At 36.8% G+C, this 144,179-nt stretch overlaps 1 protein-coding gene across 1 annotated transcript; it reads left to right on the top strand.

Annotated features, from left to right (window-relative positions):
- The first annotated feature begins 30,506 nt into the window (after positions 1-30,506).
- On the top strand, positions 30,507-122,978 carry Bche (butyrylcholinesterase). The gene is given in 4 exon segments (NM_022942.1): positions 30,507-30,564; positions 54,759-56,286; positions 106,890-107,056; positions 122,854-122,978. Coding segments are annotated over 3 exon segments (1,794 nt in total). The 5' UTR covers positions 30,507-30,564; positions 54,759-54,784.
- The last annotated feature ends 21,201 nt before the right edge of the window (positions 122,979-144,179 follow it).

Below are 144,179 nucleotides of genomic sequence, written 5' to 3'. Positions count from 1 at the left end.
AATTGTCCCCATAGACTCATGTATTTGTATGCTTAATCCAAAATTGGTGTTCAACAATTAGGTTGTTCTTGTTGGAGGAGGTATGTCTAGGCAGGGTTTTGCTTTCAAAAACCCATGCCACGCTCAGTTGCCTTTATGTTGATCTGGGAATATAGCTCTTGTCTACTTTACTGCTATGCCTGCCACCATGATGCTGCCATGATGAAAATGGACTAAGCCTCTGAGATTGTAAACAAGCCCCCAGTTCAGTGCTTTTCATTAGAAGTTGCCTTAGTCATGGTGTCTCTTTACAGCAGATAAAATTGGAATGTTCAAATCCCACACTGTTTCCTTTTTGTGATTCAGACTATTATCAAATTCTTTTTAGAAAACTTATAATCAATGTTTATCGTGGGAGTTATATATTTCGTGTTTGCAATTGGTACCTCAAAGGAAATATACCTTCTACAAAAACTTTTTCTTCAAAAACTTGTTCATAAAAATTATGAGGGGATAAGTTGCACTGAGATTATAAAAAGTACAACTTTCCCTATATTTTTTAAACTATTACCTCTTACAAAAGACTACTATGAGGATTCTCTGCTCAGTGTTTATAAGGAGACAAAAAGTCATTCAAAACATTTTCACTAATGGGTTTAATTATATAGTTAGGAAACCTTGGATTTTTCTGAGATATTTTCAGGGATTATAAAAAATCATCACTTTCCTTCCCTAACACTGAAACCGTGTTTCCCTTTGGATGTGCTTAACTTGTGTTACATATCCACAAGCACAACCAGAGCAGAGAATAATCTTAAATGACTGTCTCAAGGAGGGCCTTCTTTTTTGTCTTGTTCTGTTTTGTTTTCTTATGTTTTAGGTAATTTCTCTAACTGGCCTAGATTTTACCAAATAGGATACTCTTGCCAGAGAGCAAGCCCTAGGCATGTGAGAGTTAAGTAGTCACATAATAGAAAGGGAAGCTTTAAGGAAAGAGGAGAATATATAAAACTGTACAGAAACCAAAGCATAATAAATGGTACTCAAAATAGAGGTAGAAAAATGAAACATTAATCTTTTCTCAATAACTCAAGAGAGAGAGAGGAGAGAGAGAGAGAGAGAGAGAGAGAGAGAGAGAGAGAGAGAGAGAGAGAGAGAGAGAGAGAGAAAGAGAAACAACACAACAAACTCAGACTTACTATGCCTGGGACTCAGTAAACTACTACACTACAGAAGGAATTCTAGGAAGGAAATGTTCAACATCTAACTAACGAGATACCTATTCTCCCATCTCTAGTAAAGGAATAAAGGTGAGCCAACATTGTTCGGCAAGGTATCTGCGACAAGGGTTTGACCAGGACCAACTATAATGTTAGGACTCCAGCTAGAGCAGAGATTCCTTCTCTTGATCAAAAGGAGTTTTCTGTCTGTCTGTCTGTCTTTCCTTCTTTCTTTCTTTCTTTTCTTCCTTTCTTTCCTTTCTTTCTCCCTTCCTTCCTTTCTTTCCTCCTTCCTTCCTTTCTTCCTTTCTTTCTTTCTTTCTTTCTTTCTTTCTTTCTTTCTTTCTTTCTTTCTTTCTTTCTTTCTTTTTTCTTATTTCCCTCCTCTGAAACAACCTCTGGCTCTGCACAGAGACTTGGTAGATCCAGTTTTCTTCACAGAAATGACAAGAATTATTATCTGCCTAATGAGATAATCTACTTTTCTTTCCCAGAGGTCTCTTCTCAAGGTATATGCTTCTAGCTGATTCTATAAAGCCTTTCCCTGGAGCTTTGGAGTTTATTTCCTTTTTCGAGTTAGGAAAGGAAACAAAGGAAGCTTACACATAATTCCCTTACATGATATTTACCTGAATGAAAGGGCCTCGAGGCCTTGATTTTTCCTGGAGGTGAAATGGAGACCACTAGAGAGAAGCAATACAATGCATGCTCTAAACAATAAACATGATGGGACTTTAAAGGACTTCCCTACATACTCGAGAGAGGAGCTTCATTAAGATTGAGAAGGACAGAGAGAGCCAGTGATTGGAGAGGGAGGAACATAAGAACATACTGCAGGGTTAATTGTGAGAGCCAGATATTGTAAGATAAGGCCAGAGGAGCCTGCTTAAATATAACATATGAGATGACCACCCAATTAATGCCTTTTACCCCTGAAACAAAGCATAAGTCTGAATTTTTATACCCTTTTAGGAGGGTAGGAAATTTCACATAGTAAGAGTTAGTTCAACATGAGTTGTGTGTCTCAAATCATGAAGGAGATAGGTACCATAAATTGAAAGCTCTCAAACCACAGCACAGAGTGCTTCTTAGCTCTCTCTCCTACATACAGCTGTATGGAAACATGACCTGATTCAGGTTATAGATGCAGGCTAAAGATGCAAGTCCATCCATGTTTGAACAATTCCAGTGCTTGAAAGGCCAAGCTCGTCTAGGTGATAGTATAAGTCTCCCTACAGCTCCACCAATAAAATTAAATTCTACTACAAATAAAGGAAAACAAACAAACAAAAAAGAAAATTTAAATTCATCACTGGAGAAATGGAGAAAAATATTTTAAAAGTAAAATAAACCTGTTAGTGGTGGATATTAAGAATAAAGCCTTTGATTTGTCAAAGTTGAGCTAGGTAAGGACAATAAAATATTCTCCAAAAGCAAATGGCAGGGGTCATTAAACACAGCAGACACAGTAGTTCACACTACAAAATTTAAAGTAAGCAAAGGAAACAATGGGCGGTTGCTCATGAGGATAGAAGACACTAATATATGCCATAGAAAGTGTAACTGAAGTGGATCACATATAAAGAAGCAAAGTCATGCATAAACCTGGCTAGCACTGGTCCAAGAAATGTACAGATCTTCTTGGCATTTACAGCAAATGTGCAGCACACCGTCTCCTACCTGAGCACAGCTTCATGCATGGTGCCCTATGAAGCATGCTGGTTCTACTTCTCAGTATTACATGGCAAGGGACAAACTAAGCCACTATCCACAAGGTTACTCGGGGAGTATTCCATATATTTGAATCCCAATTAAGCTGCGGGATTGTCCTAAGCTCAATCTCAAATTGCCAATGTGACACTTCAATATTTTCTTCCACATCTTTTATAATTCTTCTGTTTAATACCTGAATATTTATGAGCCTAGATTAATAAATACAGAAAATACTACAGTGTTTCACAATGGAAGTTCGTGCCAGACCTATTATAGTAAGGATTTATATCCACACCATAGAGCTGTTACCCATTGCTAGTACAAAGTCTTATTATTAAAACCCAAGACTATAATCCTATAATTTCCTAAAGGAAAACACACACACACACACACACACACACACACACACACACACACACACACACACACACGGCTTAAAGCAGAAAGAGATTATTTAAGATTTGTACGAAAACAAAGAAAGTAAGAACAGAGAATACTATCCTTCTCCATCACATTGTGAGCCTACAATGTATCTGACTACTTTTTAGGTTCAGAATACATATTTCTACAGTTCACTCTCCAAATGTGCTCTGAAAATATTTATGATGCTTTGAATTTATAAGAATATACTGACTTTCTAGGCTAGAAAAAAATTTACAGCTTCAACCATGGACACCACATCCCTTTGGAGGGGTCTTAAGAAGCCATAGATGCATTCCACATGATGTTGTGCTATTTTTCAGGATAGGAAAACACCTGGGTTATCTAGAACCAGATTTAATTGTGCATATCACAATTGTAACATGATTTATAAGTGCTCAGAGGAAGCTGAGCCTGTGCAGGTGCAAAGGTAGTAGTCCAAAAATGAAAGCTGCTGGGTGAAAAGAAAACCGGATTCACTGAATTAGAGACTAGTAATCCCAAGTACACAAACACGTTGGTAATGACTATTCTTTGTAAGTCATAGTGCCCTCCTGTGGTTACATGGGAGAATAACCAGTAGTGCCCAGATTTTAAAAGCCACATTTAGGGTAATAATTGCCAGTAGGAAAATTTAATTGTTGCAATATTAAGCTTTCAACTGATAAGACTAAATACCATTCTTGCATAAGCGTATTTTCCATAGAGAACAATATTAAATAGGACAGAATGAAACTCGGACAGATTTCAGATTAAGACAGCAGACATCCAGGTACAACGATCTTTTTCTGTGCTATATAGCATCCATTGTTTAGATGAAGATGAAAGTTCAACCCTGGCTAACGATTTACAGATTAATTTCAACTTTTAGGATGGAAATGCTTTAGTCTGTGCATATATCCTAGTGCTCTATATTTTCTGAAAGTTTGAAGGTTATTTCAAACATTAAAATGGAAGTTGCTCTTTCTCACATATTTTCACATTAAAATCTATAGAGAGGATACAGGATAGACATCATGAAAGTTACCTCCACACTGACTTTCTTAAGAAATAAAAGTTTAAGCAGTGACAGGATTGTAAATGAACAGAATAGAAAATTGATATTGTGAAAGTTTCAGGTAAGGAATCTACATGCCCATCTGGAAATAAGAGAAGGAAAGAAAAAAATCAAGGTAGGGAAGGAGCAGGTGTACCATAAAGGTCTTGCTCCCTAGCTCGTCCTAACCACAGAAGAGCAGAAATAGCAGCGTGGCTTACAGTGAGAAGGGAAAGAAGAAATGTGCCTCACAGAGCTTAGAGCCTGCGTTAGACAAGTGTGGGAGACACAGGAACACTTTGCTGCCTCTTTGATTACATATTTACATGAAGACAACCTGTGCCCTGCAAAGTTCCCGGAGCTGCAATGAGAAACCAGCAGAATCTGACAGCACTGTGATCCATTGCTACATGGAGCCACATAGGGATACTGAGTGCTATCTTAGTATAAAATCAGCTACAGGCAGGGGCAACTTAGCAAACTTCAGTCCAGGACCAACTGCTAAGCAAAGCCCAGAGAACACAAGAATGGGAATGGCGATGTTCCAAAACAAATGAAAACTTGGCCTAAAACCAGGAGTAAATGTTCAAATGTCATGTCAAGAAGATACCATTTGAAGAAAATGCCCTAATAAATGTCGTTCACTTTTTATTTATAGAGTATAGACATTATCTTTAGTAAGAAAAAAACACAAACTAGAAGACTGGGGAAAAAATAAGGATGATTCTTCTCATATCACTAAAAGAAATGTGTTCTTATGAAACAATGAAGTCAGTTATAATAATAAATATACATGATCAGAGATAAAGTATAAAACCAAACACAGAAGTCTGGGTCTTTAAACTGCCTTTCCCAATAAGCTGGGGTTTTTCAAGCAAAACCTTCTTTGCAGCAAGCAATCCACTTTTGTAACTGCTCGGATGAAAGGATCAATTTTCTGTCCAAAGCAATTTTGTATTTGTCCTAACATCAACACACACATTTATCAAAAACAATACTTCTGAACGATTTATGTACTGCATAAGAGCAGCCTTATGCTATGTTTTTTGAAATAGAATTTTTGTTCCCATTATAGAATGCCTTGAAATACATCTGAAAGGAAGCTAACACACTCAAGAAGATCCAAAGAATATTTTTAAAAAGCCAGTAAGACTTGTTTACCAAAGTTTAGCCAAGTAACAAGGCATGTGTGGTTTTCAAATACTGGCACCCATTTCAGGCCATCAGATACAGCTCACAGCCATGGTTTGAGTACAAACTATCCAAGATATGCTACAGAAAACACTACCAAATGTGATAATAAATGCCTTCTATAAAAACAAGACTTAGTCATAACAGACATTCTTTGTGGACAGATAGCTCACACTGACAGCTTGTGAATTCTAGAATTCTTTTGGCTGTGTTTCTCTGCCTTTCTTTCTGGGACAAGTTTATAATGTTAACAGATCACCACCCAAAGAAGGTCAAAAATACAATTCAAAGCAGAACTAAAGCTTTGGACTTACATTGTTATGTACTGGAGAAAAATATTTTATCTGTAGGTGTGTAGACAAGCAAAGAAACAACAAATGGTAAAGAGAATCCTGAGAAACAGGCTTCCTAAATTAACTTTGCAAACATATCCTTCTACCAAAGTTTCCAAACAGTAAACAGTCTTAAAATTCATCCATTAATCTACTTACAGGGCTGCTTTATGCAGACCTGCAAGCATTTCATTGTCTTTGTCAGTTTGTCTGTAGTTCACTCTGGTAGGTGACATTGTTCTTGAGCAATAATCAATTGATGTCTCTGTGCCATCTGGCATTCTGTTGCTAAACACAGCTGTAATGCTTTGGGATGCAGCAAGACTGACAAGAGGCAGGGCTCTTGTTCGTCCCATATACCAGTTCTGACTACATAGTCAATAAGTCCTTCCTTAGCCAAACCAGTCCCATAAACTGCTTCATCTTGATGAGTGATGTACTACCCTGGCGACTCACTTAAAAAATGATGAAAATTGTTTATTTCCAGGAACATTGAAAACGTTTCCAACTACATGATGAGCAAAATGAGATTAGGAGTAATAATAGATTTTACTTTGGTGAATACAAATGTATCACTAATGCCTATATTATTTTATTTTTATTAATTTATTTTCAACATAATATTTTGTTGATTCTTTGAGAATGTCACATCGTGCACCCCATTATAGGCACTTCCCTATCCTTCCATGTCTATACCCTCACCTTTCTGACTTCCCACTGCAAAAAGTAAACTTCCAGTTAATAAAAATTAGAATCAGAACAATAGAAAAATAAAAGAAGCAAGTCTAGTTTGTGTTATCTATATACTCATTGTAGCATGATCAGACTCTCTGGAGAAAGGGTCAAGCCCTTGAATAGACAGAATAGAGTTCTTCCTCTTCTGTCCCAGAAGCCACCAATTATGGCCAGCCACACTTCAGCATCCATATTACACATTTTAAGCATTTGCCTGAATGGCTTTCTGTTTTGCTGGTTACTTTTTATGGGGTGGGGCAGTGGAGGTAGGACTTGCCACAGAAAGTTCCATGTCTCTCTTTCTCACCTATGCTTCCTCAGTCGTCTCTGTCACTGTAAAATTAGCTTTGTTGCTCTTTAAACTCAGCTGGAGCATGGGTCATGGATAGCCACGTGGCCATTGGTGATAGCACAAACCACAAGCGTGGCCTTCAGCTGCAGAAAGGCCATGAACCCAGACAAGGCCCATTGAAGCAGCAGGGATCAGATCATGGACCACTCAGATTACTACTGTTTCCTGTCACAGCATGGGCTATGAGCCATAATTCAGACCAGGTACAACTGCATGGCCTTCAGTGGCAACATGGTCAAGGACATCAACACAAACCCTTATCGCAGTAGTACCACACACCTGGACTTGGCGCTCGTAATACCTATATTATTGCATTAAAAATCTTATTGAAAATGTTGCATTCATATTTGCTCCTCTTTTCATTGAAATTTAGTATATTTCTCACTGAGTCAGACACACCAGCAATATAGGCCTACATAATTTACTACTGTAGTCTTCATAAGAGAATCTAGTTATTAATAACTGTGCCCAGAAAATTAGAAATCTCCTAGAGAAATAGAGTATGTACATCACTAAATATCAAAATACTGAACTAAAGGAAAGTCAAAGAAGTTTTTTGACTTTAGTAAGTCAAAACATTTGCTAATGTTGATTTTAAAACACTAAATAAAATTTTGAATGTGGTGAATTTTACACAAGCCTTGCTAAAACCAAGAAGAATAACATACTGCAATCTAATGACTTAGGCCTGTGTGCCAGAACATTCCATGGAGCATTGGTTTTCTATTTCTGACTGCCACAATCAGCATAAGTAACCTTAGAGACATATCCAATGAGGTCAGGAATATCTTCCTGAATTTGTTATGCCAGGTCTGTTATTGCTTTCCTGAGACAAAAGATTTATGTCTAACTTTCACATAAGTTGCTCTGAGAGTATCCAGTTAGAACACAAGTAGCTTAGAGTTCACTGGAGAAGAATACTGACAAAACTCCAGGTAGATGACCATCTATAGCAGATGAATAGTTTCAAAAGACACACCAGCTATGAACAACACTTTTGAACTCTCCATTTTCTCTTTATAATAACAACCTGTCAGAGGAAGGGAAACAGTTTGAAAGAAAATGTTCTTCATGTTTTGCATATTCATTAATCTCACAAGATGCTTCCAAATTTTTCTACGATGTATGTAACATGTTGCAAGACATTCAAACGGAGCTGTAAGTGAAAGATAAACAGGTTGGCCTTTCCATCCTAACACAGGGCTGTACCCAAGAAACTTAAACTTTTTCTCAGTCTCATGAGCTTCTCCTGTAACTGGGTTACCTTACTCAGGATGATATTTTCTAGTTCAATTCATTTGCCTAAGAATTTCATGAAGTCATTGTTTTTAATATCTGTTTTTATATCCATTGTATAAATGCATCATATTTTCTGTATCCATTCCTCTGTTGAAGGGCATCTGGGTTCCATCCAGCTTCTGGCTATTATAAATAAGGCTGCTATGAACATAGTGGTGCATGTGTCCTTGTTATAGGTTTGAGCATCCTTTAGATATATGCCCAGAAGTGGTATAGTTTTATAAGTGTATATCTACTCATTTTAGGAAGCTTCTTCAATAGTTGCTTTCCAATTGGCATTTTCAAGAGACTTCTAGTGTTAGTTTTGCCTTTCCTACACTCCCCTCCAATTATACCATTACTGTAATAGTGAGCATATCTTATCAGGGAGGTTATTATAGCTCACAGGGTTCATGGTTAGTTTGGATTAATGATTGTTTTCCTCTAAGAGAATTTATACCATCATTTAACACTATAAAAACCATAAAGTAAGGATTATTTCAATCCCTACTCCCCTGATCTTTTCTCCTTCCATCCCCTTCCAAGTCTCCTCCCACCAAGTCCATCTATATTCCCTACCTCTATCGTTTTCAAATTGATAGTCTTTTCTACTCTAATTATTAAAGGTACATGTGTGTCTGTGGTGTGTGTGTGGGGGGGGTGTCTGTGTGTATCTGTGCACAAATAGGTAGATGCAATCAGTTAAGTCCATTTTTGTTGTTTGTGTGTATATGGTTTCAGAGATGACTTTGTTTTATTGGGCACGTAATTTGGAGCCTCATCTCTGGATGGTATTAATAATTCCAGTCTTAGCAGTGATCATTTGCTTATAGTTCTTTGTTTAGAAGTGGAATACCATGAAAAAAAACCTAATTCCATGTTAGAAGGATTATTGACATTACCATTATTCCATTCTTGTTTATGATAGCATTCATATGAAAGACTTTCACATTAGACATTATGGTATTTTGACTCTTATGCCCTTTCTATTTCCATTTTACTAAGCCATAAATGCAAGACCTATGCTGTAGATGTGTTCATTGAGCCATCTTCCTTTTTATACTTAAATTAATTTTTGATGTAGTGTATTTTCTTTTATTTTGAGGGATCTTTGTATAGTCTACATGTTTTCCCCATTCTGTAGGGTGTCTCTTCACTTGAGTCTTGGTATCCTTTACTCTACAGGAATATTTTAGTTTCTTTGGATCCATTCATGAGTTGTTGGTCTTTATGCCTATGCTGAGGGAATCCTGTTTAGAAAGTCATCCTTACAAATCAAGTGTCTTCTTAACTTTCTTCTCTAACACATTTTGCATATCAGGTCCAGTATTGAGGTTCTTGTTTCATTGGAAGTTGAGTTTTTTTCAGTTTTTTCTTTTATTTTTGAGATTATAATATCATAATATAATTTCTCCCTTGCATTTTTCTTTCAAATTCTCCCATGTACTCCTTCTTGTTCTTATAAATTCATAGCCTCAATTCATTGGTTGTTATTATATGCATATATGTACACACATAGTCATGTATTTATCAATATGACCTACTTGGTCTGTATAATATTAGTTGTATGCATATTTTCAGGGTACAATATTTGGTATTGGATAATCAATTGTGCTCTTTCCTAAAGAATGATTTTTCTCCCCTTATGAGAATACCTTAGTTGCCTGTAGATGAAACCTCATGGTCTTTCCCCTTTGTTTTACTTATTGCTGCTGTCCTTGTTCAAGACTTTGTGGGTGAGACTTCATGGGAATAACTTCTGATGTTATTAGAAAAGAGCCTCACAGCAAACTCCCTGACTTCTGGCTCCTACAAACTTTCTGAACCTTTTCTAAACATTCCTTTGTAGATGTTCCCATCAGACCCGAAGCCACAACTGTAATTTGATTGGTTGTGATTTTCTGTTATAGTTTCAACCAGTTCTAAAGAGACATTGACTTCACAAAAGTAAAAAACACATTTATCTGGGGGTATTAAGTTCATTACTGTTTAAGGTCAAATATAAGTATCTCAATTCATTCTTCTATCTATACCTATTCATTTTGACCAGCGATATTTATTGAAGAGACTGACTTTTCTTCAGTGTGTATTTTTGCCTGTTCATCAAAATTCAATGTTTATAGCTAGATGGATACACTCAGGTCATTAATTATATTCCATTGATTTTTGTAACTGTTTTGTTATGCCAGTACCATGCTGGTTTTTAAAATTACTATGTGTCTTTTACATAGCTTAAAGCCAGAGATTGTGTTGTAATAGTTATGGCAATACTTTATTGGGCAGGATTGCTTTGGTTATACTTAGATTTTTGTGTTTTTGTATGAAAGTTAATATTTTTCAATTTCTTTCAAAAATTGCATTAGAATTTGATGGCGATATTCTTGAATCCATAAATTGATTTTGGCAGGATAGCATTTCAAAAATTATTGCAGGTCAGGTAGGTACAGCTTCATAGACTAGCAGCAAACTTTAAAAGATTCATGCTACCTATATTCAAAATTCTGTGTAAGTCCTGTCAGGTTAAACAAGAGGATTGCAAGTACCTTGTGATTCAGAGTGGGAATGCATGTGTGAATATATATATATATATATATATATATATATATATATATGAGAGAGAGAGAGAGGGAGGGAGGGAGGGAGGGAGAGAGAGAGAGAGAGAGAGAGAGAGAGAGAGAGAGAGAGAGAGAGGAGATTTTTAAAGAAAAAGTCTTGCTATGGAGAAAAAGACATACAACATATCATCTGCTAAGAAAGACAGTGGCATAATTCACACTGATATGAAGTCCTTAAATCCAGGGAAAGCAAATGATCTGGTAATCTCCAGGAAGAGGTTAAAGAACTGAATAAGTAGGACTCACCTTTCAGCGTGGAACACTGACCTTTATGTTTTATGATACATTAATCACTTATACGGAAGCAAAGTTCTGATTTCAAAATAATTGAGTTTTCCCTGGAAGATGACTCAGAGGGTAAATTGCAAGTCATGCAAGAATGATATGTGTAGGGGCTGGGGATTTAGCTCAGTGGTAGAGCGCTTACCTAGGAAGCGCAAGGCCCTGGGTTCGGTCCCCAGCTCCGAAAAAAAGAACCAAAAAAAAAAAAAAAAAAAAAGAATGATATGTGTAATTCAATCCCTGACAACCCATCTAAAAGCCTGGTCTGCAATACCAGAACTGAGGGGGAGCATGAAGGTATATCCTAGGTGCTGCATGGAAAGTCAGACTAACACAAACTAGGAGTCCAAGGTTTAGTGAGAAACTTAATGTCAAAAGTAAAGACAGAGAGTGGAAAAGTGTACCTGGTATAGCCACAGGCCTTCACAGGTGCCCACATGATTTGAATGTACTTGAGTTACAAAACAATGGCTAAGGTACTATTTGATAAGTCCCAGAGTAAAATCTATTACTTAAAAACAGCAAATGACTTTGTTATTATGTCATAAACATACATAGTAATTCTGTTTTGAATACACATTAAGTAAATCTATTTTGCATAATGAAGGCGTGTTGAGACTGTAATCACCAAATGGGAAGAAATGACGAACATTATCAAGGTATAGACTGTGTGAGGGACAAGATTATCACTTGTGTGTTTACATATAGTTGTACTGAAATCCTTGCAAATCAGTTCTCAGTGAAATGTCCGGCCATAAACATAAACCCTGGGCTTGACTTCTAAAGTAAAGGTGGACTCTACAAAACAGATCACTGACTCCTTGATACGATTACTCCACATTGCTGCCAAAATACTATAAATTTTGACATCTGTAAAGTCAATTTAAGGTGATGAAATAACGTCCAAAATAGCACCGTGACATATGTGTGGAAATACAATGGTGATATACCATAGAAGGCAGAAAGCTCATCTCAAGGTAAAAAGCAATCTGAAGGGACAAATTCTCATAGTTTTAAATATGTGTCTCTGACATAAAAGGTGCTGTTTCTAATTACAACAGGGCTCGCAATGACAAAATTCATCATGTGAGTTTATTTTTATTTAAATTTATGTGACTTTTTCAAAATTATAAAAGTGAATATGGATTTTAAAATGTTTCAATTTCCTACTTCCCAAATATAATCATTCAATTACTTCATGTCATACTAAGTAAAGTTCAGTGTTTTGTTTTGTTCTTTCTTTTTCTTTTTTTCGAAAGTGTTTCAGATTTAATTGGATAGGCTTGTAGCCTGTGTCTTCCAAAGTGTGGACAAAAAGAGATGCTCCCAGGTGCACACAGCCCCCATGCACCTCTGGTCCATAATTGTCGAAAACCTTCTCCATGAGAATTGAGTATTTAGGAGAGATTTATACCCTATTCAAATTTCCCAAAAGTCTTTAGAACATGCATAGCCACACATCACATCTAATTGTTTGGAAGTCACAATGTGAGTATATTCACTGAGATATTAATGAATCTTAGTTAATTATTTTATATATTTTAACAAGACTGTGGCAGTTTAGATTCCATTGCCTTCATTGTTTTTAACTGGTTTTGCTAAAAATTTATATCTTTTCGATAGTATGAACTGGGAAGCTTTGCCTTTTCCTGTTTTAAGATAAAAATTAAACTATTTTCTTAATATTCAAAAAATATTACTTACTAAGTCATCTAAGCATAGAAACCCTCAATTTAATTTTTTTTCCATTCCAATGCGGAGAATTAATAGTTATACAAAAAGTACTTTCCACCGGTGAGAACTGTAGAGTAAAAAAGCAAATATTTGCAGTTAAAAGTCTGTGCTAACCATACAGCAAGTCCACTGGTGTGTGTGTGTGTGTGTGTGTGTGTGTGTGTGTGTGTGTGTGTGTGCCTGGACAAAAATGTATTCCTTGGTAAGTTCATATTCATAATGATCTTAATATATCTTACAATAAAAATGATAGTTCCATCTCTTTGCCTGGAAAACTCATGATGTCCTCATTCTTTTTCATAGTGTAAATGAAATATATTTTCTGTATCCATTCTTCTGATGTGGGACATCTGGATTGTTTCCAGCTTCTGGCTATCACAAATAAGGCTGCTATAAACACAACGGACATGTGCCCCTGTGGCATGTTATGGCAGCCATAGGGTATATGCCCAAGAGTGGTACAGTTGGGTCTTCAGGTATATCTATGTCCAAATTTCTGAGTAACATCAAGATTGATTTCCACAGTGGTTGTACCAGTTTGCAATCCCATCAGCAATGTAGGAGTGTTCTTTTTCCACATCCTCTCTAATACGTGCTGTCACCTGAGTGTTGGATCTTAGCCATTCTGATTGGTGTAAAGTGGAGTCCCAGGGTTATTTTGATTTGCATTTCCTTTATGATTAACTACTTTGAACATTTCTTTAAGTGCTTCTCAGCCATTCGAGATTCCTCTGTTGTGAATTCTCTCTTTAGTTCTATATTCCATTTGTTGATTGGGTTGTTTGGTTTCTTGGTGGTTAGCCTCTTGAGTTCTTTATATACTTTGGATATTAGCCCACCTAATGTGGGGTTAGTGATGACTTTTTCCCAGTCTGTAGGTTGCCAATTAGTCCTATTGGCTATGTCCTTTGCCTTACAGAAGCTTTCCAGTTTCATGAAGTCCCACATAATCAATTCTTGATCTTAAAACCTACGCCAATAGAGTTGTTTTGAAAATTTCCCTCTGTACCAATGAGTTCGAGGCTATTTCCCACTTTCTCTTCTATTAGATTCAGTGTACCTAGTTTTATGTTGAAGTCCTTGATCCACTTCGACTTGAGCTTTGTGCAAGGTGAGAAATATGGATCTATTTTTATTTTTCTACATACAGATTGCCAGTTAGACCTGTACAATTTATTGAAGATGCTTTCATTTTTTTGTTTATATTTTTTTTGCTTCTTTGTCAAAGACCATGTATACATAAGTGTGTGGCTTTATTTCTGGGTCTTCAATTCCATCCCACTGATCAAAGTGTCTATCTCTGTTTCAATGAGTGAGATAACTTAGACCCAAAAGGATATACATGGTATGAACTCATTAACTAATAAATGGATATTAGCCAAAAAAAAAGTACAGAATTCCCAGGATATAATCCCCAGAATTCAAGAAAGCTAACAAACTAAAGGGCTCAAGTGAGGATATTTTAATATCACTTGGAAGGGAGAAGAATGCAATCATGGGGCAGAAGAAGGGGACAAGGAGAGGAAGAGGAGAACATTATTAGGTATTGGGGGAGCGCAACAGGACTGAAGTCCTGACGGCCATCAGAAAGAATGGAAACAGGCAACCTCAGGGGGTAGGAGGTAGGGGAACCTCTAGAATGTACCAGAGGCCTGGGAGGTGAGAGACTTTCAGGATTCAAAGGGACGGACCTTAAATGAAATACCCTACAGTGGAGAGAAGGAACTTGCAGAGTCCACCTCCAGTAGAAGACAAGGCCTTAAGTGGAGGATTGGGGTTACCATTCTACAGTCACAAACTCTGACCCAGAATTGTTCCTGTCTGAAAGAACTGAAGAGACAAAAATGGAGAAGGGCTGACACTATTACTGATGCTATGATGTGCTTACAGATGGTGGCTTATTATCACTGCCCTCTGAAAAGCCCAACAAGCAGCTGAAAGTGTCAGATAAAGATATTTATAACCAACCAATGGACAGAAGCTGGTGACCCCTGTGGTTGAATTACGAAATAAGCTGGAAGAATCCGAGGAGGAGGGAAGCCCTATAGGAAGACCAGCAGTCTCAACAAACCTGGACCCTTGGGATCAGTCATATTATGCTCCACCAACCAGGCAGCAAATACTAGCTGATACAAGGGACCCAACTCATACACTGCAGAGGAATGCTGGATCTAGACTCAATCAGAGAAGATGCACCTAATGCTGGATAGACTTAGGACCCCAGGGATTGGTGAAGTCTTATGGGGTGGGGTTGTGGGGACATTCTCTTGGAGATGGTGGTGGCTGTTGGGTGGGGAGGAGGTATGGAATGTGAAGCAGTTGGAGAGTGGAGTCAGATGGGGTTAAATACTGAACTGTAAAAATATTTAAGAATATTTTTTAAAAAAATTAAAAAAGAAAAAAAGGAAAATAAAGCTTACTTAATTTGCCCAAACTTGCAATTAATCTTTTATGAGTTAATATTTAACAATTATTTAAATTTTACAAATTGACCATCAAAATGTCCTATGCACCCTTTTCTGACAAAGGCACACATTTTATTTAATCATGTCCTTAGGTTTTGTCAAGGTATCCAGTCAACCAATATTTCAGTATTTTGCAGCAAAGACTAACTGAGAACATCCTCATTTTATGAGCTGGCCTATGCCATTGCAAGTGCAATTTTTCTTATATTTTTCATTCAAACTAAAATTTGAGACTTAAAACTCCTGAATGAATACATCAGTGGTTCAAGGGAAATGAATTAGATTAGCTGACACTATATGCCTAATAATTACACAGGATCCAATACTACTGATTTCCAAATTGGCTATGCTTGAGTTGTGAAATTCTACACGAGGTCCTCATTGTTTCTCAGGAATAGGAAGGAGCCCAGCTCCCTCAGTCACACAACTTGTGGAATTGACCAATTGCTAGTTTTTCTGTGAGTCAATATTTCATCAAGCCTGTGAAAATTTTGTTTCTAACACATTGTTCTCGCTAGAACTTTTCTTCCTTTTAAAATTAGAGATATACTTCAATAACGGGACAATTTTACCTTATAATATGTTCATTGAACTGTTGGTTAAGTTAACCTTGTATAACTTATCCTTCCAAAACGTCTAAAAACTTTTCTTACTGGAATGTTTAGAAATAAAGCTTCATGATAGATACAAATAATTTAGAAAAAATGCATGCATGTTTGTGTTCTCACAGAGAAAACATGCACATACAGTCACTCTCTGTCCTTTATTTGTTGATACAACTTCTCAAATATTAATACTACTCATTTAAAGGTTAATTTTGGACTAACTGTGTACAGACATTTTCTCATCATGATCTATTAAATAATATTGCATGTAGTCTTTGTATAGTAATAGATATTATAAGTAGTTTAGAGATAATTTAAAGTACATCCAATCAGTCTTAGATTATATGCAAATATGCTACCACTTTAGATAAAATATTTTAAAATTTGCATATTTTAGTATCAATGGGTGTTATTTACATATTTTCTCACTGAGAGTGACAGAAAATTAAAGAAAATTTATTAAAATATTCCTAGGTGGCTAATCTGCATAAAACTACATGATAATTTTAAAAATATTACCTAAAATGCTTATAATTTTGAATTTTATATGTATATGTACTTACACTTCATAAAAGCTACAAAGATATCAAAATATGTTTGATCAAAAGAATGTGATAAAATAATTTGAAAGTTAATTTTATCAAATAAGAAAGACTGGAAAATTGAAACAAAAATATTTTTTCAAAGAGGCATGTCTTGTACTTTCAGTGTAAAGGTTACTAATAGTTCATGTGGATAATTTCTAATAAAGTCCTTATCCATAAGCATACATACCTGATAGGTAATTGTGACTTAATATATTATTTCGCAAAATTAGATAGATCAAATTGTACAAATTTGCTTTTGTTTGTTTGTTTGTTTAACAGAGTAACATATACTCCATACTTTCCTCAAACTCACTATGTATCCAAGCTGCCTTTGAACTCCTGATTCTCCTGCTACACAAATTCTGGTATTTAGAGTACTAATTTTATGAGAATTTTCTACTTTTGTAATTGTACTACATTAGAAAAATTATAGTATATTCATTCAATCTGTTAATATGTGGACAATTTAGTGAAAATATTTTATAGTGTATTGACTAGTTTTATATCAATTGACACAATTAGAATCATCAGAGAGAAGGGAGCCTTAATTGAGAAAATGACTCCACAAGATCTGACTGTAAAGCATTTTCTTTAAACAGTGATTGATGAGAGATGGCTGCCTGTTATGGGTGGTACTATCCCTGAACTGGTGGTCTTTTGTTCTAAAAGAAAGGAGGCTGAACAAGCCATGGGAAAGGAAGCCAGTAAACAGCCCCTCTCATCGCCTTTGCATCAGCTCCTGCCTCAAGAATCCTTCCATGACTGAATTTCTGTGCTGACTCCCTTCAGTGATGAACAGTTTATGAAAGTGTAAACCAAAGAAACTGCTTCCTTCCCAACTTGCTTTTTGGTTATGGCATTTCATTGAAGCAGTAGAAACTATAAGACAGAGAGTGATTTGAAGAAACTTAAGATAGTCTATGTGGCCTTAAGTCACAGAACAGTCTATCTGACAACCATTACAAATTAGTTGAATGTGAGTCACAGATAGCATATACCTAGTTGGATTTCACAATCATAGTAGGCCAACTTGGAAATCTCTGTCCTGATCCACTAAAAACAAAACAGAACTCTATAAGATGGCTAATGTACACTTTGGCACAGGAACCCCAAGACTAATAAAAAGTTTTGTACCAGTAAACTTAAGCCAAATAAAAGAACGAACCAAAATGCTACAATGTGTTGTTCTACTGTGTGTGTGTGTGTGTGTGTGTGTGTGTGAGAGAGAGAGAGAGAGAGAGAGAGAGAGAGAGAGAGAGAGAGAGAAAGAGAGAGATTCTTCTTTCACAATGTCTATTTAAAACCAAAATATTTCTTCTTCTATCTCAGGCTCAAAGAAATCAAGTTTGGGAATTAATTGTCAGATTTTGATTCCCTCGCCTTCCCACTTATATAGAGCACTTTTTAAAATTAGATATTGTATTTATTTACATTTCAAATGTTATCCCCCTTTCAGGTTTCCCCTACAGAAACCCCCATCCTATCTCTTCTCCCACCACTTCTATGAGGGTGCTCCCTCACCCACACATCCACTCCTGTCTCCTCACCTTGACATTACCCTACTCTCGGGCATCACACCTTCATAGGACCAAGATTGATGCCCTACAAGTCTATGCTCTGCTACATATGCAGCTGGAGTCATGGGTCTTTCCATGTGTATTCTTTGATTGGTGGTTTAGTTCCTGGGAGGTCTGGAGTATCTTCTTGATACAGCTTGCCCTGAGGAGCTTTGTGTGGATACTGGATATCTTTTTACTATGCTCGGATTTTTATCAGTTACTAATGTCTTCAAATACCTTTCTAGAACTTTCTTTAAATGACATTTATTTACACATTAAAACAGCACAACTTCACACCCACCCCCGACGCATTGTTCCTTTTCCATAACCTCAAAAGACCTGTGTTACTCCTCACTGAAGGCACCACCAACAGACACTTTATAATAGCTGTCCCTGTTTTCTCAAAGCGTTTCCATTTTAATGGCTGAAAAGAGACATGCTGTATTTGAGAAGGAATGTTCATATCACTAGGTCAAAAGATATTTTGAGATTTATTCTGACTACTAACATTTGCCAGTTTTATAAAAGCTGTTGGAAATTCCTATTCCAGAGTCACTGGAGAATTTGAGAACTCTCAAAGTCTACTTTGTAAAGGAAACCTTCATTAAATTAAATTCTGAAGAGATATATTAAGAAAATGAAAAAGAATAACCCATGACAACTCCTGTCAATATATCTATAGGATTCTATTTCCTACTACAAAGATATTCACTCATACATGCTCATTGCCACCCTATTTACAATGTTGGGGAAATGGAAAGAGCTGATGTCTGTCAATGGATGAATGGGTGATGAAATGTGAGATGTTGGGAAACCTTGTTTATTAAAGTTGAAGTCTACCATGTCCAGATAGCTCCCTGAGCTTGGTACAAAATTGAGAACCCCCTTTCCTAGCAAGGTTTCCTCTTCTCTACCTTATCTGAGGAGCCCCAACACCCACACTCAACCTGAGGAATGTCATGTAATTCTTGGCAAAATTACAGGTTCAACTTCCAAGCAAATGTGGTATCTCCAGACTTTTTAACCTTAGCCAAAGAAACCGCCCTAAGAAGAACCCCCATCTACTTCCTGAAATTTAATTCTGGATCACCCAAATTAAAGTATATGCACACAATCTGTTTCACTGAATGGCATTTGAGAGAGCTGCTTTATTAAGCATCCTCCAAAAGAGTTGTAATATTAAAACATTGAAGAGATGTAACACTGAGATCTTCCTAGGAGATCTCTTCACCCCCAGCATTTACTGATGGCCCTGGATCCTGCTGAAAAACCTTTTCCAGACTTCACTTCAAACTTTTCCTTCTGAACATCCCAAGGGAAGACATGGATCTCAGAACTCAGCTCCACTCCTTACTTCCCCTCTTGGTGTGAATAAGGGAGGAAGCAAAAAGTGGAATCATAGTAGTACAAGCATAAAACAATTTTTTCAATTGTGAAGATAATGAATTAATGGAAGATAAAGGAAAACTGGAGTAGAAAAACTGACAGTTAGTGAAATAACCCAGGCACAGAAAAACAAATCAGTCAAAGACCAAAGCCAAACACCATAAATTTAGGAAAGGAAATTCTAAAGATGTCTAGTGCTCTGTGTGTGTGTGTGTGTGTGTGTGTGTGTGTGTGTGTGTGTGTGTGTGTTTATGTTAGATTTCTGACAAGAAAGGGAGGTGGAAAGTGTAGAGGAATGGGATACAACTCAGAATATATGATATATGTAAATATCAACTAACAAAATAAACCAATAAAAATACCAAAACAGGTAATATAAAATATGTATCAAAATATCCATACATAGAAATTCCTATTATAGTTATTGACACCTTGTACATGAGAAGACAACATTGATTGCTTATGATTTGAGACAATTCACATAATTTTCTTGTGGCAGTCTTCTGTCAAGTAGTCAACTAGGCAATAAGATTATCATCAGATCTTAATTTAATGATGGTTGCTATTTCTCTTATTTCTTTAACCTCATTATTATAAGTTTTAAATTAATCATGATACTCAGAGAATGTTTAAACAGTTTGAAAATAAAAATAATTGTCCTTTTTGCCTTTACAAATTGAAGTTCTAACCCAGAACTTTGTTTATGCCCTGTGAGAGTTCTATCACTGTCTTCTTTTTTTCTGTGAATTAACATCATGTGCATAGTAACCCCTAAAAAGGAAAACCTTTAATTTAGGCTGACTTACAGAGGTTTAGTCCATATTCACCAAATTGGGGAAGCATGGTGACATAGAGACAGACAGGGTCTAGAAAAGGAGGTGAGAGTTCCACATCTTGATCCACCCATAGTAAGGGAAGGAATCATGGTAGACTTACACCTACCAATAGTCCCAGTCCCTATGAGCCAATGAGTTATTTTGATTCAAAACACTACAATCACTGAACTATATTCTGGCCCAGAAATACTACTTCTTTCTTCATATTGTTATCATCATTATAGAGATAAAAATACACATGCCATGCGAGTGATTGAAATACTTCAATTTATAGTTTACATTATTAAATGCCTAAGAACCAGGAAAGCTTACAACAAACTCTTTGACCATTCTTATATAACTCTAAAATAGGAAAGTGGTATTTTCCTGAACTAATATGTAAAATGCAAAAATGCAAGGTGTTTTTCTTTGTTATGAATAGTTTGAAAGGAAAATAAATTGTTCTGGTTAAAAGGCAATAGAAGGGGAGATGGCAGAATATAGCCCAAAATCAAAAATAAGGCTACTGGGCTAAGAGATAGAGGAAGAATAAGAAAAAAGAAGAAAGAAAGAAAGAAAGAAAGAAAGAAAGAAAGAAAGAAAGAAAGAAAGAAAAGGAAAAAAGAAAAAACAAGGCAAGAAGAGAGGGAAAAGGAGGAATTGTTTGAAAAATGCTATGAAGAGATGTAGTTCCTTGTATGGTGATTAAAAATGCAGAAAAACAGAATATATCGATAAAAGATAAAGACCAGAACACTTTTGTACATGGCATCCCCCAAAACAGCACCTGAGAGGTGCTGTGACAGGCTCCCTAAATATATTCATTGAGGGCAGCTGACCAGGCCAAGGTGAGCATTTGGAATGAAGAGTTATGAATGAATTCTTAGGTACTCCAATGAGAACCACACTCAACCAGTACAAAACATTTGCCAGAGTGCTGACAAAACACAAGACTATTGGGCAACAGTATGCAGCTTGGCCACCTGACTCAAGAAGCCTCAGGGCACATGATCAATTACACCACACTGGAAAAATAGGAAAAAGATCACAGCACCGTAGGGGAGTGCCTGTTGCATTTGAGCCACCAGGAAAGATCAGTAACACATGAAGAAGAAATGCTTTAAGCAGGAAGTAAAGTAGTGCAAAGTAGAAGAGCTGAGAAGCCAAGGCACAAATGAACTATTGGGCCTCGAACCCAGGTGCTTCCCTGAAGTAAAAAAGCTGAACAAAAGAAAAAAATCATTTTCATGATCATCTAATATAGTTTGCCATCCATTTTACACATGAATTACCATCTTCAAGTAAATGTTTTATTTATTTTTCATTAGTATTTTATAGTCGATCCATTTATTATACAATATGATGTAGGCATGAGCAGCATGCATAAAAGTTCAGATAAAGTCACTCAGTACAATCTGGGCTTGCACTTAAATCTTTATACTTTTATAGAAAACAATTCAACTGTATTGGGCAAATAGTGCTGACGTCTAGGATTTATAAAAATACACATTCTGGTGGCTATAGAAAGGATTCAACATTTAGCAGCACGTGGTGTGGACTCAGGTGTGGTTCTTAGTGCCTTGTGACTACTTAACATTTGTAACTAAAGTTCTAGAGGTTTCAGAAACTTCCTTTGGCCTGTGACGGCAAGTATGCAAAACCGACATAGACAGATATAGAATGAAAACTAATAAAATCTTAAAGAACAATACATCAGGAACTAGTTGGTTGTCCAGTGCCTACACAAATAACTATGATTTAAATACAAGTACCATTCCTTTCAAAACACTGTAAAATAGACAGCGTAGTTGTTTCTTAAATCTCTTTCTCTTAGTATTATAATTGTATCTTTCTCCCTTCCTTTTCCTCTCACCACACGCACACCCTTACGTCCTTCCTTGTTATCTTTCAAATTCACAAACACAATTAATCAAGGGGGGTAGATTTATGGGACCCATTCCTAAAGGATATAGTTACAAATCTCGCTCAAACCCAAGGCCAAGAGATCATTACAAGAGAGGGAGTGGAGCCCGGCCCGCAGCAGCTCTCTGCTCCCAGACCCGGTGAGAGAGAGACCCAACTGCCTGGTCAGGTGGGCACTCCTGAGGCTGCAGAGCGGAAGAGACCACCAACACTGCTCACCCCTGCCCACATCCCTGGCCCAAGAGGAAACTGTATAAGGCCTCTGGGCTCCCGTGGGGGAGGGCCCAGGAGCGGCAGGACCCCTGCCTGAGACACCACCAGAACCTGAAAGAAACAGACCTGATAAACAGTTCTCTGCACCCAAATCCCGTGGGAGGGAGAGCTAAACCTTCAGAGAGGCAGACAAGCCTGGGAAACCAGAAGAGACTGCTCCCTGCACACACATCTCGGACGCCAGAGGAAAAAGCCAAAGACCATCTGGAACCCTGGTGCACTGAAGCTCCCGGAAGGGGCGGCACAGGTCTTCCTGGTTGCTGCCGCTGCAGAGAGCCCGTGGGCAGCACCCCACTAGCGAACTTGAGCCTCAGGACCACAGGTAAGACCAAATTTTCTGCTGCAAGAAAGCTGCCTGGTGAACTCAAGACACAGGCCCACAGGAACAGCTGCAGACCTGTAGAGAGGAAAAACTACACGCCCGAAAGCAGAACACTCTGTCCTCATAACTGACTGAAAGAGAGGAAAACAAGTCTACAGTACTCTTGACACACAGGCTTATAGGACAGTCTAGCCACTGTCAGAAATAGCAGAACAAAGTAACACTAGAGATAATCTGATGGCGAGAGGCAAGTGCAGGAACACAAGCAACAGAAACCAAGACTACATGGCATCATCAGAGCCCAATTCTCCCACCAAAGCAAACACGGAATATCCAAACACACCAGAAAAGCAAGATCTAGTTTCAAAATCATATTTGATCATGATGCTGGAGGACTTCAAGAAAGACATGAAGAACTCCCTTAGAGAACAAGTAGAAGCCTACAGAGAGGAATCGCAAAAATGCCTGAAAGAATCGCAAAAAATCCCTGAAAGAATTCCAGGAAAACATAAATAAACAAGTAGAAGCCCATAGAGAGGAGACACAAAAATCCCTGAAAGAATTCCAGGAAAACACAATGAAACAGTTGAAGGAATTAAAAATGGAAATAGAAGCAATCAAGAAAGAACACATGGAAACAACCCTGGATATAGAAAACCAAAAGAAGAGACAAGGAGCTGTAGATACAAGCTTCACCAACAGAATACAAGAGATGGAAGAGAGAATCCCAGGAGCAGAAGATTCCATAGAAATCATTGACTCAACTGTCAAAGATAATGTAAAGCAGAAAAAGCTACTGGTCCAAAACATACAGGAAATCCAGGACTCAATGAGAAGATCAAACCTAAGGATAATAGGCATAGAAGAGAGTGAAGACTCCCAGCTCAAAGGACCAGTAAATATCTTCAACAAAATCATAGAAGAAAACTTCCCTAACCTAAAAAAAGAGATACCCATAGACATACAAGAAGCCTACAGAACTCCAAATAGATTGGACCAGAAAAGAAACACCTCCCGTCACATAATTGTCAAAACACCAAACGCACAAAATAAAGAAAGAATATTAACAGCAGTAAGGGGAAAAGGTCAAGTAACATATAAAGGCAGACCTATCAGAATCACACCAGACTTCTTGCCAGAAACTATGAAGGCCAGAAGATCCTGGACTGATGTCATACAGACCCTAAGAGAACACAAATGCCAGCCCAGGTTACTGTATCCAGCAAAACTCTCAATTAACATTGATGGAGAAACCAAGATATTCCATGACAAAATCAAATTTACACAATATCTTTCCACAAATCCAGCACTACAAAGGATAATAAGTGGTAAAGCCCAACATAAGGAGGCAAGCTATACCCTAGAAGAAGCAAGAAACTAATCGTCTTGGCAACAAAACAAAGAGAATGAAAGAACACAAACATAACCTCACATCCAAATATGAATATAAAGGGAAACAATAATCACTATTCCTTAATATCTCTCAATATCAATGGCCTCAACTCCCCAATAAAAAGACATAGATTAACAAACTGGATACGCAACGAGGACCCTGCATTCTGCTGCCTACAGGAAACAACCTCAGAGACAAAGACAGACACTACCTCAGAGTGAAAGGCTGGAAAACAACTTTCCAAGCAAATGGTCAGAAGAAGCAAGCTGGAGTAGCCATTCTAATATCAAATAAAATCAATTTCCAACTAAAAGTCATCAAAAAAGATAAGGAAGGACACTTCATATTCATCAAAGGAAAAATCCACCAAGATGAACTCTCAATCCTAAATATCTATGCCCCAAATACAAGGGCACCTACATACGTAAAAGAAACCTTACTAAAGCTCAAAACACACATTGCACCTCACACAATAATAGTGGGAGATTTCAACACCCCACTCTCATCAATGGACAGATCATGGAAACAGAAATTAAACAGTGATGTCGACAGACTAAGAGAAGTCATGAGCCAAATGGACTTAACGGATATTTATAGAACATTCTATCCTAAAGCAAAAGGATATACCTTCTTCTCAGCTCCTCATGGTACTTTCTCCAAAATTGACCATTTAATTGGTCAAAAAACGGGCCTCAACAGGTACAGAAAGATAGAAATAATCCCATGTGTGCTATCGTACCACCACGGCCTAAAACTGGTCTTCAATAACAATAAGGGAAGAATGTCCACATATACCTGGAAATTGAACAATGCTCTACTCAATGATAACCTGGTCAAGGAAGAAATAAGGAAAGAAATTAAAAACTTTTTAGAATTTAATGAAAATGAAGATACAACATACTCAAACTTATGGGACACAATGAAAGCTGTGCTAAGAGGAAAACTCATAGCGCTGAGTGCCTGCAGAAAGAAACAGGAAAGAGCATATGTCAGCAGCTTGACAGCACACCTAAAAGCTCTAGAACAAAAAGAAGCAAATACACCCAGGAGGAGTAGAAGGCAGGAAATAATCCAACTCAGAGCTGAAATCAACCAAGTAGAAACAAAAAGGACCATAGAAAGAATCAACAGAAACAAAAGTTGGTTCTTTGAAAAAATCAACAAGATAGATAAACCCTTAGCCAGACTAACGAGAGGACAGAGAGAGTGCGTCCAAATTAACAAAATCAGAAACGAAAAGGGAGACATAACTACAGATTCAGAGGAAATTCAAAAAATCATCAGATCTTACTATAAAAGCCTATATTCAACAAAATTTGAAAATCTTCAGGAAATGGACAATTTCCTAGAGAGATACCAGGTATCGAAGTTAAATCAGGAACAGATAAACCAGTTAAACAACCCCATAACTCCTAAGGAAATAGAAGCAGTCATTAAAGGTCTCCCAACCGAAAAGAGCCCAGATCCAGACGGGTTTAGTGCAGAATTCTATCAAACCTTCATAGAAGACCTCATACCAATATTATCCAAACTATTCCACAAAATTGAAACAGATGGAGCCCTACCGAATTCCTTCTACGAAGCCACAATTACTCTTATACCTAAACCACACAAAGACACAACAAAGAAAGAGAACTTCAGACCAATTTCCCTTATGAATATCGACGCAAAAATACTCAATAAAATTCTGGCAAACCGAATTCAAGAGCACATCAAAACAATCATCCACCATGATCAAGTAGGCTTCATCCCAGGCATGCAGGGATGGTTTAATATACGGAAAACCATCAACGTGATCCATTATATAAACAAACTGAAAGAACAGAACCACATGATCATTTCATTAGATGCTGAGAAAGCATTTGACAAAATTCAACACCCCTTCATGATAAAAGTCCTGGAAAGAATAGGAATTCAAGGCCCATACCTAAACATAGTAAAAGCCATATACAGCAAACCAGTTGCTAACATTAAACTAAATGGAGAGAAACTTGAAGCAATCCCACTAAAATCAGGGACTAGACAAGGCTGCCCACTCTCTCCCTACTTATTCAATATAGTTCTTGAAGTTCTAGCCAGAGCAGTCAGACAACAAAAGGAGATCAAGGGGATACAGATCGGAAAAGAAGAGGTCAAAATATCACTATTTGCAGATGACATGATAGTTTATTTAAGTGATCCCAAAAGTTCCACCAGAGAACTACTAAAGCTGATAAACAACTTCAGCAAATTGGCTGGGTATAAAATTAACTCAAATAAATCAGTTGCCTTCCTCTATACAAAAGAGAAACAAGCTGAAAAAGAAATTAGGGAAACGACACCCTTCATAATAGACCCAAATAATATAAAGTACCTCGGTGTGACTTTAACCAAGCAAGTAAAAGATCTGTACAATAAGAACTTCAAGACACTGAGGAAAGAAATTGAAGAAGACCTCAGAAGATGGAAAGATCTCCCATGCTCATGGATTGGCAGGATTAATATAGTAAAAATGGCCATTTTACCAAAAGCAATCTACAGATTCAATGCAATCCCCATCAAAATACCAATCCAATTCTTCAAATAGTTAGACAGAACAATTTGCAAATTCATCTGGAATAACAAAAAACCCAGAATAGCTAAAGCTATCCTCAACAATAAAAGGACTTCAGGGGGAATCACTATCCCTGAACTCAAGCAGTATTACAGAGCAATAGTGATAAAAACTGCATGGTATTGGTACAGAGACAGACAGATAGACCAATGGAATAGAATTGAAGACCCAGAAATGAACCCACACACCTATGGTCACTTGATTTTTGACAAAGGAGCCAAAACCATCCAATGGAAAAAAGATAGCATTTTCAGCAAATGGTGCTGGTTCAACTGGAAGGCAACATGTAGAAGAATGCAGATCGATCCATGCTTATCACCCTGTACAAAGCTTAAGTCCAAGTGGATCAAGGACCTCCACATCAAACCAGACACACTCAAACTAATAGAAGAAAAACTAGGGAAGCATCTCGAACACATGGACACTGGAAAAAATTTCCTGAACAAAACACCAATGGCTTACGCTCTAAGATCAAGAATCGACAAATGGGAACTCATAAAACTGCAAAGCTTCTGTAAGGCAAAGGACACTGTGGTTAGGACAAAACGGCAACCAACAGATTGGGAAAAGATCTTTACCAATCCTACAACAGATAGAGGCCTTATATCCAAAATATACAAAGAACTCAAGAAGTTAGAACGCAGGGAAACAAATAACCCTATTAAAAATGGGGTTCAGAGCTAAACAAAGAATTCACAGCTGAGGAATGCCAAATGGCTGAGAAACACCTAAAGAAATGTTCAACATCTTTAGTCATAAGGGAAATGCAAATCAAAACAACCCTGAGATTTCACCTCACACCAGTGAGAATGGCTAAGATCAAAAACTCAGGTGACAGCAGATGCTGGCGAGGATGTGGAGAAAGAGGAACACTCCTCCATTGTTGGTGGGATTGCAGACTGGTAAAACCATTCTGGAAATCAGTCTGGAGGTTCCTCAGAAAATTGGACATTGAACTGCCTGAGGATCCAGCTATACCTCTCTTGGGCATATACCCAAAAGATGCCTCAACATATAAAAGAGACACGTGCTCCACTATGTTCATCGCAGCCTTATTTATAATAGCCAGAAGCTGGAAAGAACCCAGATGCCCTTCAACAGAGGAATGGATACAGAAAATGTGGTACATCTACACAATGGAATATTACTCAGCTATCAAAAACAACGAGTTTATGAAATTCGTAGGCAAATGGTTGGAACTGGAAAGTATCATCCTGAGTGAGCTAACCCAATCACAGAAAGACATACATGGTATGCACTCATTGATAAGTGGCTATTAGCCCAAATGCTTGAATTACCGTAGATCCCTAGAACAAACGAAACTCAAGACGGATGATCAAAATGTGAATGCTTCACTCCTTCTTTAAATGAGGAAAAAGAATACCCTTGGCAGGGAAGGGAGAGGCAAAGATTAAAACAGAGACTGAAGGAACACCCATTCAGAGCCTGCCCCACATGTGGCCCATACATATACAGCCACCCAATTAGACAAGATGGATGAAGCAAAGAAGTGCAGACCGACAGGAGCCGGATGTAGATCTCTCCTGAGAGACACAGCCAGAATACAGCAAATACAGAGGCGAATGCCAGCAGCAAACCACTGAACTGAGAATAGGACCCCCGTTGAAGGAATCAGAGAAAGAACTGGAAGAGCTTGAAGAGGCTCGAGACCCCATATGTACAACAATGCCAAGCAACCAGAGCTTCCAGGGACTAAGCCACTACCTAAAGACTATACATGGACTGACCCTGGACTCTGACCCCATAGGTAGCAATGAATATCCTAGTAAGAGCACCAGTGGAAGGGGAAGCCCTGGGTCCTGCTAAGACTGAACCCCCAGTGAACTAGTCTATGGGGGGAGGGTGGCAATGGGGGGAGGGTTGGGAGGGGAACACCCATAAGGAAGGGGAGGGGGGAGGGGGGTGTTTGCCCGGAAACCGGGAAAGGGAATAACACTCGAAATGTATATAAGAAATACTCAAGTTAATAAAAAAAAAAAAAAAAGAGAGGGAGTGGAAAGATTTTAAGAGTCAGAGGTGTTGAGCTCTGAGATTGTGTCTCCTAGAGATGTCAGAAACTACATCCATAAAATTTTGCCAGCATAGCAGCCTGACAAGGAACTGAACAGGGACCACAACAGATTTGTTAAAGTGGTTGAAGAAGAACCTATGAGGCTTCAAAATTACACGAAGAAGTATGGACAGCTAAGAAAGGTTGAGACTGGAAGAAATATCTTCCCCAAGGGAGACAGCACCAATTGGTATTACAGTACCAAATGGTCAACCATGAAAGGAAACATCCATGTACACAATATACAAACTGAGCAGGCTTTCCTTACATATTTAAGAATGCATATGAATATACATATATGTATGTAACCCCAATTACAGAGAAAAACAGTTCACTTCTTTATATGGCTTTGTCCTGTAGGTACAAAGGCTATATATCATTAGACATGAAGACTGCTTGTGATAGCTATGCTTGACATCTAATCAATATTACCCAAGTAATACTTTCCAAAGAAAAGATAGTCAACGAATAAAAATGTCTGTTATCTTGGAAGTATTTGGTATGAAATAATATTATATATATATATATATATGAAATTTGAAATTTTAACCCCAAAATTAATAGGGTTAGTAACATAGCAAGATTTTGAGATTTTTAAGATCAAATTTTAGCACCTTGAAATTTAATTAATCATGCTGAATTCATGTAAATTATTAGTCATAAGCACTGGCCAGAATCAAAGTACCAGTTCATATATTTACACGCTTGAAGTGTTACTCTCTATTAAAAACAAAAGGGTGCCTTTCTACAAATCTAGGTGATAGGTTAAGTCTGTAGTGAGCCTTCAGCTGAGAGAAGTAATGAAAGCTGACATTTACATTTAAAAGTGCAACTGCATTGAAAGGTGGTCATTAAAGTGATGTGGAAGGTTTTCTTGTTTAGTTTTTGTTGTTCATTTCTTTTCTCATTGTTTTGCAAAAAAAGTATGTAAAGCATAATTCTTTTGAAAAACAAAATTGCATGTTCACAAACCCTGTCACTGTTAGGGTGGAAATCTCCTTTTAACTGTTGGCTGAAGAACTTTGGATTTTTAATGTGTATAATAAATCATGGGTTTTCCTTATATATATGACCAGGAGGGACTTTTGACAAGTTGTCAGGACCTGTGAAATCTCTAGGACTTACATAAGGGTTAAAGTACAGGATGTAAATGGGTGGGGTAGGGACAATAGTGAGCTATTCAGCTAGTGTATGCAATCTTTTGATTTCCATAGTTTATACTACGATTGTGCAAAATGTTTAGTACTGTAAAAGTCTTAAAAGAAAAAAAAAAAAGCCCACAATACACAATGAAAACAAAACAGACAAAAACAAAGCAAACCAAAACACCAACGGCCAAAGTCCTGATAGTGCAAACTGACTCTCTCATTATCTATCACAGAGGCGCCCCTCTGCCCCTCCTTCTCCCCTGGAAGGCTGTCTGCGGTGGAAGAGGAAGACCCTGAGCAGCGCTCTCTGAAGGAGTCACCACTGCTTTTGTGAGAACAGATGTCAGCCTGGGAAGTCTGACCAGAGCCAAATCAAGTTGCTGCTGCCAGCTCTCGCGAGCTTTGTCAGGAAGAGTTGACTGAAATGTCAGAGCCCTGCAATTCACAGGCGGGGTGGCCGCTGCATCCCGCGTTTCCCTGAAGCATTACAAGATTGCCACTTTGCAAACTCCCTCTTCCTTTTCTGCAGCGATTCGGGTGAGTTGCTCTGAAATTCCAAATCTTGTGCGGAGATTCCAGCAAAGATCAGGCCAAGGAGGGAAGGAGATTTTTTTTTTTTCAAGTGTTTGTGGAGCTCTGGAGTGCTCCGTTGGGACTAGTCCCTAACAAGGGAATAAATAGGACAGAAGACTCAGGGACTCTACACTACATGGGAGCTTTCTCTTATTCCAGGAGCACGAATTCAATTTCTTTCACTCCTGAAGACAGAGTGAATCTGTTATACGTTGACCAAAGGGGCATAGCACCTGTGGAGTCTATTTATTTATGTATTTATTTATTTATTCTCTTTCTATGGAGACTTATTATAGGCTACGTTACCCTTTAATGCAGAGGTTAATCAACCTCTTAACAGAAGTACTTGTTTGGGCACACCTGACAGTTTTCAATGTCTTCTCTTTTGCAATGACAAGATTAATTTTCTCTTATTACTCAACCGGGCACTTTTACCAAGTAGCACTTTGTCCACTGAAACTTTCACAACAGCGGCTGGCGAGCAGAAATCAAAAACTCCTTCTCTATTCAAGAAAATCTATTCTCTACTTTAATCTTCAAATATTTCCTTATCTATGATTGGCCAGCTTTGAGTGTTTAAACTGGACGAAAATATCTTATGCTACCGTCTTTTTTTATAGTTATAGTATAAAAATTGAGCTTTTGGCTCATCCTAGAATCCGAGAAATCTATCAGTATTTTATGGCATCAGACTCAGTTCAGTCACTGACTATAAAATTTTTTTTCTTTTTTCTTTTTTTTTATTAACTTGAGTATTTCTTATATACATTTCGAGTGTTATTCCCTTTCCCGGTATCCGGGCAAACATCCCCCTCCCCCCTCCCCTTCCTTATGGGTGATCCCCTCCCGACCCTCCCCCCATTGCCGCCCTCCCCCCACCAGTCTAGTTCACTGGGGGTTCAGTCTTAGCAGGACCCAGGGCTTCTCCTTCCACTGGTGCTCTTACTAGGATATTCATTGCTACCTATGAGGTCAGAGTCCAGGGTCAGTCCATGTATAGTCTTTAGGTAGTGGCTTAGTCCCTGGAAGCTCTGGTTGCTTGGCATTGTTGTTCATATGGGGTCTCGAGCCCCTTCAAGCTCTTCCAGTTCTTTCTCTGATTCCTTCAACGGGGGTCCTATTCTCAGTTCAGTGGTTTATAAGACCAAAAGAAAATTGAAACACCAACAAAATCATTTTATGAGGTATCTATGTGCTATACATTTTTTCTTAAGCAGATATTCAGCATCTGAAGGAGTATGCTCCAATGAGCAGGCACAATGCTTCCTTAATATAGAATATATAATATTTATAATAAGTATGACTACAATTCACTTTGGTAAAAGTCATGTTTTTTGAAGACAGCAGGCTTGTAAAGTTAGTGTTTTTTAATATTAAGTCTGGGGGTTTTGTCGACAAAATACCATTACCTTCAGATGCAAAATAAATGTCTAGCTCGATTTACAAAGACATGCCTTGTTACTTTAGAGTGTTATTTTTGTTGCTATATAATATCCTGCATCTTGAATTATAAGAAGAAATCTGAAACAGTTTCCATATCATATTTTTATTAAAATAAGCAAAGAAAATTTTACAGGGTCTATGAGTTTATTCTCCGCTATAGATTTAGTCTTTGACTTGATTTCTTGGCCACAAATGATAATACACTTTATATTTCTTCATTGGTTTGTTTTGATGTTTTTCCAACATCTTTCTTTTCTTACTGAAAATGACTGACTGTATTATCAAATCTGGAGGTCACCACCCTTGTCCTAAGCCAGGTTTGTCCACACAGGTCCTTATTAAATCTATTTAAAGAGTTAAACTAATAATGGCAAGCAGAAAAGGGAGATGTATTCAGTGAGGATACACTGGGAAGAGAGACAAAGCTTTTCCTCCCATTGTCCATCTTCAGAGTCTCGAAGCAGGTTAATGTTTAATAGTGGCCCAAGAATGTGCCCATCCAAGCAGCCTGTTGAAGGTATGGTCGCACCCAGCCTTGGCCCATCATCATCTAGACTTCAGTCTCATCCTGTAAGGTGGTCTCACCAGTTTTAAGAAATGTATGGAATCTTCTTCAAGGACCTAAGTTCATGTCTGGTTAATGTTGTTTTCTTCTTGCAGCTTGCATTTTCTGATGAAATTCCCATCTCTTTGGGATCCATTGTTTTGATACTATGTCAGTCATACTGAGAGAACAAAGTGTATTTTTAGAATTTCTTCATTTCTGCCAGGCCACTATAGCCAGAGAAATTAGCAATATCAGACAAAATTCACCTTCCGAATAATGAGAATCAACCTTCGCAGCAGGTAGCATTCAGGGAGGAAGTACATTGCCATCTTTAAATAGACGAATGCTTGTGATGGTTGTTTCTTATGTTACCTTTTACCTTGTGTACAAGAAAAGCTTATAGATGTCATTATTGAGTACGTGATTCTTATTCATGTAAGCAGGACTCTGGAAATTCCAAAATAGATACTAAATCAAAGAAGAAAAAATTATATAAATGTAGGTTAAATATAGTTGCAGTGTTTAGCTACAGGATATTATGAAATTTCCATAGTTGTTAACTACACTAACAGCAAATACAGGGTGGAGGTAGTTGTGTTTACCTTACAAGAAATGGATGAAATATTTGTGTGCATGTGCAGTTGTGCTCATGGATTTATGTACAATGCGTTTGTGTGCATACATGTGTGTTCAGGTATGCCCACATGGTGTGTGGAGGTCAGAGGTTGATGTCAAGTGTCTTTCTTTCATGGTTTTCCACTTTTCTTTCAGAAAAGGTTCCTTAGGGACCCAAGGCTCACCGATTCTGCTTGAGAGTCTGGGCGTTAAAACCCTAGGATCTCATCCTGTCTCGACCTCCTGCATTGCACAGGTGTCACAAAGGGGCGCCCCAGCACCTGGCTCTTTTTATGCAGGTGTTGATAATCTGAACACAAGTCCTGCATGTTCCACAAGCACTTTAGCAATGGTGGCACCTTCCCAGCCTCTAAACAAAAGTTTTAAATGATAAAAAATTAAAATTACTAAAAATTCCACTTAAACTTTGTAAGTGAGATAATATTTAAATAAAAATAACAGACCAACCCCTAATATCTGTGAGTGGGCTAAAAAGGACAGAAAGATGAGCAAGCAGGGGTCCTAGGTGAGTTTATAGAAATGTGCTTAGAACAGAGGCTGAGTTCCAAAGACAGGAAAAGATTCCACATGAGTTTTCTTTTCCATTTGTTTAAGAGTAAAGGGTTTGTAATGACCAGGAAAAAACAACCAAAGGAAAAAAAATCACATCCCTTGGCTGAAACAGAAATTGCCTTCATAAATGTGAGGTTGCCAGAACTTTACTTTATCCTTCCATTAGGTTACGTTAACATTACTTCCAAATTACACTCACTGTGAGTATAATATTTAAAAATAAGTACAAATGATACTCATTGTGATTATAATAAATTTTTGAAACATTCAATAGTATGTTATAATAATACATTTAATGAATCTTAGCACATACCCAATTTTATCAAAACAGAAGACATTAAAGAAAATCCCATGACTTGATTTTAGGACCTAAACTTATTACCATAGAAATCATCTTATACATAGACTTATTTGCATAAAACAAGTCTATTTTGAACAGACATAGGCATTAATTAAATGATGCAGAGATGTCAATAATTATGGGGCTTGAAAGTAAAGGTCCATTATGGTATATTTACATATTTGTTAAGGGTTATTCACTAGGGCTGGAGAGATGGCTCAGCCATTAAAGGCTTGTCTCACAACCAAAATATAAGACTTAATCACCAGATATCCTGTAAGTAGGGGTAAATGATAGTGACTTAAGATTAGCATCTTTTGATAAAAAGGGTCAGACAATGTCTTGGTGAGTAAAGGGTGGAAAAGAGATAAAATTTTGTGTTAGTCTCTCATCTTTGACTTGTGCTGTGGCACATTCCCTACCCCACAATGACAATAAATAAGCGTAAATTAAAATAACATTCTTCATGATCATGGCTTACCAAAGCAAAGTGGATTTAACATACAAAAAGAAAACCAAAGCAAATGGTTGGTGTTAGTAAGATTAGTTTCCTGAACAGGCAGTTTTGATTTAAAATTAAAACACTAGAAAAAATAACTGAAAGGCTGTACGTTTTTCAGTGCTGGACATGGTTATGTGGATTCAAGACAGCCTTGGTAATGAATAATGTAATTATGTTTCTTGCAACTTTATAAAAAATGTTTTGATTTTTTAAAATGGTATTTGTATTACATTTTTATATTTTTTTATCACATAAAGTTTTGAAAAATTTATTTCCAAAAGGTTCGTGTCTTTCTTAAGAATTTTAAAAAGCCTGTTATCCCTCTAAAGAGTCTCTACATGACTTTAAATATTGTCTACAGTGTAATACCAAATGCATGTCATATTGCAGGTTACATAGATTAAATATACTCCTTCCACTTTTCCAGTAATTTCTCAGCATTGACAGTCTGATTTCAATGATTTTGTACGCTACAAATACATGAGGGCCCATATGCTCTGCTAATATATTTAACTATTTACTCTTGCTTTAATCAGTTTACAAATTAATTGTTGTTAGTCATGTAAAAGTTTCTCCTGAGCAAATATTTTCTTCCACATAATTATCAGCTAGAGCTCTCACCAAAGGGATTGTGATTCAAGCCGATAAAAATAATCTATTTAATAAAGTTCAGAGAACTTACCTGAAAACTATGAGTAGCACATCTCATTAACCCATGTTCTAATAATATCCTTTCATATTGAAAGCTAGCTTGATATTATGGATTTTTATAAATAAATAGCACTTACTAATATTTATTTAACATTCTATGAATAAGTTGATTTGATTCCCTTTTAATATTAAACTAAGAATGTACAAAAGAAAATTATAACTTTTATTGGATTTTTTAAATTTATATTTCAGATATTATTCCCTTTCTCAGCTTCTTCTCCATAAACTTATCCCATCGCCCGTCACCCCTCTTCTATGAGGGTGTTCTCCCACCCAACAACCCACCCCTTCCTGCCTCCATGCCCTGACATTCCCTTATACTGGGTGATCCAGCCTTGGCAGGACCAAGGGCTTCTCCTCCCATTGATGCCCAACGATGGCATCCTCTGCTACACATGCTGATGGAGCCATGGGTCTCTCCACGTGTACTCTTTGGTGGGTGGTTTAGTCCTAGGGAGCTCTGGGATCTGGTTGACTGATAATATTGCTCTTTCTATGGGCTTCAAACTCCTTCAGCTTTTTCAGTCCTTCCTCTAACTCCTTCATTGGGGACCCCATACTCAGTCTAATGGTTGGCTTCGAGCATCCACCTCTGTATTTATCAGGCTCTTGCAGAGTCTCTACAGAGACAGCTATTTCAGGCTCCTGTCAGCAAACACTTCTTGGCATCGGCAATAGTGTATATGGGATAGATCCCCAGGGGTTCAGTTTCTGAATGGCCTTTCCTTCAGTTTCTCCTCCAAACTTTGTCTCCATATTTCCACCCTTGAATATTGTGTTCCCTTTTCTAAAAAGGACTGAAGCATCCACGCTTTGGTCTTCCTTCTTCTTTAGCTTCACGTGGTCTATGAATTGTATCTTAGATATTGCTAGCTTTTGGGTTAATATCCACTTATCAGTGAGTGTATACCATGTGCATTCTTTTGTGACTGAGTTAACTCACTCAGGGATATTTTCTAATTCTGTCAATTTGCCTAAAAATTTCAGGAAATCATTGTTGTTAATAGCTGAGTAGTACGCCATTGGGGAAATGTATCACATTTTCTGTACCCATTCATTTGTTGAAAGATATTTGGGTTCTTTCCAACTTCTGGCTATTATAAGTAAGGCTGCTATGAACATAGTGGAGCTTGTGTCTTTGTTATATGTTGGAGCATGTATATGCACAGGAGTGGTATAGCTGGGTCTTCATGTATTACTATGTCCAATTATATGAGGAACTGCTGGACTGATTTCCACAGTGGATCTACCAGGCTACAATCCCACCAACAAGGGAGGAGTGATCCTTTCCCTACATTCTCAGCAGCATCTGCTTTCACCTGAGTTTTTGGCCTTAGCCACTCTGACTGGTGTGAGGTTGAATCTCAGGGTTGTTTTGATTTGCATTTCCCTGATGACTAAGGATGTTGAACATCTCTTTGGGTGCTTCTCAGCCATTCAGTATTCCTCGCTTGAGAATTCTTTAACTCTGTACCCCAGTTTGTAATATGCTTGTTTGGTTCTCTGGAGTCTAACTTCATGAGTTCTTTCTGAATACTGTATATTAGCCCTCTATCAATGAAGGATTGGTAAAGATCCTTTCCTAATCTATTGGTTGCCTTTTTGTTCTAATGACAGTGTCCTTTGCCTAAAAGAATCTTTGCAATTTCAGGAGGTCCCATTTGTTGATTCTTGATCTTAGAGTATATGCCATTGGTGTTATTTTCAGAAAAACTTCCCTGTACCTTTCTGTTCAACGGTCTTCCCCACGTTCTCCTCTATTAGTTTTAATTTATCTGGTTTTATGTTGAGGTCCTTGAGATGCATGGACTTGAGTTTTTTACAAAAAGATAAAAATGGATCAAGTTGCATTCTTTTACCTGCTGACGTCCAGGTGAACCAGCACAATTTGTTGTGAATGCTCTTTTTACCATTGGATGATTTTAGTTCCTTCAAGTAACCATAGGTGTGTGGGTTCATTTCTTTGTCTTAAATTCTATTCCCTTGATCAACCTACCTGGTTCTCTAACAATTCCACACAGTTTTTATCACTATTGCTCTGTAATACACCTTGAAGTCAAGGATGATGATTTCCAAGAAGTTCTTTCAGTGTTGACAATAGTTTCCACTATCCTGGGTTTTTTGTTAGTCCAAATAAATTTGCAAATTGTTCTTTCTAACTCTATGAAGAATTGAGTTGGATTTTGATGGGGATTGCATTCAATCTGTAGATTGCATTTGGCAAGTTGACCCTTTTACTATATCTTTCTCTCCAATCCATGAGCCTGGGAGAACTTTCCATCTTCTCAAATCTTCCTTGATTTCTCTCTTCAGAAACTTGAAGTTCATTCTTATTGATTTTTTACTTGTTTGGTTAGAGTCACACCAAATTATTTCATTTTATTTGTGACTACTTTGAAAGGTGTTGTTTCCCTATTTTCTTTCTCAGCTTGTTTATTCTTTGAGTCGAGGAAGGCTACAGATTTGTTTGAATATATTTTATGTACAGCCACATTGCTAAAGTTGTTAACTGTAGGAGTCTTCTGGTGAAATTTTGAGGTCATAAAAGTATTTTATCATATCATCTGCAAATAATGATATTTTGACTTCTTCCATTGCAATTTGGAGCTCCTTTACCTTCTTTTGTTGTCTAATTTCTCTGGCTAGGACTTCCACTACTGTATTGAAATGGTACAGAGAGAGTGAGTAGCCTTGCCTAGTGCCTGATTTTAGTGGGATTACTTCAATTTTCACTTCATTTAGTTTGATGTTGGCTACAGGTTTGCTGTATATTGCTTTTACTATGTTTAAGAATGGGCCTTGAATTCATGATCTTTCCAAGACTTTTACCATGAAGGGGTGTTGAATTTTGTCAAGTGCTTTCTCAGCATCTAATGAGATGATCATGTGGTTTGTTTCTTTCAGTTTTTATATAGTGGATTACGCTGAGGGATTTCTATATGTTTAACCATCCCTGCAATCGTTGGATAAAGCCTACTTGATCATGATAGAGGATTGTTTATATGTGTTCTTAGATTCGGTTTGCAATAATTTTATTGAGAAGTTTTGCATCAATTCTCATAAGGGAATTTGGTCGGAAGTTCTCTTTGTTGGGCCTATGTGCAGTTTAGGTATGAGCTTAATTGTGGCTTTATAGAACAAGTTGGGTAGTGTACTTTCTGTTTCTACTTTGTGGAATAGTTTGGACAGCATTGTATTAGGTATTCTTTTAAGGTCTAATAGAATTCTGCACTAAACCCATCTGGTCCCATGCTTTCTTTGGTTTGGGAGACTTTTAATGACTGTTTCTATTTCTTTAGGGGTTATGGAACTGTTAAGATGGTTGATCTGATCCTGGTTTAACTTTGGTACCTAATGTCTCTCTAGAAAAATGTCTATCTCATTCAGATTTTCCAGTTTTGTTGAGTATAGGATTTTGTAGCAGGATCTGATGTTTTTTTGTATTTCCTTGGTTTCTGTTGTCATGTCTTACTTTTCATTTCTTATTTTGTTAATATGGATAATCTCTCTGTGCCCTCTAGTTTGTCTGGCTAAGTGTGTTTTTATATGTTGTTGATTTTCTCAAAGAACCAGCTCTTGGTTTTGTTGATTCTTTGTATAGTTAGTTCTTTTTGTTTCTATTTGGTTGATTTCAGTTCTGAGTTTATTTCCTGCAGTCTACTGTTCTGGGGTATAATTGTTTCTTTTCGTATTAGTGTTTTTAGTTATGCTATCATGCTACTATTGTATGTGTTCTCCAGTTTTGCTTTGGTGGCACTCAGAGCTATGAGTATTCCTCTTACCTTTGCTTTCATTGTGTCCCATAAGTTTGGGTATGTTGAGCCTTCATTTTCATTCTATGAAGCCTTTAATTCCTTTTACTTTCTTTCTTGACCAAATTATCATGGAGTAGAGTTTTATACAGCTTTCATGTTAATGTGGATTTTTCTGTGTTTTTGTTGTCATTGAAGAACACCCTTATTTCATGGTGATCTAAGAGGATTCATGGGAATATTTCACTTTATCTGTTGAGTCATACTTTGTGATCATTTATATTGTCAGTTTTGGAGAAGGTACCATGAGATGCTGAGAAGTTATATTTTTTTTTGTTTTAGGATGAAATGTTCTATAGATAATGAAATTCATTAGGTTCATTACTACTGTTAGACTCACCGTGTCTCTGTTTAGTTTCATTTTCCATGCTCAATGTGGGGTGCTGAAGTCTCCCACTATATTTTATTGGATATTTTTTAATTTACATTTCAAATGTTATTTACTTTCCGGGTGGCCCACCCATAGGCCCCCTATCCCATCACCCTCCCATTCTTCTATAAGGGTGTTCCCCTTGCCCTACAAGCCCCCTTCCTGCCTCATAACCTTGACATTCTACTTCACTGGGGGTCGAGCCTTGGTAGGACCAAGGGCTTCTCCTCCCATTGGTGCCAAACAAGGGCATCCTCTACTACACATGCAACTGGATGCATAGGTCTGTCTGTGTATAGTTTTTGTGTAGAGGTTTAGTTCCTAAGAGCTCTGGTTATTTGGTATTGTTGTTCTTATGGGGCTGCAAGCCCCTTAAGCTCCTTCAATCCTTTCTCTAATTCCTCCAATGGGGACCCTGTTCTCAGTCAATGATTTGCTGCTGGCTTTCACCTCAGTATTTGTTACACCCTGGCTGAGCCTCTCAGGAGACAGCTGTATCAGGCCCCTATCAGCATACACTTCTTGGCTTCATCAATATTGTCTAATTTTTGTTGATATATAAACTGGATCTCCATGTGGGGCAGTCTCTGAATGGCCATTCCTTCAGGCTGTGCTCCATACTTTGTCTCCACATCCCCTCCTGTGAGTATTTTTGTTCCCTTTTTAAATAAGGACTGAAGTATCCACTCTTTGATCATCCTTCTTCTTGAGCTTCATGTAGTCTATGGATTGTATCTTGTGTAATCTGGGCTTTTGGGCTAATATCCACTTGTCAGTGAGTGCATACCATGTGTTTTTGACTCTCTGGAGTCTACCTTCTTGAGTTCTTTGTATATATTGGATATAAGCCCCCTATCAGATGTAAGATTCGTAAAGATCTTTTTCTAATCTGTTGGTTGTTGTTTTGTCCTAATGACAGTGTCCTTTGTCTTAAGAAGCTTTGTAATTTTATGAGGTCCCATTTATTGATTTTTGATATTAGACCACAAACCTTTGGTGTTCTGATCAGGAAAATTTTCCCTGTGCCCATGTTTTCAAGGCTCTTCCCCACTTTTTTCTTCTATTAGTTTGAGTATACCTGGTTTTATGTGGAAATTCTTGATCCTCTTGGACTTGAGGTTTGTACAGGGCCATAGTAATGGATCGATTTGCATTCTTCTACATGCTGAACTCCAGTTGAACCAGCATCATCTGTTGAAAATGCTATCTTTTTTTCCATTGAGTTGTTTTAGCTCCTTTGTCAAAGATCAAATGACCAGAGGTGTGTGAGTTCATTTCTGGGTCCGCAATACTATTCCACTGATCTTCCTGATTGTATTTGTACTAATAGCATACAATTTTTATCTTTATTACTCTGTAATACTGCTTGAGGTCAGGGATGGTAATTCCCTCAGAAGTTGTTTTGTGGTTGAGGATAGTTTTCACTATCCTGGGATTTCTGTTATTCCATGTGAAATTGCAAATTACTCCCTCTAACTCTATGAAGAATTAGGTTGGAATTTTAATGGGGATTGCATTGAATCTGTAGATTGCTTTTCACCAAATGGCCATTTTTACCTTATTAATCTTGCCAATCTTGAGCATGGGATGTCTTTCCATCTTCTGAGATCTTCTTCAACTTCTTCTTTCTGAGACTTGAAGTTCTTGTTATACAGATCTTTCACTTGTGTGGTTAGAGTCACACCAAGGTATTTTATGTTATTTGGAAGTATTATGAAGGGTGTCATTTCTCTAATTTATTTCTTAATCTGATTTTCCTTTGAGTAGAGGAAGGCTACTGATTTGTTTGAGTTAATTTTATACCCAGCCACTTTGCTGAAATTGTTTATCAAGCTCAGTATTTCTCTGTTGGAACTTTGGGGATCACTTAATTATACCATCATATCATCTGCAAATAGTGATATTTTGACTTCTTACTTTCCAATTTGTATCCCTTTGACTTCCTTTTGTTGTCTGATTGCTCTGGCTAGGACTTCAAGAACTATATTGAATAAGTAGGGAGAGAGTGGGCAGCCTTGTCTAGTCCCTGATTTTAGTGGGATTGCTTCAATTTTCTCTCCATTTAGTTTAATGTTAGCAACTGGTTTGCTGTATATGGCTTTTACTATGTTCAGGTATGGGCCTTGAATTCCTATCCTTTCCAGGACTTTTATCATAAAGAGGTGTTGAATTTTGTCAAATGCTTTCTCAGCATCTGAGGAAATGATCATGCGGTTTTTATCTTTGAGTTTTTTTCTATGGTGGATTACGTTGAAGGATTTCCTTACATTGAACCATCATTGCATCCCTAGGATGAAGCCTACTTGATCATGATGGATGATCATTTATATATGGTTTTGGATTTTGTTTGTGATAATATTATGGAGTATTTTGCATTAATATTCATTAGGAAATTGGTCTGAAGTTCTCTTTCTTTGTTGGGTCTTTGTGTGGTTTAGGAAAAAAATGTAACTGTGGCTTCATGGAAGGAATTGGGAAGTGCTCTGTCTGTTTCAATATTGGGGAACAGTTTAGAAAGTATTGTGAGGAGGTCTTCTATGAAGGTCTGATATAATTCTACACTAAACCCTTTTTGTCCTGGGCTTTTTTTGTTGTTGCTAGACTTTTAATGACTGCTTCTATTTCTTTAGGATTTATGGGACTGTTTAGATGGTTTAAATGATACTGATTTAAATCTGTTACCTGGTATCTGTCTAGAAAATTATTTCCAGTTTTGTTGAATATAGGCTTTTGTTGTAGGATCTGATGATTTTTTTGAATTTCCTCAGATTCTATAGTTATCTCTTCCTTTTCATTCTGATTTTGTTACTTTGGATACACTCTGTGTGCCCTCTGGTTAGTCCGGATAAGAGTTTATCTATCTTTTTAATTTTGTCAAGGAACTAGCTTCTGATTTTGTTGTTTCTTTGTAGAGTGCTTTTTGTTTCTCCTTGGTGATTTCAGCCCTGAGTTTGATTATTTCCTGCCTTCTACTCCTCTTGGGTGTATTTGTTTCTTTCTATTCTAGTGCTTTAAGATGTGCTGTAAAGGTGCTAATGTATGCTTTCTCCCTTCTCTTTTCGGAGGCACCCAGAGCTATGAGTTTTCCTCTTAGCACTGCTTTTATTGTGTCCCATAAGTTTGGGTATTTTGTGCATTCATTTTGATCAAATTATAAAAACCTTTAATTTCTTTCTTTATTTCTTCCTTGACCAATTTATCATTGAGTTGAGTGTCGTTCAGTTCCATGTATATGTAGTCTTTCTGTCGTTATTTATTGTTGTTATTGAAGAGCAGCCTTAGTCCATGGTGATCTGATAGGATGCATGAGATTATTTTTATCTTCTTGTATCTGTTGAGGCCTGTTTTGTGACCAATCATATGGTCAATTTTGGAGAAAGTACCATGAGATGCTGAGAGAATGTATATTCTTTTGTTTTAGGGTGAAATGTTCTATAAATATCTGTTAAGTCCATTTGGTTCATAACTTCTGTTAGTTTCTATACATCTCTATTTCATTTCTGTTTCCATGATCTGTCCATTGATGAGAGTGGGGTGTTGAAATCTCCTACTATTATTGTGTGAGGTGCAATGTGTGCTTTGAGCTTCAGTAAGGTTTCTTTTATGAATGTAGGTGCCCTTGCATTTGGAACATAGATATTTAGGATATAGAGTTCATCTTGGTGGATTTTTCCTTTGATGAATATGAAGTGTCATTCTTTATTTCATTTTTTTAATATCTTTTGGTTAAAAGTTGACTTAATTCTATATTAGAATGGCTATTCCTGCTTGTTTCTTGGGACCATTTACATGAAAAGTCGTTTTCTTGCCATTTACTCTGAGGTAATATCTGTCTTTTTCTCTTATGTGTGTTTTCTGCATGCAGCAAAATGCTGGGTCCTCTTTTTGTATCCAGTCTGTTTGTCTATGTCTTTTTATTTGGGAATTGAGACCATTGATGTTAAGAGATATTAAGGAATAGTGATTGTTGTTTCACATTATTTTTAAATAATATTTTTGTTCTATATCTAATATGACTGTTGCCAACTCTGAATGTGTTTTGTATCATTATCCGTGGTTTTGTAACTCATGATTTTGATGCACAAAAGTCAAAACTGCTTTAAGAGTAGTAATGTGGAGGTAAGAATGTAGAAAAAGAGAAACACTCCTCCATTGTTGGTGGGCTTGCGAACTGGTACAGCCACTCTCGAAATTAATCTGGAGGTTCCTCAGAAATTTGGACATTGTACTATCTGAGGACCCAGTTTTACCTCTCCTGGGCATATACTGGAAAGATGCTCCAACATATAACAAAGACACATGATCCACTTTGTTCATAGCAGCATTATTTATAATAGCTAGAACCTGGAAAGTACCCAGATGCCCTTCAACAGAGGAATGGATACAGAAAATATGGTATGTCTATATACTGGAGTATTATTCAGCTATGAAAAACAATGACTTCATGAATTTCATAGGCAAATGAATTGAACTAGAAAATATCATTCTGAGTGAGGTAACACAATCACAGAAAAACACACATGGTATGCACTCACTGATAAGTGGATATTAGCCCAAAAGCTCAGATTACCCAATATATAATCCATAGACCTCATGAAGCTCAAGAAGGATGACCAAAGTGCTGATGCTTCACTCCTTAAAAGGGGTAACAAAAATATTCGTAGGAGGCAAAGTGTGGCCCAGAGAATGAAGGAACTGACATGTAGTGGCTGCCCCACATGTGGCCCATATATATATACAGTCACCAAAACTAGATAATATGTATGAAGCTAAGATGTGCGTGATGACAGGAACCAGATATAGAGGTCTCCTTAGAGACACAGCTAGAGCATGTCAAATACAGAGGTGTACGCTAGCAGCAAACCATTGAACTGAGAATGGGTTTCCTGTTGGAGGAATTAGAGAAAGGATGAAGGAGCTTAAGGTACTTGCAACCCCATAAGAACAACAATACCAACTTTCTCTGGTTGAGAGGACTCAAGGACTAAACCTCTTCCCAAAGACTATACATAGAGGGACCCATGGCTTCAGCTGCATAAGTATCAGAGGATGGCCTTGCTGATCATCAACAGAAGGAAAAGCCCTTGGTCCTCCCAAGGTTGGACCTCCAGTATAGGAGAATACCGGGGGGGGGTGGGGAGTCGGAAGTGGGGATGGATAAAGAGGGGGCTTATGTCCAGGAAACCAGGAAAGGGAATAACATTTGAAATTGTAAATAATAAAATCTAATAAAAATAGAACAAAAATATTTATTAATTAACAGTACATAATTATCAAAAATCTTGTCTCTGATTGAGATATCCATGAAAAATCACTATGCACAGTCTCTACTAGGAGTATATCAGAGAAGGTAATCTCTCATGCTTGCTTTGCACATCTGAGTGGTATAAAGCTGATAAAGATGTTGACATTTATTTGTCTTAGCCTTCCCTCCAGTTGAGACTCGCTCATACTTCAGTTAAGTTTCAGTTATACATTAAAAATTATGCAGCACATTTGTATTCTTTCATAATGATATTAGGGAGTTCTGTATTATAAAATGTTACTAGAAAACTATTAGTTAAATCAGATAAAATTGAAGTTTATGTAACTAAAATGCTTTGTGAACAGCTGTATTATAGTTTTCAATAAAAGTTATTTGAAGATGAAAAAAATAAAAGAATGACTACTTCCACTTTTTTCTTGGAACCATTTGCTTGAAACATTTTTTTCCAGCATTTTATTCTGAGGTAGTGTCCTTCTTTGTCTCTGAGTGTTTTTCCTGTTTATGTATCCAATCTGTTAGTCTATATTGTTTTTATTGGAGAATTAAGTACATCAATGTTAAGAGATATTAAGGAAAAGTGATTGTTGCTCCTTGTTATTTCTGTTGTTATAGGTAGAATTATGTTTTGTGCCTATCTTGTTTTTGGACTTGTTTAAAGAAGATTACTTACTTTTTTTTCTAGGATGTAGTTTCTCTCCTTCTGTTGGAGTTTCTTATCTATTATACTTTACAGTGCTAGATTTGTGGAAAGATATTGTATAAATTTGGTTTTGTCATGGAATATCTTGGTTTCTTCATCTATGTTAATTGAAAGTTTTGCTGGACACACTAGCCTAGACTGGCATTTGTGTTCTCTTTTGGTCTGTATGTCATCTCCCCAGGATATTCTGATTTTTGTAATCTTTGGTGATAAGTTTGGTGTAACTCTGATATGTCTGCCTTTATATCTTACTTGAGCTTTTCCCTTACTGCTTTTAATAAATATTCTTTCTCTCTTTTATGCATTTGGTGTTTTGATTATTATGGGAAAAAAGGAGTTTCTTTTCTGGTCCAATCTAAATGGAGGTCTGAGGCTTAAGGTATGGTCATGGGCATTCCTTTCTTTAGGTTAGGGAACTTTTCTTCTATAATTTTGTTGAAGATATTTACTGGCCCTTTAATTTGGGAATCTTCACTCTCTTCTATACCAATTATCCTTAGGTTTGGTCTTCTCATTTTTTCCTGGATTTCCTTGATCTTTTAGTTTAAGAGATTTTTTGCATCGTGCAATTTCTTTGACTACTGGGTCAATGTTTTCTTTGGTATCTTCTGTGCATGAGATTCTCTCTTCTTATTTTTTGAATCCTGTTTATCAGGCTTACAAATCTCTTTCATAGGTATTTTATCCCCAGGCTTTTATCATTTTGTGATTTCTTTATTGTTTCTCTTTCCATATTCAGCCATATTCAGATTCTGGATAGTTTTTTTTTTTTCAATTCCTTCACCTGTTTGGTTGTGTTTTCCTGTAATTCTTTAAGGGATTTTTGTTTCCTCTTTAAGGGCTTCTACATGTTTGCCTGCGTTCTCCTCCATTTCCTTTAGGGATTTATTTTTGTCCTTCTTAAAGTCCTCTCATCATCATGAATTGTGATTTTAAATCCAAATCTTGCTTTTTCCAGTGTTTTTGGGTATACGGAACTTTCTTTCTTTTTTTTTATTAACTTGAGTATTTCTTTTTTTTTTTTTTTTTTTTTTTTTTTTTTTTATTAACTTGAGTATTTCTTATATACATTTCGAGTGTTATTCCCTTTCCCGGTTTCCGGGCAAACACCCCCCTCCCCCCTCCCCTTCCTTATGGGTGTTCCCCTCCCAACCCTCCCACCATTGCCGCCCTCCCCCCATAGACTAGTTCACTGGGGGTTCAGTCTTAGCAGGACCCAGGGCTTCCCCTTCCACTGGTGCTCTTACTAGGATATTCATTGCTACCTATGGGGTCAGAGTCCAGGGTCAGTCCATGTATAGTCTTTAGGTAGTGGCTTAGTCCCTGGAAGCTCTGGTTGCTTGGCATTGTTGTACTTTTGGGGTCTCGAGCCCCTTCAAGCTCTTCCAGTTCTTTCTCTGATTCCTTCAATAGGGGACCTATTCTCAGTTCAGTGGTTTGCTGCTGGCATTCGCCTCTGTATTTGCTGTATTCTGGCTGTGTCCCTCAGGAGCGATCTACATCCGGCTCCTGTCGGTCTGCACTTCTTTGCTTCATCCATCTAGTCCTATTGGGTGGCTGTATATGTATGGGCCAAATGTGGGACAGGCTCTGAATGGGTGTTCCTTCAGTCTCTGTTTTAATCTTTGCCTCTCCCTTCCCTGCCAAGGGTATTCTTTTTCCTCATTTAAAGAAGGAGTGAAGCATTCACATTTTGATCATCCGTCTTGAGTTTCGTTTGTTCTAGGGATCTAGGGTAATTCAAGCATTTGGGCTAATAGCCACTTATCAATGAGTGCATACCATGTATGTCTTTCTGTGATTGGGTTAGTTCACTCAGGATGATATTTTCCAGTTCCAACCATTTGCCTACGAATTTCATAAACTCGTTGTTTTTGATAGCTGAGTAGTATTCCATTGTGTAGATGTACCACATTTTCTGTATCCATTCCTCTGTTGAAGGGCATCTGGGTTCTTTCCATTTTCTGGCTATTATAAATAAGGCTGCGATGAACATAGTGGAGCACGTGTCTCTTTTATATGTTGAGGCATCTTTTGGGTATATGCCCAAGAGAGGTATAGCTGGATCCTCAGGCAGTTCAATGTCCAATTTTCTGAGGAACCTCCAGACTGATTTCCAGAATGGTTTTACCAGTCTGCAATCCCACCAACAATGGAGGAGTGTTCCTCTTTCTCCACAACCTCGCCAGCATCTGCTGTCACCTGAGTTTTTGATCTTAGCCAATCGCACTGGTGTGAGGTGAAATCTCAGGGTTGTTTTGATTTGCATTTCCCTTATGACTAAAGATGTTGAACATTTCTTTAGGTGTTTCTCAGCCATTCGGCATTCCTCAGCTGTGAATTCTTTGTTTAGCTCTGAACCCCATTTTTTAATAGGGTTATTTGTTTCCCTGCGGTCTAACTTCTTGAGTTCTATGTATATTTTGGATATAAGGCCTCTATCTGTTGTAGGGTTGGTAAAGATCTTTTCCCAATCTGTTGGTTGCCGTTTTGTCCTAACCACAGTGTCCTTTGCCTTACAGAAGCTTTGCAGTTTTATGAGATCCCATTTGTCAATTCTTGATCTTAGAGCATAAGCCATTGGTGTTTTGTTCAGGAAATTTTTTCCAGTGCCCATGTGTTCCAGATGCTTCCCTAGTTTTTCTTCTATTAGTTTGAGTGTGTCTGGTTTGATGTGGAGGTCCTTGATCCACTTCGACTTAAGCTTTGTACAGGGTGATAAGCATGGATCGATCTGCATTCTTCTACATGTTGCCCTCCAGTTGAACCAGCACCATTTGCTGAAAATGCTATCTTTTTTCCATTGGATGGTTTTGGCTCCTTTGTCAAAAATCAAGTGACCATAGGTGTGTGGGTTCATTTCTGGGTCTTCAATTCTATTCCATTGGTCTATCTGTCTGTCTCTGTACCAATACCATGCAGTTTTTATCACTATTGCTCTGTAATACTGCTTGAGTTCAGGGATAGTGATTCCCCCTGAAGTCCTTTTATTGTTGAGGATAGCTTTAGCTATCCTGGGTTTTTTGTTATTCCAGATGAATTTGCAAATTGTTCTGTCTAACTCTTTGAAGAATTGGATTGGTATTTTGATGGGGATTGCATTGAATCTGTAGATTGCTTTTGGTAAAATGGCCATTTTTACTATATTAATCCTGCCAATCCATGAGCATGGGAGATCTTTCCATCTTCTGAGGTCTTCTTCAATTTCTTTCTTCAGTGTCTTGAAGTTCTTATTGTACAGATCTTTTACTTGCTTGGTTAAAGTCACACCGAGGTACTTTATATTATTTGGGTCTATTATGAAGGGTGTGGTTTCCCTAATTTCTTTCTCGGCTTGTTTCTCTTTTGTATAGAGGAAGGCAACTGATTTATTTGAGTTAATTTTATACCCAGCCACTTTGCTGAAGTTGTTTATCAGCTTTAGTAGTTCTCTGGTGGAACTTTTGGGATCACTTAAATATACTATCATATCATCTGCAAATAGTGATATTTTGACCTCTTCTTTTCCGATCTGTATCCCTTTGATCTCCTTTTGTTGTCTGATTGCTCTGGCTAGAACTTCAAGAACTATATTGAATAAGTAGGGAGAGAGTGGGCAGCCTTGTCTAGTCCCTGATTTTAGTGGGATTGCTTCAAGTTTCTCTCCATTTAGTTTAATGTTAGCAACTGGTTTGCTGTATATGGCTTTTACTATGTTTAGGTATGGGCCTTGAATTCCTATTCTTTCCAGGACTTTTATCATGAAGGGGTGTTGAATTTTGTCAAATGCTTTCTCAGCATCTAATGAAATGATCATGTGGTTCTGTTCTTTCAGTTTGTTTATATAATGGATCACGTTGATGGTTTTCCGTATATTAAACCATCCCTGCATGCCTGGGATGAAGCCTACTTGATCATGGTGGATGATTGTTTTGATGTGCTCTTGAATTCGGTTTGCCAGAATTTTATTGAGTATTTTTGCGTCGATATTCATAAGGGAAATTGGTCTGAAGTTCTCTTTCTTTGTTGTGTCTTTGTGTGGTTTAGGTATAAGAGTAATTGTAGATTCGTAGAAGGAATTCGGTAGGGCTCCATCTGTTTCAATTTTGTGGAATAGTTTGGATAATATTGGTATGAGGTCTTCTATGAAGGTTTGATAGAATTCTGAACTAAACCCATCTGGACCTGGGCTCTTTTTGGTTGGGAGACCTTTAATGACTGCTTCTATTTCCTTAGGAGTTATGGGGTTGTTTAACTGGTTTATCTGTTCCTGATTTAACTTTGATACCTGGTATCTGTCTAGGAAATAGTCCATTTCCTGAAGATTTTCAAATTTTGTTGAATATAGGTTTTTATAGTAAGATCTGATGATTTTTTGAATTTCCTCTGAATCTGTAGTTATGTCTCCCTTTTCATTTCTGATTTTGTTAATTTGGACGCACTCTCTGTGTCCTCTCGTTAGTCTGGCTAAGGGTTTATCTATCTTGTTGATTTTCTCAAAGAACCAACTTTTGGTCCTGTTGATTCTTTCTATGGTCCTTTTTGTTTCTACTTGGTTGATTTCAGCTCTGAGTTTGATTATTTCCTGCCTTCTACTCCTCCTGGGTGTATTTGCTTCTTTTTGTTCTAGAGCTTTTAGGTGTGCTGTCAAGCTGCTGACATATGCTCTTTCCTGTTTCTTTCTGCAGGCACTCAGCGCTATGAGTTTTCCTCTTAGCACAGCTTTCATTGTGTCCCATAAGTTTGAGTATGTTGTATCTTCATTTTCATTAAATTCTAAAAAGTTTTTAATTTCTTTCTTTATTTCTTCCTTGACCAGGTTATCATTGAGTAGAGCATTGTTCAATTTCCACGTATATGTGGGCATTCTTCCCTTATTGTTATTGAAGACCAGTTTTAGGCCGTGGTGGTCCGATAGCATGCATGGGATTATTTCTATCTTTCTGTACCTGTTGAGTCCCGTTTTTTGACCAATTATATGGTCAATTTTGGAGAAAGTACCATGAGGAGCTGAGAAGAAGGTATATCCTTTTGCTTTAGGATAGAATGTTCTATAAATATCCGTTAAGTCCATTTGGCTCATGACTTCTCTTATCTGTCGACATCACTGTTTAATTTCTGTTTCCATGATCTGTCCATTGATGAGAGTGGGGTGTTGAAATCTCCCACTATTATTGTGTGAGGTGCAATGTGTGTTTTGAGCTTTAGTAAGGTTTCTTTTACGTATGTAGGTGCCCTTGTATTTGGGGCATAGATATTTAGGATTGAGAGTTCATCTTGGTGGATTTTTCCTTTGATGAATATGAAGTGTCCTTCCTTATCTTTTTTGATGACTTTTAGTTGGAAATTGATTTTATTTGATATTAGAATGGCTACTCCAGCTTGCTTCTTCTGACCATTTGCTTGGAAAGTTGTTTTCCAGCCTTTCACTCTGAGGTAGTGTCTGTCTTTGTCTCTGAGGTGTGTTTCCTGTAGGCAGCAGAATGCAGGGTCCTCGTTGCGTATCCAGTTTGTTAATCTATGTCTTTTTATTGGGGAGTTGAGGCCTTTGATATTGAGAGATATTAAGGAATAGTGATTATTGTTTCCCTTTATATTCATATTTGGATGTGAGGTTATGTTTGTGTGCTTTCATTCTCTTTGTTTTGTTGCCAAGACGATTAGTTTCTTGCTTCTTCTAGGGTATAGCTTGCCTCCTTATGTTGGGCTTTACCATTTATTATTCTTTGTACTGCTGGATTTGTAGAAAGATATTGTGTAAATTTGGTTTTGTCATGGAATATCTTGGTTTCTCCATCAATGTTAATTGAGAGTTTTGCTGGATACAGTAACCTGGGCTGGCATTTGTGTTCTCTTAGGGTCTGTATGACATCAGTCCAGTATCTTCTGGCCTTCATAGTTTCTGGCGAGAAGTCTGGTGTGATTCTGATAGGTCTCCCTTTATATGTTACTTGACCTTTTTCCCTTACTGCTTTTAATATTCTTTCTTTATTTTGTGCGTTTGGTGTTTTGACAATTATGTGACGGGAGGTGTTTCTTTTCTGGTCCAATCTATTTGGAGTTCTGTAGGCTTCTTGTATGCCTATGGGTATCTCTTTTTTTAGGTTAGGGAAGTTTTCTTCTATGATTTTGTTGAAGATATTTACTGGTCCTTTGAGCTGGGAGTCTTCACTCTCTTCTATACCTATTATCCTTAGGTTTGATCTTCTCATTGAGTCCTGGATTTCCTGTATGTTTTGGACCAGTAGCTTTTTCCGCTTTACATTATCTTTGACAGTTGAGTCAATGATTTCTATGGAATCTTCTGCTCCTGAGATTCTCTCTTCCATCTCTTGTATTCTGTTGGTGAAGCTTGTATCTACAGCTCCTTGTCTCTTCTTTTGGTTTTCTATATCCAGGGTTGTTTCCATGTGTTCTTTCTTGATTGCTTCTATTTCCATTTTTAATTCCTTCATCTGTTTGATTGTGTTTTCCTGGAATTCTTTCAGGGATTTTTGCCATTCCTCTCTGTAGGCCTCTACTTGTTTATTAATGATTTCCTGTGTTTCCCTAAGTGTGTTCATGTCTTTCTTGAAGTCCTCCAGCATCATGATCAAATATGATTTTGAAACTAGATCTTGCTTTTCTGGTGTGTTTGGATATTCCATGTTTGTTTTGGCGGGAGAATTGGGCTCCGATGATGGCATGCAGTCTTGGTTTCTGTTGCTTGGGTTCCTGCGCTTGCCTCTCGCCATCAGATTATCTCTAGTGTTACTTTGTTCTGCTATTTCTGACAGTGGCTAGACTGACCTATAAGCCTGTGTGTCAGGAGTGCTGTAGACCTGTTTTCCTCTCTTTCAGTCAGTTATGGGGACAGTGTGTTCTGCTTTCCGGTGTGTAGTTTTTCCTCTCTACAGGTCTTCAGCTGTTCTTGTGGGCCTGTGTCTTGAGTTCACCAGGCAGCTTTCTTGCAGCAGAAAATTTGGTCTTACCTGTGGTCCCGAGGCTCAGGTTCGCTCATGGGGTGCTGCCCAGGGGCTCTCTGCAGCGGCAGCAACCAGGAAGACCTGTGCCGCCCCTTCCGGGAGCTTCAGTGCACCAGGGTTCCAGATGGTCTTTGGCTTTTTCCTCTGGCGTCCGAGATGTGTGTGCAGGGAGCAGTCTCTTCTGGTTTCCCAGGCTTGTCTGCCTCTCTGAAGGTTTAGCTCTCCCTCCCACGGGATTTGGGTGCAGAGAACTGTTTATCCGGTCTGTTTCTTTCAGGTTCCGGCGGTGTCTCAGGCGCAGAAGTCCTGCCGCTCCTGGGCCCTCCCCCACGGGAGCCCAGAGGCCTTATACAGTTTCCTCTTGGGCCAGGGATGTGGGCAGGGGTGAGCAGTGTTGGTGATCTCTTCCGCTCTGCAGCCTCAGGAGTGCCCACCTGACCAGGCGGTTGGGTCTCTCTCTCACCGGGTCTGGGAGCAGAGAGCTGCTGCGTAACTTGAGTATTTCTTATATACATTTCAAGTGTTATTCCCTTTCCCGGTTTCCGGGCAAACATCCCCCTCCCCCCTCCCCTTCCTTATGGGTGTTCCCCTCCCAACCCTCCCCCCATTGCCCCCCTCCCCCATAGTCTAGTTCACTGGGGGTTCAGTCTTAGCAGGACCCAGGGCTTCCCCTTCCACTGGTGCTCTTACTAGGATATTCATTGCTACCTATGGGGTCAGAGTCCAGGGTCAGTCCATGTATAGTCTTTAGGTAGTGGCTTAGTCCCTGGAAGCTCTGGTTGCTTGACATTGTTGTACTTTTGGGGTCTCGAGCCCCTTCAAGCTCTTCCAGTTCTTTCTCTGATTCCTTCAACGGGGGACCTATTCTCAGTTCAGTGGTTTGTTGCTGGCATTTGCCTCTGTATTTGCTGTATTCTGGCTGTGTCTCTCAGGAGCGATCTACATCCGGCTCCTGTCGGTCTGCACTTCTTTGCTTCATCCATCTTGTCTAATTGGGTGGCTGTATATGTATGGGCCACCTGTGGGGCAGGCTCTGAATGGGTGTTCCTTCAGTCTCTGTTTTAATCTTTGCCTCTCCCTTCCCTGCCAAGGGTATTCTTTTTCCTCATTTAAAGAAGGAGTGAAGCATTCACATTTTGATCATCTGTCTTGAGTTTCGTTTGTTCTAGGGATCTAGGGTAATTCAAGCATTTGGGCTAATAGCCACTTATCAATGAGTGCATACCATGTATGTCTTTCTGTGATTGGGTTAGCTCACTCAGGATGATATTTTCCAGTTCCAACCATTTGCCTACGAATTTCATAAACTCGTTGTTTTTGATAGCTGAGTAATAGGAGAACTGGCTTCTGTTGATGCCAAGTAGCCTTGGTTTCTGTTGCTTAGGTTCATGTACTTGCCTCTCACCCTCCTGTTACCTCTGGTGTTAGGTGGTCTTGCTGTCTCTGACTGGAACTTGATCCTCCTCTGGGCCTATGTGCCTGTGATCTTAGGTGTGTCAACACTACTGGGAGACTAGCTCTCTCTAACCATTAATTGGGTATAGAGAACTATGATCTTAGGTGTGTCAGAACTCATGGAAGCAAAGTTCTCTCAGGGTAGGATTTGTGTGTGGAGAGCTGTGTCACATGGTTAGCTCTTGGGCCATGATGGAAACAGGAAGGATCCTGTTCCTAACAATTTTGAGGTTCTTGTGCCCTGTGGACTCCTTGTAGGTCCCTGTTTGTCCAGTTATTGGAGCAAAAGTGGATGTCTTACCTGTGAGCTTAGTAGTGTCATCACTCCTGGGAGAACAGCTCTCTTAGGTTGGGGATTTGGTTATGGAGGACTTTTGGACAGCCTTATCCCCAGTGTGCTGATTGAGAGTGGAAGCTATAATGTTTTTAAAGGAGGACTATGAAAAGAACTATGGAAAAAATGAGGAAGAGGAAAGATATTTCAGACAACACATGGACCTTTTCCTAGAGCCATGTTGGGGTCAATACTAACATGCCTAGCTAATTCCATACTTGATGTGGCTATGTATAGTGCATGATATCATATGTACCTGCTACAAAATATTCTTTTACCGTGGTGAAACTTCTTACATATTCTTAAATATGTTATTACAAAGACAAGACCAGTTATTTTTATCTTCTTAAAATATTTCTTCCAAGTGGAATCATCTCTGTTTACTTTTTAGTTTTTACACATACTCTTGGGTTGGCACCTTATTTATTATTTTTCATAAGTTTAAGATGAATAGAAACTACTGTGTTTTAGTGATTGTCATCATTGCACATGCTATCTATCAGAATGTACAAAACTTTAAAACCGTTTTGCTTATTCTTTGTTTAGAAATCAATCTGCAGACTCAGCATACCATGGTCACAGAAATTCACTTCCTCCTATGGATTCTTCTGCTCTGCATGCTTTTTGGGAAGTCACACACTGAAGAAGACGTCATAATTACAACCAAGACTGGAAGAGTCCGAGGGCTGAGCATGCCCATTCTAGGTGGCACAGTGACTGCCTTTCTCGGTATCCCCTATGCACAGCCTCCTCTGGGTAGCCTAAGATTCAAAAAGCCACAACCTTTAAACAAATGGCCTGATGTCTATAATGCCACTAAATATGCAAATTCTTGTTATCAGAATATAGATCAAGCCTTCCCAGGCTTCCAGGGGTCAGAAATGTGGAATCCAAACACGAACCTCAGTGAAGACTGCTTGTATCTGAATGTTTGGATTCCAGTACCTAAGCCCAAGAATGCGACTGTCATGGTGTGGGTCTATGGTGGTGGCTTTCAAACTGGGACCTCCTCTCTACCCGTTTATGATGGGAAATTTCTCACTCGTGTTGAAAGAGTTATTGTAGTTTCAATGAACTATAGGGTAGGTGCCCTAGGATTCCTAGCTTTTCCAGGAAATTCTGAGGCTCCAGGAAACATGGGTTTATTTGATCAACAGTTGGCACTTCAGTGGATCCAAAGAAATATAGCTGCTTTCGGAGGGAATCCTAAAAGTGTAACACTTTTTGGAGAAAGTGCAGGAGCTGCTTCAGTTAGCTTACATTTGCTATGTCCCCAAAGTTACCCTTTGTTTACTAGAGCCATTCTAGAAAGTGGCTCCTCTAATGCCCCCTGGGCAGTAAAGCATCCAGAGGAAGCCAGAAACAGAACCTTAACCTTAGCTAAATTTATTGGTTGCTCAAAGGAGAATGAGAAGGAGATAATTACATGCCTTCGAAGTAAAGATCCTCAGGAAATTCTTCTGAATGAAAAGTTAGTTCTCCCCTCTGATTCCATCAGATCGATTAATTTTGGTCCAACAGTGGATGGCGATTTTCTCACTGATATGCCCCACACACTACTCCAACTTGGAAAAGTGAAAACAGCTCAGATCTTAGTGGGTGTTAACAAGGATGAAGGGACAGCTTTCCTAGTGTACGGTGCTCCTGGTTTCAGCAAAGACAATGATAGTCTTATCACACGGAGGGAATTTCAAGAAGGTTTAAATATGTATTTCCCTGGAGTGAGCAGCTTGGGAAAGGAAGCAATCCTTTTCTACTATGTGGACTGGTTAGGTGACCAGACACCGGAAGTCTACCGTGAAGCTTTCGATGATATTATTGGAGATTACAACATCATATGCCCTGCACTGGAGTTTACCAAGAAATTTGCAGAACTAGAAATTAATGCCTTTTTCTACTATTTTGAACACCGATCTTCCAAACTACCTTGGCCAGAATGGATGGGAGTAATGCATGGCTATGAAATTGAATTTGTGTTTGGCTTACCCCTGGAAAGAAGAGTTAATTACACAAGGGCTGAGGAAATCTTTAGTCGATCCATAATGAAAACTTGGGCAAATTTTGCAAAATATGGGTAAGTGCTGATTTCTATAATTGTTACCTGGTTTTGCGTTGCTTAGCTTTTCTTGACCTCTACTGCCGACTTCACTAAAAGCAATAGATGCATTTCAAGTATTTTCTCGTTACATCTAAGCTGCCTTTGTGTCTCACTATGTAGTGAATTTTAGCTCTTTGTTTCTCAGTGCTTTAGAAGAATTACCAGATAATTTTTCTGTAAACTATTTTTTGATTTCAATTGCAAACTGTTGCAAAATACTTTAATGATGATAACTAAGGTTTGGAAACAAATGCTTGTATCAGAATGCAGTAAATGAAATTGCCTTTCAACCTGTACTTTTACAAGGTTACCACATTTAGGAAAGAGGAGAAATACATCTTCACATTGTCTAAAGCCAGGGAGGTAGTGGCATGTTATACAGTAGTAAACATGTCCCTTCTTAGGAATACAAGAGGGCAATAAAGATGAGGTATTTCTACCCCAGGCCACCTTACTCTTAAAACTCACAGCACTCGGCATTTGCCATTTTCCTCTGAAAGATTTTATCAGACCTTGTAGGTAAGCTGTTTCATTTGATTTTTGAGGTCCCTCATGTTTAACTAGATTGTACTTTTTTCCTACTGGAAGAGTTTTGTGACTAATGTTCATCTTAATTTTGTTATGTTGTTCCAAGTCTAGTTGCATATGGATTCCCTGAGGCTTGTTATACTATAAGATAGTTCAGATTCGATACTGTTCATTAATAATCATACTTTGGATCTTCGTATTCTTCTGGCTCAGCAATGTGAGGAATGATAGTCTCTCAGGATGGTGGCCAGCACAGGCATAAGAAGGTAGCTTCATCCCACTCATGTCATAGAAAAGCAAACAGCTGACACTCTTGGCACTCTTACTAAGCTACACTGTTTCCTCTAAGGCTATTTTCAGTATTTCCTGCTTGTAATAAATTTGTCAGAAGATTACTCCATCATAAACCAAGAAGCATGTATAATCTCTTGGAATCTACCTTTGCATTGCTTTTATTTTATTTTTTTTTATAAAAGAAAGTTTTTAGTGGGGCTCATGGTTCCCGAAGGTTCAAGTTCATGACTGTCATGGTGGAAAGCATGGCAGGCATGGGGCTAGAACAGTAGATGAGAGCTCATGTCCCGGTCCACAATCACACCTAAGTCCACAAGTGTTTCCTCAGTATGGAAAGCTGGCTGATTTCACTTAGTTTTCTTATAGATGATTGACCTTTGACTGGCATTTTCTTTTTTTTTATTTTATTTTATTTTTTTTCTTAACTTGAGTATTTCTTATATACATTTCGAGTGTTATTCCCCTTCCCGGTTTCCGGGCAAACATCCCCCTCCCCCCTCCCCTTCCTTATCGGTGTTCCCCTCCCAACCCCCCCATTACCACCCTCCCCCCCATAGTCTAGTTCACTGGGGGTTCAGTCTTAGCAGGACCCAGGGCTTCCCCTTCCACTGGTGCTCTTACTAGGATATTCATTGCTACCTATGGGGTCAGAGTCCAGGGTCAGTCCATGTATAGTCTTTAGGTAGTGGCTTAGTCCCTGGAAGCTCTGGTTGCTTGGCATTGTTGTACTTTTGGGGTCTCGAGCCCCTTCAAGCTCTTCCAGTTCTTTCTCTGATTCCTTCAACGGGGGACCTATTCTCAGTTCAGTGGTTTGTTGCTGGCATTCGCCTCTGTATTTGCTGTATTCTGGCTGTGTCTCTCAGGAGCGATCTACATCTGGCTCCTGTCGGTCTGCACTTCTTTGCTTCATCCATCTTGTCTAATTGGGTGGCTGTATATGTATGGGACACATGTGGGACAGGCTCTGAATGGGTGTTCCTTCAGTCTCTGTTTTAATCTTTGCCTCTCTCTTCCCTGCCAAGGGTATTCTTTTTCCTCATTTAAAGAAGGAGTGAAGCATTCACATTTTGATCATCCGTCTTGAGTTGCGTTTGTGCTAGGGATCTAGGGTAATTCAAGCATTTGAGCTAATAGCCACTTATCAATGAGTGCATACCATGTATGTCTTTCTGTGATTGGGTTAGCTCACTCAGGATGATATTTTCCAGTTCCAACCATTTGCCTACGAATTTCATAAACTCGTTGTTTTTGATAGCTGAGTATTATTCCATTGTGTAGATGTACCACATTTTCTGTATCCATTCCTCTGTTGAAGGGCATCTGGGTTCTTTCCAGTTTCTGGCTATTATAAATAAGGCTGCGATGAACATAGTGGAGCACGTGTCTCTTTTATATGTTGAGGCATCTTTTGGGTATATGCCCAAGAGAGGTATAGCTGGATCCTCAGGCAGTTCAATGTCCAATTTTCTGAGGAACCTCCAGACTGATTTCCCGAATGGTTTTACCAGTCTGCAATCCCACCAACAATGGAGGAGTGTTCCTCTTTCTCCACAACCTCGCCAGCATCTGCTGTCACCTGAGTTTTTGATCTTAGCCATTCTCACTGGCGTGAGGTGACATTTCAGGGTTGTTTTGATTTGCTTTTCCCTTATGACTAAAGATGTTGAACATTTCTTTAGGTGTTTCTCAGCCATTCGGCATTCCTCAGCTGTGAATTCTTTGTTTAGCTCTGAACCCCATTTTTTAATAGGGTTATTTGTTTCCCTGCGGTCTAACTTCTTGAGTTCTTTGTATATTTTGGATATAAGGCCTCTATCTGTTGTAGGATTGGTAAAGATCTTTTCCCAATCTGTTGGTTGCCGTTTTGTCCTAACCACAGTGTCCTTTGCGTTACAGAAGCTTTGCAGTTTTATGAGATCCCATTTGTCGATTCTTGATCTTAGAGCGTAAGCCATTGGTGTTTTGTTCAGGAAATTTTTTCAGTGCCCATGTGTTCCAGATGCTTCCCTAGTTTTTCTTCTATTAGTTTGAGTGTGTCTGGTTTGATGTGGAGGTCCTTGATCCACTTGGACTTAAGCTTTGTACAGGGTGATAAGGATGGATCGATCTGAATTCTTGTACATGTTGACCTCCAGTTGAACCAGCACCATTTGCCGAAAATGCTATATTTTTTCCATTGGATGGTTTTGGCTCCTTTGTCAAAAATCAAGTGACCATAGGTGTGTGGGTTCATTTCTGGGTCTTCAATTCTATTCCATTGGTCTATCTGTCTGTCTCTGTACCAATACCATGCAGTTTTTATCACTATTGCTCTGTAATACTGCTTGAGTTCAGGGATAGTGATTCCCCCTGAAGTCCTTTTATTGTTGAGGATAGCTTTAGCTATGGTGGGATTTTTGTTATTCTAGATGAATTTGCAAATTGTTCTGTCTAACTCTTTGAAGAATTGGATTGGTATTTTGATGGGGATTGCATTGATTCTGTAGATTGCTTTTGGTAAAATGGCCATTTTTACTATATTAATCCTGCCAATCCATGAGCATGGGAGATCTTTCCATCTTCTGAGGTCTTCTTCAATTTCTTTCCTCAGTGTCTTGAAGTTCTTATTGTACAGATCTTTTACTTGCTTGCTTAAAGTCACACCGAGGTACTTTATATTATTTGGGTCTATTATGAAGGGTGTCGTTTCCCTAATTTCTTTCTCAGCTTGTTTCTCTTTTGTATAGAGGAAGGCAACTGATTTATTTGAGTTAATTTTATACCCAGCCACTTTGCTGAAGTTGTTTATCAGATTTAGTAGTTCTCTGGTGGAACTTTTGGGATCACTTAAATGTACTATCATATCATCTGCAAATAGTGATATTTTGACCTCTTCTTTTCCGATCTGTATCCCCTTGATCTCCTTTTGTTGTCAGATTGCTCTGGCTAGAACTTCAAGAACTATAATGAATAAGTAGGGAGAGAGTGGGCAGCCTTGTCTAGTCCCTGATTTTAGTTGGATTGCTTCAAGTTTCTCTCCATTTAGTTTAATGTTAGCAACTGGTTTGCTGTATATGGCTTTTACTATGTTTAGGTATGGGCCTTGAATTCCTATTCTTTCCAGGACTTTTATCATGAAGGTGTGTTGAATTTTGTCAAATGCTTTCTCATCATCTAATGAAATGATCATGTGGTTCTGTTCTTTCAGTTTGTTTATATAATGGATCACGTTGATGGTTTTCCGTATATTAAACCATCCCTGCATGCCTGGGATGAAGCCTACTTGATCATGGTGGATGATTGTTTTGATGTGCTCTTGAATTCGGTTTGCCAGAATTTTGTTGAGTATTTTTGCGTCGATATTCATATGGGAAATTGGTCTGAAGTTCTCTTTCTTTGTTGTGTCTTTGTGTGGTTTAGGTATAAGAGTAATTGTGGCTTCGTAGAAGGTATTCGGTAGTGATCCATCTGTTTCAATTTTGTGGAATAGTTTGGATAATATTGGTGTGAGGTCTTCTATGAAGGTTTGATAGAATTCTGCACTAAACCCGTCTGGACCTGGGCTCTTTTTGGTTGGGAGACCTTTAATGACTGCTTCTATTTCCTTAGGAGTTATGGGGTTGTTTAACTGGTTTATCTGTTCCTGATTCAACTTCGATACCTGGTATCTGTCTAGGAAATTGTCCATTTCCTGAAGATTTTCAAATTTTGTTGAATATAGGTTTTTATAGTAAGATCTGATGATTTTTTTAATTTCCTCTGAATCTGTAGTTATATCTCCCTTTTCGTTTCTGATTTTGTTAATTTGGACGCACTCTCTGTGTCCTCTCGTTAGTCTGGCTAAGGGTTTATCTATCTTGTTGATTTTCTCAAAGAACCAACTTTTGGTTCTGTTGATTCTTTCTATGGTCCTTTTTGTTTCTACTTGGTTGATTTCAGCTCTGAGTTTGATTAGCTCCTGCCTTCTACTCCTCCTGGGTGTATTTGCTTCTTTTTGGTCTAGAGCTTTTAGGTGTGCTGTCAAGCTGCTGACATATGCTCTTTCCTGTTTCTTTCTGCAGGCACTCAGCATTATGAGTTTTCCTCTTAGCACAGCTTTCATTGTGTCCCATAAGTTTGGGTATGTTGTACCTTCATTTTCATTAAATTCTAAAAAGTTTTTAATTTCTTTCTTTATTTCTTCCTTGACCAGGCTATCATTGAGTAGAGCATTGTTCAATTTCCACGTTTATGTGGGCATTCTTCCCTTATTTTATTGAAGACCAGTTTTAGGCCGTGGTGGTCCGATAGCACGCATGGGATTATTTCTGTCTTTCTGTACCTGTTGAGGCCCGTTTCTTGACCAATTATATGGTCACTTTTGGAGAAAGTACCATGAGGTGCTGAGAAGAAGGTATATTCTTTTGCTTTAGGATAGAATGTTCTATAAATATCCATTAAGTCCATTTGGCTAATGGCTTCTCTTAGTCTGTCGACATCACTGTTTAATTTCTGTTTCCATGTTCTGTCCATTGATGAGAGTGGGGTGTTGAAATCTCCCACTATTATTGTGTGAGGTGCAATGTGTGTTTTGAGCTTTAGTAAGGTTTCTTTTACGTATGTAGGTGCCCTTGTATTTGGGGCATAGATATTTAGGCTTGAGAGTTCATCTTGGTGGATTTTTCCTTTGATGAATATGAAGTGTCCTTCCTTATCTTTTGGTGACTTTTAGTTGGAAATTGATTTTATTTGATATTGGAAGGGCTACTCCAGCTTGCTTCTTCTGACCATTTGCTTGGAAAGTTGTTTTCCAGGCTTTCACTCTGAGGTAGTGTCTGTATTTGTCTCTGAGGTGTGTTTCCTGTAGGCAGCAGAATGCAGGGTCCTCGTTGCGTATCCAGTTTGTTAATCTATTTCTTTTTATTGGGGAGTTGAGGCCATTGATATTGAGAGATATTAAGGAATAGTGATTATTGCTTCCCGTTATATTCATATTTGGATGTGAGGTTATGTTTGTGTGCTTTCATTCTCTTTGTTTTGTTGCCAAGACGATTAGTTTCTTGCTTCATCTAGGGTATAGCTTGCCTCCTTATGTTGGTCTTTACCATTTATTATCCTTTTTAGTGCTGGATTTGTAGAAAGATATTGTGTAAATTTGGTTTTGTCATGGAATATCTTGGTTTCTCCATCTATGTTAATTGAGAGTTTTGCAGGATACAGTAACCTGGGCTGGCATTTGTGTTCTCTTAGGGTCTGTATGACATCAGTCCAGGATCTTCTGGCCTTCATAATTTCTGGCGAGAAGTCTGGTGTGATTCTGATAGGTCTGCCTTTATATGTTACTTGACCTTTTTCCCTTATTGCTTTTAATATTCTTTCTTTATTTTGTGCGTTTGGTGTTTTGACAATTATGTGACAGGAGGTGTTTCTTTTCTGGTCCAATCTATTTGGAGTTCTGTAGGCTTCTTGTATGCCTATGGGTATCTCTTTTTTAGGTTAGGGAAGTTTTCTTCTTTGATTTTGTTGAATATATTTACTGGTCCTTTGAGCTTGGAGTCTTCACTCTCTTCTATACCTATTATCCTTAGGTTTGATCTTCTCATTGAGTCCTGGATTTCCTGTATGTTTTGGACCAGTAGCTTTTTCTGCTTTACATTATCTTTGACAGTTGAGTCAATGATTTCTATGGAATCTTCTGCTCCTGAGATTCTCTCTTCCATCTCTTTTATTCTGTTGGTGAAGCTTGTATCTACAGCTCCTTGTCTCTTCTTTTGGTTTTCTATATCCAGGGTTGTTTCCATGTGTTCTTTCTTGATTGCTTCTATTTCCATTTTTAATTCCTTCAACTGTTTGATTGTGTTTTCCTGGAATTCTTTCAGGGATTTCTGCGATTCTTTCAGGGATTTTTGCGATTCCTCTCTGTAGGCTTCTACTTGTTTATTAATGTTTTCCTGTGTTTCCCTAAGGGAGTTCTTCACGTCTTTCTTGAAGTCCTCCAGCATCATGATCAAATATGATTTATAAACTAGATCTTGCTTTTCTGGTGTGTTTGGACATTCCATGTTTGTTTTGGTGGGAGAATTGGGCTCCGATGATGCCATGTAGTCTTGGTTTCTGTTGCTTGGGTTCCTGTGCTTGCCTCTCCCCATCAGATTATCTCTAGTGTTACTTTGTTCTGCTATTTCTGACAGTGGCTAGACTGTCCTATAAGCCTGTGTGTCAGGTGTGCTGTAGACCTGTTTTCCTCTCTTTCAGTCAGTTATGGGGACAGAGTGTTCTGCTTTCGGGCGTGTAGTTTTTCCTCTCTACAGTTCTTCAGCTGTTCCTGTGGGCCTGTGTCTTGAGTTCACCAGGCAGGTCACTTGCAGCAGAAAAGTTGGTCTTACCTGTGGTCCTGAAGCTCAAGTTCGCTCGCGGGGTGCTTCCCACGGGCTCTTTTCGGCGGCAGCATACAGGAAGACCTCTGCCGCCCCTTCCGGGAGCTTATGCAGCCTCAGGGGTGCCCACCTGACCAGGCGCCGAGGTCTCTTTCCCAAGGGGTCTTGGAGCAGAGAGCTGCTGCAGGCCGGGTACCGCGGGTGTGGGACTTCCAGTAAACACAGGACGTGCCCGGTCCTAGAGGAATTCTGCCTCTGTGTGTCCCGATTTCACCAGGCAGCCTTCTTGCAACAGACAAGTTGGTCTTACCTGTGGTCCGGAGGCTCAATTTTGCTCGCGGGGTGCTGCCCACGGGCTCTCTGCGGCGGCAGCAACCAGCTGCATTGCTTTTTCTAATCTTTTTAATACCTGCTTTCTGTATATAGCCCAAACTAGCCCGATTCAAAAATCCTCCTACCTAAGTCTTAAAAATGCTGGCATTAAAGGATGTACCACAATACATGGCTCTAGAATAAATTTTTAAATGTGTATTAATGTGTACAAATACAATCTTAGTTAGTAAGTCTATAATTCCAAATATATGTATTAATGTGAATAATAAAAATTAGAAGTAACATACTATTTTTTTAAATGAGAACCTATATCTATTATAAGCAGATGGGTTCCTCAGTATAATGATACTTCAGTAGTCTAAGCAATGTAAATTATATCATTAATATATGGTTTTTCTTTATTACCTATTTAAAACTCAATGTATATGTATATTTGTGTTTATGTGTTTGTTTGTATATGTGTATTATGTGTGTATTTATGTGTGCATTTGTGGAGGTCTTAGAACAGTTTGTAGGAGTCAGTTCCTTCCCTCCACCATGTTAGTCATGGGGATGGAACTGATATAAACAAGTTTGACTACAAAGCACTTAACCTCCTGAACTGTCTTACCTATTTCAATTTCTCATTTTCATCCCCAACATAGATTTCATCAAATTCAATGGTGCTGTGTCATTCTACAATATCAATTACTAGTAACTATTCCTCACTGTACTGCATCTCTTTATATACTCTCTTTAAATTGAAATCCTCCTGATAAACTTTAAGGGACTTCTGTATTCTTCATTCTTGTTACCATGTATATTAGCCAACAGGATTCAATTGTAAGTAGGACATATATTTAGGAATGCCTAAGCTGCAAAAGTACACTTTGCTATGACTTTAATCTGGCATACAAAGCAGTCACTAACTTGTCAATATTCAGTCATCTATTAGAAGATAATCTTTCTAAGTTATATTAAATTTTCCTCTTGAAACTCAAATGTCAGGTCTATGGAAACTAATTAAAGTATTTGAATAGGTATATCGCAAAAAATGTTTGCTTAGTAGCTGAATGAGATCTAGTAATATAAGTTTATTGATCCAGATATGCCAGTTATACTATATTTTCTGGCTTTTCAATATGAGCCTAAATTTTTGCTTCAGGAAAGTGGCATCTGTTTAATAGCTATGTTAGATTTCTTTTGCCTTGTTCTGTTCTCCCTCCAAAGGCTATATCTGTAGTTAGTCATTTGTATATGTTTTTAATTTTTATTACAATACTAAAAAATTATAAATTGCTAAAGAGAAATGGTTCTTCATTCCATCTGTTTTTGTAATTTTTATATCAGTTTATATTTTCAAGTGAAAATCACCAGAAATTTTATATTTAACTTACCTGAATTGAACAGTGCTAATTGAATATGTTTAATGTCTTTTTATGACACAGACAGTATCAGATCAAAGATAAGTCTTTGGCATTTAATGGAATGGTTTGACCTTAATTAAGTATGTCTGTGGTGAGTGTGATTTCCTGAGATATATGAAGGCTGACTTATTAATGATTGTGTGACACTTATAAAATGAGATTCATAAAAATAATCAAAGAAAAATGCCCTTCAAAGAAGCATAACTAGACAAAACATTTCATTGGGGAGGTGATTTTTCTCAGAGGCCATATTTTAAGTTTGCCAAACATACATATGTCATACATGTTTCCAGTTAGTAGAAAAGAAATGATAATCTGAAGTGAACTCTAGCGGAGGCAAACTGGCCACCTATTAAATTAGATAAGCCTTAAAACAAAACATTTCAAGGATAAAATATTTGCCATTTATACCACCCCATTTGACTATGAAGACAATGGACACCTTCTGGAGTCCATTTTGGGGAGGGAAATGTAGGTTTAGGAAAATAATATAATACTCATGGCATTTTCGCGAACCAATGTTTATTCATTCCAAAATGTTAGAAAAACCACGTTAAAAAAATGTGATCCACTGTACTTCCCCACAATTCAAAGCTATGCTTTTCAGAAGGAAAGTTGGCTGTAGCTCTTTGTTGAAAAGCTGATGTCCATGCTACCAGAGTACCAAGCTTTTTTCTTTTTATTAGACATCATGCTTTTGGTTACATTAAAGAGAGGAGGAGTAGGATTTGAAACTGTAATTATGTAAGAAGTAGAATTTCATGTTTCCACCACTCTTTTATTAAATTACTCTTACATGTTAGTTAAACATGTATGTGTTACTTACGAGATTCCTTTCATATAAGGAGCTATATAATATTCATACATAGTTCGAAAAACTCTGAATAAAGTCTATAATTCATCATATTGCAACCTCAAATATTTACACCTTGTTCAGTTTGCATGGATTTTTTTTATTATTTATTTCTCATGCCTGTTAAGCACAGTGTATAAACTATATTATGACAAGTTTTTCTCTGTCCAATAAGATTGTAATATGAACAACATCTCAAAAGGAAGATTCTCTTGTCTGGTATTGCAATTTATATTGGATGGCCTTTGACTCATAGAGGAAGTATCATCAGCACAGATTAAGACATTTCATTTAATAAATACATGTGTATGTGTATGTATGTATGTGTGCGTGTGTGTATGTATTTATGTATATTTTTTAAACATAGATATGATATTATGATTCCTTATGACTTTATAGAAATTCTAATAGTTATTTTACCTTCCTTTCTTTTTTGATTAATTATTTTATTTATTTACCTTTCAAGTGTCATTTCTGTTTCTGTGCCCTCCTCCAGGGGCCTCCTATTCTTCTTCCTCCCTTTAACCCCTAAAAGAGTGCTCACCCACTCCCCTTGCCCATCTCTCCCCTTTGCATCACCCATTTCTGGGAGCATCAAGATTCCAAAGGACAAAGCACATTCCTTCCCACTGAGGCCATGCAGCCCAGTCTTCTGCTACATATGTTAGAGACCATGAACCAGCTCATGTATTCTCTTTGGTTGGTGGCTTGGTCCCTGGGAGTCCTGAGGGATCTGGTTAGTGTTGTCCTTCCTAAGGGGTTGCAATCCCTTTCAGCTCCTTCCCCTAACTCTTTCATTGGGATCCCCTGGCTCAGTTCAATGGTTGGCTATAAATAGATGCATCTCTCTCAACCAGGTGCTGGTAGCGCCTCTCAGATGACAGCCATTCCAAGCCCCTTTTTGGAAGCACATCTTGGCATCAGCAATAGTGCCTGGGTTTGGCGCCTGAGCATGGGATGGATCCAAAGTTGGGGTGGTCTCTGGGAGGCATTTCTTTGAGACTTGCTTCATTTTTGTCCTTGAATTTCCATTAAACAGTAACAATTCTGGGTCAATAATTACGAACTGGTGATTATTCCCAAGTTGACATTTCAGGTGCTATTTGAGAGATTTGTTACTGGTAATTCATCAGCTATTCCTTGAGCTCTTCTCAAGCCCGTCTTCTGTACATATGTTGGGATGCTCATTGTTGTGTTAACTTTATTTCATAGCCCTGTTAGTTAAATTTCAATTTTATTTCTATTTTCAGCTTAGGTACATCTTATTAACTTCTGTTCAATCCCACCATGTCTAATCTTTTATGTCCTTTGAGCTTTTCCTTATCCTGTCATTTCTTTATTTCACTGATTATAGCTTCTGCTCTTAAATTTTATACTCTTCTGTTTATTTTAGGAATAATGTTCTTGCTACTTAATAAAATAGTGTTCACTCTTTTAAAAAATCTTAAATGAATGCTCTAATGTTTTTATCATTTTTATAATATCTTGACCATCATGAGTCAGTCTCTACTTTCCTACTTTAATTTTGATAGTCATTGTCTGTTTCATTTATATTTTTAATTTAAAAATTACCATATAATTACATCGTATCCATCCTTCCAGTAGTTCCTCTAACCACTTCAATGTTTTTTCCCCGGTTTCTCTTACATTCATGGCCTTGTTCTTTACTTATTGCTACATATTCCTAAATGCACATATAATTAGCCCTAAGTAATTGTGTTCTTTTGAAAATTAGTATTATTATTTGACAGCATATAAATAATTTCAATCAAACGCATGCCTCATTCCCTGCTTCCTAACTCTTCCAACGTCTGTCCAGGATCTAATTGTCCTTCATTTTCATGTCTGAGTTTCTGTATATCTGTCTTTGTTTTTGTCCATGTCTCGCCATCTCTGTCTTTATCTCTTTCCCCCACCTGCCAAGTCTCCTTAGCTGACAGGGGTATGTGTGTAAGTTCATGATCGTCCACAATAATTTTCAAAATTAAATTGGATTTTAACATATATGCAGGAAAGCTCTTTTACTTTATCCAGATCTGAAGAATGTATGTCCACCAGAATGTTAAGTTTTTTTACTTAACATACAGTTCAACTAATATTTAAACTCATTTTCTTTACAAATATGGTGTTTAGTTGTGTCTTAGTCAGGTTTCCATCACTGTCACACAATGCACAAAATCAACTTAGAGAATCAATGAGTTTTCTCTTATGAGAGAAACAAATGAGAAACATGAAAAAGAGAGTTGGAACAATTTAAAATTTGACAGTTGGTGTTCATTTTTAATTTAATTGAATTTGAAATCACAGGGGGAATTGCTGAGGCACACTTTTGGGTGTGTTCTTGATTTTCCAGATATGGTTTACTGAAGAGGAAAGTTGACTGTAAGTATGGGCTGTCTATAGGAACAGACTGAAAACAGTATACATATGAGTAGAGTGACAAAACTCCTTGTAATTCTCGTTCCTGGTCCTTCCAGCACACAGTTTCAGCATCATGAGCTTATGCTTAGCTGTATGGAGTATGGCATCCAGTGACTAGATCCTCTGAGAACAGAAGAAATCTAAATTGTTCTGTCAAGTATATTCCCACAATGGTAAAATGTATTTCACGGTCCTAGTACCTGAACTGCTTCCACTTGATCCAGGTTTTAAAGATTCCAATGCCATTTCATGGAGCAGGTCCGCAAAAGAGCCTTTACACAAGGGTCTTTGGCAGATAAAAAGCCAAGAAAATTGCAGGTTTATCAATGATGCAGAAACTGAATTAAAACTTCTGTATTCGTAGAAAATAATACAGCTTATTGGGCTTGAGGGTATTTTGCTGTGACAAGAGACCATGCCTCACTGATTCCTACTCCTCCTGTAAGTATTCCACTTAGTTAAGTATTAAGTATTAATGGAATGTTAATGAGATAAAGCTAAAATATTCACAAACTCAGGTATTCACACACACAGTTTTTCCCAGTTCTCTTTATTTTGTCTTTTCTATTTTTCCTTCTGTTCTGTGGTCTCTGATCAGTTTCTCACAGTGGACTTTTGTAGATATTCAACTCAGTACTCAGCCAAGGACCACAGCATGCAGCACCTAGGTCACCATGCTTCTGTTCTGCTATTGTACCCAACAATCTTCAGTTACCAGGAAGTTTGGTTTCCATCTCTTTTTTTTTTCTTTTTATTAACTTGAGTATTTCTTATATACATTTCGAGTGTTATTCCCTTTCCCGGTTTCTGGGCAAACATCCCCCTCCCCCCTCCCCTTCCTTATGGGTGTTCCCCTCCCAACCCTCCCCCCATTGCCGCCCTCCCCCCAACAGTCTAGTTCACTGGGGGTTCAGTCCTAGCAGGACCCAGGGCTTCCCCTTCCACTGGTGCTCCTACTAGGATATTCATTGCTACCTATGAGGTCAGAGTCCAGGGTCAGTCCATGTATAGTCTTTAGGTAGTGGCTTAGTCCCTGGAAGCTCTGGTTGCTTGGCATTGTTGTACATATGGGGTCTCGAGACCCTTCAAGCTCTTCCAGTTCTTTCTCTGATTCCTTCAATGGGGGTCCTATTCTCAGTTCAGTGTTTTGCTGCTGGCATTCGCCTCTGTCTTTGCTGTATTCTGGCTGTGTCTCTCAGGAGCAATCTACATCCGGCTCCTGTCGGTCTGCACTTCTTTGCTTCATCCATCTTGTCTAATTGGGTGGCTGTATATGTATGGGTCACATGTGGGGCAGGCTCTGAATGGGTGTTCCTTCAGTCTCTGTTTTAATCTTTGCCTCTCTCTTCCCTGCCAAGGGTATTCTTGTTCCCCTTTTAAAGAAGGAGTGAAGCATTCACATTTTGATCATCCGTCTTGAGTTTCATTTGTTCTAGGCATCTAGGGTAATTCAAGCATTTGGGCTAATAGCCACTTATCAATGAGTGCATACCATGTATATCTTTCTGTGATTGGGTTAGCTCACTCAGGATGATATTTTCCAGTTCCAACCATTTGCCCACGAATTCCATAAAGTCATTGTTTTTGATAGCTGAGTAATATTCCATTGTGTAGATGTACCACATTTTCTGTATCCATTCCTCTGTTGAAGGGCATCTGGGTTCTTTCCAGCTTCTGGCTATTATAAATAAGGCTGCGATGAACATAGTGGAGCACGTGACTTTTTTATATGTTGGGCCATCTTTTGGGTATATGCTCACGATCTCTTTATCTCCTAGGGATAATGTTACTGTGTCTGAGATCATTCTATCATCATCTCACATAGTAAGTTATTTTAAGTAAAGCTTTACAGCAAATGCAGACCTACTTGGGAATATTCATTTTCTAAAGATGTTTTCTCATGCTTAGTACTCCATTTTGAAATTCAATTTTTTGCTTTGTCAACTGTTTAAATTGTTGATTACTTGTTAGATAATCTTGTTTTAATCTATCATAAATGGCACCCAGCAGCACCCTTTACATATGGCATTCAATTACTCAAACATCTCTATGTTATATGTAATGTTTTTATCTTACCTTAACTTATCTTACCTTACGGAGGTAAGGCATGCATCAGAGATTTTGCTTAGCAGGGCTGGACTCTTCTTATTCCCAATAAAGTATTTTAAAATATTTATGGAAACTCTTTACATTTTGTTTATTTTTAAAAGTAAATGATAACAGTTATTATTCTAGCTACTTTGTGATAAAAAAATAGTAATACCAAGCCAAATTTAGTAGAAAATTCATTACAAATTAGAAGCTACAATATAATTAATTTCAGATTTACAGATGTCAATTAGTAATACATATCCTTTGCTTATTCTTGACTTTCTTCTAATGCCATTCCTAAATCATACATATTTTCCCTATAAAATGAGAATTTCAATATACACATCCCATTGGGATATTAAAAATATTTTATTATCAAAAGGGCTTTATATTTGTCCTTTCCATTTAAAAATTCAAGTTTTCTCTACTGGGAATAAAATATGTAAGTTTATTTTTACGCTATATTAAATATATTTTCTACACCCCTAAAATAAACAAATGTTAGCCTTCTTGACTTAGAACTAGTTAAATATTCAATTATAAATTCACAAAATCAAAAAGCTTTAGAATTAATAAAATTATTTTACCATTTTGTTTCATAAATAAAGCACAGTATTTTTCTATCTCCTATTGTTAGCAATGAATGTTGTGACAGATCATTGATTTTGAATTTAGCATCATGAAATAAAATTGTACGTTCAAAAAGTACATTTAAATTCTATCACAGTTTACATGTTGTTAATCACTGAACACACCATTTTACTCTCTGGATTCTTATTATAGTGAATTTTATAAAAGGAGGAATGACTTATTAAATATTAGTAAAAATGTACTTTTTTTCTTTTTTTATTGGGTATTTCTTATTTACATTTCAAATGTTATTCCCTTTCCCAGTTTCCTGTCCATAAGCCTCCTAACCCCTTCTATAAGTGTGTTCCCCTCCACATCCACCCCTTTACCTACGCCTACCCCCGACAATCCCCTATACTGGGGTCCAAATTTGGCAGGAACAAGGACTTCTCCTTCCATTGGTGTCCAGCAAGGTCATCCTTTGCTACCTATGTAGTTGGAGCCATGGGTCAGTTCACATATGATCTTATGGTAGTGGTTTAGTCCCTGGAAGCTCTGGTTGGTTGGCATTGTTGTTCTTTTGGGGTGGCAAGCCCCTTCAGCTCTTTCGATTCTTTCTCTAACTCCTCGAACAGGGGTTCCATTCTCAGTTCAGTGGTTTGCTGCCTGCATTCCCCTCTGAATTTGACATGTTCTGGCTCTGTCTCTCAAGAGAGGTCTATATCTGGTTCCTGTCAGCATGCACTTTTAGCTTCATCCATCTTATCTAGTTTTGGTGTCTGTATACATATGAGCCACAGGTGGGGAAGGTTCTGAATGGCTGTTCCTTCAGTCTCTATTCTAAACTTTGCCTTCCTATCACTTCCCATGGTACTTTTGTTCCCATTTTAAGAAGGAGTGAAACATCCACATTTGGGTCATCCTTCTTCTTGAGTGTTGTGGGGTCTGTGGATTACATCTTTTGTAATTCAAGCTTTTGGGCTAGTACCTACTTATCAGTGAGTGCATACCATGTGTGATTTTCTGGGATTGAGTTACCTCACTCAGGATCATATTTTCTACTTCATTCTATTTGCCTGTGAATTTCATGAAATCATTGTTTTTGATAGCTGAGTAGTACTCCATTCTGTAGATGTACCACAACTTCTCTATCCATTCCTCTGTTGAAGAGCATCTGGGCTCTTTCCAGCTTCTGGCTTTTATAAATATGGCTGCTATGAACATAGTCTAACATGTATCTTTGTTGTATATTAGAGCATCTTTTGGGTGTATGCCCAGGAGAGGTATAACTGGGTCTTAAGGTAGTCCAATGTCCAATTTTCTGAGGTACTTCCAGACTGATTTTCAGAGAGGTTGTACCAGTTTGCAATCCCACCAATAATGGAGGAGTGTTCCTCTTTCTCCACATCCTTTCCATTGTCTGCTGTAGTCTGAGTTTTTTATCTTAGCTGTTTTGACTGGTGTGAGGTGGAATCTCGGGGTTATTTTGATTTGCATTTCCCTTATGACTAACGATGTTGATCATTTCTTCAGGTACATCTCTGACATTTAATATTCCTATCCATTAGGATAGGAATATTATTCCATTAGGTTAGGAATAAATTCCATTTATTTATTATAAAGAATTAATAGCTGTGAATTCTTTGTTTAGCTCTGTACCCCATTTTTAATAGGGTTATTTGGCTCTCTGGAGTCTATCTTTTGAGTTCTTTGTATATATTGGATATTAGTCCTCTATCAGATGTAGGATTGGTAAAGATCTTTCCCAATTTGTTAGTTGTAGTTTTGTCCTAATGACAGTGTCCTTTGTCTTACAGAGGCTTTGCAGTTTTATGAGGTCCCATTTGTCGACTCTTGATCTTAGAGCATAAGTCATTGGTGTTCTGTTCAGGAAATTTTCCCCAGCGCCCATGTGTTTGAGACTCTTCCCCACTTTTTCTTTTATTAGTTTGAGTGTATCTAGCTTGATGTGGAGGTCCTTGATCCACTTCGAGTTAAGCTTTGTACAGGGGAATAAGAACGGGTTGATTTGGATTCTTTTACATGCTGAACTCCAGTTGAACCAGCACCATTTTTTGAATATGCTATCTTTTTTCCTTTGGATGGTTTTAGCTCCTTTTTCAAAGGTCAAGTGACCATCGGTGTGTGGTTTCATTTCTGGGTCTTCAATTCTATTCCACTGATCTATCTGCCTTTCTCTTTACCAATACTATGCATTTTATCAATATTGCTCTGTAATACTGCTTGAAGTCAGGGATGCTGATTCCCCCAGAAGTTCTTTTATTGTTGAGAATAGTTTTCACTATCCTGGGTTTTATGTTATTCCAAATGAATTTGCAAATTGCTATTTCTATCTCTACGAAGAATTGAGTTGAAATTTTCATGGGGATTTCATTGAATTTATAGATTGCTTTTGGCAAATTGGCCATTTTACTCTATTAATCCTGCCAATCCATGAGCATAGGAGATCTTTCCATCTTCTGAGATCGTCTTCAATCTCTTTCTTCAGAGACGTGAATTTCTTGTCATACAGATCTTTCACTTGCTTGGTTAAAGTCACACCTAGGTATTTTACATTATTTGGGTCTGTTTTGAAGGGTGTCATTTCCATAAATTCTTTCTCATCCTGTTTATCCTTTGAGTAGAGGTAGGCTCCTGATTTACTGTAATTAATTTTATACCCCTCCACTTTACTGAAGTTGTTTATCAGGCTTAGTATTTCTAAACAAACATTTTGTTTGTATGGCTTTTGAAATAATTGAAAATAAATATATACAGCTCTTTCCTCTTTTTAGTGTGAAGATAGTGATATTATTAATTTCTAAAACTGTATTTTGTTAAATAATATATGTAATTGTCTTAATTATTTCTATTGCTATGTTATGACACCAAGATAAAGGCAACATATAAAAGAAAGTGTTTATTTTGGACTTAAGTTTTCAGAGTATTAAGAGTACATGACTTTTTAAAGTAAATGTGCTATATCCAGGCAAGCATAGTGAGACTGTACTAGGTAAAATCTTAAGGCATCTGATATGTAGGCATGAAGCAGTGATCACTAACGACCCTGCTCTTTTGAAACCTCAAAATCCACCATCACACAGTCTCCAAAAGAGCACAACTCCTCATCCTTTCCAAATGGTTTCAGTAGCTATAGGGACAAAGTATACGAAATGTAAGTCTGTGGGGACTAATTTCATTAAATCCATGCTACATAGTTAAATAATATTAGAAACTGGACTTTTTATAGATTCTAATGTGATAAAAATCCTTTGGGAATACTAAGATTTTGTACATGTTTACACAAACACATACACCTCACACACATGCAGAAAAGTTCATATCCATGAGCATGATGTTACTATACAACTAGGATATATCAATAATGATGTATTTTTAAAATTTATTACGAGAAATTGCTTTTAATTTTGGTCTTTTAATGTATTAGTTTATATAAAAGAAAGAAATTAAAATAAGTATGTTGCTCTTTCAATCTCATTTGCATTTTTCTTTCCTCAAGCAATTTCTCAAAATAGGGAAGCCATGAAAAAGTTGGAAGGAGTCTCCAGCGTCATCTAACCAGGATAGAGGGTTAGTTTGCATCCACATTGAGGGTTATAGTTACATGCCCTCAAGCAGACTTAAGTGAGCTATCACCTTAATTTTAATTTGATTTTCATTATGTTTTCCACTTCAACAATTAGATTCTAGAACTCTTTTCAAATATAAATCTTAATAGGAGTCATCTTTAATATAGGAGAGGAAAATCGGTTCAAGATACATTAAGTAGGGGCATCAGTCTGGCAGGGTATGGAATGTGTACCATCATTAGAATAAAGAAATGATGAAATAGTAAAATTTCTTAATTTCTAGGATGAAATTTAGTAGTCTATGGCCATACAGTGAATTGGAGCTGGTAGGCAGCTGATCAGAGATGGACCAGTACTTTCAGTTCCTTATACCTTCACCATGAATTATTAAAGGCAGTCATTAAGTATGCTTAGAAAATGCACTTAACTGCAGACTTGTAATTCCAATGTGTTAGCATGCTACTGCCTTCCCAGTTAATGTTTCATAGACAAGGACAGAGAGTAGACTAAAATTAGACATCGTGAAATGCGGAAATAAGCTTACTTTGTGAAAGACTGTCATCTGGCTTTCTATTCCAATTTTTATCAGATTTATAATTAGATTCTGTGACAGATAATAGTTCATGTGATTTCCAGACTGACGAAAAATATCCTTACCCTCTGATTCTATAATTATTTGTGGTACATTATCATAATTAACCCTAATAGAACATTTTGATGACTTTGCAGAAAGACCAGGTCTGAAATCCCTCTGGATGTACTCTGCTGCTATCTTGACAGTTTTGGTGTTTTACTATTTCAGGTCTTTCTCCCCCTAGGAATTAGGTGAGGAATTACTTAGAAATGGATGGAACAATAAATGCTAACTGCAGCATTCCTGGAAGTTCCTGTAGCAGATAGAATATAAATGTAGGTTTTTAAAAAATGATGCATTAATAGAACTTATTTGAAAAGGACAAATTGTATTATGGGGCAATTTAAATTCAAGATCATATTGCTTGGAGAGAGTTTTCATAGAGCATCACTATTTTATCATCAATAATAGTAGAAAGAGAAGGGAAAGAATCAGATGTTCCCTTCTACCAAAGATTAAATACATGAAGAAGGGTAGAAAATAAAGTACATTTCTACAAATATTTGGAGTACACTTTTGTTATGCTCTAGGCTGAACATCTACATTAATATAAGAAGATAATTTAAACCATAAAACCACGTTTATTGCAACAATTTACTTGGTAGTAATGTGACTTATTTCATACACTTCTCCAAATATTGCTTATATTTTGAAAGCATATAACATTTACGCATTTATACATATATCCATCCTAATGTTATAATTAATGTCATATTTTAGAAGTAATTATTTGAAGAATGCACATTTAATTGTATTCTAGAAGATCAGGTATATAAAAAGAGAGCATTGAATGTGATACAGTGTCATAACACAGTAATCAAATGTTACTATAAATATATGATTGTATAAAATAGGACATATTTCTAACAGTCATTTCTGTCTAAACTCTGTTTAGTTAGACTGATGACTTTCAAGAATTTCTTCTTTCTTCTTATGTCCTTCCTATTCCACTCAGCAACACCAGAGATAAGTAAGCTAGAAAGTGCTTGGGTTATTTCCTACTTTATGTCACCAGGATAAGTATTATTACATTAGCATTATGACATTATTTATTGACTTTTTATGTATTCAGCATTAATATTAACAGGGGCTATAACTGTACTTTTATGCTATTTTATACATTCTACATTTTATATATATTTTGATCATATTCTTCCCTTCACCAAGTTCTTCTAACTCCTTTCTTCCACCCTACCCATCTACTTGAAGTTCTTTCTCAAAAAATAACAAAAAAACACCAACAATGAAACAAAACAAAACAAAAACAAAAATTGCACCAAAAATGCCCCAAACCAAGAAAACATGATACAAGTATATCTTAAAAAAGATAAAAAACAAAAAGAAAACAAATAAAAACTCACCAAACTATAAATAAATGAAAGTAACACATACGCCATACAAATAAAAACCAAAGAAATCAAATAAAACAAAACATAAAACTGTGGAGGTCATTATTTGCTGGATAACTACTCATATACTTTATATCTTCACAGGAGTGGTTAATGGATCCAATGTCATTCCATGAGAGAAAGCTGATATTCACTCTTTTAACAGGTATACATGCCAGTTCTGTGGTCAACCTTTATTGAAGTATCTAAATTTACATTCATTCATTTTTTTAAATATATAACACAGTAAAATATAAAAAGGTAAAACTAAACTATCACATTAAATTTGCACAAGACCTCAACTCATTCTACCTGCATCCCAGTTCTTAAATAACAACCCTGACAATTATGTATGAATTGATACATTGGCCGTAAGGTTGGGCTTATTCCCTGACTACCTTATAACTTACACAATCTGATTATCCCATTCTATGTATGCAACGTGACTGGGTATTTCCCTCAGTTTCATGTCTCTCTCCTCAGAGTCTGGGTTGCAAATCATCCATGACTGACTAACATGACAGTGTCTCTGTCTCTCCCAGATGTTCTTCCCTTTAATCCTACCTCAGGTCATTGGCCATCAAACTTTTATTGACAGGTGATGCTTCCACCCAGTATGCAAGATAATCTCTCTAAGCAAGAGAGACCAGCATAAAGAAAAACAGCCCAAGGAACAGTACAAGAGTTAGAGACCCACTCATTTGTTTCCATGCTGAGAAATTACATAAAGAAAAAAACTAAGCTAGAACCCATAATATTTATGTAGAAGATCTGTTGCAGATATCTACAGGTCCTGTGCATGTTGCCTCAGTCTCTGTAGTTCAAATTAGTTTTGCTTAGTTCATTCATGGGGCCTTGATGCTTTGGGATCTTCCATCCACTCTGGCTTTTATATTCTTTGTGCTTTTTCTTCTAAGGGTTCCCTGAACTCTGAAGGAAAATATTAAAATATCCCGTTTTGAGCTGAATGTTATAGGTCTTTCACTCTCTGCATAGTATCTGACTACGTGTCACTATATATGTTCCCATTTGATATAAGAGGAGGCAAAGCTTCTCTGATAATTGTTGAACAAGGCCCTTGTATATTGAATATAGCAGGACATCGTTAGGGGTCAGTTTATTAGTACATCATTTTTATCACTATTACTTGGTTTTGCCTTGATTCTGAAGGATATCTACTCTAATGGTCACTTCCACAATGGGACCTTACTTTCAGTTTGTGAAGACCAATCTCTAGCCTTGGGAATGGTCTAGACACTTTGGAGGTTCCCATGGAGTCTATTTAGCCAATAATTCAATTAGTTATAACTCAATTCCAGTAGTTGATGCTTCTTTGTGATTCTGTTTTCTCCATCATTTGGTGATTTGATTTATACCACCTTTACATACATATATAATTTAGGAGGATTCTACTGTATTAGGTTTTGTACTATCCCTCAAGTATTCCATATTCCCCACTATGACCCTCTTTCATCCTTCTACCTGACTTCATCCTCCAAATCCAGACTTTCTCATTCCTGCATAAATACCTCTTATTTTTATTATCTAATGAGATCTGTTTATTCCCTCAAACCACTTGTTCTATACTTAGCTTCTTGGTTCTATACATTGAAGTTTGGTTATAATTGACTTGAATGCTAATAACCACATATAAATACATGCATACTTTATTGATCTTTCTGGGTTTAGGATAACTTACTTGTAATTTTTCTACTTTTATCATTTGAATGCAAATTTCATGTCATTTATTTTATCAGTTAATATTGCACTGTGTAAATGTACATTTATTTATCCATTATCCTGTTGAGGGGCTCCTAGTTTGTTTCTAATTTCTGACTATTGTGATCAGCAATGTACATGGTTGGGTAAGGGTCTCTCGGATAGTATGAAATACCCTTATTCAAGGACTGTTATCATTGGATTTTGAGGTAGACTCATTCCCATTTTCCTGAGGAATCACCACTGTGGTTTCTATAGTGTCTGTATGGCTTTGCATTCCTAGCAGAAATGCATACGTTCCTCTTACATCATCCTTGAGAGCATGAGATGCCACTTGTTTAGTTGATTTTAGGCACTCTGAAAGATATAAGACAAAATCTCAAAGTAGTTTTGACTTGATTTCCCTGATGGGTAGAGATGTTCACCATTTATTTAAATAAGTTTCAGCAATTTGAGTTTATTCTATTGAGAATTTTCTGTCTAGAACTGTAAATTAATTTTAATTTTTCCATTTGTTTTATAGATGTATTGTTTGAGTTCTTGGTATATTTTAGATATTAAGCCTCTTTCAAATGTGTAGCTGGTAAAAAAAGTTCCCATTCTATAAACTTCCAATTTGTCGGAATGATGGTGTTCTTCGGTGTACAGAAGCTTCTTAGTTTCATGAGGTACTGTTGATCTTAGTACCTATGTTAACAGTGTTCTGTTCAGAAAGCTTTTTCCTGTGCCAACTAGGTCAAGGCTAGTTCTGTTTTGTCTTCTGCGAGGCTCAGTGTTTCTGGTTTTATGTTGAGGTCTTTGATCCATTTGGCATTGAGTTGTGTGCAAGATGATAAACATAGAATATTTTTGTCTTTTTTCTTTTTTTCGGAGCTGGGGACCAAACCCAGGGCCTTGCACTAGAATTTTTTAATTTAAAAATATTTATTATTTAAAATGTTTTACAGATAAATTGAATGTTCAGCATACTTCCCCGACTCAACTCCTAATTTACTTTTATTACCCTTCCAATTAATTCCCTTTAATCATCTAGTAATACTTTTTAGATCTATACCTGATAGAGGATTAATATCCAGCATATATGTGAACTACAAAAGCTAAGCAACAATCAAACAACACAATAAGTCTATTGAATAGTTCATAAAATGGAAATCGATGATACTTTTAAAAAAGATAGTCTCCCTATCCATAAGAGAAATGGAAATTGCAATTATACCAGTTGCAATAGCAATATACGACTGGGTTTACTATTGAAATGGATCTAGAATATAAAAATAATTAAAAGACACCAAAGAACAGTATGATCGTTTCATTAAATGGAGATTGTTTTGGACAGATGCATTTGAGAGAGCAAAGTCTAAAGCTCAATTTTTAACATTTTAAGATACATGAAATATTAAAAGTTTTTTGCTATAACATAGAAGCATAGAATTTTAAATTTTCCAAAGGAGTTGGGAGAAATAAACTGGTCTCTAATAAGCTACCACACAGGTTTGTATCACTTATATACTTGTAGTTAGAGCATATTTCCGATGATGCCAATTTGAAAGATAGAGGAAAGAAAAAGTAACAGAAAAATGGAGCAGTAAGAGAGCTGGCAGAGGATATAGTGTTGACCTTAGGAGTCCAGAAGATTCCCATGCTCCTGGCTCCCTTTGGGTAAGAGAGCAAACTCATCTTTGCAAGAGGAAGCCAAAGCAGAAAGCAAACATTATACCAGAATTGAATTATCTCAAAGTAAAAGCAAGATAAGAGCCTAAAAAACAAAAATGGAGCATAATAAAACATCATACATACACTGATATTAAAGTAGACAGAGAATATTGGCCCTAAATCCATAGACCATGCAGAGTTTTTAATATCTTCTTCAACATTCAGGGTAATAGAATACCTGCTAGAGAATTAATATTTTAAAATAGAATGATTATGATTAAGCCTACCCCTTAATGAAGGTTTATTTTCACTTTATAAATAAGCAAACTTAATGTAGTTCATTGTGCCCAAGGATAGCTCAAGAAAGTACTGATCAAAGAGCATTTGGATAAGTGAGTTTGAGATCTAGCATTGTTCCTACCATAAGAGCTTCTGTGAATTAGCTGCTGATATGCCCTAGCGTCCTGCTTAGTGCTGCATTCATTGCTGCAGCAGCACTCATCACCATCAGCAGGTGGAAATAAGATTGGGAGGCTTAAAAGCTTACATTATTCAAAATTGCACAGCTCTTAGTGCAAACCAGTGCTTCAAATTGAATTCTGTGTAATGTGGAGAAATCAAGGTACATCTTCCCTAAACTTTGCTCTGTTTCTAATAAAGGTTTTGTGTATCATTTGGAAAAGAAAAATAATTCTATGTATTTTACCCTTAGTTTCCTTTTCTCTAAAATAATATTAATTTCCTCTCTTCTGGGTTGTTTTGGATATTTGAGGGCTATACATAAAATACCTTAAGCTATTCTGGTTTTAAGTGGAATCACTACATAATATACAGGACATCTTTTTAAATGTAAAGTTTAGCTGATAAACGAAATAACTACTAATAAAGTAATATCACAGTATTTTCACAGAACATTCTTAGTAGTAAAATGAATGATTAATAAAGATTATGACCGCACAAAAACAAACAAGCAAACAATAACAACCTCCCAAAAATGGAAGTTTTCTGATAAAGTCCATGTCTTCATTGGTTTCTTTTTAGTATTCTATGTATACTTTCCAAAGAATTATCTCAGTATTAGCCACACATTTTAAAAAATTAATTTACTTATCTGCTCACTTTACATCCCAATAGTAATGCTTTCTCTCCTCCCAATATTCTCTCACAGAGATTCTCTCCCTCCTTCTATCCTCCTCTCCTAACCTGAGTAGGGAGAGCTTTTCCAGGTCCCATGTCCTTACCTTCCCAAGGCTCATCAAGTCACAAGGAGGAGTTTCATCCTTTCCTGTGGAGGCCAGAGAGACAGTGTAGCTAGAACACTTACAGGCAAGCAACAGATTCAGGGACAGCTCCACTTGCGTTATCGGGAACTGGACCAAGACCAAGCACTTTGACTACACCTGAGCAGAGAGCCTAAGTTAAGCCCAAGCTCACACTTTGGTTGATGGTTCAGTTCCTGGGATGTCCCATGCATGCACGTTAGTTTACTCTGTCGGTATTTCTTAATTGTGAAACTAATAATTAATAGTCACCTTGTCCCTCTAAGGTCCTCACTCATTCCCCCACCACTACCACAAGACTCTCCCAGTTTCATCTAATGTTAGGCTTTGGATCTCTATACCTGTTTCCACTGGATGCTAGGTGAAGCCTCTCAAAGGACAGTTGAAGTAGGCTCCTTCTACAAGTGTAGCTCTAGACAGTTTCAGGAATTAATAGTTTCAGAGATTGGTTCATGGGGTTGGTCTTAATTTTGACCGCTCATTGGTTGGCCATTTCTTCCATTTCTGCTTTCTTTGTCCCTGCACATCTTGAAGGCAGGACAAATTTTGAGTTGAAGGTTTTGCAGTGGGTTGATGTCTTTATCCCTTCTTCTCAGGGGGAGATTAATGGTAGAATGTTAGTATGTCATGCTGTTGGCTATGGATTCAATCATTTCCATCACAAGGTAGGTAGGTAGGTAGGTAGGTAGGTAGGTAGGTAGGTAGATATGTATGTATGTATGTATGTATGTATGTATGTATGTATGTAGGTAGGTAGGTATGTAGGTAGGTAGGTAGGTAAGTAGGTAGGTAAGATAGAGGATTGAAAGATAATGCATAAGAATTTGCTTGTGTCACATGATAGAGAAATGCACTGCCCTTCCTTTTTGTGTGTTTGTTTCTTTATTTCCTACGGTACTAAGGCCAAATCTAGGTCTCCATTTATATCAGACAAATAATCTCTCACTACCTATATCCTTAAATTTTACCTTTACATTTAGCTGAACATATGTTTTGTTTTTAAGTTTTGCCAGCTCTGATAAATCCAACTTAGAGTTAATAGCATGGAGAAAAGAGAAAGTTTCCCCCATGAGCAGTGGTTTGGTGACAAGTGGAGCAAAGTGTCAGAGAGAAATTAGCAAAGAGTTCATGGGTTGGTAAGAAAAAGAGAACTAAAGTCTAGACACTGCAATGGAAATTGATTGTGACAACTGAGTCACTGCAGTGGAGACTGCAGAACAGAGTCTGCAGGGTGACATTGTAGTTCAGTGCTGTCCATTGTGTTTCCAGGGATTGTCCCAGGGGCTCAGCAAGAACAGTCCAGATTCCCCAGGGATGCTAGGAAGCTGAGGAAAGGAAGATTGATACTGCAGGGCAGAAATTAATCTGAGCTTTATGAGAGAGAGGTAGATACTCCTTTAGCTGGAGTATCTTAAGCTCTCCAATTTGTTATAGATTTTTTTCCAGACTTTTTTTTTTTCTTTTTTATTTAGTTACTCTTGGAAGTGAATGTTTTGTAATAGTTATTTGAAAAGTTGTTGAACCCTAAAACTAAGAACGAGAGAAAAATAGAAAACAAACAAACGAACAAAAATTAAAACAGAGTGTTTTTACAGAATATTCAGACTAATTTCTCCCAAAATTTAAAGTTAGAAATATGAGAAAGCAATTTACTCAGACCTTGTAGTATAGAGAACCACCTATTTATCAAAAGAAAATCATTGTAGAAGTTAAATAGAACTAATCGTTGCAAAAAACAAATGTGTAAGTTTTCAAGATACACAAATCTTAGTATAGACTTCTCCACCAAATAAAAGTTCAAATACTCTATTAGATATTTAGGTTTATAATGAACTAGGGAAAAATTAGGAGTGCTCTAAAAACCATCTCTTCCTTAAATCATATCATGAGATATTTAAAAGTTTTTATTTTTCATTTTAATTGTATACTTTTCTGCTGTTAGAACAATGGAGACCATATATGTAATGAGTGTATAGATTTCATTAAAATTATTTCATAAGTTTCAAATATTAAAATTCTTTTAATTACACTTTCTATTGAAACAGAAATAGGCTTTGAAAATAAACATAATTTTATTGCTTTTTAGTATTATAATTTTGGTCCAGGATGTATTTGGGTATAAATAAGTGAATCAAAATGCTAAAATGCATTGCTTAAACATAATACATCTCCCAGCCATGTTTTCAATATGACTGAGAGTCAATAACCATGATTCTTTTAAAGAGGGAAGAAATTAGGAGGTTATTGATATGTCATTTGATGTTTCCTCACAGTGATCGTACTAGAGAGATAAACATACAACGATATAAAGGGACACAATCAAATGATGAAAATGTAAAAGTTATTTTCACATTTTAGTTAGAAACTGGAATATGCTCACGTAATCAGGTAGAAGTACATGGAGAGAGGAAAATATTATTGTGGTAAAACCAGGGACACAATGCACTGTTCACTTAGTACCTGAAAATTTGAAAATTAAATCAACACAAGAAAATTGTCACAGGTACATTAAAGTTTCTTTTAATTTTACATGCTATCATCGAACAACCTAACTGGTGTATTATAACTGGTACTTTTCTTGTTCTTTTCCCCACTAACTTTTAATTATCATTTTTAATCTGTTGAATTATATTTAAAAATCACAACATTTAACAACTACATCACTGGATGCTGAGAGCACTTGCAGATTGGTTGAGAATGAGACTGGTACACAGGAGTTATGGAGCTGTAGAAGCACCATTACATTTTGATGGCATCAGTAACACTTCCAGTAGTTACAAACAACATTGAAGTCTGGAAGAACTCATCCATCCTAAATGCTCTGGACCACTGTTTCTTGATTGGATTATATTTAACACATAGAAGGCAAGTTCCAAAGGACACCTTTTGTCCTGTTCCCCCATATAATCAGGTCAGGTACCTAGTGAGGTAGGTTGCTTCTTGGTGCTCAATGAAACATTTCAGGAAGTAAAAATGTTGATTTGGGCTAAATGTCAGAGGGTAAAGTCTGTGGTTAATTGGCTTCCATTGTTTACACTGTGAGGAGGCAAAGCCTCACACTGGAGAGAAAGTAATGTAAACAAGCTAGCAAACAGAGAAAGGAAGGAAGGCCCCAGAAAAAAGGATAAACCTTTCAAGAAGTGTCAACAGTGAGATAATTCTGCCAAGTTGGCTCTAGTATCTAAATTCTAACTCCTCTGCATAGTGCTTTCAGCAATGAATCCTAATCTATACACTAACCGTGCAGTGTTGAGGTTGGAAGCCTCCTCTGAATCAAGATGCATTGGAAATGAAGCCTTTATTTCATTTCCTTCCTCCCTTCCTCCCTTCCTCCCTTCCTTCCTTCCTTCCTTCCTTCCTTCCTTCCTTCCTTCCTTCTTTCCTTCCAACCTCCCTGCCCCCACCTCTCTCTTTCTGTAATTCTTTTTTGTTCTTTCATATATTATATCCCAACCACAGTTCTTGTTCCCTCCTCTCCTCCCAGTCTCTCCTCACCACCTCCCCTCTTGCCCATATCTACTTCTCCTCCAATTACCTTCAGAAAAGAGATAACCTTCCAGGCCATATCAACAAAACATGAGATGAATAATAATCAACCTATCAGTTTATTTTCAAACACACTATGATTTTTATAATTGCTAAATATATTTTTAATCTAATGGGTGATAAATAATTGTCATACAGAGACAAATGTCTTAAAACTCAACCAGACTGCAAGTTGACCATAATAATTTTGTCGTTTCTTTTTGGCAGGCCTACAAATATCAGTAGACATTTACTTAACTTCTGAGTTTTCATCTATTGATTCATATCTATGTATTCTTTCTGTAAGCATACGATTTCTTATATTTTAGGCATTCAACTTTTGATGAAATTGTATCTCAAATTCAATATCAATGTTCTGAAAATGTGTAAAGACCCAAAATAGTCATTTTTATAAATTGCAAGTTTTTCCCAAGATAGAATTCTTTGTCTTGTCTTGAAAGTCTGTGTTCACAGTGTGTAGGATCCAGTTGCAGACATTCTGAACTATTGAAGTGAATTACTGAAAGGAAATGCTAGAGATGACAGATTAAAAAAAGAACAAAAGAAAGAAAAAGCAGAGAGGCAACCTGAACTTATCACATTTCTAGTCCTGAACAGTCTTCACAGTCATTGACCTAGTTAATTTCTGAATACATCTTCTCAAAAGCATCACACACATACACACACACACACATACATCACACACACACACACACCACACACATACATACACACACATACACATACACACACATCACACACACATACATACACACAAACTTAAAATTACACATACACATACACACACATCACACACATACATACACACAAACTTACAATTACACATACACAAACACAAGCACACACACACAAACACACACACACACTTAAATTGGGAAAGATCAAATTACTAAATATGGCATGCAATGTGCTTCTTATCCAATTCTGTTATACCACTAAGATCTTGTCACTCTAGATTTCAGTTTTCACTGCTATTTTTCATTGTAGCATACACTTTAAATCCCAGCCACACCCAGGTCTCTGCAAGAATAAGTGTTCTTAACTGTTGAGTTGTCTTAGAGCAAGTAGGTTTAAAAACAACTAAAGCTTCTTTGCAGGTACTATTTTGTTTTTTGCTTTATACATGGAGATCATTCAAATAAAAATATAAGCCTACATATTTATTATTAGACATATAATTTTCAAGGGAAAGTGATAGCAAAGGTCTTTTATCATGAGAGACTACAATATAAAATTATGGGTGCAATGTGAAAAATAGTCAGAAAATGAAGTACAACTCAGGAAGCATAACTTGTGTAGAAATATCCAAAGTATACCACCTATTGGATGCTTTTCATTCCCTAAAGAAACTTAATGACATTTGTCAAACCTCAGTTCAATTTTTAACAAATACAAATTATTAACAATGTTTTATTCTCCATTCTTCCATCAAAGGAAAATGAAAATAAAAAATGACTTCTTAAGCAAGAAGAGTTATTTTAGAAATAGTGGATTTTCTATCTGCTAAATGACATGGTATTATTTATGGCTTCCTTAAATTACAGAGTTCTACTCATGCTATTTTCCCCTTTCTAATTAAATAATAGAGTTTTGCATAATCAATTCTGATATCAAAATGACCAATTTTGGTAATTAAAATTATCAGAAAAATACGTCTTTCATTTCAACTATTATTCAAACATATTAACCTGAACTAGATAATTATTATAATAAAGATGAAATTAAGTCTTTGGGCATCTGGTTCCAGCTTCTTTGTTTTATCCAACCTTATGAATATAAATATATTTATAAAGCAATTTTGCATTAAATTTTATGTCACATCTGCATAATAATTTATAATTTAATTAATTTAGTAAATATTTACAGAGTATCAGTTATAAGTCATGTACTTGTCTATGTGGCATGCTACATACATATAATATACTTATTCCCAGAATGCATTGGTGATTAAGCAGTTTACCAGTATTACTGTACCACTGAGTTCTACACAGCACACTCACTGCAGATTATTACTATTCAGTATTCTTCTTTTCTGCTGTACATCAAAATCAGGTAGGAATTTAATTTTTTTCAGAGCTCATGCAATATTCTATACCTAGCTTTGGTCTTTTTCACCAAGAAATCACAATTTAAAAACCTAAATATGTAATCACAGTTTTGCCTGGGGACACACACACACACACACACACACACACACACACACACACAAGTGCAAAGGAATAAATATTAAAATAAAAGTCAATTGAAAAAGAGACAAAACAATAGGCAAAAGATAACAAATCAAAAACGATGTCTGAAATTCAATTACTTCATCAAATCAACAAGTCCAAAAACTTAGCATGGTTACAAACCTATAATTCCAGCACTTGGGCAGTGAAGACAGGCGGTCAGAGGTTCAAGATCATCCTCAGCAGCCTAGATAATTTGAAGCCAGATTATGCTACATAAAACCCTGTCTCAAAAAACAAGACTAACACATGCACATGAAACCTACCAGTCTCCATATCCCTTTAGTTGCAGGTTTGCTCTATCCTATCCTTTTCTCTCTCTGCCTACATTCAGGAAGGATTTTATGGAGCCCAATCCCTCACCACTTTATTAATACTTTCTAAATGTTTTTCTAGTTCCCTGCTTCTCTTTTCTTTTTTACAGTGCAGCTAGAAAATTAAATACTTCTCCCCATTGCCTACATTTCTCTCCTTGTTCCACATTTTCACTAGTCCACAATCCCTGTGACCACACATTGCACACTTTCACAGTGCACAAACTTGTTCCTGCATTCCCAGTTAACAGATCATTCTTAACTATCTTACCTGGTTTCTTGCTTATCAGAAGCATTCAGTATTGGCATACTTGCCGAAGTCCAGCCTAAGTGTGAGACGGGTCCTGAGAAGGCAGGAATGGGAACAGTGTTGATTCGATAATGACTTGGAGTCAATAGTAGATGCAAGCTGTCAGTTCAGGGACTTTCTCTGTTCCATGAAGATTCTTATTATTCTTTCTTCTCCTTTCTTCACCCCTTTGATTTCTCACTTCTCATGCTGTTGCCTTCTCCCAACCAGAGAATCTGAACCCAATCATTTGTATAATAAAGCCACATCACCAAGACTTTGATCATTGTTAATAATCTTCAAAAATCCTTAAATTTCCATAAATTCTATGAATTCCTGATCAATTGTCCCAATGCCCATTTCCTTAGAGCAGAAACTCAACACAAAGCAAAAGCACGTGTTCTTATAGGTTTTTACAACCTGTTCTTCACGGATAGCTGGGCACAGCTCTTGCAGTTTCCTGGTATAGCAGAGAGCTGTCTTTCATAACTATTTTCATGTAAGAATGGAAAGATGACAGCCTACTAAAGGTAAACTGATTCCTTACAAAGTTTTGAATTCTGTGGAAGTAAACTGGTTAGCTCTCTCTAGTATCTTTCCAGCCATTTTCATCTCCAATTTTTCAAATAACTAGAACAAAGCTTTAAATTTTTATATGCTTTGAATCACCTCTTAATTCTCTAATCCTCATTTTCTCATCCTAGATATCTCATAGTCTTGTACGACCTCATCCTAATAGTATTTATTCCTAAATCATATATAGATTCCTGTTTCTATCCATACCTTTTCTTTTTCAGACAACTTTAACTCTATCCCCAAGTTAACCCTGGCTAATTAATGTAGTTGTCATTGGAACAGTGGGTACATGTATCTCCTCATGATTCCAAATTCAGGGCTAAGTCTAGCAATGAACTATTTCTACAAAGTGCCATGTAGGGTTTTATGGCCTCTGTGGATTTGTTGACTAGATCCTTTCCCATGGCCCTAAAGGCCAAGCAGAAGACATCTTCTTCATCCTCCACAGCATCATGACCATCTCTATTCCTCCTTCCTGAGAACTGCTTTTGTTTCATTTATTATGGAGTGGTTAGTTCTGAGTTACAGGGGGAAATATATTTCTGAGAATGAAAGACTGAAAGTAAAGTAGTAAAGACAGCAGACTAGCTCAGGGCAACAGCTACCATCAGCACACATGGGAATCATGGTGATCAACAACCTGGCAGTACTCCAGGGGCAGGAACTGTGTCACGCCTCCCCTTAAACAGCCATCCGGGACCTGGCACACACTCATGCCTTGAAGCACTATTTACAGATGAGTTGCTGAGAACCTCCTAAATCATCAGGCTTCACATCCCCTTCCTGTTTCATTTCCATTGCTGAACTGGAGAGACTCTCGTTGTTTAAGAGCACTTGCTTGTTCCACATGGGACCCTGAGTTAATTTATAGTAATCACTTCGGTTGACTCACAACTATATCTAACTCCAGAATTAGAGGGACTGATATCCTGATTGGAACTCTGTGGTTCTCTACATTCACACTTGTACACAGACACACACACAGACACATGCACACACACACACACACACACACACACACACACATACACTCACACGCACATGAACACTCACATGCCCACACACATGTGCATGCACACACAATTTAAAATGAAATAAGTCATTAAAAATATCTCCTTTACCATTTTCCTCTTCTCATCTCTAATATGTATAAAGCCAAGCTCATTCTTTTAACAGCTTTTATGATTTTTACGTTTATCCCATAGGAAATATAATTCTACTTTGCTGCTCTTAATATAGGCAATGGTGATATCCAGCTACAACCACAGCTTGGATTTTTCACTGAAACCCTAGGCATTATGCACAAATTCCCTTAGACATTTTTAATAAACATGTCAAACTTTATATATCTAGCACATATGTTTAATAACCCCTTCATAGACTTCCCTATCTCAAAAACAACTCTGCTCTTTCATGTGCTTATACATAAAACCAGAGCCAGCAAGAAGGCTTATTGCTTGAAAGATTTAGCTACTAAGCCTGATGACCTGAGTCCAATGTCTAAGATTCTTTTTTTTTTTGTCTTTTCTTTTATTGGATATTTCTTTATTTACATTTCAAATGTTATCACATTTCCTGGTTCCGCTTCAGAATCTCCTGTACACCATCCTCCCTCCCCATGTTTCTGTGAGGGAGCTTCACCATACACCTACCCACAGCCTCCTGCCTCCTGGCCCTGTCTGGCATTCTAATGGTGGCAGGAGAAATATCACAGATTGTCTTCTGAACTACAAACAAACACAAAGGCATGCACTTCAGCGTACAGACACACACACACACACACACACACACACACACACACACACACACAGCAAAACAAAACAAAGAGGTAAGCAGAAAAAATATCAACAACAAAAGAAAACAAAAAAAGACTGATCATCGATGATCCAGTTGATCTATCCCCAAAGCAAATGTCCAAGTGTTTCACTAAATTTGGTCTATCTAACCTTTAAAAATACAACTCACCTAGATTCCTCTTTTAAACAGTATGCTTATAGTTTTGGCATTCACTGCGTATTATATAGTCTAGCCTTGTTTTTAGTCAAATATAAGAGGTTACTGAAAAGTTTATTAGGTGTAGCAGTGCTAAACATATGTCTAAGTAGGGTTTTTTGGTAAATATGTGTTGAACTGTTTAATAATATAATGATATGGTTGTATAATATAGCATAAGACAAATATAAAGTTTTATAAAAATGAAATATAAAACTTTACTGTAATATTCCACACATAATAGTTCCATTTCCAGGGGCTGGAGAGATGCATGAATTGGAATTTATGAGACATCGCTTCTCTTGTAAAGGAATAAAGTTGAGTTATTATTACTCACACTGGACAGTTCACAACTTCATATAAAGCCAGGTGAGGTGCAGGGAATCCAATGTCCTTTTCTAGCCTCCAAAAATACCTCCTCACATGTGTGCATACACACACACACACAAACACACACACACACACACACACACACATAAATCTTTAAAAATATATTTCTTTAATTCCTCTTATTAGTTACTAGTTGATCTCCCTCATCATAATTTTTTCACAAATATATAAGCAAAATATTTATCTTGTCCAAAAGCTATAACAGTACTTATAATATACTTGTGTATGCACTAAGGAGACATAGTGGTTGCCGGGAAACTAGAAAATAATTGGTTGGATTCTGGGTTTCTTGCTTTTGCTGAGCTTCATTTTCAGATACTTCGCATTCTAGTTTATTGTCCTTATTCTTAAATCACCTTCTTTATTACTATGGTATAAATTATCATGTGTAAACTCATAAAGTTATTCGTCGCTCTCCAAATGTCTCATTTACCAGTGGCTTAAAAACATGTATTTGCTATGTTTAATTTTTTTCTTATAGCGTATCAGCAAATGTTATTAGTCTGCCTTCAAAATATATACCATAATAATTTGGACCATGCTCTGTTCATGGTCACATTCCTGATTTAAGTCGCCCATAGTATTTTATCCGGTTTACTCCAATAATCATCCTCCTTTTCCCCAATGAATCTATTCAGTAATTCAATCCCATTATAGGAGTGATAGTTTCAAATGTAAACCACATCTTATAACATAAATCATGCAAGTTAAATTTTAACTACCCCTCTTCAAAGTTTTTGTTTCTAAATAATGTGTCCCACTGGCCCTCACATGCAGGTTGAAATATGACTTGGAGAAGTGTTGTAGCACGTATGAATAACAGTGATACAACATGTTTCATAAAAAAATGGATGACAAGGGCATACCATAAGTGAATAAATATAAAATTCTTGAACTAAGTCAGCTAGAACTTTCTGTTGGCTGTTACTTCTGCCTCATTCATATTTACTTCTCCTCTGAGATCATCCAGGAGCCCAAGCAAATGTGCAGGGTTGATACCACAAAGAACAATTGAGCAATTTGGTAACACAGCAGGAGAAGAGAATCAGTGAGTTCAGTGGGAGAGTGTACAGTGGGTCTCCATAGCCTCAGCAAGGAGGCAAAATGCAGAAACCACGTGATCAGTTTTGGACAAGATGTCAGAGCTACTTACCTTATTTGGACAAAGTTTGCTCAGTTGGACCTCTGGCAATATCTGAAACGTAGTTGTTACTTGCTACAAAAGAGGTGGGTCCCTAATCTGTTTTTATACTGAATTGTGTTGTTTGGTTGCTGTTTGTTCCTTTGTTATTTGTTAATTTGTTTTTTACCTAGGAACTAGTGCCTAAGTGGTTTTAGAATAATGGTCTCAATTACTTCACTTTAAAAGGAGGCAGTTAGCCCATAGTCTTATCCAGCTAAGATGTTTGTGAACCACATCTGGGCAGCATGGCCTGATAACCCTAAGGGTGCAATAGCATACGACATAGTTTGATGGTTGCCCATAGCTCTCTAACTGGACGAAGTACTCTCTCAATAAGAGGAGAATAATGCCTTATGTTGGAATCCTAACTACTCAGTGTAAGTCATAGTTATTCATATAGAATCTAAGTCACAAATTTACTAAACCAGCATAATTTCTAACAATAATCTATAAACATTTCTCCCTTAAACCCATAAATAAGTGTAGTCTTTACCTTTATCAAGCATATTTTATGTCAGACAGAAACCATTACAGGGTATCAAAACCGATCAAAATTCAGGGTTGCAGAGTTCATTCCTAAAGGATACATCTACAAAATACTCTGAGAAAAAGGATTCAAGGAACATTGATGAGGAGGAATAAGAAAGATTATAATATCTAGTAAATTGGGATTTTGCTGAGATTGTGTCTCCTGGTATTGTCAGAAAGTATATCCATCCTCTTACCAACATGAGTGCCCAAATGTATGCTAATCATGGATGATACCAATGGATATGCAAAAGTGGGCAAGGAAAACTTATGCCTTAGCCATACACAAAGAACTATAGGTAACAAAGTAAAGCTGGGAGTGAGAGATGTGGTCTTTTCCAATGATGAATACACCAGATGCGTATCTGGTGCGTAAAGATCAACCCTGAATAGTACATACAAATAACATTAGAAGGAACAACAATAACATAGACATACATACACATATGTGTACGTATGTATAATATATTTGTGTAATATGTATATACATATATAAAATATATATACAAAAATTCTCTCTGCTCTCTCTCTCTCGTACACACACACACACACACACACACATATGTAGACAATAATAATTAGTGAAATATTCCAATCATGAATTTGCAAGAGAAGAGGGAGGGGTAATTGCAGGGCTTGAAGGAAGGAAAGAATGAAAGAAAAGGGAGAAATTTTGTTATTATTTTATAATCTCAAAAAACAAAAACCTCAAATAAATGAATTATTATTATTATAGTTCATAAAGTAGTTTCTAAAATAAAAAAACATTCAAAAAGTAGATGGTGAAGTACACCATTCATATTTAGTTAAAACTTTTCATGTGGTAGATCTTACATGAACACTAAGTACATTGTATTCAGGATAAATGCCAGTTGCTTGACACAAAAATAACCAGTCCTTTTTTTCATAGTCACACTGAAAAGTTTGACTTTTGTAATATATAATAATTTACAGTGCTTTATTATTAAATTTAATTTTCCATGTGTGTGCACATGTGGACGTCAGAGGAGAACTTGCAAAACTATATTCTCTTCTCTTACTACATTGGTCAAGGTGGCAGATGTAGATTTTCAGTATTAGTGAAAATCTCCTTTATCCACTAAGACTTCTTGCTAGTTCATGATGTTATTTAATACTATCCAATGGCTTTGATATTCTGTTCAAAATCAGTAACTCTCATAGCTTGTTTACTTAATCAGTCTTCAGGCCAATAAAATTTGTGTGAAGGGATACATAAGTGAACAAAATGTAATATCTGGTTTTGTCCCCTTTATGGTCTAGTCAAATTGATCAAAAAAAATGTAATGCCTTTTCACTAATTAAAACATCACAAACACACACACACACACACACACACACACATACACACACACACACACACACCACAGAAAGACAGACAGATACACACACACACTGAGAGAGAAGGGGGAGCAAAAAGGAAGGAAAGGAAGGATTGTGAGAGGGAAAGGGGAGATAAAAGTAAAGAAGAAAGGAATGATGGGAGGGAATGAGAAAGAAGAAAGAAAGGAAAAGAAAGAAAGAGGGGGAGCGAGGGAGGGGAGAAGGAAGGGAGGAAGGAAAGAAGAAAACAAAATATAAAAAAAACAAAACATTGGAATTAAAATAAATGGTCTGTTTAGCTCAAATTCCCATTTGGTTTTGGTCTGTTTTCAAGGCATTCATTTTCCCAAATACTTCTGAATGCTCCCACACCCCTTTAAAATGCAGATCTCCAAACACTAGAACAAAGTTTCCAAGACATTATCTTGGCATTTCTGCAACTCATTCCTGACACTGCTATATTGTACGGTCTAGACTTGAACAAATGGGCATGAAGAGTAAAGCATGAAGACTCAGCCAATGCTGAGGAGGAGACACTCTCAAGGTTGCAGTTGTTTCTTTATCTAAATTTAATGCAACGTCTTCCCCACTTTTAAATCAGAACTCTGCTGTTATCAAGAGAAGGGCCTCTATCTGTTGTAGGATTGGTAAAGTTCTTTCCCCAATCTGTTGGTTGCCATTTTGTCCTAACCACAGTGTCCTTTGCCTTACAGAAGCTTTGCAGTTTTATGAGATCCCAATTGTCGATTCTTGATCTTAGAGCATAAGCCATTGGTGTTTTGTTCAGGAAATTTTTTCCAGTGTCCATCTGTTCCAGATGCTTCCCTAGTTTTTCTTCTATTAGTTTGAGTGTATCTAGTTTGATGTGGAGGTCCTTGATCCACTTGGACTTAAGCTTTGTACAGGGTGATAAGCATGGATCGAGATGCCTAGAACAAATGAAACTCAAGACGGATGATCAAAATGTGAATGCTTCACTCCTTCTTTAAAAGGGGAACAAGAATACCCTTGGCAGGGAATAGAGAGGCAAAGATTAAAACAGACACAGAAGGAACACCCATTCAGAGCCTGCCCCACATGTGGCCCATACATATACAGTCATCCAATTAGACAAGATGGATGAAGCAAAGAAGTGCAGGCCGACAGGAGCCGGATGTAGATCTCTCCCGAGAGACACAGCCAGAATACAGCAAATACAGAGGCGAATGCCAGCAGCAAACCACTGAACTGAGAATAGGACCCCCGTTGAAGGAATCAGAGAAAGAACTGCAAGAGCTTGAAGGGCCTCGAGACCCCATAGGTACAACAATGCCAAGCAACCAGAGCTTCCAGGGACTAAGCCACTACCCAAAGACTATACATGGACTGACCCTGGACTCTGACCCCATAGGTAGCAATAAATATCCTAGTAAGAGCACCAGTGGAAGGGGAAGCCCTGGGTCCTGCTAAGACTGAACCCCCAGTGAACTAGATTGTTGGGGGGAGGGCGGCAAGGGGGGGAGGATGGGGAGGGGAACACCCATAAAGAAGGGGTGGGGGAGAGGGGGATGTTTGCCCGGAAACCGGGAAAGGGAATAACACTCGAAATGTATATAAGAAATACTCAAGTTAATAAAAAAAATAAAATAAATAAATAAATAAAATGTAAATAAAAAATATCCAATAAGAAATAAAACAAGTTTAAAAAAAGAAAAAAAAAGAGAAGGGCCATTAGAATCCTCAAAATCATAGGGCTGTAGTTCCTCTGGGTTTCAAGACTCCATCTAAAGGTTGACATTTGCTTTGTGGTCACTTGAAAATTTCAGTGGACATCAAATCATGCATATTTGCTTTTAGAAAATAAATTATAAGTCTAGATAATCATGCAAAAGTAATGAAAAGGGAAGGAAATAGTAGAGGAGGGAGGAGGGAGGGATGGGAAAGATGAAGGGAAGTGGAAGGGAAGGAGGGGAGGAAATTGAAGTGAAGGAATGATGGAGGAATGGTAAAAGGAAAGAGGCAGTGAACAGAAAGATGGGAGGGGTCCAGAAAGGAAGGAAGGGTTTTGCTTAACTTCCAGTTGTTCTAGTATTCAGCCCAGCCTATTTTCTGGAGAATTTGAGGAGATAAACTCCCTGGTATTTCTTTTTAACATTCCCGCTAATAAAACAAGATTTTTGTCAAAATAATATGGAGGGAAAATAAATCAATAATCTTCAGACCGTTAGCTATGTTCAGCCATCTCACCAACACTCCACAAGTGATTTAGAAATTCTTTTCTGGAAGCCCTTTGCCCTTTCAGCTCAGATCACAATTTCAAATAATTCTAAAGAGCACCAGGAAGCTATAGTGATCAATTTGTTTACATGATGCTACCCAACTTTTTACCCTAAACATTTAGGGGACTTTTATGATCACTGTTGAAATCCTGAAGGTGAATCCTGTTCTCTTAGTTGTGTGGCACCATTCTGCCACATATATTTTTAGAAGTATTATAATTCTTGTTTGTTTTTGGTAAACACTAAAACTTCTTTTAATAGTTTATATGCCTTCAGTAGCTGTAGCTATTAATTACTTTTAAAGTTGAAGGAAATGTGATAAGGATACCCTGTGTTTCTAATATACATTTACTTTAAAAAACCATATTATCTTTTACTAACCTTAGTGGAAATAATTCTTCTCATTTCCTTTCCTTAGGAAGTCTGGCACATTGATAAGTCTTGTGTTTTGATCAGATTATTAAACTGGATTTTATTGGTTTTGTTTTTATTCATAAAATCTTCTCTGAATCTTTCTTTACTTTCTTCTACACTTCTTTTTCTTTCATTGTTTTACTTTTAAAAAAGCAGTATTCTATGTCCTCTTTGAAGTCAAAAAATGCTTTGAAACATGTTAGTTAGGAAGGATAAGACTGTAATTAAAACATTCTCATAATCTTTGTTTATTTGTGTGCCATGCATATCTGTTTCATAACATGCATAAGGAGCTTAAAGGGCAGCATAGAGGAGCAGGGCCTCTGAGACTTAACAGCATATAAAGTTAACTACAGAGTCACCCTACAAGACCCAGCAGCAAAATATTTATAAGCAGTGCAAATGTGAGCTTTACTCAAAATATATGAATTACTGAATTATTGAAAGTTGCTAAGATTTGATGTTACTGTTCTTTTCTTTCTGAAATGAGATTCGTGACAAGAAGAACGATCCTCAAGATTTACCTAAGAACCTAACACAGTGATGACCCTAGAAAATTGCTTTTCAATAATTATCTCCCACATCCCCACAATTTCTAAGAGATACACTATAAGAGAAGGCATAAATAAAGTAATACAAGTGCTTATATTTCTATTGAGTAGAATACATGCTGCCAGTAACTGACCTAGGTGGAGATATTTGTATGAATTATAACCAGTTTTGCCATTTTTCACCTGCTGAATGTACCAGTAAATTATTGTGGCATTTATTCTCTGGTTTAGTACCTAATTACTTTGACAATATTACACCAGAAAGCAAACATTTCCAGTCATAATTCTTCTTTTATAGTATAATGAACCAAAAAGGACAAATTTAGCTAGCCATTGATAAAAATGAGTTCTGTTTCAATTTGAAAACGAAAGAAAGCTTAGACAAGAAAGTCACCTACAACCAAATCTATCAGAGTGAGTGTAATCCCGGGACCAAAGTTGTAGACATTACTCCTAAAAGTTATCATCACCCTGTGGTGAGACACACACAAATAACTGAATGAGAGAGTTGATATATGAATGAATGAATGAATAAATAAATAATAAGTAATTGAGATGATTTAAATGAATGAATGTGATTGAAGCACACATGTGGCATAGGACGCAAGGTATTGTGTGAAATGAATGACACACGTATCAATCTATTTGAGGAATCCATTTTACTTCAGTTTAGAATAGTAATATTTATAACTCATCCATCAAACATGGAAAATAAAAGTATCTTTCATTTTTACATTAAAATTATTTTGTATGTTAAAAATGATGATGAACTGACTAAAAATACAGCCAAAGTTTTGCAGATGATTCCTTCATTTTTTACTGCAAGAACGATATTTCGCTTAGACATGTGATAGACACTGAGCATCCGCAGAAGTAAATGAGATATGATTTTCTCTACAACTCCTAATTCTTATTAGTTAATATTTATTTATTTATTCATTGTCATATTATACTATATTTATATACTATTGTAAAGATAGTTAAAGTTTATATATTTTGTATCTTCATGTTTCTAATATTCAAGTTCATAATAAGCACATCCAGGAATTTATATGGCAGCCCATACTTGCACTTTTTACTTCCTATACAATGAATGTGGTTTTCACCACATCTAAACACAAGGTTAGATTCCCATGCATGAGAGTTTTAAAACTCACGTGTGAGACTCTAGCAGCCCATGGATTTTTGCTAGGCTATTTATAGCCCACATTCTCAGGAACTGAAGTGGTTTCCTTGTGCTAGAGCAGAACAACCTCCTTCATTTGTCATACTAAATAAGAAGTCAAAAAAATAAATATGAACCAGGTTATGGGCCCTTGAAAGACAGCATATCTGCCAGTGACTCGACCTGGGGCTTTCCAGGCTTCAGATCAGTGACAAATACTCTTTATACTTTACAAGCCACCTGTCTCACTGCTCCTTGTCATCTCAGTACAGACAGATTAGTTTTTGTATATATGTGTATGGACAAAAGTAAAAATGTTTTGAATCATTTTAGATGCTTCAAAATTAACTTTGTAGATGCTAGGAAGTTCAGAAAGTTAAGTTTAAGTAACCCAAACAATTCAGTTGCTTTCCTGTACTCAAAGGATAAACAGGCTGAAAAAAATTAGGGAAACCACACCATTCACAATAGTTACAAATAATATAAAATATACCTTAGTTTGACTCTAACGAAGCAAGTGAAAGATCTGTATGGCAAAAACATCAAGTCTCTGAGGAAAGAAATCGAAGATCTCAGAAGATGGAAAGAACTCCCATGCACATGGATTGTTGGCAGGATTAATATAGTAAAAATGGCCATCTCCCAAAAAGCAATCTACAGATTCATTGCAATCCCTAGCAAAATTCCAACTGAATTTTTCATAGAGTTAGAAGGAGCAATTTGCCAATTCATTTGAAATAGCAAAAATCCCAGGATAGCGAAAACTATTCTCAACAATATAACTAGAACACATGCTCCACTATGTTCATAGCAGCTTCATTTCCGGAAGCTGGAAAGAACCCAGATGTCCTTCAACAGAGGAATAGATACAGAAAATGTGGTACATTTACAGAATGGAGTACTACTCAGTTATTAAAAACAATGACTACATAAAATTCTTAGGCAAATGAATGGAATTAGAAAATATCATTCTGAGTGAGGTAACCCAATCACAAAAGAACACACATGGTATGTACTCACTGATAAGTCAATATTAGCCCAAAGACTTGTAATACTCAAGATACAATTTACAGACTACATGAGGCTCAAGATGGAAGACCAAAGGGTGTGTGCCTCAGTTCTTTTTAAAAGGTTAAGAAAATATTCACATGAGGAAATATGTAGACAAAGGGTGGAGATTGAAGGAAAGACCATCCAGAGACTGTCCCACCTGGGCATCCATCCCATATACAGTCACCAAATGCAGACACTATTGCCGATGCCATCAAGTGCATGCTGACAGGAGCCTGATATAGCTATCATGTGAGAGACTCTTCCAGATTCTTACAAATGCAAAGGTGGATGCTCGCAGCCAACCATTGGACTCCGAATAGGGTTCCCAATTGTGTTGGAGAAAGGAGTGAATGACCTGAAAGGGTTTGCAACCTCATAGGAAAAACAACAATATCAACCAACTAGACACCCCGGAACTCACAGGAACTAAACCATTAACCAAAGAGTACACAAGAAGTGACCAATGGCTCCAGCTGCATATGTAGCAGAGGACGGCCTTGTCAGGGATCAATGGGAGAAGAGGCCCTTGGTCCTGTGAAGGTTTAATGTCCCAGTGTAGGGGAATGCAGAGGTGTGGAGGCAGGAGGAGGGTGGTAAGTGGATGGACATTTTAGTATATTAATCCTGCCAATCCATGAGCATGGAGAGAGAGAATGGTGTAGGTGGTCTCTAGAGGAGACACTGGGAAAGAAGATAACATTTGAAATGTAAATTAAAAAAATCCTATAACAGAAAAGAAAAAATATTAAATTTCTTAAGCCAAGGACTCTGCCATGGAAGAAAATGGAAAGATTATACATTAACTATATATAATTGTTTCGTGGCTTAATTTTAATAAATTATGCTTAATGTGATCCACTGGTGTTAAACTTTGTTTTAGCTGAGTATGTAATTAGGATAAATGTTATAGTTAATTCATTAAATTGAAAAGGCCACTGTTGATATATTTCTAGGATTGAAAAGACTTTAGAACACTTAATTATGTGAAATAAATAATAAAACTTGGACAAATTTATCAAGATATCACAGCAGCAGAAAATTCTCTTAGAATGAATTTGAAGTCTACTTGATGACCAAATTTGGCCTAAAGAGTTTTGTTTACGCAAAATGAAGCCCAGTAGATAAACTTGGAAGAAACCCTATTTTTATTTCTTAATTTCCATTTGTCATTCTTTCATTTATCATTGTATGTTTCATTCATGTTGTGGTTTAGACCAGATATGTCTCCCTAAATTTCCAGTATTGCCATCTCAGGGGCTTTGAAGTTACAAATGGACAAGAAGGATTCAGGCTTTATCCATGGATCAGTCCATTCGTGACTTGACAAGTAACTGCATTTGTGGAAAGGAATCAAAAGGAAGAAGCAGGTGCACTGGAGGACATAGGCGAGTTGTCCATATTATCTTTGCTTCAACATCTCCATGGTCACGTACTCTGCACAATTCCAACATAGTGGTATTCTACCATTGTGCAGTCCAAAAATAATGGAGGCATTTGGCCATAAGTTGAAACCTACAAGACCATGCATTCAAATAATACTTTCCTTCTTCAGATATCTTACTCTAGTAGAGCTTTAGAAATCGAACTGACCCTGGACTCTGACCTTATAGGTAGCAATGAATATCCTAGTAAGAGCACCAGTGGACGGGGAAGCCCTGGGTCCTGCTAAGACTGAACCCCCAGTGAACTAGACTGTTGGGGGGAGGGGGACAATGGGGGGAGGGTGGGGAGGGGAACACTGATAAGAAAGGGGAGGGGGGAGGGGGATGTTTGCCCGGAAACTGGGAAAGGGAATAACACTTGAAATGTATATAAGAAATACTCAAGTTAATAATAAAAAAAATTATTTACAAAAAAAAAAAAAAAAGAAATCGAACAGGCCTGGTGTTTCTCTAGTCTTCCTGAAATTGATCTATGCCATGTTTTTATTTTTATCGTGGATGGAAAGACTGAGCATGGATTTGTTTATTTTGTGAAAGTTATTTTGCCCGTCCATTATATAAATATGTGAAAATAAGAGAAATAAGGTGTGAACATTTTCATTAGCTGGCAACTCTGCTAGTCATGAGATTCATGCCTTACTTTCTCGTGCTCTCTTTGTTAATGTAGAACGTCATTACTCCTGATAGCTCTAAATTCCATATTTACTTTATAGAGGTGAGACTTTAGACACATTTCATACTCTGTTATCAGTTAATTTGTTTAAATGTGAAAATATCATAGAAAAATAATGAGAACATGAGACACATTTTAATATGTGAAACTGTAAAAATAGTATATATAATATTTTATTTAGTATGTGTATTTACATATGTATAACATAAAATGTCTTTATATACTACTCATAAAAAATCCTGGGTTTTCTTCCTCCCTTCAAACGATGCAGGCCTAGCTACCTGCTGAGAATAAGACAATCAAATGAAGGTTGAGATGAATCTTAGACTTCAAGGACAAAAGAAAAAAATAGAGTGAGGCAGAGATAGAGAAAAAGGGGAAGAAAGGGAGAGAAACTGAAGGAGTGACAGGGGAGGGAGGACAGAAGAAGGAATGGAGAGTGTAGCACATAGGATAAAGGAATAGAAAATAGAAATGGTGACTGCTTTGGTGGAATTATGAGGGAAGGCCTCTCTGAGTAGATGAGTGGGAAGGACATGAAAAGTGACCCGAGAAAACATTTATTATGCAGCCTGCAAAATGTGCACTTCTGAATGCAGTGTCTTGTGTTCAAAATAACACACGGGCTCAGACTTTTGGTGTTTCTAGTAAAACACCATATTAAATACATTGCAAAACATTTTGAAAGTAGATGTTCTGTCAGTAGTATGGATTATTCACAATAATTCATTACACAAATTCCAACTCAAATTTACTCAATCTCAAATTTAATGTCGAATTAACTTTTCAACAAGTGATCAAAATGTGTATCTTCTTGCCTCTTCTGATATTTTAAAATAGTATTAGAATTTCAGTTATGTATCTTATAGAGTATCACATAAAATTCATGAAATGAATTAAAAAATTATTAAATAAGTGAAACTTTCATTCCAGCTTTTTAAACGTAAAGCTAATGCATACTATTTGGCCATATATAAAACATGCAATGTCATACTTTAGTATATGTCTACAATATGTGCTGGTCAATTAGGGTATTCAATATGGTTTCTCCTTACCATTGCACTGCATTAAAATGCTGAAAAAAACTTTCTTATAGGTATTCATACCATGTGTAGTATTTGAACAATTATCATCTGGTCTCACCATGTAAAATCGGACCTTAATGTTCACACTTATTCTTCTACATATTTATTTTCTAACCATCCTCAAATATCTCTCTACAATGCATCTAATCCCTCAGTGATTGTAACTTTGTATTCATATATCAATATTTTAAAATTCCTAAGCAATGTGTCCATATAGATCATCTGAAGACAACTTGACACCTGCCCCAAATTAACAGCAGTAGCTACTGCATTCATTTATGCCCACCTCATACAAGGTACCTATGTATCATATCCAATGGATTCCAAGACTGTAATTATCAGTGTAGCCATCCCTAACTGGAGTCATTCTATTAAACAAAATTATCACATAGACATAATGAGACAACTTATAGTATATAGTATCAGATATAGTGTGATAAACAAAAAGTGAAGGTTAATTTCAAAATCAAGTCATATTTTTCAGCATACTGATGATGACTTTTTAAGGAAATAAGTATGTGTATTATTATGCACTATATTCATGTATGAAAGGATCATACAATATCTCAGTAATATGAAGGCAGATGTCATTTTAAACATGGAATAAAGAGTTAACTATATTTCTCTCTGAGACTCATTCTCCTTTCATTAGTTTTCACACTCTTCATTTGTAGTCTATCTAATACAGATTGCTACTGTATTTTATTTGTCTCATTAGTATATATTTTATAGAATAGATATCATGTTCAACATAAAATGATTACAGTAATATTTGAAATAAAAAATGAATAAAACTACTGAAATATTTGGTGGAACAAATGGATGGATGGGCTCAAACTCTCAAATACACCCTCTAGTTCTTAACATAGAACTTCATTTATTTATGTTTTTGGAGAACATACTCATCAATATTTGGATATTTAATAGCATATTTAGGGTACTTCTGTCTTCCAAACTATTTTACCAAACATTTAATTATTTCAGGTGGTTGGTTCTTCAATTTATAATTATTGACCACGATTTTTATTTTATTGAATTTTAAAGCATACTCCAAATACTTTTACTTTAAAATTAAATATCTAACATTATTACATTATTGTAACTATGTTCTAAATTAATTCACGGTATATTTTGTGTGTGTTAGTTGTATATGTATATATGTTTTGGAGAGTGTGTGTGTGTGCATTTTGTGCGTTCATGTGTGTGTGTGTGCATTTTGTGCATGTGTGTGTGTGTTTGTGTGTGTGTGTGCATGTGCGTGTGCGTGTGTATGCATGCATGCCCACAGACACGCATTAGGTTTCTTCAGGAGTCACTTTCCACATTACTTTGAGACCTGATTTATCAATGAACCTGAATTTTATTAATTCATCTAGATTCTCCAGACTGTAAGCATCAGGGATCTGTCTCCTGCTTCAGTCCTGGAAATTACAGAAAAGCTGCCACAACAAGATTTTACATGGAGAGCAAGGATCCAAATGCAGCTTGTCATATTTTCTGTGGCAAACACTACTGACAGAACCATTTCCCTGCCACATAATTTATCTTAGTTCTTCTTAAATAAGGCAGGGGTAGGATTGCATTTTATAAGAAAACTGAAAGATAAAACTAAATGCTTACCATTTCTTACCAGGATGCCCTACAATAATACTTATGATTTTCTTAATCTATTCCATAAATGAAATTATTAAATGTCTGCCCAGATATTTATAAGATGCGGGAAACAGTTTTGTACCTAGGCAGAAAAAAAGTAATTGCTTTTGTTTCTTAACCTGACTGTGCCTCATAACCTTCCACATTTACATAAGAGAAAAATCATAAGTGAGCTTTTGAGCATTTTGTATATCTCAAAGTGAAAAGTACCTGGCAATAAAAATAAAGGTTCACTCACTGCTTCTTGACACTTTTTATGTTGTAATCGCTTTCAAGTCTTTATTTTGTGACAAAAGCAGAAAATGTTTCACAGAAATAGCAAACTCAAGATGTTCAAATGTATCTTCTAAGTGAGACCTGAATTACATTCTGTTTCAGAATCCTGTGTCTGGGAAATATACTACATTTCACAAGTTTTTAATTGATACAGTCAGGAAGGCAATTATATCTCTTTTTAAGATTCAATTCTTGTGAGATTTGTTCAAATTAGAGAGTAAATTGTTCTGTCACTTGAATAGCTGCTTCAGTCATGTTTTTGAAAACCATATCTGCATCCTTGAGCAGAGGAAATTTATTGCCCCAAAGTTACAATGTAGGACATTATAAGTCATTTCAAAGGACAAAGCTTGCTAAGTGCTCACTGAATTTGACATAACCGTTCTGCTCTTGAACTCATGAAAACGTCAGCTCTGTCTTAGGTCCCTATTTCAGAAGCCAGGAATGAGTGTGCATTTAAAACATTTCCATAAGTTAATTAGAGAGGAATTAGAATGAAAGTAGGTAGTTTAGGAGCATCAAAATTGCCATTTTGAATCACACCACTGGTTCTCTTTATTTAATATCCAGCCTCCAACAGCTGGACCTGTTGGTTTCTACAGCTTTTAAAGAAAGGTGAAGAACTCCGTGATTCTCCCAGGCAATGTGCCATCTGTGATCAGACTATATTTTCCTCTTGACCTCCTTCAAATAATACCCTAAAGCTGTAAGCCTCAATTCTAGGTTGATATTGGTTTACCTTAAATAGCTCTGCTTATTAATAATCCTTACCCAATCATCCCATTCCCACATAAAATCAACTAGTCCGTCAGGAAGTTATTTGTTGCTAAAGCTCCTAAATTCATGCTTGAGTATTCCTGCACCTGTGATGAAATGGGAATTTATGGGGCTTATTCAGCACAAGTTCCTGGCAAAATCTGCTGTAGATAACTGTTTTGGATGAACATCAGCTTTTCTTCCAAACTTTTTTCATTTCAGAGTTTCCACTCAACCTCAAAGTTTTACATCTCCAAATACTACTTGCAAATTTCTTTCTAGTAACAATATATAAATCCTAGTTGAATAATGGAGTTTTTCATAGGAAGTTTATAGAACGTTAAAGTAATTTTTTTCCTCTGTTATTTTGCGTAAGGTAAAAAGCTGAGAGAACAGAAAAAAAATTTGATTTCTGTCACTTCTGACCTCTTTTCATTAAAGAAATGCGAATACTTACATCACAGCCTTACACAGTATTCTACATAACACATTACAGTTGAGGCCTCATTCCCTTGAAGAACAATAAGCCTACGCAAGTGAAATTCCACTGTCTTTCTGATTGTCAGATGTAATTGTAACTACAGCAATAATCTAACCCCAAACTAGCTTCATGGCTCTTATTCGTGAAGGCACCACTTATCATTATCTGGTGTAAGTATCAGATTCGTTCTTCACTTTATATATGTCTGTCCCCTCTCTGGCTTTCCTGAATATATTTCTGGTTCTGCTCCTATTCTCCTTTCCTTGTTTTACCCAAATTCCCATTTCTTGGATAATCTCTTTTCAAATGTGATATCCTGTCTCTGTTAGACATAGTTTCAAGGCGTGTTGCACTGATGGTTCTTTACTTCCATAGTTTTTCTCACTCTAACTTTTTAAGGAAACAAGGATGGATATTAAAGAGAATAATTCTAATTCATACTGAGTGTTTTATATACTTGAAAATAGTAAGAAATGTGTTTAAGTCATGTTCTTTAATTTGAACTGAATTTAAGGGCAAAATAATGAAATTTTGTTTGAGTATATCTACATGTGTACATGATATATATATATATATATATATATATATATATATATATATATATATATATCCCATGTATAAATCAAAGAACCACTTTCAGGAATAAATTCTTTCCTTTTACCTGGAATCAAACGGAAATTATCTGACTTGGAGGCAAGTACCTGATGAAACATTTTGTTGCCTCTAATTAATACTTTTTAAGTAGTAAAACAAGAGATCAATAAGAGGATTTTAAAATGAGGCATGACACTTTCCTAGAAGAGTAAGATAAGTATAATAAGGAGATGTTTAATGTCATAACCTGACTGCATTAATGAGAATTAGCTGAATGCGTGAGGATTGAATTCGTGAGGTAAATGTTGACTATTAAAACTGGACTGTAAAAAATTAAAAGTAACAGAACAAAGTTTAGGTCTCTTATACAGAAAGATAATGGGGTAAAATGAACATTGCCTTATTGAGTGTGTTTAAGTTAAATCAAGACATATTTTTAAAAATTAAAATATTTCCCATATTATACCAAAATGTGGGAATTTTTTTTCTATAACTGCCTTTAACATGTTAGTTCAAGTTATTAAAATAAGTTTATTTATGCTAGACATCCTGAATATCATTTCATTTATTCTTCTTGTCATTTAGATGGAGACACTCTTTTCAGATTGTTTGAAATTTATTAGAACGTTCAGAGGACAATATTTTTATCCAACAATGTTCTCATAAAAACTGTAATGTCTCTGTTTAATTATCTAGACATCCCAATGGGACTCAGGGCAATAGCACAGTGTGGCCTGTCTTCACAAGTACTGAACAAAAATACCTAACCTTGAACACAGAGAAGTCAAAAATAAACTCTAAACTCCGGGCTCCCCAGTGCCAATTCTGGAGACTATTTTTTCCAAAAGTCTTGGAAATAACAGGTATGTCCTTTTCCATTGTCTTCTTTAATAGATTGTGCATTGTACAAAACTATGGAAATATAGATGATTCAGACTTGGGATAGTTGTTATTTGGCATAGGCCAAAATGGTTTAACTGTTACTTTTGTAAAGAGAAAAAGAAAGATACGGGCTTGGATGGACAGGGACATGGGGAGGATCTTAGAGGAGATTAGTGAAATAAAAGTTTGGTTAGAATATACTGTGTATAAAATATTTTCGAGACCCCGTGGGAGAGAGACCTCACCGCCTGGTCAGGTGGGCACTCCTGAGGCTGCAGAGTGGAAGAGACCACCAATACTGCCCACCCCTGCCCACATCCCTGGCCCAAGAGGAAACTGTATAAGGCCTCTGGGCTCCCGTGGGGGAGGGCCCAGGAGCGGCAGGACCCCTGCACCTGAGACACCTCCGGAACCTGGAGGAACAGACCGGATAAACAGTTCTCTGCACCCAAATCCCATGGGAGGGAGAGCTAAACCTTCAGAGAAGCAGACACACCTGGGAAACCAGAAGAGACTGCACTCTGCACACATTACTGATTCCGGAGGAAAACACCAAATGCCATCTGGAACCGTGGTGCACGGAAGCTCCCGGGAACGGTGGTGCAGATCTTCTTGGTTGCTGCCCCCACAGAGAGCTCGTGGGCAGCACCCCGCAAGCAACCTTGAGCCTTGGGACCACAGGTAAGACCAACTTTTCTGCTGCAAGTGACCTGCCTGGTGAACTCAAGACACAGGCCCACAGGAACAGCTGAAGACCTGTAGATAGGAAAAACTACACGCCTGAAAGCAGAACACTCTGTCCCTGTAATAGGCGGAAAGAAAACAGGAAAACAGGTCTACAGCACTCCTGACACACGGGCTTATAGGACAGTCTAGCCACTGTCAGAAATAGCAGAACAAAGTAACACTAGAGATAATCTGATGGCGAGAGGCAAGTGCAGCAACCCAAGCAACAGAAACCAAGACTACATGGCACCATCGGAGCCCAATTCTCCCATCAAAACAAACATGGAATATCCAAACACACCAGAAAAGCAAGATCTAGTTTCAAAATCATATTTGATCATGATGCTGGAGGACTTCAAGAAAGACGTGAAGAACTCCCTTAGAGAAACACAGGAAAACATTAATAAAGAAGTAGAAGCCTACAGAGAGGAATTGCAAAAATGCCTGAAAGAATTCCAGGAAAACATAAATAAACAAGTAGAAGCCCATAGAGAGGAGACTCAAAAATCCCTGAAAGAATTCCAGGAAAACACAATCAAACAGTTGAAGGAATTAAAAATGGAAATAGAAGCAATCAAGAAAGAACACATGGAAACAACCCTGGGTATAGAAAACCAAAAGAAGAGACAAGGAGCTGTAGATACAAGCTTCACCAACAGAATACAAGAGATGGAAGAGAGAATCTTAGGAGCAGAAGATTCCATAGAAATCATTGAATAAACTGTCAAAGATAATGTAAAACGGAAAAAGCTACTGGTCCAAAACATACAGGAAATCCAGGACTCAATGAGACGATCAAACGTAAGGATAATAGGTATAGAAGAGAGTGAAGACTCCCAGCTCAAAGGACCAGTAAATATCTTCAACAAAATCATAGAAGAAAACTTCCCTAACCTAAAAAAAAGAGATACCCATAGGCATACAAGAAGCCTACAGAACTCCAAATAGATTGGACCAGAAAAGAAACACCTCCCGTCACATAATAGTCAAAACACCAAACGCACAAAAAAAGAAAGAATATTAAAAGCAGTAAGGGAAAAAGGTCAAGTAACATATAAAGGCAGACCTATCAGAATCACTCCAGACTTTTCGCCAGAAACTATGACGGCCAGAAGATCCTGGACTGATGTCATACAGACCCTAAGAGAACACAAATGCCAGCCCAGGTTACTGTATCCAGCAAAACTCTCAATTAACATAGATGGAGAAACCAAGATATTCCATGACAAAACCATATTTACACAATATCTTTCTACACATCCAGCACTACAAAGGATAATAAATGATAAAGCCCAACATAAGGAGGCAAGCTATACCCTAGAAGAAGCAAGAAACTAATCGTCTTGGCAACAAAGCAAAGAGAAGAAAAGCACACAAACATAACCTCACATCCAAATATGAATATAACAGGAAGCAATAATCACTATTCCTTAATATCTCTCAACATCAATGGCCTCAACTCCCCAATAAAAAGACATAGATTAACAAACTGGATATGCAAGGAGGACCCTGCATTCTGCTGCCTACAGGAAACACACCTCAAAGACAAAGACAGACACTACCTCAGAGTGAAAGGGTGGAAAACAACTTTCCAAGCAAATGGTCAGAACAAGCAAGCTGGAGTAGCCATTCTAATATCAAATAAAATCAATTTTCAACTAAAAGTCATCAAAAAAGTTAAGGAAGGACACTTCATATTCATCAAAGGAAAAATCCACCAAGATGAACTCTCAATCCTAAATATCTATGCCACAAATACAAGGGCACCTACATACGTAAAAGAAACCTTACTAAAGCTCAAAACACACATTGCACCTCACACAATAATAGTAGGAGATTTCAACACCCCACTCTCATCAATGGACATATCATGGAAACAGAAATTAAACAGAGACGTAGACAGACTAAGAGAAGTCATTAGCCAAGTGGACATAACAGATATTTCTAGAACATTCTATTCTAAAGCAAAAGGATACACCTTCTTCTCAGCTCCTCATGGTACTTTCTCCAAAATTGACCATATAATTGGTCAAAAAATGGGCCTCAACAGGTACAGAAAGATAGAAATAAGCCCATGCATGCTATCGGAATACCACTGCCTGAAACTGGTCTTCAATAAAATAAGGGAAGAATGCCCACATATACGTGGAAATTGAACAATGTTCTACTCAGTGATAACCTGGTCAAGGAAGAAATAAAGAAAGAAATTAAAAACTTTTTATAATTTAATGAAAATGAAGGTACAACATACCCAAACTTATGGGACACAATGAAAGCTGGGCTAAGAGGAAAACTCATAGCTCTGAGTGCCTGCAGAAAGAAACAGGAAAGAGCATATGTCAGCAGCTTGACAGCACACCTAAGAGCTCTAGAACAAAAAGAAGCAAATACACCCAGGAGGAGTAGAAGGCAGGAAATAATCAAACTCAGAGCTGAAATCAACCAAGTAGAAACAAAAAGGACCATAGAAAGAATCAACAGAACCAAAAGTTGGTTCTTTGAGAAAATCAACAAGATAGATAAACCCTTAGCCAGACTAAGGAAAGGACACAGAGAATGTGTCCAAATTAACAAAATCAGAAATGAAAAGGGAGACGTATCTACAGATTCAGAGGAAATTCAAAAAATCATCAGATCTTACTATAAAAGCCTATATTCAACAAAACTTGAAAATCTTCAGGAAAGGGACAATTTCCTAGACAGATACCAGGTACCAAAGTTAAATCAGGAACAGATAAACCAGTTAAACAACCCCATAACTCCTAAGGAAATAGAAGCAGTCATTAAAGGTCTCCCAACCAAAAAGAGCCCAGGTCCAGACAGGTTTAGTGCAGAATTCTATCAGACCTTCATAGAAGACCTCATACCAATATTATCCAAACTATTCCACAAAATTGAAACAGATGGAGAACTACCGAATTCCTTCTATGAAGCCACAATTTCTCTTATACCTAAACCACACAAAGAGAAAACAAAGAAAGAGAACTTCAGACCAATTTCCCTTATGAATATCGACGCAAAAATAATAAATAAAATTCTGGCAAACCGAATCCAAGTGCACATCAAAACAATGATCCACCATGTTCAAGTAGGCTTCCTCCCAGGCATGCAGGGATGGTTTAATATACGCAAAACCATCAACGTGATCCATTATATAAACAAACTGAAAGAACAAAACCACATGATCATTTCATTAGATGCTGAGAAAGCATTTGACAAAATTCAACACACCTTCATGATAAAAGTCCTGGAAAGAATAGGAATTCAAGGCCCATACCTAAACATAGTAAAAGCCACATACAGCAAACCAGTTGCTAACATTAAACTAAATGGAGAGAAACTTGAAGCAATCCCACTAAAATCAGGGACTAGACAAGGCTGCCCATTCTCTCCCTACTTATTCAATATAGTTCTTGAAGTTCTATCCAGAGCAATCAGACAACAAAAGGAGGTCAAGAGGATACAGATCAGAAAAAAGAAGTCAAAATATCACTATTTGCAGATGATATGATAGTATATTTAAGTGATCCCAAACGTTCCACAGGAGAAATACTAAAGCTGATAAACAACTTCAGCAAAGTGGCTGCGAATAAAATTAACTCAAATAAATCAGTAGCCTTCCTCTACACAAAAGAGAAACAAGCCGAGAAAGAAATTAGGGAAACGACACCCTTCATAATAGACCCAAATAATATAAAATACCTCGGTGTGACTTTAACCAAACAAGTAAAAGATTTGTACAATAAGAACTTCAAGACACTGAAGAAAGAAATTGAAGAAGACCTCAGAAGATGGAAAGATCTCCCATGCTCATGGATTGGCAGGATCAATATAGTAAAAATGGCCATTTTACCAAAAGCGATCTACAGATTCAATGCAATCCCCATCAAAATACCAATCCAATTCTTCAAAGAGTTAAACAGAACAATTTGCAAATTCATCTGGAATAACAAATAACCCAGGATAGCTAAAACTATCCTCAACAGTAAAAGGACTTCAGGGGGAATCACTATCCCTGAACTCAAGCATAATTACAGAGCAATAATGATAATAACTGCATGGTATTTCTACGGAGGCAGACAGATAGACCAATGGAATAGAATTGAAGACCCAGAAATGAACCCACACACCTATGGTCACTTGATTTTTGACAAAGGAGCCAAAACCATCCAATGGAAAAAAGATAGCATTTTCAGCAAATGGTGCTGGTTCAACTGGAGGTCAACATGTACAAGAATGCAGATCGATCCATGCTTATCACCCTGTACAAAGCTTAAGTCCAAGTGGATCAAGGACCTCCACATCAAACCAGACACACTCAAACTAATGGAAGAAAAACTAGGGAACATCTGGAACACATGGGCACTGGAAAAAATTTCCTGAACAAAACACCAATTGCTTATGCTCTAAGATCAAGAATCGACAAATGGGATCTCATAAAACTGCGAAGCTTCTGTAAGGCAAAGGACACTGTGGTTAGGACAAAAGGGCAACCAACAGATTTGGAAAAGATGTTCACCAATCCTACAACAGATAGTGGCTTATATCCAATATATACAAACAACTCAAGAAGTTAGACCGCAGGGAGACAAATAACCCTATTAAAAAATGGGGTTCAGAGCTAAACAAATAATTCACAGCTGAGGAATGCCGAATGGCTGAGAAACACCTAAAGAAATGTTCAACATCTTTAGTCATAAGGGAAATGCAAATCAAAACAACCCTGAGATTTCACCTCACACCAGTGAGAATGGCTAAGATCAAAAACTCAGGTGGCAGCAGATGCTGGCGAGGATGTGGAGAAAGAGGAACACTCCTCCATTGTTGGTGGGGTTGCAGACTGGTACAACCATTCTGGAAATCAGTCTGGAGGTTCCTCAGAAAATTGGACATTGAACTGCCTGATGATCCAGCTATACCTCTCTTGGGCATATACCCAAAAGATGCCCCAACATATAAAAAAGACACGTGCTCCACTTTGTTCATAGCAGCCTTATTTATAATAGCCAGAAAGTGGAAAGAACCAGATGCCCTTCAACAGAGGAATGGATACAGAAAATGTGGTACATCTACACAATGCAATATTACTCAGCTATAAAAAACAATGACACTATAAAATTCATAGGTAAATGGTTGGAACTGGAAAATATCATCCTGAGTGAGATAACCCAATCACAGAAAGACATACATGGTATGCACTCATTTATAAGTGACTATTAGCCCAAATGCTTGAATTACCCTAGATGCCTAGAACAAATGAAACTCAAGACGGATGATCAAAATGTGAATGCTTCACTCCCTCTTTAAAAGGGGAACAAGAATTCCCTTGGCTGGGAAGAGAGAGGCAAAGATTAAAACAGAGACTGAAGGAACACCCATTCAGAGCCTGCCCCACATGTGGTCCATACATATACAGCCATCCAATTAGACAAGATGGATGAAGCAAAGAAGTGCAGGCCGACAGGAGCCAGATGTAGATCGCTCCTGAAAGACACAGCCAGAATACAGCAAATACAGAGGCGAATGCCAGCAGCAAACCACTGAACTGAGAATAGGACCCCCGTTGAAGGAATCAGAGAAAGACCTGGAAGAGCTTGAAGGGGCTCGAGACCCCATATGTACAACAATGCCAAGCAACCAGAGCTTCCAGGGACTAAGCCACTACCTAAAGACTATACATGGACTTACCCTGGACTCTGACCTCATAGATAGCAATGAATATCCTAGTAAGAGCACCAGTGGAAGGGGAAGCCCTGGGTCCTGCTAAGAGTGATCCCCCAGTGAACTAGACTGTTGGGGGGAGGGCGGCAATGGGGGGAGGGTGGGGATGGGAACACCCATAAGGAAGGGGGGGAGGGGGATGTTTGCCCGGAAACCGGGAAAGGGAATAACACTCGAAATGTATATAAGAAATACTCAAGTTAATAAAAAAATATTTTCAATAATATATATATATATATACATATATACATACATACTTAGCTTGCTTGGATGGATAGCTCGTCAGGTAAAGTGCTTGTACAATCTTTAGGGCTTGAGTCTTGATGCAAGTAAATCTGCACTTATGGCAAGCCCGTACCTGTAATCCTGCTGCCAGGAGGCCAAGGCCGGAGGACACCTTGGGGATGATGGCAGCTAGTCCAGTAGAGACAGTGAGCTTCAGGTGCATTGTGAGAGACTATCTTCACAAAGCACATGTGCACATACAGAAATAATGTGTAGTGTATTTTCTCTCTAATGTGGTTAATATTAAACATGAAATAATTATTGCCTTAAATTTGTAGCTACAATTTCTAATTTTAAACTTAGAAAAATATTTAACATTTCTGTCTCTAAGAATCTTTATTAACTAGATATATTTTAATGTAATATTAATAATTATTTTCAGAAATTTCACTTATGTTTATTTATTACAGTAAAAGTAAATGTTAATGGCATGTCATTTAGTTCTTCAGTGTACAATAATTCTATATGATTGGTAGATTTACGTTTTGTTGAATTTGCACTCATTTTATCAAGAAGTTTTTTGTTAAGTCATTTTAATTTAGTCATTGTATGTGTGGCTCTACAACACTTAGTCATCAAACAGTGAAGGTAGCGTTGTCAATTTTAATTTTTAATTGTTCAATTTTATTTGGCTATTAAAATATATTTTTTATGTGAGAAGTAATTTATATTTATGATCAAACTTAAATATTTATGGAATAATATTTTAATGTTACTTTAGCAATCATTGGTATTTGCTCTAAATTTAAATGTTTTGTTTATATTAAAATATAGGATTATTTTAATTAATAAATAGTGACTGATTTCAACTAGCCATTGCATGACAGGCTATTTATCAATTCCCATTGCCAAAGTATGTGCTATAAATCAAACATTAAGGTACATTTTTTGCTTTCTTTTTCAGAGATTTTTCTGTTAGTTTTTGGAAAAGTCTAAGCTCATCAGAGATGAGTCAGATTGTTTAATATGCCCTTTGCTTATCAGATATTGATCCCCAAACCTGCCATTCTTAGTCCATCTGTTTGAAAGAGGTTAATGATATATCTGTGCTGTGAGTATGACTAAATGTTCTGTGACATAATATATATCCAGAAATGGGTCTCTGTGTCCCTTGGCAGAGCAACAGTGCTGTCCTTGTGTGCTTCAGCTATGAGTAACAATGAGGTAACTCAATCTGTCAAGAAACCGAACAGATACCATTGAACATACCACAAATGACATATTCTTATCTCTACATGAAATGGGCTGAAATGAGAGTGTTGGGTTCTACGTTGAAGAAAAATTAATGAGTGAGGAGATTATTATAAATGATGTGTTTGTTACAAGGCACCAGAGTTGGTTTTCAAACAGGGAACCTGTGATAGTTTACGTATTGATGTACCATGATTGAAATACCAGTAGTTTTGAAAGTTGGATGCAAAATCTCCATGTGAAAACAAAACAATACAACAAAGCAAAACTTTTCTATCACCAAAACATCCATTTTATTTAGCTGCAGCTGCTTGTTAAAGCAATGAACATCTTTTTAACTTAAGCAAAATTTGTAAAATGCCCTAATTTGCTTTGGGTTGTTAAATTTAGTGCATCTTGAACATTATTTTGTATTTAAGTATCTACTGGATTCTGAGTTTAAAAATCTAATGGACTCTGAATATCACACCTAATGTTTTCAAGTTAAATATACTTTAATGAGGCTGGTGAGATAACTCAATGGACAAGTACTTACTGTATAAGCAAGGAAACCCTGGTTTAGATTCTCCACAATAACTTTCTTAAAGCAGAATGTAGGTGCACCCAATCCAATCCTGGGCAAAGGGGACAGAGACAAGTAGATTTGGTATGGGGGCTTCTCTGGTTAGCCAGCCTATTCGAAATGACAAGCTTCAGTTTCAGTGAGAGACTACATGACATATATATATATATATATATATATATATATATATATATATATATGTGTGTGTGTGTGTGTGTGTGTGTGTGTGTGTGTGTGTGTGTGTGTGTATACACATATAAATGGTGGGAAGTTATGGAGGGATTAAGGAAGACATCTCCACATCAAATATGACCCAACTCTACTCACACCCAAACAGTTAAAAGTAACTTGGCATCTGTTCATGGGCATACGTGCACACATGCACACATGCACACATGCACACACACACACACATACACACACACACACATGAGATAGAGAGAGTAATGAATAATATACACACATGAACATATGCACACACATGTATTAAAGTTTAAAGCAAACAAATTATATGGGGTTTAAAACTGTATTTATTTAAAAATTCTTACATTTAATCAAGTTTGAAGTTTTATGCTTCTAGTTTTAACCAAATAATTTTAGGGAGATTACATTTATAAGAAAATATATTCAAACTATACCCTATATTTTTCAAATTTAAAACTTTAACTGTTCTTACCATATAATGCTTCCCATATGTTTGAGGTTTAATTTTTCCAAAGGTAGCTCTACAAACAAAAGAAAGTTTCAAAGAATTACAGCAGAGTACTTTTATTTAAACAAGAAATGCTTACTTCACTTCACATATAAAAGCAATAAGTTTTTTAAACACGACTTCAGCCATAGTTTACATTTAAGCAATAAACGTTCTCAAAGTTATGATTCTTAAGACTTGTTTAAACACACGGATTTCAGCACTTCACTTCTAGGCTATACTTCATCATGACAATTATTACATGTATCTCAAAAATAAAATAGTCAGTATTTGTGTTATATGTTAAGGTTCATATTTTCAGTAAGAATATTACAGTATAGTTTCTCATATTTATTTTTATAAAAAGACAGAAATTATTTATTTTCAATAGTGATAGAAATAATTTCTCAATAAGAATAAAGGATGGATTTTAAGGAAAAATTACATTAGCTTTGAATTATGGCGTAAGGAAATGCATTAGACACAGTAACTTCTTAACTGCTTGGATCAATATTGAGGAGTCTTTCATCCTAAATCTAAAGAAGACCACATCTAAATTTAAGTGTTCTTAGGGTTTGGGGAGAAGACCCAGTGTTCAAAGTGTTGGCTAAGAAAAAATTAGGACTGGAATTTTGATCCCCCAAACTTATGTAAGCAAATACGGTATCATTCTTGGAAGTTGGACATAGGGGAGGAGAGACACACTGGTTATATGAAAAAACATCATGCACACGTATGAAAATGGACAAAAAGTACTTAACTCAATCATCCTTTAACTTGGTCATTTGCAGAATCATTTACCAATAACTAAAATTAGTTAGCAAGACTAACAACTAATGATGAGACCATGTAAAAGTGATGTGGAGAAAAATGTTTCACTAACATTTATGGATTTATCATTATTAAAAAACTAAGTAAACAAAAGTTAACTTTATGATTAAATCAAATTAACTGTTTATCTTTGTGTACATGGGGACTTTACAATACACAATCTGATTATAATGTGACTCTCTCTAGCATCTCATTCAGTCCCTAAATTATGACAGAAAAATTAATGTCTTTGACATATTGCATAAAGAGTTAGCAATTTTTGATAAGTTGAACTTAGGAAAGTAAGGCAGTGATGGGAATTTGGCTTTTCAGTGAGCCTCTGTTCAGTTGATGAATTTGATGATTTTTAAACCAAGATAGAAAAAGTCATTGTCTGTCAACTTGAATTCTAGCTCTATTTTCATGAGAAATCTGGAATGTTTTTCATTGCCTACTGTGAACTGAATATTTGTATTCTGAACTCGTATATTTAAATACAAACTCTGAGATTGAAGGGATTAGAAGATGAGGGTTTTTTAAGGAATAATGACATTGGAAGAGTGAGGCCATCATCTGTAAGACCAGTACTTGTTGTTATTAAAAATGAAATAAGCTAGTAATTTTTAAAGGCAAAACTGAGATAATTTCCCAATTCCTGTATGTGCATGGACAGAATTATGAGTGTCATTTATGAATCAGTAATAAAATCTTCACCAAAGTTCCAGTGCCCTGAGTCTTGAGTCTTCAGAAATGTGACATATAAGTTTCAATTGTATTCAATGTACCATTGTCCAAGGAACCGAAAACATTTTTCCTCAGTGCCAACAAAGAATTTCAGTTTTGCTTGATGTTTGCTCACTTTTTTTTTGTTTTGAAGACAAAGAGTAATCACTTTCATAGAAAAGAGAATCTTCTATTTGCAGAGGAGACAAAAGTGTGAGAAGAAACAATGATAACGAAAATGAATTTAAATATAACCTCCCATGCCTATCCACTTCTCTTTTCCATTTTTTCCAGTGAATCATCAAATAAACAAATAAAATTATTCATTTATAGTCTCCAATTATCCACAACCCACCAAACACATGGAAATGAAGCAAACTGTTCCTGTTTTATATCTAGTAACATTGTTTGTGCAGTTTGAAGCAATTTAAAAGTGGCTAAATCACTCATAGAAACAAATTAGATAAAAAATCAATTTATGAACTATAGGGAGGGCCCAGTAACTAAGAGTATATGCTGCTTTTGCAGAAGACCCTAAGCAGTCACCTAGATCGGGCAACTCACAGCTGCCCTTAACGCCAGATCCAGGAAACTGGATGCCTTCTTCTGCCGTCTCCACGGATTGCAGTCACCTACACAGCCCCTCCCCCATAAAGACCTACACAAAATGAATATAATTTTTTAATTAAAAATACAATATTGCTGATGCCAAGAATTGCATGCTGGTGGGAGCCTGATATAGCTGTCTTCTGAGAGTCTCTGCCAGATCATGACAAATATAGAGGCAGATGCTTGCAGACAATCATTGAACTGAGAATGGGTTCCCCACTGGAGGACATAGAGAAAGGATTAAAAGAGCTGAAGGGTTTCCACATAAGAACCCCACAAGAACAACAATACCAACCAACCAGACCTCCCACGGTCTAAACCACTGTCCAAAGAGTACACATGGACAGACCCATGACTCCAGCTGTATATGTAGCAGAGATTGGCCTTCTTGAGCACCAACGGCTGGAGAAGCCCATGGTCCTGCCAAGGCTGGAACCCCCAGTATAGGGAAATGTCAGGGTGGGGAGTCAGGAAGGTGTGGGTGGATGGGTAGGGAAACACCTTCATAGAAGAAGTGGGAGGGGGAAGGGAATAGGGGGTTTATGAATGGGAAATGGGTAAAGGTGATAACATTTGAAATGTAAATTTAAAAATATAAAATATTTTTTAGAATATTAAAAATAAAAATTGTTTTAGTACTATGTAGCAAATTAATAGGTCATGTGCCAATTTGCATAAACAATTAACCATGTTCACATTATATTTATGCCCAAATAAAATATCATAGAAATTCAGATGGGGATTACTAGATTATTCATAAAGAACATTTCTTTTATCAGGAAATATTTAGGTCAAAATATGCCTTGAGTTCACTTATGAAAATTTTAGTATAAATATTCATGGTTTCTTTGCATTTGGCACTTTAGTATTAGACAATTATTGTCTAGAAAATAAAATTGCACTATTTGTTTTATATCATATGGTAAATAACAATTTTACCTTTGCTGAATTTAATTTTATTCATACATTTATAGTCATTGGCTCTTTGGAAAGTTGAAAAAGTTTCTTTCATGTTTAGGATAAAGTTTATTTGTATCTATTTGAAGATATTAATACATTGTTAAATTGTTTATTGGTATGGCTAATATAGTGTAACATTCTTTTCAAAATATCACTTGATATTCTTGCTAAAATCAGCTTAGAATGTTTTCATTGTTGGATGGCTAGGTGTCTAGGTGGCTGCTAGAATACATATATATATATATATACATATATATATTAAAGGAAAAAGAGTTCATGAACTTGAAAACAAAGAGGAGCATTTGGGGAGTTATGGAGGGTAGAAAGAGATGGGGGAATGATGTTTTCATATTATAAGTTCAAAATCTAACAGAAACACTTTTTTCTTCCTGTTCTTTTTTAAATTTTTATTTCATCTTTTTTATTTATAGGCCAGATATTATCCCCCTCCCAGTCCACCCTCTACCTGTGCCACATCCCATACATCCTTCCCCTCACCTCACCTCCACGAGAATATCCCCACCCCACCAGACCTCCCCATTCCCTGGGCTTCCAGTCTTTTAAGGGTTTGGTGCATATTTTCTGACTGAGTCCAGACCCAGCAGCCTCTGCTGCCTATGTGTTGGGTCCTCATATCGGCTCTTATATGCTGCCTGGTTGTTGATCGGGTGTCTGAGAGATCTAAAGGGTCCAAGTTAGTTGAGACTGCTGGTCCTCCTACAGGGTCCCCCTTATCCTCAGTTTCTTCCAGCTTTTCCCTAATTCAACCACAGGGGTCAGAAGCTTCTGTCTACTGGTTGGGTATAAATATCTGCATCTGACTCTTTCAGAGGCTTGTTGGGTCTTTTGGAGGGCCGGCATGATAGGTCTTTTTGTGAGCAAACCATAGCCTCAGTAATAGTGTCAGTCCTTGGGGCCTTCCCTTGAGCTGGATCCCAGTTTGGGCCCTTTGGGCCTGTCGTTGGACCTCCTCAGGCTCTTCTCCATTTTTGTCCCTACAGTTCTTTCAGACAGGAACAATTATGGGTCAGAGTTTAAAGATACGTTTGAAAAAGAAATTGGGTTTTAAAACATTAGCTAATACAAATTACAAAAAATTCTCATTATTCAAAAAATAAAAAAAGTCATCTATTATCCACAAAATATTAAATGTTGGAAAAAGGAAACAATTACTAAACAACTGAATGTTTATAGTGGATTCATGTAGATTATTATTCTATAATAGTTTGCATCTAGCAAATTCTTGTATGATTGTGAGGATTATAACTAAAAATTGTATAATACAAAAATTTCCTTCTTTTCATTTTTGTCAATTTATATGATAACTTTGTATGCTCTATTCTGGAGGCCCTTGGACACAGCCCCACATAAGAATGACACATGCTAATTCACAATGAACTGGCAGAGTCATGGTCCAGGATCAGGAAAACTGAAGAGAATACACCTGCACTGAATCATAGTAGGAAGGCATGCAGGAGGGGGGAGCCTGATAGCCAGGGACACTGAACAAAGTATCCTGTGCACAGCTGCTTATGAATTCAAAGTGGAGGTCTAGTGGTCCTGGTTGTTGGTTCCTGGATGTATTGGATTTTGCTGCATCCAGAGTTCTCCTGCTTTGTGTTATACTCATCCCAACATTCAGTCCATTCCCCAGGGAGTGATGCTTTTGATTTTCCAGTCCGTATCAAGAATATGCAGGCATTGCTATTTTCATTATTTTTATTTGTACTTCATATTTAACTTACAATCATTCTTTCAAAATGTATTCGAAGCATCTTTATCTGTCGCATAGACATATTTAATGTTAAATTTGCCTCTGACTGGTAATTTTTAATTCAAGAAATAGTACATATAAATCAAGTTATGCAATAGAATTTTTCTAATTATATGATGTATAATTAAAAGTAATTGTACTTAATATATTTCAATGTCTTCTTCAATGGTTAAAAAATCCATGCACACTTAATTTTATGGTTGGAAGTTTTTTTTTCTTATTTTAACTAACTGACATAGTTCTTGTCCCTCATTACTTCCATATGAGTTATTAATATCTCTACATTTTAAATTCATGTCATTTATTTGTGTATGTTTGGACTTGTCTGTGTTCCTTTATTTTTCATATATTAATGAAAGTGATAAAGTCAGTGGATAAGTACTCGCTGTCACTGTTCTTCATATCTCAAATGAAATAAATTTATTTTCATACAGATCCTTCCATCTAGTGACTGTTATAGCACATCAGGAGAGGGAGTCTTACAAATACTCTTTGCAAAAATTCTGAGGAAGTTTGCACAACAGATTTAACTTCTTTATAAATGTAGTCATACTATGACATATCATAGTGCTTTTTCACACCACAGTGTCCAAGCCATAATGTTTTGGCACTGTAAAAAGGAAAAAAAGAAATTATGTTACAAGTCATAATTCCTTCTTTAATTTAGAAGTCTCTATAAAACAAACTGATAGGTACGCATAGATACCTTCTTCTAATGAATGCAATAAAACTTTAATTCTTTTTCTCCATCTTTATTAAATTGGGTATTTCTTATTTACATTTCAATTGTTATTCCCTTTCCCGGTTTCCAGGCCAACATCCCTCTAACCCCTCCCTCTCCCCTTCTATATGGGTGTTCCCCTCTCCATTCTTCCCCCCCATTACTGCCCTCCCCCAACAATCCCATTCACTGGGAGTTCAGGCTTGGCAGGACACAACTTTAATTCTTAATAATAGAATCAATATGTCTTTTTACAAATTCAATGCCAGAACTCTACTTTCTATGATTTTATAAATCTTGAATTTTATTCTCTTAGCCTTTAAGATTTTTTTAAAATTTCTTTTTCTTCTCAAACAGATATATTTACACATGAAGAATAATGATTAATGATGTAACTAATTATGACATGAAAATGCTTGTGATTCACAAGCTACTTGAAGGCTAATATTTCCTTAGTTACTTTTCTGTTTTATAAAGGAATTACTAAGCTGCCTTCATGTGGTCAACAGCATCAGCAACTGAGCATCATATGGGATGAAATGTATTTTAACGAGTATAAAACCTGTGTTGCATGTTAATTACAAAGCTCTCTTTATATGTTAGCAAAATGTGAGTATGTTCAATGAAGATAATAGCCTCATGTGTACTTTGTATCATGAAGCAAGAAGTTTTTGAAGTACTTCAAAGAGTTAAATAATGGAAGTAATATCTACATGTCTTCTGGGAAAATAACCATAGGACATATAATATAAACTGACATGATCCAATTTGTACTTTCACATTATTTTCATTGTATATGCATTTTGCTTTCATTGTTTAATATGCTACATAAAAATATATTAAGAGGTTTGCCAGTAGTAAGAGAAGCTGATATACATAATGAAAATTAAAACCTTACTGTGAAGTACACTTGCAGAAAATGGCTTCTATAATTAGAATTATTTTTCAGGTGATGTAAACAGAGATTAAACTTTAGATTAATGCAATGTATTCCATGTTTTACAGGAGATATTGATGAAAGGGAGCAAGAGTGGAAGGCAGGATTCCATCGCTGGAGCAATTACATGATGGACTGGAAAAATCAATTTAACGATTACACTAGCAAGAAAGAGACTTGTACAGATCTCTAATTAATAGATTTACCCTTTATAAAATGTTCATTTTCCTGTAGATGAAGAAAAAAATACCAGTCGCTCTCACCATATATACCAAGAATGCTATTATACAGCAGAGAAGAAATGCCAGAAGAGAGTATCGATTCCTTACAACTTTCACTTAGTATTTTACCTAATGCCTTAGAACTGAGTCATTGAAAGTTGTTTTTATTAATTTTCACAGTATAAACATTGAGAATTAATTATGTGCTGCTTTGATCTTACTTTTCTGAATAACATTACAGCTTTTGCCTCAAAGTTACATCATCTGCTTTTATTTAATCCTGTATTTTCATAGACACCTATATAAAACTATCGTTAAAACCTGAATTGGATTTTGAAACAATGGATGTTATAGTTTATATTACTGCTGCCTATAATTTATTCATAAGTCTAGTATCAATATCAAATATTAAAATGAACAAAAAGTTGGCTATTCATATATGTAGAGGCAAGAGAGAATATGAAAATAGGGCCACAGGATCTGGGAACAGTTGTAGTGACATAAATTATAACTAACAAAAAATACAAGAAATTTCAGTTACTGTTGAAAATCATGCCAACTTGTTTCAGGAATCATTTTGTGAGCATGATTTGTCAAATGTCCCTTTCAGAATTCAACAACTGCAGAAAGTATGTGGTTCTAATATGCTCAGGAATTCTAGAATAGACTCCTCTGCATACACACTGTGCTATAGGATGGACAGCAGAAACCAGTGTCTGGGAACTCTCAGAGACTCACCTTTAAGAGATTCACAGATGAAACAAAAGTTTGATTTAAATTATCCATGGATGGGGTTGGGGATTTGGCTCAGTGGTAGAGCACTTCCCTAGCAAGCACAAGGCCCTGGGTTCGGTCCACAGCTCCGGAAAAAAAAATTATCCATGGATGAAGTGTTTGCGAATCCAAATTTCACATTGTATCAGTCTTGCTTTGGGTTAGTGCTTGAGGAACAATTGCTCGAGCACCAAACAAAGCCATTGAACTGTCACTTAATTTAGCTGAGTTTGTGGTTCATTCTCAAAATATGACAAATAAATATGCTTTGGACTGTATAAGAATACATGTTGCCAGTTAAGGTGGATCAGAACATTATTTTGATAATCTATAAACTGAAAATGTTTATTTTAGTGGTTTAATGTTCAAATTTTGGTTTATAAGAAGGAAAGTATCAAGTATCATTCTTCTAAAAAAAGAACCTTCTTATATTAACTTTTCTTTATGTTTTTTTTGTTTTTTCCTTTTATTGTATATTTTTATTTACATTTTAAATATTATCCCCTTTCCCAGTCTGCCCTCCAGAAACCCACTATCACATCTCCACCCACCTCCTGCTTCTGTGAAAGCACTCCTTTAACCACCCACACACTCCCTCCCACCTCCCTGCCCTGACATTCCCCTACACTTGTACTGAAGTTCATAAAGATTAGAATAATTTAAAATTAATGTAATTACATTCATGCCAATCATAATTTCTTAGACGATTATTAAAATAATTTTAGCTGTGACACAATTAGCTCAATAACTAATAAACAAGACAATCTACACATCGATAATAAAAGAAATCAAAATGAAGAATTAGTGAAATTCTTTATCATGGTTGTATGTACCATACTCAACGACATCAGTTCTCATTACAAACTTGTTTGAAAAGGGAGAATGTAGGGTGAAGGGGGCTTTTCCTAAAGATATTGAATGTGAAGCGTTATTTGCCACCCTTTTACACTAAGAAGGTAATCCATGAGTAATTTACTTAATCTACAAGAAAGTTACATCCAACTTTCTTACACAAAAGAGAAGAAAGAAAAGACCAGGTCACCATCAGATCTAAGATGTATAAAAATTTTTATAAGTGTTCTCTCAAGGAACAGGATGACAAAATGAATAGTTATATTAATAGGGAGTTTATTTGAGTGCCTTATAGGATATAGCCTAGTATTATATATAGTCTGCCTCAGCATAGAAAGGCCTAGAGTACAGAAGTTGTTAAATACACGTGTTTGGATACGTAGGCAGTTGTAGTAAATTGCTGCAATCCTGGAGAATTCATGGAGAACATCTGTACTTGAGTCTTCTTTGGCATCTCTAAGAAGTAGGTACTAATCTCAGTAAAGGTATACTACTGCAAGACTCAGTAAACTTGACAACAAAAGCAATAGGAAGCAAGTAAACAGCAAAATTTCCTTCTTTCACATTTTTTGATCTACGCTGCCATCATAAGGTTCATCTCATGTTTAGGACTGGCCTTCCTATTTCAAATATCCTCATCAATGAAATCACTCACAGGAATGCCCTGAAACTTGCCATTAACTTGAATCCAACATGACACCATAATTACTCATTATAAATCCATCCCTTGTCAGCATGACACACAGCTACATTCCCTTAAGTCATGCTTGATTTCTCAATGAAAACAATAATCAAGTAATAATTCTACCTAACATACCATAACCGTCCCATGCACAACCACAAATGTATTATGTATTTTAGAATAGTTAGCAAAGTTCATTGAAGAATGCTTAGTTATCAATGCCTTACAACATAAATATGATAATATAGATTTACACTTAAACAATATTATCTTTATTTATCATTACAGGATAAAAATATAGAGGGAAGAAAACACAAATATATGACTAATATATGTGTGTACATGTAAACATGATTTAACATAATAAGACAGAATCACTCATATCAATTATAATCATGTCTGCAACAGAATCTTGACTGTATTTACTGCAGCTTGCCTTTAGATATGCTGTACTCAATGTCAATCAAGCACTAGTACACAACAGGCCAGGCAAATGTGATTGTTTATATTCTTCACTGTCTATTTACTCTAGAAAATAGCAAGGATCCTTCCAAGAAAAGACAGGAAGAAGGCTAAAAAGAAAACTTCAGTGTGTTAACATGATCCTCACTGAAGAGGAACTGGCCTTCCCTTCAATCAAGGAATTCTAGATCTTCTGACTGACTCAAGTCTTGAAACTGACAGACAAAGATTCCTGATTGCTACAAGAAATTTTATCCTTTCTTGCATTTGTTCTATAGCTTTTCTGTGTACATAGATAGGAAAAGCACTTAGAAGTCTTCTCTTTCATTCCTAGAAACACCATGTTTAATTATCCAGTACCAAAGGTCTCTATGGGTCGGACTTTTACACATATTGCTTTGCCTATACTGCACATTACATTGACATACTTGCTGTGTGTTTGACAATCCAATAATGCCCTCTGACTTCTGCTACTCTGGGGACCCATTGAAGCATTACAATTAATTTATCCACTGAGCATCAGTATCTTCAAAACTAAGATCAGACAGAAGGAAAAGAACACTGGCTGTTCAAATGTACTGGTGTCTCTCCCAGCATTTGAAGTGGTAACATTTTTCATGTTACCCATTCACCATTTTCTGTAGGGAATGACATGTATTCTAGGTTCTCCCACTGTAAAGGAATAGGTTTTGCGCAGTTTATCTATTCCAGCATTCCAAATTCCCTGAGTCTTAAAATTGCATTCATTAACAATAAGTCAAGTATTACATGTCATCTCCATTTCTTTTTTAAATAGAATATCATTTGAGAAATACACAAGCTACCAGTCAAATAAACCCCTTTTAACTGTGAAAGCTTCCATAATAAGTCTAGAATATCCATTCAGTTGGTCCATATCAATAATATCAGCCTGATCAGGTTTTGTTTCTTTCACCAAAATTCTATATCCTTAGGATCCATTCTCACACATTCCCCAGACTTCTACTTGAATGAATTTTATTTAAAAGTGTACTGTATCTCACTTTTAGGGGCCTTGTAGCTTTAAGACTTCTTAAAGATCTATAGACAACATGTGGTAGGCACTGGAGCACATCTTTAATTTGCTCCCTAGCACCTCCTTCAGGAAAGGTAATTATGAATTTTGTGTACAATACTGGGTAAATTTTCTTGGCAAGGATAGAGCAGTATGCTTGGATCCAGCCTCTGCTAAGAGTGGGAAGCCTACTTTCTCAGGTGAGATAACATTGTGGTTATCTGTCCCCACCGGCACATATGTTTGAACACTTGATCACCAGTTGGTGTTGTTTGGCGGGCTTAAGAGGTACAGCCTTGCTGGAAGGAATGTATCACTGTGAGCTGTCTTCGGCAATGCATAGCATCATCAAATATCTTTTCCACCCTTTCTACTTCCTACTTGTGTTTGAAGATGTAAGCTCTCAGTTTTCTGTTCAATCCATCATGCCTGATGCTTGCTACTATGCTTCCCATTGTAGAATGTTATCTCTCTGGAATCATGCACAAAATAAACACTTCCTTCTTAAGTTCCTTTGTTTTTGGTATTTTATTACAGCAATAGAAAAGTAATATGACTTGCATGCATACATGTCCATTTATAAAAAAAACTCTTAACTTCCACTAGTGAAGTAGAATAAAGAAATGGGTTAAGGGACTACATCTGATAGAAAATGTACCATGAGAAAAGTAGAATGGTGATCAAACAATATTCACCTAATTAATCATTATAATTAATGTAATATTTTATAAGCTACTTAAATGAAATATATATTTCATTAAATATATTCATATAGTTATAAATATAAATAAACAACTTTCTCATCTGTTACATTAAGGCCAATTGTGACAACTGAAGCAAACATTTTCATATATCCTCAACACATGCTAATGCTTTAGGCATAAAGTTTTCTCAAGCTGCTCTAATAAAGGTTTTTCCTCTCTAGCCCACCTCCTACCAGTGTAGTAGGAAAGTAACATTATTAAAACATAAGGGAATTTAGACCTGTTTAGAAATGGTTCTTTAGGACAGCTGTAATCATCACTGTTCTCAGTCCAGCAAACACGAGACATGAATCAGCAGCGGCAGACCAGTCCACTTGGTAAGCATCACATGTGATCCAGCAAGTTGCTTCAACCCACTTAGCAGACACCACACATGAATCAGCGACTGCACCCCAATCCAGAAGAAATCATGAGGCTTAACAATCAGCTTGAGTCTGCAGAAACCACAGAAACCTCATGAGAAATTCTTTGGCAAGTTTCTATCTGTGAAGTCACCACAAGTGAAGCTTAGTAAAGCAACATAAAGTGAACCAATATATACATGTCAGAAAGAATAGCAAGGTAGAACAAGGTAACCCAATGCTCCAGCTCCCACTGTTTTGAGGTCATGCTTGTATTCCTTTTAAACACCATGCATTCTTTTACTTGTCTATTATAGCAATATGTCATTTGCTTCAGTAAACATTCTTTCACCTATGTGTCCCAGTAGAACATCATTCAACATAAATGACATTCTAAAAAATCCAAAAATTTCCACTTCAAATGTGATTAAATATTTCATTTATAAATTAATTGAAAGGTGTTGATTTAAAAGTTCTAACCTCATATAGAGAAGCATATAAATTTTCTTTGATTTTCCTTAGTTTTCCCACCTAAGAAATGCTCTCTTTCTTAAGGAACCAGGAAGCATCATTCTGGAATGTATGTTAGGAGAGTGTTGCAATTTCTGCATTCATGAATGAGACAAACAAAACTGGACTTTGATGAACCCAGATTACCTAGTAGATTACATAATTGCATAACAATCTAGAGGAAACCTCTCTGAACCCTACACATCCTGTTAGCCAATGTTCTGCAACATTCTTTGGTCCCATCACACTGGACTACCTCAGCACTTTTACATCTTTCCTCTTTTAGGTCAAAAACCTTGATCTTGGGTAGGAAGGTGTCTTTATCCCTCCACTGGGATCTCGCCTGACTACAGGAAGTGGCTGGACACTGGACTACCTCAGCACTTTTACATCTTTCCTCTTTTAGATCAAAAACCTTGACCTTGGGTAGGAAGGTGTCTTTATCCCTCCACTGGGATCTCACCTGACTACAGGAAGTGGCCACTTTAGGTGCTTTGTCACCTTTGTTAGGCATCTCGACTAAGGTCATCCCCATTGATTCTTTGGTGCTTCCTTTATCCCATGTCTCTCTCATGTCCTATAGATACCCTCCAACCCCCAAACCTGTTAGTTGCAGATTTTCATTCATTCTCATGAACGTCTGGCTATCTTTCCTGTTTTTCCCTCTACCTGATACTGATCTCCATTCTCTTCTCAACCCCCGTACCACAAATTTCCCTTCCTCTCTCTGCCTTCTATGACTATTAACATTTCTAAGTGAGATCCAGCGTCCTCTCTTAGGCCCTCTTTCTCCTTTCACTATGGAGTATATCATGGGTTTCTAGTACTTATGACTAATATCTACTTATCAATGAGTACATATAAGCATGTCATTTTGAGTCTGGATTACTTCATCCAGAATGATATTTGCTAGTTCCAACCATTTGCCTGCAAATTTCATGATGTCCTTGTTTATAATAGCTGAATAGTGTTCCAATATGTAAATGAACCTCAGTTTCTGTATCCATTCATTGGCTGAGGGACATCTGGGTTGTTTCTAGTTTCTGGCTATTATGAATAAAGCTACTATGAACACAGTGGAGCTCATGTTCTTGTGGTATGGCAGAACACCTTTTTGGTCTATACTCAGGTGTGGCATAATTGGATCTTCAGGTAGAACAATTTTCACTATTTGAGAAAAAAACAAGATTAATTTCCAGACTAGTTGTAGAGTTTCCAAATCCACAAGCAATAGAGGAATGTTCCATAAAAAGAAATACAGGGGCAGAGATGGAGCAGAAACTGAAGGAATGGCCAACCAATAATCAGCAAACTTGAGACCCATCCCATTGGCAAGCAGCAATCCCTGAATTAATAATTCTCTGCTACACTTGCAGATGGGAGCAGAGCATAAATGTCTTCTGTGAGGTTATACCCAGCAGCTGACTGAAACAAATGCAAATACTCACAGCGAAACACTGGGTATAGGTCAAAGACTCCTATGGAAGAGTTGGGGAAAGGACTGAAGGCCCTGAAGGGGAAAGCAACTCCCCGAGAAGACAAACAGAGCCAACTAACAAGGATGCTGGAGACTTTCAGAGACTGAGCCACCAACCAAATAGCATACATGGGTTGGACCAACGCCCCTGGCATATAAATGGCAGGCATGTAACTTCTCCATGTTGGTCCCTCACAACTGAAGCAAAGGCTGTGCCTAAAGCTGTAGCCTGATTTGATATTCATTCCCCAACAGAGCTGGCTTGTCTGGCTTCAGTGGGAGAGGATGTTCCTAATCCTGCAGAGACTTGACTTACCAGGGTGGGAGAATGCCAAGGGGCACCCTTTCAGAGGAAAGGGATGAGGGAAAGAAGAGGGGAATGTGTGAGGGAGAAATGTCAGTTTGTGTCAGTGTTGGCAATGCAAATACTTTACAGAAAAGCCTATACTTACCTTTCATTCATGTATCTCTCTATTCAGGAGTCTTGAGAAAAATCTTAATTGTCATTTATCTCTGGCTCAAACTTTAATAATAAGAAAAATCCAAAATCTAACTCCTCTTTAAGGGCCTCAGATTTACCCCAGGTTTTGCCAATTTTCTGTCATCATGTATCAGAAAAAAAATTTTCCATTACTTTCAGTAGACATCCTTCATAAAATGGGAGTCCTCTGACAATGTGAGGAAAATAACATTAGCGTCTACTTTGCTTCTGTTTTTTATTGCTTTGGGTTTTGTTTTTGTTATCATTTGTTTTTCAAGACAGTTTCTCTGTGTTCTGGCTATCCTGGAACTCATTCTATAGATGAGATCTGCCTCCCTCTGCGTCCCAAGTGCTCACATTAAAACTGCGACCTCTCTTGGGCATATACCCAAAAGATGCCCAACATATAACAAAGACACATGCTCCACTATGTTCATAGCAGCTTCATTTATAATATCCAGAAGCTGGAAAGAATCCAGATGCCCTTCAACAGAGGAATGGATACAGAAAATGTGGTACATCTACACAATACCAATTACTCAGCTATCAAAAACAATGACTTTATGAAATTCATAGGCAAATGGATGGAACTGGAAAATATCATCCTGAATGAGTTAACCCAATCACAGAAAAACACACATGGTATGTACTCATTGATGAGTGGATATTAGCCCAAATGTTCAAATTACCCTAGATGCACAGAACACATGAAACTCAAGAAGGATGACCAAAATGCAGATGTTTCACTCCTCTAAAAGGGGAACAAGAATACCCTTGGGAGGGGATAGGAAGGCAAAGTTTAGAACAAGACTGAAAGAATGCCAATATAGAGCCTGCCCCACATGTGGCCCATATATATACAGCCACCAAACTAGATAAGATGATTAAGCAAAAAAGTGCAGGCTGACAGGAACCAGATGTAGATCTCTCCTGAGAGACACAATCAGAATATGGCAAATACATGGGGGAATGCAAGCAGCAAACCACGAACTGAGAACGGGAACCCTGTTGAAGGAATCAGAGAAAGGGCTGAAAGAGCTTGAAGGGGCTTGAGACCCCATGTGAACAACAATGCCAACCAACCAAGGCTTCCAGGGACTAAGCCACTACCCAAAGAATATACATGGACTGACTTTGGGCTCCAACTGCATAGGTAGCAATGAATAACCTAGTAAGAGCACCAGTGGAAGGGGAAGCCCTTGGTCCTGCCAAGACTGGACCCCCATTGAACAGGATTGTTGGGGAGAGGGCTGTAATTGGGGGAGGATGGAGATGGGAACTCCCTTATAGAAGGGGAGTGGGAGGGCTTTCCCTGGAAACCTGGAAAGGGAATCAAATTTGAAATGTAAATAAATACCAAAAAAAATTGCTTGATGGCATAATGTTAAATAAAAGCACAAGATAGAAAAGGGTTATAAAAGGGTTATAAAGTATGAATTCAACTACTCTGAAAAACATAATACGTCTGGGTGCTATTTTATTGAATATTAATAGTGTTTAAAAAAATAACTGCATCCTGGCATTACCAACCCTAGCCCTCTGAGTCTAGTTTTTCAGTTACCCTTTCCCAATGTCTTTTAGAATACAGGCAAATAATTTAAATAACTGTTAATTTCAAAACCAGTTTTCATTTCCAGTACTTCTTAATGCTTTCAGGGTATTTTTCCTTTTATTCTCTGAATCAAAGTCTTCTGTTCATGGCCATGTGATTTTCCTGGTTGGATGCATTTGAACAAATGTGCTCTTATCTTGGTTTTTTTTTCTTTTCCCTCAGCTCATTTGTTGTCTTTCTTCTATTTTGGGGAGTATGTTTTTATTACTATGTTATTTTTTCCTCCCACTAATGGTAAACATAGCTTAAGATCCTGGGCAGTGCTCAAGGAATAGTCATAAGCTGCAGATACATATTTACTTAGGTATCATGAAGAATGTTTATCTTAGTAACACTTATGAATCTTCACTGGCAAAAATAGTTTTGAAGTGTTGAATTAATTGTACTTGAAATATCACTTGCTTTTCTTAGACAGAGTTTCCAAAGAGACATGTTTCAGGATATCCACAATAAGACTTAGTTGTTTCCTCTTCTGCCATAAGTTCATTGCCTCAGTGACCATTTAAGTTTTAGAATATTCCTTCTTTCCAAAGGCTCTTCAACATTAATTTTTTTAATGATCTTTCTTTCTTCCTTTCTTATGACATTGTAATATGATAATTTGGAAACTGTTATCTTTTTGTAAGAAAATAAGTGAAGGAAAACTCAAATGCCAACATCTGCAGTGGTATTTCAAATTTAAACTAAATGTCTGCCTAATGTTCTACTCAGGAGATGAATTATCATTTCCATATAATCATAAAAGATATGATTTTAATAATCTCCCTTGGAGATGTCTCTTTGAAATCTTATGCAAAACACTAACTGAGAATTTTGTATTGTACTATTCTTTCTCATGTTTCATGTTGCACAATTTTTTAAGATGTGAATTGGGTAGAATAGTCTTCCTTTGTTAATTGGTTGTAACTGTCAATTAGAGATGAACCATTTACTTACTCTGAAGCATACTGAAGGAACCCTACTGAGGTCAGCCTTCGTTTTCAGAAGTCATAAGGTTTTACATTTTTAACACAAACATGATATTTTACAATCACATGTATAATTCTTAATTTTATAAAATATTCTGAGGTTGAATATATATTCTTTTAATTATTTTTAAGCCTGAATTATAGTGTTACATTCACTGCCAAAAACACAAGGTTAATCTCTCATAAATGAAGGTCTTGATAATGAGAATTTGATATACCTCATGACTGCTACTATGCCTATGCTTAGGGTGTTGGCACCAGGAAAACATGTTCACTGTGACTCTCCTCTTGATAAATTCAGTGACGAAGCCTTTTGGGACATTTCCTCTTTAAAATATGATAATCAGTCAGATTTTAACAACTACTCCAGAAAAGAGCTATTTTGTTTCATACAAGAAGTCAATATATATATATATATATATATATATATATATATATATATTAACTTAGTTACTTAGTAACAAAAATAGTTATTTTGCTAATTTTTTTTGTTAAATTGACAAAAACCTAGATATATTTGTATAGAATGATGTGTAATTTTAAAAAGCCTGTGTAAGATTAGTGTGTAGGCAAGTCTTAGGTTCATTGTCCTGATTATTAGTTGATGTGGAAGGCCTTAGTTTACTGAGAGCAATAAGAATCCCTTGGCAAGGGATCCTAAATGATATAAGAAAGAATGTGAAGGAAGCCATGGCAAGATGTCTAGGATTTTCACCAAAGGCAGTGACCCCAGATATATAAGCAAAATGGATCCTTCCTCACTATATTTTTTCATGATATTTGCCATAGCAGTATAGTCTATAACTAAGAAAGTCACTTGTAGCCATATTAAAATCAGCTTTATTTCCTCATCTGTAAATATGCTAATTACATAGACATTCGTTTCCAAGTATACATTCAATGAAAAATCAAAGATACCATAAATCTAGCCATACTGACTTCCATATATATGAAATCACTAATTTTATATGCTTTAGAAAAACATTACACAGTGCAGACTGAACACATTTCCATCTTTAATCTAGTTACTATTATTGTCCACTCATATTTTAGGCACTTCTCCACAGCAGTGTTTACAACAAAAAGGCTTTTGATTTCTTGGTGCTCATATTTTAGTGGCATGAGATATACAAAGATAAAAGAAAGAACTCTGTAATTATATAATGCTAAACCATGAATAAATATAGCTTTGTCAAACAGCAAATAGAGATTTGTAGGGGGCACATTCTCTGTGCTACAGTAACAAATGATATATCAACCACACTATGGGAGATTAAGCTACTAAATCATACAAGCTTAGAGAAATACCAAGTGAAGCCTCCTAGGAAAAACAAAAAATGATGATTAAGGATGAGGCCAGAAGTTGAGAACTGCATATTGGAAGCCACTGTCAAACTTTAAGCATATAGGTAAGAATATTTATTGTAGAAGGGTTACTCTGGCTCCTGGAGGACTGGAGGACTGTGAATACTGGGAAAACTTTTGACCTATCTAGGCAAAAGAAAGGAAAGTAGTCATTAATGGCCTTTAGAGGAACTGGCAGTGCTCTGTTATGTACATTTCTAAGCAACTGAAAACAGGATTTGTCAAGAGACAGGATACTAGAAAATTAGTACTCTTCACCTAAAGTAACTGGCTGAATGGTGTTTTAAACTTCTGAGAAAGTCAAATCTGTTAGTTCAGTGAGTCTTAAGAGAAATGAAAATTTTGTTCAGATCTAATTAAATATCAGTTGCCAATAAAACATTCAAAGAAGAATCTGAAAATACTCTTGGTTAAGTGAGGCAGAGTCTATGAGATTGTAAGATTTGAGGTATTATTTAACTAGGGATATTAATTTTAACATTTGTCCTGTTGTTTGAGCATACAGGCATCAGACCAATGGCATTTACAGAAGACCTTAGTATAGATCTGGACTATAAAATGTTGGCAAGCCAGCAGTGACACTCCACTTGGCATTCATGTCCCTCTTAAAATGTAGTAATTATTGCCAGTCCTCCCTAAATGATCTTTGCTATTGAGTTACTAATCATAGTACACCTATACTTCAAAAGAAATTATAATAACATCTTTGCTCAATGAAAGACAAGACATTCTTTTTATTGCTGAGATTATCTTTCAGTTGCTTTCTCAAATAAGTAAATACCTGGTTGACTTCATGATAGAACTATTATAAGACCTTTCTTTCAATTCCATGAAATTCTTTAAAAAATGCTTGGTAGGATTTTTTACATCTTGATTTTTTGCATACAATAAATAACCTCTGTCTATGTGTGGAAAAGTATAATAACTCACAAAAATATGCACATATGCGTATACTGAGCTGTGAACTCTTGAATGATAAGGATATTTGTAGAGGAGTTTTAATCCAGCCACATGGCTGCTTTGGTTCAATACCCTTAGTATAAAACTTTAATCCCAAGCAATGTAGGTAGTAGTTTGTAGAAGAAAGCAGCCATGTTCAAAAGTGAGCTGTGATTTAGAGGCACTCAAAGTGACAAATCAGAGAAAGATTCAACATTATGAGTCAAAGATAAATCACACAACCCTCAGAACACACGGGAAAGGGGGGCTATTTAAGTGCAGTGCAATAAGAGAGAGTGGCTTGACACTCAATCCAGTTCAGTCCGTCGAGTTCAGTGAAATGGAGTTGAGTCGGTAAGTTGGGAGTCTGTTCAGTGAAGGCAGTGTAGAGGTCATACAGTTAAGTGCAGGTCAGAAGAGGTAGTTAAAGCCAGAGAATAAGAAGGAGTCAGAAGACTGGAAACACTGCAAGAGTCAGTTTGAGGCCAAGCATGGTAAGTCAGTGAAAAGCCGAGAGAAGCCATATTGATTCAGTCATGGTGAAGAAGGGTGAGCCATATGAGCTAAGTTGAACCCACCCACCCAGATTTGAGAAAGAAAGGGTATGCTTATAAGTCTAAGAGGTTGAAAACGTCTTAGGGCTAGATTGTATATACACTAAGTGCTTCAAAGACCAGACCTCGATAAGCAAATGGAAGCAGTAAGCCTCTGAGATGACGATTACATCATGTGAATGAAAGTTACTTTTTACAGACATCTTAATCTCTGAATACTTCAGTGTTATATAATTAAAGCTGTACTTCAGAAGATGCTTAGTTAAACATGTACACAGTTATCATAAATTATTACAGTGAGGTTGAAGTGTGATCACATTAAGAGTGAAACTTGATTTAGTTGGAGAAAACAATGACAACTACAAGATAAAGGACCTACAAGCTATGAGTGCCACAAAAATAATAAGAGGTCTATTTTCCTCTAGAGTCTATGAAGAATAGAGGGAGAATGTTCATCTTTGTCTTTAATTTGTATCGATATTTTAATGTATTTTTCTTTTCATTTTTTCTTTTATTGGATATATTATTATCTAAATTTCAAATGTTATTCACTTTCCTGGTTTCCCTACATAAGTCCCCATTCCATTGCACTCTCCTTCTTCTATAAGGGTGTTCCCCTCCTCATCCACTCCGTATTCCTGCCCCCTGATATTCCCCTACATGGGAGGGTCCAGCTTTGGCAGTACCAAGGGCCTCTCCTTCCATTGGTGCCCAACAAGGGCACCTCTGCTACATATGCAGCTGCAGCTATCGGTCAGTCCCTGCATAGACTATGGGTAGTGGTTTAGTCCCTGGGAGCTCTGGTTGGTTGGCATTGTTGTTCTTATGGGGTTGCAAGCCCCTTCAGCTCTTTCAATCTGTTCTCTAATTCCTTAAACAGGGATCCTGTTCTCAACTGAATGGTTTACTGCCAGTGTTGGCCTCTATATTAAACATACTCTGGCTGTGTCTCTTAGGAGACATCTATATCCGGTTCCTGCCATCATGCACTTCTTAGCCTCATCAATCTTATCTAGTCTTGGTGTGTGTGTGTGTGTGTGTGTGTGTGTGTGTGTGTGTGTGTGTGTGTGTGTGTATCACACACACATGCACATGAGGGGCAGGCAGGCTGTGAATGGCTGTTCCTTCAGACTCTGCTCCAAACTTTGCCTCCATATAACCTCCTATGAATATTTTTGTTCCCTCTTTTAAGAAGGAGTGAAGCATCCTCACTTCGGTCATCCTTTTTATTGAGTTTTGTGAGATCTGTGGATTGTACCTTGGGTAATTCAAGCTTTTGGGCTAATTATCCACTTATTGATGAGGGCATACCATGTGTGTTTTTCTGTGATTGGGTTACCTCACTCAGTATGATATTTTCTAGATCAATCTATTTGCCTATGAATTTCATGAAGGCATTGTTTTTGATAGCTGAGTAGTACTCCATTGTGTAGATGTAGATAAATGGATACATTTTCTTCATCCATTCCTCTGCTGAAGGGCATCTGAGTTCTTTCCAGCTTCTGGTTATTATAACTAAGGCTGCTATGAACATAGTGGAGCATGTGTCTTTATTTTATGTTGGAGCATCATTTGGGTATATGCCCAGGAAAGGTATAGCTGGGTCCTCAGATAGTAGAATGTCCAATTTTCTGACAAAATTTTTACAGACTGATTTTCAGAGAGGTTCTACCACTTTGAAATCCCTCCAACAATGGCGGAGTGTTCCTCTTTCTCCACATCCTTCCCAGCATCTGCTGTCACCCAAGATTTTTATCTTCACCATTCTGACTGGTGTGAAGTGGAATCTCAGGGTTGTTTTGATTTGCATTTCTCTGATAACTAAAGATGTTGGACATTTCTTTAGGTGCTTCTCAGCCATTCGATATTCCTTGGCTGAGAATTCATTATTTAGTTCTCCATACCATTTTTAATAGGATTATTTGGCTCTCTGGAGTCTAACTTCTTGCGTTCTTTGCATACTTTTGATATTAGCCATCTATCAGATGTGGGGTTGGTAAAAATCTTTTCCCAATCTGTTAGTTGCCATTTTGTCGTTTGCCTTACAGAAGCTTTGCAGTTTTATGAGGTTCCATTTGCCAATTTTGGATCTTAGAGCATAAGCCATTGGTGTTTTGTTCAGGAAATTTTCCCCAGTGCCCATGTGTTCAAGATTCTTCCCCACTTCTTCTATTAGTTTGAGTATATCTGGTTTGATGTGGAGATCCTTCCTCCACATGGACTTAAGCTTTGTAGAGGGAGATAAGAATGGATTGATTTGCATTCTTCTACATGCTGACCTCAAGTTGAACCAGCCTAATTTGTGGAAAATCCTATCTTTCTTTCCATCAGATGATTTTAGCTCCTTTGTCAAATATCAAGTGATCATTGGTGTGTGGGTTCATTTCTGGATCTTCAAGTCTCTGAAGAAAGATATTGAATAACTCAGAACATGGAAAGAGCTCCCATGCTCATGAATTGGCATGGATAATATAGTAAAAATGGCCATTTTGCCAAAAGCAATCTGCAGGTTCAATGCAATTCCCATTGAAATTCCAACTCAATTTGCAAAATCATTTAAAATAACAAAAACCCAGGATAATGAAAACTATACTCAATAAAAGAACTTCTGGGGAAATCACCATCCCTGACCTCAAGCTGTATTACAGAGCAATAGTGATAAAAACTGTATGGTATTTGTATAGAGATAGGCAGGTAGATCAGTGGAATAGAAGTGAAGACCCAGAAATGAACTTTTCATTTTTGTTGGATATTTTCTTTATCTACATTTCAAATGTTATCCTCATTCCAGGGTTCCCCTCCAGAAACCCCCATCCCATCTCCAAACCCCTGCCTCAATGAGGGTGCTCCCCCAAACACTAACCCATAGCCTCCTACCTCCTCGCCCTTGCATTCCCTATACTGGGGCATCCAGCCTTCACAGACAAAGGGCCTCTCCTCTCATTGCTGCCTGACAAGGCCTAGGATGTTCATTTAAACTTTCATTTTGACCCAGTGAAATATGGCAGAAAATTTTTTCCAGAATAATTTTGTTTAAAGCCAAGATCTATTCTCCAACAGCTTTTTGGAACACTCTCATGCACCCACACAAATACATACATACATACCTGTATATGTTTAAAGGCACATATGTATGTTCACATGTGTTTATCTTCACATATGTCTCATCTATATTTAAACTATATATATTACTTATGGATCATAATGTCAATGTCAAAATGTTGTTTTGTTTTCAAGGGTACTTTTCTACCCGTGGGTTTGACTATATATTTTTGTCCATTTCTTCTTCTAATTTTGGTAAATGATACTACAGGCTTCAGTGACTGACCTGGACTACGCAGGACTGTAGATTAAGATGAAACCAGGGTCCCCAAGAGTGATGGAGGAAGTTACGACCAAATTTTACATAACAACATTCATATTTTTTGAAAGATACCTGAAATTTTTTCATTTCATAGCTGGGAAATAAATAAAGTCACTTAATGTATTGAGCATGCTTCCTATCAGTTTTAATAACGTTATAGAAAATACTGTTTCTGTTTAGGTAATATTCATAGCAATTTTCTTGTGTTTAATAATTCTTAACTCAGTTACTAAGAAACTTCTAATGAACTCCAGGGTTATAGAATCTGTCTTCTCAATTCCCTATCTTTCTATGCTACTTCTACTAATACTTATACTGAGTATTTAATTTCCTATTATTACCTTCATCAACCCTGATATATGAATTATTATATGTCTCTGTTACTGAAAAAAATGAGAGTCCTGTCAGGACTGCCACAAACTAATGTAGATAATGAAGTCATTTCTTAATATTCTTTGTAATCTTGTTAATACATTTATATAAAAATGGACTCAAGGGAAAAGTTAAGAGGAATGTTGTTAGAGTCCAATAGACTGGGGAATCCAGGACTATCAAGCTGCATAATCTGACATTACCCATAGAGAAATGATAGAAAGAAGGAAGATAAAAAAACTTATCCTTTGTCGTTAGTGGTATATCACTAGAAAAATAGTGAGAAATCTAGTATGTGTAGGAAAACATGTCCAGATTTTTGCTTCATCTGCAATAAATAAATAAATAAATAAATAAATAAATAAATAAATAAATAAAATAAAAAGAAGCAAAAAAGTTGCATATTTTTCCTAAGAACTCATAAAAACTGAATTATCACAATAACATTGCGGAGGCTAAACTGCACAAAGAGCAAGAATTCTAGAAAATAAAATGCCATTATTTCATGAAACAGATAGCTATTCCCCTCATCTTTTTATGATGTGCTTAAAGTGAATCAGTCTTTCTGATCAGTTGTCCAGTAGCCAAGTTCCCCCAACTGTAATAATTTTTAAGAAGGTAGATAATGGCACATCTTCACACTGAGGTAGTTTGGATTCCTTAAAATGGATGGATGTAGTATTCTGTAATGAAGCTCCAATGCTACTGCTATAATTGTATGTTTAACAGTGTTATAAAATCTCTTATTATCTACCAGGACAATGCTAGAGGAGATATAGGAAAGCACAGAATATTGCAAAATAAAAACCAAACAACCACAAGAAAATAAAAATGATTTTCAGGAACAATATAAATGAGACTAATTCAAGTCAGGCCATAACACATATACCTGTTCTCCTGGATGTGTAAGAGAATTAGACTACAAAATCTACATGACCCCATCAGCTGAGTGAGAGAGCTTACTTAAAAACATAAAGAAAGGGTAAATGTTACTCAGCAATGGCATTCTTGCCTAGGAGTATAAATGAAGGTATAAGGCTCAGACCTTGAAAACAAAACAGAACAAAACAAATGATAAAAAGGATAAAGAAAAAAATGTCAAAATCAATTCCATTGTTTATTACCATTAAATAAGAATATCTGAGAAACACGAAAATGACTAATATTGAGTAGTTGTTTGAAGTAGGATATGAAAATTTAGAGCATCACAGGAAGTACACATGTCAAAAATGCCCTCAGTTCTCAGTAATGAAACCCACATTAGGATGAAATTAGGTAACAATAATCATGGATTGAAAAAAGTATTGTAAACTTAAGAATAAATGAACTAATGGGATTGCAGTGATGCCAGATCAGTGAAATGTATATAAAATTCTTGAAAGGGACTTGAAACATGTACAATGAGTAATTACTATCACGGTTTAACTCCAGGACCAAGATATCATAGTAACCTGTAATCACATTTCTATCTAAACACACACACACATACACACACACACACACACACACACACACACACACACACACATACACACACACCTATAATAAATAGATAAAATAGAACAGAGGAAAGTTATAACACATAGGAAAAAATAACATTAGATTTTTAGAAAAATTAAATTCATCACTGAATAAAATAAAAAGCACAATGTATAAAAATTAATTAAATGTGTAATTCAAGACAAAGATACATTAAATAAATCATTTAGCCTATAAATTTAGGAAGAACAATTTTTTATAAGAGTAGAGGTGTGAGAGCACTTCACTGTTCTAGAAATTCTGATACACTGTACTGATATTTCTTTCACTTTATTAAGAAATTTTTTTAAAAAGCCTCTGAAATCTGCACTAAAGGGAAAGAACAAAGTTAATCTGGGTCATTCATTATGTACATCCAACATGCAGTAGTAATAGAGAACTCTACAGATTGATATAGAAAGTCTTCTAGACTGTTTCAGTTACAATAAATCAGCGTTAGCACTATTATAAGTATTTTCAGATTTCTACTTTAAAAGCAATGCGCATGATATCAATGCTGCATATGGATACCCTATTTCTGCTAAACTTATCTAAAAGGTATAAGAGTTAATGTTCCTATCCTAGTTGCTATGGGATCCATTGGAATTTTGACTGATTTTTCATCTTTTCTTGTAGATCTTTTTATAGTTTGTAGTATTTACATATATTACAAATTCATAACAAAAATTAATGTATATAGAAACCAAACCTGATTGATTGCTCTCAGTATGCACAATAACTAAGTGAGAATGCTATTGGCTTTGCAAGTATTGCTTAGCAACAAGATGACTGAAATAGACAATGCTAAATCCACCCAGGATTTTACTATTACAGACCATTCACACTGATGCTTTAAACAATAGGTGGACAACTAATTCTCAAGGATATATGAACACAGTACTATTAAAAGTTGTACATTTGGCAAGAGTTCTCCTTAACTTCTTCAATAGCTGGTAACACATAACTCTAACAATTCCAGCCTCAAATGGCTCTTGCCTACTTTGTGGTATATAGCTTTAGGATCACAACCAAGGAACTTTTACAGAATATTAAAACAACCAATAGGACCTATGGAAGGAAAGCACAAGTTACGTTCACTTTTTCTATGAAATGTAGTAGTTATTTTAAAATTTGCTTCGATTAATATCTGAATATTTGTTCTAAATGCTGTTAGGATCCAACTAATATTCATGACCTCCCCCCATTTCACTGGATAATGAAGCACCAGACATTATCATCAGGCATGACTCAATGCCTTTAAACTTCATTCTACATGTACTTGTGTTGCATATTTTCTTTTACTTATAAAATAGGAGGAATGGTTTATAGTGGCGCAACTTGAGACATTCATTTCTAAGCAAATTCTTCCTGTTACCCATTTTATACTGACTGGGAGAGAGCAGTGTAATCATGTTTGCTCTGAGAATGGCTTTAGAAGTTGGTGGTTTTGAAATATCCCCAGGGAGAATTAAAATTAAACTTGAGGTTGAAATAAATACTTAGAAAATTTTCTTTAAGATAGTGACTCTTCACTTAGGTATAACCCAACAGGAAATTTTTCATCTCTGCCTTTAGTCTGTGTTTGTCTTTATGCATTTCTTTAACTTTTTTTTTAAAATATTTGTTGTATTTTATGTGCATGGTGAACAGTATATACACATAAGGATGAAGGTGCCACAGAGTTGAGAAGATGGATTTGAGGTTGTAATAGGTTATGACTAGGGTTGAGTGTTGAAAGTGAAACTCAGGTCATCTCCAAGAGTAGCAAGTGCTCTTAATTTCTGAACCGTCTCTCCAGTTCTGTCTTTGTTACTTCTGAAAAATTACAAAGATAATTCATTTTTCATCATCTTTCTTCTGTACTTAACTTGAAATCCAAGCATAGAAAAGACACAAGAAAGAGCCTTCTTCTCAAAAGGAGACACTATCTGTGAGAGTGAGATCATTCAGTTACTAAAAGATGAGTAACCGAACACTTTATCTGCCTATTTTACAGGACCAGACCAAACTTTTAGAACTTAAAGTGAGATGATTAGTGGTCAATGATGAGTGGGACCTCACTTTGAACCACCCTGCTTGATTATACTTACCAATTGCCCTCATTCTAAAACTGAACTTAATTCCAAGACCCCAAAGGTTTGAAAATGTGTAGATTCATTCATCTTTCCCTTTCTCTAACATGGTCATATTTAATAAATATTTTGCATCTATTTTGTCCATAATTTATTTCTTTATTTGGTTTATTGGAACATGGCTAGCCTGTAGCACTTGCTGAAGCCCAGGCTTTTGCCTAATATCTCAAGTAACCATAGAATATAGTTTCAAATTACAAGGACAAAAATGTACTATTATATTTAAGGAAAGGAATAGTATTTAAATTGGGTATAAAAAGTAATAACAGATAGTTAATTTTTCAGAGGGTCTTTGTGTCTTATTGTAATTTCAATGGAGAACAGTTAGGATAATAAGAACAAGGATTCTGATTTACATGTACATCCTCATTGTACCTGACATGTGGCAAGCAGAGTAATGGAAAAGCCAGTCCTTGAGGAAGCAGGAAAGCTAATAACAGAGCTCCTTAAATTTTCCAATAATCTGACTTTGAATGACAATAGTATTGAATGTAAAATAAGAAAATGGAATATACGTTAGTAGTAAAATCATCAAAACCTATAAGTGTATTCTTATATCTGTTAAGAAGATAATGATCATTTGAAAACCACTAGTATTTTACTTTAATTAATTCAACTCATTGTAGGATACTGAAATGAGGCAAGGAAAGGGAAATGAAGATGCTTAGTCAGCAGAATAAAAATTTTCCTGGGGGTATAATTCAAATATTGTGTATTCTGCACATGATTATAATGTAAATTAGTGTAATAAAGTCTACATTTCTTATGATAAATTATTGAATCTATTCTGATTATAGCTTCTTCCTGCATATCACTAGTCAATTCTAAAGTAGACATGAAACTTTTTTAAAAGACAAGGTATTGTTGAAAAGCAGAAACCAATACTGAAGTACTTGTGTGGTATGTGTGTTTAGTATTAGGTGTTGGATTCAGAACTTTGTGCATAAGTACAAAAATGCTCGATCATTAAGTT

Source organism: Rattus norvegicus, chromosome 2, assembly GCF_036323735.1.
Source record: "Rattus norvegicus strain BN/NHsdMcwi chromosome 2, GRCr8, whole genome shotgun sequence".
NCBI classification, from domain to species: Eukaryota; Metazoa; Chordata; class Mammalia; order Rodentia; family Muridae; genus Rattus; species Rattus norvegicus.
Note: the sequence above shows the minus strand (reverse complement) of the source record. Positions and strands in the feature narration are given on the sequence as shown.